Raw genomic sequence first — 144,179 nt, 5'->3', positions numbered from 1 at the left:
CAGGGACTGATTTGGCTAGTCCATATCAAATTATCTGGACCTGGAAAACTGCTTTAGTAAGTTGCTAATATAAAGCTATCATGAAGTCTGTGAGTCTGCTAATACTACATTTGTGGCAACTGTCCTGACTTTTTGCTGGGTGTATTTCTTACAGAAAAGAGGGCTAATTGCAGACACCCGGTCCATGGTTTCCCGGTATCCACCATCGCCTTTTGGATCTTCAGTTTCAATTCTATCTCTCAACCTTCCTGCTATTGGGATGGGATATGATCTGCCTAATCTAAAAGATTAATCTGGGTCATGACGTCTCTGGTGAAATAGGCACCTCTATCATGTTCTATTCCATTATATATAATCAATCTGTACTTTTTGGATAGGATACAAGGGGCTCGTTGTACTACACAAAATTCTGAAGCAAACCAATGTCTGTCAACAAGGTCACACAGGGATATTTTTGTGTAACCATGAGTTACCTGGGCCATTATAGGTTGTAAAATCCTTCATAAGTAGAGACCATTGTCCACAGACCAGATGCCACAGAACCAGGGGTGGATTAAGACTGCCATGGGCTCTGGGCTGTATGACTATTATAGCCCCTACAAGTCTGGAATCACTTCCTACATCCTGGACTAGAATCAGCTTCTTGGGGAATGGAGGATACATCCCATTTGTCCCTTTTGACACTTTGTACCATGGTGTTTATCAGTGACTTTCTATATTCTTTAACATTTACCTTCATAATAATAAGACCTTAACCCCTTAAAGGGGTTGTCCACTTTCAACAAATAATTGATATGTAAGGAAAATACAATATATTATATTATACAATTTTCCAGTGTGCTCTCTGTAACAATTCCTCACGGTTCTCTAGATCTCTGCTTGCTGTCTTTCTATATGAAGCGGCTACGTTTACTTCCAGTGGATAGAAATCTGTCAGTGGTCTTGTGATGGACAGACAGGTGCACAAGCCGTTATCACAGAGAGCAATCAGAACTGTGTGATAATAGCTCCTTGTGCCACTGCGTGTCCATCACATGACCATGGGCAGATATTTGTCCACTGGAAGTAAACATAGAAGCTTTCCATAACTGGACAGCAAGCAGAGATCTAGAAAACTGTGAGGAATTGATACAGAAAGTATATTGGAAAATTGTATAACTTTCATTACACAAAAAAAATATATCAATTATCTGCTTAACAACCCCTTTAAGGAAGCAGCCATTTTTTGTAATCTGTCATGCATTGATTTACATGGTTATAACTTTTGAACACTTTAACTTACCAAAGTAATTTTGATATTGTTTTTGGTCACATGTTGCGCTTTACATTAACGGTAAATTTTGATTGATATTTTTTGTATTTATTAAAAAATTTAAAAAATGGCAGAATTTTCTCCATTTTCAGAATTCTCAATTATCTCCTTTTCAGACAGATATTTTTACTATCCAAATTAGTTACTAAATAACATTTCCCATGTATCTGCTTTATGTTTTTAAAATTTCTGAAATGTCTGGATAATTTATTTTGATGTCAAGCGGCTTACAAATCGAACATCGGTTTTCCTTTTTTTAAGAAGAATGCAGAATTTACTTTTTTGGAAATCGTTTTTGTTTTTAATGACCTTTGAAGTATATTATATGAGAGACCCCTCTATATAGCAATGCATTTTCAAATCTGCACCCCTTAAACTATCAGTAAGGTATAAAAAATATTAGTTTTTTTCCCAATTAATGTTGTCATGTGAGGGCTTGTTTTTTTTGCGTTTGTCGCAAAATGTTCTTTTTTTGGTGCAAATGTCCCTCTAAGGAGCAAGTGGTCTTTATGAATTTGGTAGTGTTTTTTCTCCTATTTCTATGCCAGGGGGTGACTGGATTCATTTTGCGGCAAAACATACATGTAAACTATCATGAATTTAGTTTATTTTTGTGAAAACTAGTCAAAGCAAATAATTTGGTGCAAGCAGCGTCTATTTTAAAGTGATTTTGCACTGTCGTATGTTCATTTGGCGCAATTGGGGGGGGGGTCTAAATAATAAAGAATCAAATCAGAGAGAAGCTTGGTGGATATAGCACCTTGAGACTTTGCCCCGAATGGGTTAAATTTGGACTTTGAGATAAAAAGTTTTTTCAGCTGCATTAGGGCAAAAGCATGTAGGGTAAGGGACAAAATAAGTTTAGTGGTTTACACTCTTAGAATATTGGGGTGGAAAAAACTCTCTGGAATATATAAGGAACATCGATACGGACTTATAAATGGAAAATCCCATAGAGAAATTATTTTCTCTCCTATAGGCTAGATGGGAGGGATGTGCGTAATGATAGCTTTCCATTGGATGGTATATAGAGTTCTCATAGAGGCAAAGTCGTTTTGGGATTTGCCAGTCCCTGAAAGGTGTGTATTTGAAACGGCATCGGGTTGGATCATATTTGAATAAGAATCCCCATAGAGATGTGGTGATCTTGGGATTGGACATTAAGGGGAGTTGTGCCCAATTTCGACATGTTAGAAAAAATAATGGGAAATCACATAGAGAGTAGGCCTGTCTATGATTGGACATCAGAGGGAGGTGTGTCACAATTTAGGAATTTGATAGGTGCCCATAGAGATGAGGCATTCCCTGGATTGGTTAGAAATTTTCCCTTTTCTTTGAATGGATGGCTGATATGGATGGGCCAATTTACAAGATTATGATTGGTCAATATTAAATACTCAGAGATAGATGGAGAATTTAGCAGGACATTAGAATACTATTGTTTGGGGCACTATGATTGGTTAACCCTTTTTAAAAGATAAAAAGTGGTTATTTAAACTTAGTGAAATTTAAAATATGCAAATATATAGTATTATGAACAATTGACGTTATTATATATGAGTATGTTTTTTAAGGGAACCTTGCAATTTGCACATATACAGCCAGTGACAGGTTCCTATAGAGCTCTATTAACTGACTGACCCCCTTCGTTTAGCTAAACATTGTTTCTCTAACATCCATATAAATCATCTTTTATCTTATATTAGCCCTAAAATATACACAAATGTACACATTTCCAAAAGAAATTTCCAACAAAACTTACCATACAATTTGTTATGCAGTTTCTCCCGAGTACAGAGACCACCCACATGTGGCCGTTACTTGTTTTATTGGGGCACAGCGAGGCGCAGAAGGGAAGGAGCACCCTGCAGCTGCCAGGATTTTAGTTCCCTCATTGGCCCCTTTTGTAGGCTATAACATTTTTGATTTTTCGTTATTGGGGTCATGTGACAACATTTTTTTTGCGGGATGAGATGATTTTTCCACTGTTACCATTTTGGGGTTGGTATCCCCTATTGTTGAAAATTTAGGAACTTTTTTTTTAGGACAGGAGTATAAAAGCTTCAATTCTGTACTGGATTTTTTAATTTTTTTTTTTGGTGTTCACCATATAGCCTAATAATCATGTTATCTTTATTCTATGGGTCAGTACGATTACAGGGATACCAAACATGATTTTTTCTTACGTTTTACTAAATTTGGGAAAAATAACATTTTTGTATTGCCGTCTTCCAAGTGGCACAACATTTTTAATTTTTTGGCTACGGAGCTGGTTGATAGCTTGTTTTTTGCGGGCAACCAACAAAAGAGAAAAAGTGAGCATGCGTTACTAAAAAATATATATAAAGTTTATTGATATGCATTAAAAATAGAACATAATTCTGGGTAGTTACAGGGAAAAGGCCAACAGGGTGCTGGGCAGCATCAATATGCAATGGACATTAGGCATAATAGTATATAACATCATAAAGTGCATAGTGCAAAGCCCAAAATACAACCCATTTTAAGTGAAATGGTAAAAGGAGGGTGGTTAAAGCGCTAGGAGACACATCACATATAATACCTGGAGGTTAAAACATAGTAGGCGCATGGAGGGAGAGCTGCCCAGCACCTCCCCGACACGTGTTTTGTCCACACAGGACTTTGTCACCCCGTGTGTTGGTTGTTTGCTTTCTGAGCGTAGCATTCTTCATACTGTTGGTGCCCCTTTTTCACTATAGCAACATTGCCGGTATTTATACTACATATTTGGTTCATAATTTGCTCTAATAGGACTTTCTTGTTTGTTTTTTGCGGGACATGGTGTACTTTTCAATTGTATCATCCTGAAGTACATATATTTTTTTTTTATCACTTTTATTGCATTTTTTGTGGGATTGAATAGGTACAAATCATAATTTTTGGAGAGATTTTAGCAGCAGTGGCTGACATCATAGTCTGTGCGGCCAGCATGCACGTATCTGCCGCTACCGATGGAAAAAGAGAGGACCTGAAGGAGGAGGGACGTAAAGATTTACCTGGAGTGTTCCTTTAACAATGAACAATGTAACTATCATATTTTGTTCACAAAGTGAAATGAGACATTTCATGGTAAATTATCTTTATATACAAATACATGAAATACAATGTTCACATTTAGACATTTACAATTGATCTTTGGGTAATCACAGACAGCACTGATATCACGATAACACTTAATTAAGAGGAAACTTTACAGACTTTTTGACCAGGCTTATGCCTTGCTTCTTAATGGAGAACTGTATACTATACTTATTATTCGCTCCCGAATCATGCACACAACCATAGTGACACGACTACTCGACTTTCCATGGATAGGGGAGGGGTGAGGAGCCGTGTGCTACTCCCGGGTGACCAAACAGTGGTGTGCATGAGGCCTCACATTGTACAATCAATAGACTGCACCAATTTAGACATGGAGAACTTTATTATACTTTCAATGAATGGAGTAAGCAGTATACTACAGCTATAGTCAAACATTGTGGCAACTGCACGGCCTTTACCAGGACCCAGTAGCTGAAAAACAAAGATTCACCTCAGTCTTCTGGCCTTTTCAGGTCTTAGTTTTTGTTCAGAGGAAATACACAGTGAAGCTTTGTGTTAAATGACAGCAAGCAGGGCAAAAGCATATGGAACTGGTACAGAAAGAATATTGGAAAATTGTATAACTTTCACAAATAATATCACAAATTTGCTGACAATGGCCAACCCCTTTAAATCTGGAACACTTAAAGAGGACCTTTCACCACGTCACATATGAAGGGACGGGGGCTTCTACACAGATTAAGAGGAACTTTGAATTTTCCCATGGTTGCTGAGATAGCAGCCCAGGTATCTGACCATTATTATCCTCCCCAGTGTCAGAGAGGAGGAGTTAGAGCAGAGGCAGGGCCATATGTTATGATAGTCTTCTACTTTTCAGAGTTGGGCATTACATGCACCCTCCTCTCTGACAGTAGAGAGGATTATAACTGTCAGATTCTGGGGATGATATCTCCATCATGGGAGCTAGAAAGAAAATGATAAGTGCCCCTTTATCTGACTAGAAGCCTATGGTCACCTCCATATGTGAGGTGGTGAAAGGTCCTCTTTAAAGGACATCTACCACCAAGACCAACATTAACACCTATGGAGCCTGGAACCCATCAGGCTCATTTGCATACAGTCCTTCATCCTGGTGGTAGATGCCCTTTAAACCCTGCAGTTTTCCATTTAAACATTTCTAAAGGTTTTGATAACAATCATCCTTCAGCTATCCTATGGTAGATCTATGTGTCTTTATAGTTACTGGCTGAAATCAAACCCTGTGTGTGACCCAATTTTTATTCAGGGTTACGGCACTTCCTCTGATCCCCCACCCCAAATTGTTCTTACTATTCTACATATTCTGGAGGGACAGAGAGAATAGTAACTACTGCCTGCAGTGTCAGACTACACAAAGGGTTTGTTTTTGTAGTCTGTTACCATAGTGACACAAATTTGCAATCGAATTGTAGACACAAAATATCAAGAGATTTTTAATCAAGACAAAATGACACTTCACATTTTTATTGAAAGTTTTTATAATTACTATTAATTAGGAGTGTTTAAAGTGCATGTAATATTCTTTAATGAGGATCTGTGAGCTCCTTAATATATAGCCTTGTCCAATCCAGTACACACACTGAATTGTCCAGTTTAACCACACAATAACCCCTACAAACTTGATTGACAGTGTCCTGCTCCTCCTGTAAAACCTGGCAAGAGAGGGTGCACCAAGCCTCAAAGCCACACCCTGGGTGCACCAAAATGCTTGTTCGTGTAGAAATACAATTTCTCAGTGTTCAGTAAACAGATTTATCATGCAGGACTCACCACCTACAAGGACATCATTTTATATTCCACCAGGTAGTTGTTTGATTTCCTTATAAGACATATTATGTCAAATTTCTATCAACATTTATGACTGTGTCATGCATATAAGTGTCAACTATCCCTCAGCTCAAATTCACAGGAACAGCAGCAATTAATGGTGTTTAGCCTTAGGCAGCAGTGACACGGAGTGTGAGGGCTGTCACTGATGACATTTATAGCTGACTTTTCTATATCGAGCAAGTGAGTCATAACATTTAGATTATACTCCATACATATGGACTCAAGCAGATGATCAGGTTATACTTGTAACCTCGGTGTAGGTCTTAAAAGAGCTCTACGAGAAAACAGGAGGACAAAAAATACACCCCCTACTTTTTTGGAATCCTAAAGTCCCAAACTTCTGTCAGTACCCGGGTTCCTGAATAGCAATGCACCAAATACTTGAACTTTTATCAAACGTATTTTTTTTTAACCAAAAACTGGCAGAAAATGTATGACGAATAACACCTAAAAGTAGGTGTTAAAAATTAATAATTATCAAACTAAACCCAATCAAACTTAACCTCTGGGGAAAAGGTGGTTGGCTCAGGTACTTTTTGTAGTTCTTGCCCTGGGCACCAAGAGAAACCAGCCCTGCCCTTCATCATTATTCCCTAATCTCTGGGAAAAAGTGATCATGGCTTCTCCAGAAAGAATTCCTCAGGGAAAGATCCTCCATGTGGATAAGGGGTGAGCTGGGCTTTTAGCTACAATGCTTGGTACACATCCTAACAGTTGGCTTTCGTTGACCACCAGAGCTACTGTCCTGATTTTCTTACAGGTAATGATGGAAGCTTCAGGAATTGTTGCGTTGTGGTCTTGTAGAAATAAGGCTGATCTTGTGTTGTAGTGACTGGATAAAAGGAAGACTTTAGCTGTTTCCCTTGAGCACCAACAGTGCAACACAAATATGCCCAATGCTGATGGAATTGGTCAAGAAGTCATCTCATGTAAAAAGTTATTAAACTTGTAAATCAAGGGACAGATGGGACTGTTTGGTGCCCTAATCTAAAGCAGCATGAGAACAACACACTAGTGCTCTTGAAGACCCCCAAACCTAGTTATAGTAGTCCTTATATTTGGAGATGTGGCAGTATACTATATAATATACACAATATATATAACCTCAAACAGTCACACTTTAAACTGCACTATGGTAAAGACCAAAGAGCTGTTGACGGACACCAGAAACAAAATTGTAGCCCTGCACCAGGCTGGGAGGACTGAATCTGCAATAGGCAGCATCTTGGTGTGAAGAAATCCACAGTGGGAGCAATAACTAGAAAATGGAAAACATACAAGACCACTGATAATCTCCCTCGATCAGGGGCTCCACACAAGATCTCACCCCATGGGGTCAAAATGATCACAAGAACAGTAGGCAAAAAATCCCATAACCACAAGGGGTAACCTAGTGATTGACCTGCAGAAATCTGGAATTAATGTAACAAAGGCTCCTGTCAGTAACACACTGCGCTACCGGGGACTCAGATCCTGCAGTGCCAGACATGTCCACCTGCTTAAAGGGGTATTCCAGGAATCGGCATAATTCATATACAAATGGGTCCTTAAAATATAAGCTAATATGTAATTAGTTGTTGTTTAAAATTTTGCTCCCCTTAGCAGAAAAATGCTGGTGACATACACTGTAATGAAGAATTAAAATGCTACTGGCCCTTTAATCAGTCCGTTAATTTCCTCCGCGCGGTCCGTTGCAGAGCATACACAGGACAGAAGATGGCCGCTGGTCACATGTCCACATCACATGTCCTGCACCTGCCGGGGAGGTCATGTGATCAGCACTAAGTTTGGCTGTAGTCGGTTGGTTGCAGTGCATCCAGTGTTTTGGTGATGGCAGTTATACATCATTACTATGGTAACAGAGCAAGAAAACCTGTTACATCATCACTGGGAGCAGAGCATAAGAAGTAGGAGGAGTTACTGAGAAGTAAAGGATCTTGGGACTTGTAGTTTTAAGTGGCAGCCATCTTGGTGATAACTTTAGAGAGCCCATAAAATTTTGTGAATCATAAAATCAAACTATTTAAGCTCCATTTTGTGACTAATGACATTGAGTTTTGTGTCATTCATTTATTTATAGCATTATGGTTTTTTGTATCAGACGTTCATATTCCCGGAATACCCCTTTAAGCCAGTACATTTCTGGGCCCATTTGAAGTTTGTTAGATGAAACCAAAGTAAAATTGTTTGGTAGAGACACAACTTGTTGTGTTTGGAGGAGAGTGAATGCAGAGTTGCATCCAAAAAGCACCATACCTACTGTGAAGCATGGTTGGGGAGGGGCAACATCATGACGGGGCTATGTTCCTCTGCAAACGGACCAGGATCTGTGTAGATGTAATAATGAATGGGGCCATTTATCATGAAATGTTGAGTGCAAAACTCCTTCCATCAACAGGGGCATTGAAGATGAAACGTGGCTGGGTGTTTCAGCATGACAATGATCTCGAGCACACTGCCAGGGGAATGAAGGAGCGGCTTCTTAATAAGCATGTCAAGGTCCTTGAGTGGCCTAGCCAGTCTCCAGATCACAACCTCATAGAAAAACATGAAGATAAAAGTCTGTGTTGTCCAGCGACAGTACCAAAACATCACTGCTCTAGAGGAGATCTGCATCGAGGAATGGGCCAACATACCAGCAACAGTGTGTGCTAACCTTGAGAAGACTTACAGAAAACATTTTACCTCTGGCATTGCCAACAAAGGTTATATAACAAAGTATTGAGATGAACCTTTGTTATTGACCAAATACTTCTTTTCCACCATAATGTGCAAATAAATTCTTTGTTTTCACATTTTTCTCTCATATTTGGGGTCTACTTATGATGTCACTTACAGGCCTCTCTCATCTTTTTAAGTAAAAGAACTTGCACAATTGGCGGCTGACTTAATAAATAAATTTTTCCCTACTGTATGTATTGAAAGTCAATGGATGGTAGAAAACTCTCTATGAAATACCTAAATATCCATAGTCACTGACAACAGATCTAAGGGAGAAGACGACATGGAAAACCCCAGTCTTAGAAATCGGAGAGTTCCTTGGCCATGTACAAACAACATGGTCATTTTTTAAATTTCAGTTCTACAAGTTCTAATGTAATTTTTGTATAAAACATTGAGTTATATAACATAATCCCAAAATACATAATATCTTAACCAGAACATCTGACAGTACCTGAGTCATCATTGTTAGTTACCTTTCACATCCCGTTTCCTCAGCTTAGTATTTTTCCTCTAAGTTATTTTTAGCTTTGTGATTTTCATAAGCAGCTTTCCGTAATTATAGTCTTCCACACCATAATAATTAGATGTAATATGGAGGCATGGGGACAACTTTACTTCACTCTGGTCACTTGCTTAACCCTTTAGTACAACTGATTCTCAGCTGCTTCGAGTCTCTATGTTGTGTTGGTCACCACCAATGTCCTTCATTTTCTCCTATATCCTATAGGTCCGGCTCAGTGACCAGACAATAATAATCTGCTCTAGCTGAGTAGTTCCGTGAACCTAAATCTGAGATGTCCACATCTGCTGCAGGTTCCCTGTCTGGGACACGAGTCACTGGGGCTATTCGAGGTGGTGGAGCTTTGTAAAAACTTCTCCGAACACCTGGAAAGTAGTATAAGGATCCATTAGTATAGACCTACATAACCTGTAACCTATTATACAAGGACATACTAGTACCTAGGTCTCCATCGGGGTCAAGATCTGCTGCCTCACTGCTTACAGTCAGCATTGGATCCTTGTCATCCTGACAATGAATCTGAGGATCACCGTGGCCTTCAGATAGTGAAATCTTGCGAGGGAGGGCAAGTCGAAGCTCCTTCCAAAACTCAGAGGCTGGAGACTGTACAGATACATAATGAAAAAATTCAGTTATTTACATGAAAGAATATGAACACAAAATCCTTAAAGGGAGTTTATTGGGCCCAAAATGACTCCTAATCCGGGGCGTAACTTGAAGGTGTGCAGAGGGTACTGTCACAACCGTGGGTGAAGGTGTCATTTTTCCACATGAGAAGACTAGTACTATAAACCATACATTATAGTCGGGGGTCTGGTACAGAATTTGCCCATCAGCTTCAAGTTACGCCACTGCTCCTAACAATAAACCAATTAAAAGGACTGATGAAGTCCAGCTCCCATTATGATCTTGTTGGTCAAAGGAGATTTATCATTACCAATATGGATCTTATGTTACATCTATATGTGTCCTTATTACCTCCACAGCCCCACTGAATGCAATGAGATCTCTGGGTCTAAGCCTAAAAATGGACAATGCTTTACACCACTAAACGAACAGCACCCTTAAGTAGAGTATGAAATATCCTTTCTAGAATTTCCTATTTTATATTAAATGTTTACCTATAAGAAATCACCTCCAAAAGCATATACAAATGAGTTGAAAAGAGTTACTTTTTACCTGAGATAAGTGTGCAGACTTCGGTTGGGCTTTGGTTTGGATGCATTTCAAAAAACAAAATGTGACTTGTTGGTGCTGCAGACTCCTCAGCTCTCAGCCCCCATCTTTGTGCTCCTGTACAGCTCCTCCCTCCTGCTCCTTCACAGAGCTTACAGCCTGGTGAGTTGAAATCAGTGTGCGAGGGAGGAGCTGTACAGGAGCACAAAGGTGGGAGCTGAGAGCTGAGCAGTCTGCAGCACAGACAAGTCACATGTTGTTTTTTGAAATGCATCCAAACCAAAGCCCAACCCCTGGGACTACACAGAGGATTCTGTCAGGGTGCAAGGTAAGTTACAACACACAAGTATATTGAAATGCAAATCCTTAGAAAAGGCAGAAAGGCGTATTTGCAAAGCGGGTCTAATGGGCTGCTGTAACCTGTCTTTAGAGAAAATGAGGTCCCGGGTGATAGGTTCCCTTTAAGATAAAAAATCCTATTCCTTGCTATGTCTATAATGACACATAGAAAGATAAAATTCTATTTTTAATATAATACCAGAAGCAAGATCCTATGATTGGAGTATCTGAAGTGATGATCTCTAGTTCACCTCTTAGAATGACATGTCAGGCAAAAAGTGATTCTTCTCTGCTCATTCGCATAGAACTTCGGAGGAGTTTTTTATTGGTAAATTGCAACTTTTAACGTAAAGAGGGGAATGCTAGAAATGGTGTTTCATACCCTAACTAAGGATGCTGGTAGTTTAGAGAGGGTACAATTTGGTGACAATATTCCTTTAAGGTTTAGACCCTGAGTTCTCATTAGATGCAGTGACACTGTGAAGTGTAATATATGGTCCATAGAGGACATGGTGACAATCCTATATTTTCTTTTGACCATCAATATCATCATGGGAGCTGAACTTCATCAGTAAATATATGAACATACCACAGAATCCGTCTTCCACATGAGAATTTTCAATGTCCCTTTCTGACTGTTGAGTAGTTGGGTAACTTCATCGGGCAGGTCCTTGTATTGATTCTCAAACAGGATGAAAATGGGTGTCCTAGAGAGCTCCAGAAGACGGAAGAAGCCATCCCTACAAACAAGAGATATTACGTGAGAGTTTCCTCATGAACAAGAGTCTATAGGTCCTGTAGTGGTATACCATAGCGCAAGACTCCATGCTTAGGACCCATGTCTATAAATGTCTAGATGGCCCGAGATACTGTGCATGCGTGAGCACGGCTAAATAGCCGAAGAGTGCAGCAAGGTCGCACCTTAGCCCCTGGCACTTGGCCAGGCTACTCCACGCCCCAGTAGCTAAAATTAATCTGCATATAGGATAGACAAAGTTTTTATTTAGGTATGGTAAAAAGTTTAGCTAAAGGCATTTTAGGGCTTACTAGATAGAAAGGTATCTTCCATTAGGGTTCCTGCTGGTAGGTTTCCTTTAAAGAGAACCTGTCAGGGAACCTCAGGGAGGGTATAAAATGTCCTTTCTAGAATTCACTCTTTTATGTCAAATCTCATATGTCTACCTATAAAAAATATTCCCCAAAATCCTTTAAATATGAATCTTATTTTAACATTAGATGAGTCCAGTTTAGTGGAGGGGGATCTTCAGATGTCCCTATCTTCTGTTCTATAGCACCTAGAAACCAGATTAAAGATAAGGATCTCATCTTTCAGACAACATCAGGCTTACTGGCTTGTTAACCACAGATACTGGCAGCTAAAGACATAGCTGGAAATGCAAACTGCAGATAACGATCCAGTTTACATCTATTTTTAACTGCTTGTAGGTCTAGTTCTGTAGCGCACAGAACCACAATCCTGTGTGATCCAAAAGACAAGATTCTTATCTTTCATATCATACCAGCTTGTTTCTAGGTACTAAAGAACCAAAGATAAGGGCTTCTGAAATGACCCTACGCTTGTAACCACTAAATTTGACTCATCTCATGTGAAAATGGGATGAGGAGAGTCATAACTGTTTTACCGTATTTTTTGGACTATAAGGCGCACTAAAAATTGTTTGATTTTCTCAGAAATCAAAAGTGCGCCTTATAGTCCAGTGCGCCTTATTTATGAACCGTACTTAAAGACAATAGCTGCCTTGAACTGTGCACAGGTCTGCCACCTGCTGGTGATTCATCCTTATAATAAGGTGCGCCTTATAATCCGGTTCGCCTTATATATGAACCTAAATGTTTTAGCAGGCATTGATTGATGTTGCGTCTTATAATCCGATGCGCCTTATAGTCCGAAAAATACGGTACTCTGGGGGAGATTTTTTATAGGTAAACGAGTGAGATTTCACATAAAAGAGGGGATTTTAGAAATTATATTTCATATAATACCTGAGGGAACTAGTAGTTTAGTGGGGTAAAACATGGTGGCAATTCAAAATTAGATTTTTTTTTTTTTTTTTACAAAAACAGCACCAAGTTTTGTGCAATACTGAAATACAGCCTACATATCATGCAATATCATTTTGCTTTTTATAGAAGAAAGCAGCCATAACAACCCCTTTAAATCCTTCACCATGTACAATGATGGCTCCAGTTTCCAGTAGATCCACTCACCTGAAGTTGTTTTGGCACCATTCCTGCTCTAGAAATGCCATGGAAAGCACCACGATCAGGCGCCGGCTGCGGCTGACATTCATGAGCAGCTCAGCGGTCGGCTCTGTATTTTAATAGAAAAAGTTTTATGTGTTTGTTTATTCAGTACTTAGTATCTAAGGAAGTTTTATCAGACTGGCAGATTGCTAGATTGAGAAAGGTTTGTGCACCGAAACACATGTTGGGGTGGATGCTGGGTACAATAGATCCTTTGTATGTATACAATATACCTATATTCTTAAATCCACATCTTCTTTGTTGTTTAGTACCGTATTTTTCGGACTATAAGGCGCGCAAAGAATCCTTTGATTTTCTCAGAAATCAAAGGTGTGCCTTATAGTGCAGTGCACCTTATATATGAACCGTACTTACAGACAGCAGCTGCCTTGAACTGTGCACAGGTCTGCCACCTGCTGGTCATTCATCCTTATAATCAGGTGCGCCTTATACACCGGTGCGCCTTATATATGAACCTAGACGTTTTAGCAGGCATTTATTGATGGTGCGCCTTATAATCCGGTGAGCCTTATAGTCCGAAAAATACTATTAACTTATTTTCAGCTAAATGTCAATGGGAAAGTTTTCTGTACTACTGTACACTGTGCAGCAACATAATAGAGGAAACACATGGCACTACGTACCATGAGGGGGCATCTGTCGGAGAGGTTTGTTAGGGAATTCTCTAATAGTAAACTGTGGGGAGAATTTATTAACGTACCTGTGGTGGCTTTCGGTGGGCATTTGCGCATGAGTTGTATGGTGCAGAAACATATCTTGTTTGATTCCTGAACTGGGTGGCTTTGCTTTAAAAAAATTGTAAAATTATGATAACAAGGCTCTGTGGCTCCTGTGGCTGCCCCGGCACTCTCCTGACCCTAATTATGTACTGCTCCTGCCTTATCCTGCCCAGCATAAGCCGAGAATATGTCATCATTGTGTTGTCCCTTACAGGCAGAAGTAATCAATCACTGCACCATCCCCCAGCTGCTGTGTATGAGTCATCCAGCTCAGGTTGATTAGTCCTGGACAGTTCAGGCAGCTCCTGTGTATGTGGAAGTAATGTGTTTGTGTGTGGCAATCAAGGTCCTGAAGTTCATCATAATTTTTTGAGCAAAACCACTCATTTCAGGGATTAAACAAGATATGTTTTTGCATCGGTATAGCTACAGTGAAGGTTTGTTTGGTTCACAATGCATAAAAACAAATGGTAGATTTCCTTCAAACTCCTTTTCTCGGCTAAATCAATATAACCCATCTATTACCTGTGCTGGGCAGGAGGCTGCGCTCATCCAGGTGCAGTTTGTAGCCATATTTGTTCTCCAATTGTGGCTTTAAGATGAAATTGGTGAACTTTGAGTCGATGTTTGAAGAGCAGAAGGAGACATATGCATCAAACAGACGCCCATCTGTGGAGAGAAAACAGACGGGCAGAATATTACCATTGTGCCGATTGTTGGGCCTAAGGGGGCAAAGTTTGACAAAGTGTCTTTTTGATTTTCTGTCCCTGCACTGGATATAACACAGTATAACAAAGGATATTCACTCAGTGGGCTGCTGTCTTGTCACTAGCAAGGAGATATTCAGCTGAAATTTCAGAGTGAAAGGTAGATAATAATAGAAAAGAAAGAGAGAGTATGATGAGAGTCATAGTAGTGAGGTAGGAAGCACTTTGCTCTAGTAAGATATTTCAGAAAGTTTCTTGTGATTACTTGTATTATTGATTTATGCAAAGTATTGAAAGGTTAGTGACTATTTAAGATGCATTGAGTTCAGCCGAGCAGTGATCTGTCACGGAAATATATGCTGTAACATGAAATGATATGAGTGTGCAGAGCTGGCGTTTTGCATATTGGGCCCAATATATTATTTCTCCCACTTTTTTGGAGTGTTTTGCTGATCTTTGCAACTTCAGGGCCAATGCATTTTATTTGCACCTTTGTCACTGTAATGCACTTCGTGTGCCTAATGCAATATCTTTACCGTTCTGTTGCTGTGCTTCACAACTTTTTTACATTTGATAATACTTTATCACTTGCAACTTTAGTAAAAGACCCACAAAAATTGCAAACATGTACCACCTAAAAATGGCTTAAAAACACTTTTCTTATGCAACTTTTCATTGGACTTTTTTTTTATATTTTGCAACTTTTGAGCAGAAAGGGAGCACTCTTCAAACAGGTTATATCTGATCCATAGCACCTAGAACCACAGTTCTTGTGTCATTAAAAAAAAAGAGATTTTAACACTGGGTGTCACAGAACCAGAGATACCCACTGTTACAAGTTACAGTCAGAATGGCATTTTCATATACAGATGACACTCCCAACTGTAACTTTAACTTTCTGGGTCACCTAGGAAAACAATACTGGTGCAATATAAAAGGGGACATTCTCCTTTACCAGAACTATGTTTCCAGGTTCCACGGCTCAGAAGATATAGCCCTTTGAAGTATGCCCCCTTTCTGCTAAAAAATAGCATGTTACAGCATGTTATAACTGAAATGTGTTAGCTGAAGGCAGCACGGAGAAGAAGGAGGAAGAGGGAGCTGCAGGGAGACAGAGCATACAGTTTGCAGAAGTACCTGCAGACTCTGCATCAGCAGCTGAACCTGTGGTAGGTTGACAGATTGATGCTGTACCATACATAATATTTATTCATCAGCTCATAGGATCTTCTGATGTGAGTCTAACGTGAGTATTAGCTCTAAAAAGAGCTATACTCACGTCCCTTACATCCACCTACCACCCGTTCTACCTTTATAGGTAGAATCGTGGTGGTAGGTTCCCTTTAAGAATATTTAAGAAAGGTTGATTTGTTACCCTAAACTACAGGTCAATAAGGATCCCAAATCAACATTACAGGTGTTGTTTACTATAATGGGCCAATTATTTCTGGAGGTAACAAAGATACCAGTTACCATCACACTCCTTGCTCACTTACCATTCATTTCAGGTTCTCCATACTTGTCTCTGTACCAAAGATTGAAATTTAGACGACACTTGAGGTAAAGAATGACACCAATTACCAAAAGTGCAAGAACACATAGAGCAAAAACCACTGCTGCTATGTGACCAGCTTTATCTGCAGACACAAACAGAACCAAGTGATTGTGGGGAACATACAAAGTCAATACAATTCCTACAGCATATTATCTATTATCACATGCGGTAATATTTCACTTCATACCTGATAGGTTTATTGTATTCTGAGATACAGGTGATCAATGGAAAATTACACAATATAAATTGCTGTTATAAAAATGTCCTGTACTTAAAGGGAACCTACCACCACGATTCTACCTATGAAGGTAGATCGGGTGGTAGGTGGATGTAAGGGACGTGAGGAGAGCTCTTTTTAGAGCTAATCCTCACGTCCCCGCTAACTTTTAATAAACTTTATTCCCCTAACATGTAAATTTAGTTATGCGGCTACTGGGGCGTGGAGTAGCCGGGCACGAGGCTACACAGCGCGGCTACTCCACGCCCCAGTAGCCACGTTACTCCTCCTACCCTGTGTGTTCAGCTCGCGGCATCCGACAAGCCGGAGTTCTGCGCATGCGCAGTAGCTCCGGCCTCGGAGCTGTGGCTGCTCAGCTGCGTTCTGCGCATGCGCAGAACGCCAGCATGTCGGGCGAGGGCGCGCAGCTACGAGGAGCTGCGCGCCGAACACACAGGGTAGGAGGAGTAACGTGGCTACTGGGGCGTGGAGTAGCCACGCTGTGTAGCCTCGTGCCCGGCTACTCCACGCCCCAGTAGCCGCATAACTAAATTTACATGTTAGGGGAATAAAGTTTATTAAAAGTTAGCGGGGACGTGAGGATTAGCTCTAAAAAGAGCTCTCCTCACGTCCCTTACATCCACCTACCACCCGATCTACCTTTATAGGTAGAATCGTGGTGGTAGGTGCCCTTTAAGAGCAATGCTGTGACCTATAAATAAAGATCCTATTTACTGATCATATTATGTAACAGAAAGGGAGTAGCCCTCTACCCCGCAACTCCAAATAAAAACTTAAAGTAAACCAGGAATGTAATTTTTGAGATGAAGAAAGGTTGCAATAGCCTATACCAGTGGTGGCGAACCTATGGCACGGGTGCCAGAGGTGGCACTCGGATCCCTCTCTGTGGGCACCCAGGCCATTACCCAGCCTTTCAGGACTCAAGACTTTGGTTAAAGGGAGCCCAGGACAAGCCACATTAAGCGGCATTTTAAAGTGACTTGAAGTTGAAGAGGAGCAAGGAGGTGTGGACAGAACCGGATTATCATTGGAGCGCGTTTTCCGGGTCTTTGATTCATGCTGTTAAGTGGACCTTAAAGGGAAGATACAATGATAATCCAAATATCTCCTTCTTTCTACTGTATTGTTGTACTCAGGACGCCAATACGTTTGAAACCTGTAACAGAGCAGGGAGCAATAAGCCATTTTAAATTGGCATTTTGGCACTTTGGGAAAAATATGTGGCTTTTGGTTGTAGTTTGGGCACTCAGTCTCTATCTCAAGGTTCGCCATCACTGGCCTATACAGTGCCTGTGTCAGCATTTTGAATACTGCCTCTAGCTAATAAAACTTGACTTCACTTTACCTGGCTCCCTGCCAGCAGTATGTGGTGAGTCCCAAGGGAGGGGTGGCTGCAGCAGCCTGTGTGTCAGTCTCCTCATGCATTCTTGCTCTCCTCCACACTCATCCAGCTCCCTCCACCCCTTTTCAGCTTCCTGTCCTGTGTACTGAGTAGGTGGGGGAGGGAGAGGGATGGAACGGAAACAAGTAAGGATGCAAATGGGCATCATAAAAGTTATGGCTGCCATGTGGATAATGATTTTAAAATTACATGATAGGTTTCCTTTAACTATTCTCTTTCAGTTTCTTGTGTGCATTGACTTTGTGGAGCCTTTCCCTTTAAATATCTTCTTCTTATATCAGTTACCCATGACCTCCTTCCTTCTAAAATCAACTTTAAAGATCAAACAGCGGCTAGTTCACGGCCCCCATAGATTTCTATTGTGCACGGTGTATGGTCCTATTCCTGCCCCCATTTACAACATGGCCGGTCATTACCTATGGACATCAGCATGAGAAGCGCTGCCAAAGTCTACCCAGATGAAACATTTGTATGCATGAAATAAAATGCAGCTACTGAATTAGCAGCCGTCCATCATTTTATCATTTCTGTTCTCCTTCGTCTACTACTCCATTATTGTTATTCCGCAATGTGCTGTAATAGTTGTCATGTAACACCCCATTAATACTGCACTGAACATTCATAGGGATCTGCTCCCTCTCATGTCCTACATAGCATCAGTACCTGTTTTGTGGAGCATAAATGAGGCAGAGACATTATTCTGCAGTTGACAAGTAAAGTTCCCGTAATCTCCTTCTGTGGTAAGATTAACATCTAGGACACTGGAGATGAACTTCACTGAACTAAGGAGACCAGTCCTATACAAAGTAATGGGGATAAAAATACACATATTATCCACCAATCTACATACATTATACAAATTGGGTTGCAAAAAATATTCATACCCCTTGACATTTTCCACAAAATGTTCCAGCCCTAAATTTAAATGTATTTTATTAATATTTTATGGGATAGAGCAACACAAAGTACGTTTGGAGTTTAAAGAAAATGATATATTCTTTTGCAATTTTTTGTAAATTAAAAACTGAAACGTGTGGCATGCCTATGTATAAAGCCCTTCAAATTCTGATTCCCCTAAATAAAATAAAATAAAATAAAAGTCTAATGAGTAAATTTGTATGTAATATATTCACTGTAAAACTACAGCTGCTTGATGAAGGCCTCAGATGAGAACATTAGTGAGGAAACAGCACCAATAAAACCAAGAAAAATCAGATTGATAAAGTTGTGGCCAAGTGTATTGCAGAGGTAGAACATCTCACAGAGCAGTGTTCAATCCATCACCAGTTAAATGGAAGAAGTTTGTCACAACTGCTAATCTACCAAGACATGGCTGTCCACTGATAGTCCAGACATGGAGATCAGAAATGAAAGAAGCAGGCAAGATCCGCGGAGTTACTGGAGTACCTGGAGAGATCTACAGTTCAGGTTCGAGAACCACAGGGAAACTATTACTCCACAAATTTGGTCTTTATGGAAGAGCGGCAAGAAGGCACACCATAAGCCATAAGAAGTCCCATTTGAAGCTTGAAAAAGGTTATACAGGGGACACAACAAGCATATGGAAGAGGGTGCTCTGGTCAGGCGAGACCACAAAAGAACATTTTGTCCTAAATGCCAAACGCTAATTGTTGAGGAAAGACACATATGACCCTAAACACACTATCCAGGGGTGTAACTACAGTGGTAACAGCCATAGCAGCCGCTATGGGGCCCACAGTGTCCAGGGGCCCAGTCGTCCAACCTGACACTAAAAAATGAAGAATGTGCACCATACGTCTGTATATGGCACTATATGTGGGTATATATGTTATGTGTATATGTTCTATATGCTGTGCGTATGTGTGTATAAGTGTATATAAATTTGTGTGTATATATATATATACTTACATACAGGATATATATGTGTACTATGCATATTTAAAAGGGGGAAGGGGGCCCCACTCAGAAGTCTGCTATAGGGCCCTGTCTCTCCTACTTACGCCCCTGGCACCATCCCTACTGTAGAGCATGGTGGAGGTGCTTCGGCAGGTGAGTTGAATAGCTGAAAAAATACTTTAGTCTGCGTCTGGAGAAGAAAAGGTTTCAGAAGCGTCAGGTCTTTTTTATTATGAGAATTGGAAAAGCCTGCCTCAGGCGCTGGTCACAGCAGGGACAGCAGAGAGCTTCAAGAAGGGTCTAAATGCCTTTTTACACCTAAATAACATTGATGGTTATGTTATATAGACTTGTTTCCCCTAAATCCCTCATCCAATCCCTTCGCTTCCTTGGTTGAACTTGATAGACAAGTGTTTTTTTCAACCGTATAAACTATGATGATACTGAGTCATACTATAGGTCAGTGGTGGCGAACCTATGGCACTGGTGCCAGAGGTGGCACTCGGAGCCCTGTCTGTGGGCACCCAGGCCATCACCAAAGAGGACACAAGGGATGTTCATGGATTCCCAGACAGCCCAGGACTTGCTGCGCTCAGTGCTGTCTTAAAGCGACAGTGCTGCCTGAGACTACAGGAGGAATGAGAAGGTGTGGGCAGATCTGGATTATCATTGTAGCTCCAGCTCCAGGCCCGAAAATTCTTCCTATTCAGGGGAACCCGAATTTGTCACCATTTCTTTCTACTGTATTGGTGTACTTAGGATACTGATACGATTGAAAGCTATAAAGAGAAGGGAGCAAGAAGTTACTGCTTAAATTGTACTTAAAATGTTGACACTTCGGGATAAATAAGTGGATTTTGGTTGTAGTCTGGGCACTCCGTGTCTAAAAGGTTCGCCATCACTGCTATAGGTTCATCCTGTAGCAGCACAACAACCCTAAACATGCAAATCTACAAATTAGTATTCTACAAATTAGTAGGTTTTAAACCTATTATCATGGATAATACGATCAGCCACACACACCCAAGATAAAATAATCAGCTACAAATTATGCCTTCATATAAATCTCACTGATAACGTTACAACATTGCTGAATGTGCCCTACAATTACCGTGGGAAAAGAGCTACTGTTTAGTAAGGGTAGCAACATTTGGCAATTTTTTAGAAAGAAAGGAACACATGGGAATATGATTGCAGGATCAGACTACAAAGGTTTGGCTTGTAGTCTGTTACCATAGAAAAATATAAATCTCAATTGTAGAGACACATTTTTTTTTAACCTTATAATATACAGTATATGCCTATAAATCTGCCCTTCTATCATGTTAGAAAAATGAATTTCCTGCATTCTTCTAATAATACATGGAGTTTTCTAGGATGTTTTCTTGACTATGGCATTTGGTGAGACGCTGTATTCATTTATATGACGACAAGAGCTTCCCTCATCTATGCCACATAAAAGGTAGATTACGGTATTAAAGGACATCTACCACCAGGCTGAAGGATCGTATGCAAATGAGCCTGAGGGGCTCCAGCCTCCACTAACGCCTATGCAGCCTGGATCGTTGATCTGATCCCTGTAGACAAGGGAACCAATCACCAGATTTTTCCCTACTAAACTACTTATCCCCTCAGGTATAGTAAAAATATAGGTATTTTATCTCCTCAGGTATAGTAGAAATATAATTTCTAAATTTCCTCTTTTATGGGAAATTTCTACAAAAAAATAAAAATATTATGCAAATATAACTCTTCTCAAGCCATTTTCACCTGAAATTAGTCATGTTTAGTGGTTGCAGGGATAGTGTCACATCAGAAGTTCACGTCTTTGGTTCTATAGTACCTAGAGGGTTTTGTGTCATTTTAAAGATAAACATATCATACTTCAGATCCCATCAAGTTTATAGTTCTGTGAGATACAGAACTAGACAAACATGTCTTCTATGTCTTTAGCTGTATCTCCGGTTATGTAGCTCAAAGCCTGATTTAATATGAAAGCTACCGGTATCATTAATATGAAACAAAAATGTGACACTTCCCCTGCTGCCACTAAATTTGACTCATCTCATGTGAAAATGAGGTGAGAAGAGTCATTTTTGCACGACTTTGGGGGAGAATTTTTTTTTTATAAGAAAACGGGTGAGATTTCAAATAAATGGGAATTCTAGAAAGGGCATTTCATACCTTACCGGAGGGGGCGTGTAGTTTAATAGAGTAAAACCTAGTGACAGGTTTTCTCTATCTACTGGGTACTTCTTCTAATGCGTCAGGTTTCTAAGGTGGCACATCAAAAGAACTAAGCAGGAGCCGAGGATAGTCATTGTAAGGGGTTGAAGAATAACTAAACTTCTGACAAAATTTTATGAATCAGTAGTGTAGATGATAAAACTTTACTTTGTAACCCTTATTAACCCATTAGTGTATAATGAAGGCTATAGGCACCACAACAACCAGAACCAGGTGCCCTCTAAAGGGGGAGCATCAGTGGTGTAACTAGAAGCTGTTCAAAGTCTGTGCCAGGCCCCCGACTATAATGTATGGTTTATAGTAATAGTCTTCTCACATGGGAAAGTGACACCTTAAGGGCCCCCTAAACCTCTTGGGCCCAGGTGCGACCGCAACCTCTGCACCCCCCCAAGTTACACCCCTGGGGAGCATGTTACTATAGTAGGATATGGTTACAGCACCTGTTCACTATTGACCAGTCTGATGTCCTGTATATCACAGGTTAAAGGGAAATGTTTTGTCCCATTGCTGTTGTAGTTAACAATCTCTGATTAACCAGTTTTCATTGTATAATAAATTTTAAGGGAGTTCCTGACCTGTTAGTGAACCTTTATTAGCGGAATAATTGCCGGTACTTACACCCTGTTGTAAAAACATTGAGATCTTATCCTCTGATCGCTCTCTTACCACACACTGTCTTGTCTCGCGTACAGGTTCTCCACTGCCGTCTCATCCTTCATCCATGTAATGTTGCGATTACATGTCCCGGGTACTAGTAACGTACAATTGAGGGACACGGTGCTCCCCAAGTGCGGCCATAGCTCTTGCGTCACGGTCGGGGGTGAAATGAAAGAGAGTGGGTACTTGCATTCTGTGCCTGATAGAAAAGAGTTAATAAAATTAAAACTAATTTTATAAAATATGTTTATGCTGATTTGGGTCTGGCATGTTAAGAAACAGTTCTGGAGTCACAATAGGAGGAGGTTGTATTGTTCTATGGAGTAGCTGCTTTCTTAAAGGGTTAAAGTAGAGCGTGATTTGTAGACCTGACTAGAGCTTCTGTCCTTTCATTGCTCCTTCCTGTCGTCCACTTGTGTTTCACATATAAATATTGATGGGATCACTCCGGCAGTTTCGGCATTCAGCCTAATATGGGGGGTTGTCACATACACCACAATGGCTCCTATTGAACAGCTAAATTCCTGCAGTGTCTCTCCAGCAGGACAGACAAGACACAGGACAATGACTTCCATGTTCACAATCTCCTGCAGATTCCTCCACAGGTCACCTCTAGACCCCAAGTTAGTGGTGGTCGAAAAACATTTGGGCCGTGAAATGAAGGGCGCCCATTTATACTGAATGGATAAGTGCCCAATTTTAGTCTGGTATATTTTTCCACTCTTCAATAGGGATATTTGTGAATGAAGCCATATGTACCCTAGTGACAAGTGACTCCAATTGTCACTGGGGCAAAAAAAAAAAAAAAAATGTCTAGAACTACAATTATAAAGTATACAGTTTCGACTTACATACAAATTCAACTTAAGAACAAACCTATGGACCCTATCTTGTACGTAACCCGGGGACTGCCTGTATAATTCAATAAATCAGCTTTAAATGGGGTGTTCCTTTAACACTATTGAGTCCATTGAGCCCAGGTGCCCGATACAATCCTCTGGTGAACCACCTCACTCCAAAAACCACACATCATATTTGGCCAAAGCTAAAGCAAACATACATTTGTTTGCTTGTTTTTATAATTGTATTTGTGCCAAGGACTCTCTTTTAATATATTTTACCAAAGTTCCTCTACAATGAAAAAAAAACCATGTTCAAACAATTGCTGTGACCAGTCCCCTTCCTACCAAGAACAGCGCCATCCATTGTATAGTGGCAATGCATGGTATTGCAGCTGACCCATATTCACTTCAATGGGACTGAGCTGCAACCAGGCTAGGAGACTGATAAATAAATCAATAATAAGAGAACTACTATAAGGCTGGGGTCACACTGGTGAATTCACATCACAAAAACAGGCTCATACCAAACTCTATTTCTATTTACTATTACTATTTTCTCAGAAATCAAAGGTGCTCCTTATAGTCCAGTGCGCCTTATATAGGAACTGTACTTGCAGATAACAGCAGCCTTGAACTGTGCACAGGTCTGCCACCTGCTGGTCATTCATCCTTATAATCCAGTGCACCTTATATATGAACCCAGACGTTTTAGCAGGCATTTATTGATGGTGCACCTTATAATCCGGTGCACCTTATAGTTTGAAAAATATGGTAGTAAGTGGAATAAAAGTATTTGCGGAACTTGGAATCCCCCTTTAAGTTGTCTTTGGTGTCCCCAGATGACGTGTTGAGAGTTGAAGGGTTTTTAGCCCTATATGATCATCATGTTTGGCCTTGCGCTCACATGACATAGGATGACAGTATATGTAATAATTAAACAGATGGCTCAACCACGGTATGGACAGGTCAGAGATGACTTGTGTACTGGGAGACAATGTCCAATGACCCATGACATGGTAAAGAATCATCCCATCCGTGACTGTAAGTTTAACAAGGCAATATAGGGAATAAATTATAAAATGAAACTCTGGAAAAACACTTAGTCACTAGTTCAACTGATAAAAGACATGAGCACCTCCTCCACCCACCGGCCAAAAGACAGGTATTTAATGTATCCCCGGAAACAATGAACTGTACTATACTGCAGTGTAAAGAGAAATTACATAAGCAAAATTCTGTGAATGACTTTCATATAAAAAAACCCTTACACAGGACAGGTCAAAGCTAAACTATTCATTTGTTTAATACATTCCCAGGAGGAATAACAGAGGAATGACACAATGGTTAGCTAAAAGGTGATTCAGAATTGTGATATTATGGGGAATACAAGTAAACAGTGGACTAGATCTCTTTCAAGGGAATCTGCCATGTCAAAGGTCCCGTCTGTTCTGCCAGTATGTTATAAAACATAAAGATCTAAGAAGATTATGCAAGTAGTTTCCTATCTGCAGGCAGATTGCTACAGAGCAAGAGAAGATAAGTAGGTTTTATATTGTGTCCTATCTGCAGGCAGAATGTCATAGAGCAGGAGGAGCTGAGCAGATTGTAAATAGTATCATATCTGCAGGCAGCAGGTTATAGAGCAGGAGGTGCTGAACAGATTGTACACAGTGTCCTATCTGCAGGTAGCATGTTATAAAGCAAGAGGAGCTAAGCAGGTTTTATATTGTGTCCTATCTGCAGGCAGTAAATTATAGAGCAAGGAGAGCTGAGCAGATTGTAGATAGTATCATATCTACAGGCAAGATGTTATAGAGCAGGAGGAGCTAAGCAGATTGTATATAGTGTCCTAACTGCAGGCAGTATGTTGACAAGACTGTATCGAAGAGCAGATTGTATGTATAGTGTACAATCTACAGCAGGAGGAGCTCAGTAGATTACACTGCACATAGTGTCCCATCTGTAGGTAGTATGTTATAGAGCAAGAAGAGTTGAGCAGATTGTACATAGTTTCTTAGCTAATGGCAGCATGTTATTGAGCATGAGTATCTGGGCAAATTGTTTCCCAATATATAAGCAGCATTTTATAGAGCATGGGCAGCTAGACAGAATCTGTAGATAGCATGTTATAGAGCAGGAGGAACAGAGCAGATTGAACACGGATTATGCGTGCTGCTGAAATATAAATCTACTGCATATCCAGATGTTACCATTCCTAAAAGTTCAGAAATTCCATACAAAATCCATTTTGTGCTTTGCTTCTGGATTTGTATGAACGTAAGGGTCGCCTTAGGGGAGTGCACAATGTGGAACATCCTCCCAGAACAGCTTTTAATCTCTCAATATCATCTATGGAGAATGTTTTGGCCCTTGAAAAACACACAACATAATTCCAGGTGCCAATTCTCTCTTGCTCAGGAGACAACACCCTAACCTATCACTGTAGATCTAAGATGAAAGTTTTGTACTGTGCTTGCACCTATAACAACTATAAAAGACATTTTGCATTCCAAAGTTAGCAGTTGTCAGCCCTTAGGGACTAAGTAATGGTCCTCACTATTCTAGTCACAGCTGCCTAAAGGGCTATAGCCCCTACGTAGCTCGAAATCCTGCAACTATAGACCCCCGAGACACATTTATGTATTGGCACCACCTGCTCTGACAATTGTTAGTAAAGCAAGGTTAGCAAGGCACATGTTGTAATAGCGGAAATTATGCATAAGTTCTTAAAAAGGGTTAAAATTAGCAAAGCTATCAAGATTGGCATAAAGACTTTATCAATGTAAGGGTTAAAGAACAGTGTAATATGTAGCTGCATTAAAATACACAACCTGTTATATGGAAAATGTTGTGTAATCTGCAGTTAGCATGTTATAGAGCAGGGAGAGATGAGGAGAGTGTACATAGTGTCCTGTCTGCATGCAGCACTTTATAGAGCAGGAGGAGCTGAGCAGATTGTACATTGGGCCCTATCTGCAGTCAGCATGTTATAGAGCAGGAGGAACTCAGCAGATTGTACAACTTGTCTTATATGCAGGCAGCATGTTATAGAGCAGAGGGAGCTGAGCAGATTGTACAACTTGTCTTATATGCAGGCAGAATGTAATAGAGCAGAAGGAGCTCAGCAGATTGTACAAGTTGTCTTATATGCAGGCAGCATGTTGTAGATGAAGAGGAGTTGAACAGATAATGCAGAGTTTCCTATCTGCCATCAGCATGTTAAAGGGAACCTGTCAGCAGAAATTGACCTAATAAATCACTACCAGAGTGTTATAAAGCGGATTTCTTTCATGGCCCAATCTGGTAGCATCATCCAGAAAATTTACTTTAAAGTTGTGGTGGTATAAAGTCACAGAGGCAGAGAGTTCAGCACTGAAGTCAAGCTCTCCCTGCCTCAGAACTCCCCTCTGTTGTGATTAACCTCATTCACTAAACATCATGAGATATGGTTAATGATGTCCCTGCATGCAAAATCATCAATTACAGCAAAGCAAATTACAGCAACCATTCTTAGTCAGAACTGGACTTCAGCGCTAAACTCTCCACCTCATTTACAATTTGACATCTAATTTCGAAGTTGATGCTCCAGTGTCTATTCTGCAGGGAGCATATTATAGAGCAGAAGAGGTGCAGCAAATTATACATAGGGGCAGATTTACTTACCCGGTCCATTCGCAATCCAGCGGTGCGTTCTCTGCACTGGATTCGGGTCCGGCCGGGATTCATTAAGGTAGTTCCTCCGCCGTCCATCAGGTGGCACTGCTGCGCTGAAAAGCATCGGAACGCACTGGAGTTCACCGAGACTGGCTGAGTGAAGGTAAGTGCAAGCTCCGCGACAGATTTTTTCTTTTAAATGCGGTGGTTTTTCCCAATCCGTCGGGTTTTCGTTCAGCCACGCCCCCCCCCAATTTCCGTCGCGTGCATGCCAGCGCCGATGCGCCACAATCCGATTGCGTGCGCCAAAATCTTGGGGCAATTCAGAGGAAATCGGTGCAAATCGGAAATATTCGGGTAACCCGTCGGGAAAACGCGAATCGGGCCGTTAGTAGATGACCCCCATAGTGTCCTATGTGCAGCAGCAGGTTATAGAGCAAGAGAAACTGAGCAGATTGTACATAGTGTCCTATCTGCAGCAGCAGGTTATAGAGCAGGGGGAGCTGAGCAGATTGTTCATAGTGTCTATTCTGCAGGCAACATGTTATAGAGCAGGAGGAGCTGAGCAGATTGTACATAGTGTCTATTCTGCAGGCAACATGTTATAGAGCAAAAGAGGTGCAGCAAATTATACATAGTGTCCTATCGGCAGCAGCAGGTTATAGAGCAGGAGGAACTGGGCAGATTGTACATAGTGTCTTATCTGCAGGCAGCAGGTTATAGAGCAGGAGGAACTGGGCAGATTGCTTGTAGTGTACTATCTGCAGGCAGCAGGTTATAGAGCAGGAGGAGCTGAGTAGATCATTCATAGTGTCCAATCTACAGGTAGCATTTTAAATAGCAATGAGAGCTGGGTTGAATGATCTATAATTTTTTCTATGTATACAGTAAATGTTATACTAAATCTTTTCCCAAAACCACTGCCAGTATATTGCACTGTATTTTCATGGGGACTGGTTTCCTTACAGCAGTTTTTACTTTAAAATTGTTGTTGGGCTGAATGTAGTGATAGTGGCACAAACGCCCTTAAAACTGCGCAAACCTTGTGAATCCCATCATATTTGTCTAAAGACAGGGACATCTTATTATAAGATTGGGTTAAAAGTTGTTACAGGAACCTCATATTGGTTACAAAATTCCCCAATTGACAACAGTAGAAAAAAAATCCATTTCCCCTGATAAAGAAATATTGGTAAAATAACATTGTGGCGATAATCTTGGTAGGTAATAGTGTAATACAGCCCTGGTCCTTACCATTCATTATCACCGAATGTCACTTGATTATTGACAAGAAGCAGATTTTTCCAAGCTGTGAAAAGACACAAAATATGTATAATATATATTTATAAAGATAGCAACAACAAGTGTTAACTTTACCATGACCCCAAAACACAATCAAATAATAATACAAATATCATGATCTCAAGGTCACATAATGGATCCAAGCGCAGGCACCAGGAACTCACTTTCACTGGCATTGCCAAGAAGATATTTCGCAAGAGGTGCACAGGATTAACCATAGACAGGATCTGTTATTGTAAGCTACAAGTTATAGTAGAGAAAGCCAAAGGAGAAGTGTACTGACCTGGGCAACGGATAAAGCGGCTAATGATTACCTCCGGACATGTCAAGCCAGAGCTGCAGGAATGCAACAGCATCCACCAGGAAGGTAACGGAGCCACAAACACCCAACTTTCCAGGATTGTCACATAAACAGTCCTTGTTTCCTCTGCAAACACTGCGAGACATACACCTATCACCTAGAGACAGTGAGCTCTTCTGTACTATGCTCCTAGCCTGGAACCTCAACACCTGTGAAGGTGGAGCGAGAGGAGGAGCAGAACCAGGAAGTCTCCGACTACCTGGATGAAGCTCAGACGCTGCATTGCTCAATGATTACAAGGTAAAAGACGGGGAAGAGATGAATTATTATCTGGCCCCAGAACACTACGACTCTCTTCAGCAAAAAATTCTGGCAACAAGTGTGGTTGAGGTCCTGTCACACGGCGATGGCAGTAGAAGTGGTCTGCCGGGGTAGTCGTCTCTGTGTATAATCCCAATGAAATACATGGGGTCATGTGCCAGCTACCTGTCGTCCAAAATGTGTTTATATGTAGTCTTACACAGAAAAAGCTAAAAAAAACTATGCAACAGCACTTTCTTTTCTGTACCCACCCATAGGTGCTCTCCTAAAGCAGTGATGATGAATCTTTTGGAGACCGAGTGCCCAAACGACTGCTCAGTCACTGCTTTCAATCGTATAGGCATCCTGAGGACACAAAAACAGTAGAAAGAAAGTGGAGAAATTTGGAATATCATTGTAACTTCTATTCATCAACTGGAAGAATCGTGGGACCCAAATGAAAAGATCTAATGATAATTTAGTTCTGTCCATACCGTCTCACTCATCTAGTAGTCTTAGGGTACATTCACACGTGGTATGCCCGCCGTGCGGGCATACCGCCGTGTGCTGGAGAGGAGGAGGAGGTGACCCCTCCTCCCTCCATAGAGAACAGTGGCTCACGGCCGCACACACGCCAAAAGATAGAGCATGCTCTATCTTTTTGCGGTGTGCAGGCCGGATCGGTGCCACACATGTGTGGCACCGTATCTGCGCCGCGCCGCTATTGCCGTCTATGGGGACGTACATGTGAATGTGCCCTTAGGCAGGGAAGGATCTGTGTTTGAAAATAGAACAGAGCACGGCATGTCCAGGGTTTCCTCAGACTACAGTAGGAGGCCTTGAGCCTCTGTGCTAGGGTGACAGCCTGTTCTGGGTGCCCACAGATAGGGCTCTGAGTGCCGCCCTTCATCTATTCCATAGGTTCATCACCACAGTCCTAAAGGTATTGGCCTGTAGGATAGCACACAACTTACTTCTAGATAGCACATGGGTACATTACCTTATTAAGATTATTTTCCCACTTCTATGAGTAGAAAATTCCAAAAACATTCATTTCAGGTTCTCTCTGGCTACATAGTTTTACTATTTTGAAGAATTTATGTGAACTCCATATTGATGGGCTACCTCCATTTGAGTGCCAAAACACTCACTAATATGCAGCATGTCTCCCACCACAGGAACATAAGAACACATCATACCCATGCTTCAGAATTTTCATAGGAGCCACACTCCTATGAGACTTTGCCCATTAAAAAAAAAAATTGAATGGTGGACCTTTCATTTTTATTTTCCACTATGTTCTTCTTAACTCCTTAGCGCTCCACGTATCGACCGCGAGAAGTCATCCTGTCTCACGACAGGGTGACGAGTGTATAGGGTGGGTGAGGACACCCACTGGCTGACATCGCAGGACCAATCAAATTGATCGCTGAAACTGGCCAGTCAGTTGCACAATCACTATTACACCCAGCCATCATCTGTTTTTCCTTGCGTTATTCCCAACACCATTCGTTCTTCCTTGCGTTATGCCCCCCATTGTCTCTCCCCCCCCCAACCGAGCTTGTAAGTGCATTGTGATAGTAGGAGTAATGCACGTGGTGTGTGGAGAAGATAGTAGTGCAAGCCGTATGCGGAGGATGTAGTAGTGCGCGTCATAGGCGGAGGATGTTGTAGTGCACGTCGTATGCGGAGGATAGTGCATGCGGTGTGTGGAGGATGTGCTAAGTGAGTGGCGAGGCAGAGAGGAGATACGAAAACTGCGTAGGAATGCACAGTGAGCTGCACCAAGCCACCAAGCTGCATGCTGCGCAAGCCAAGGATAGAAGATTTGCTTGATGGGTAAGCCAACAGACGTCATGAGGTGGAGTCTTGAATACTGACGAGTTGTGGACGAGGGCTGGGAACATGCTAATTAGGATGCATACATATATATTCCTTTTGAAATACGGCCTCCCACGGGAGGGTGGAAACGCTGCAACACAGAAAATCTGCCAAAGGGGTTTTCTTGTAAATGGGAAAACATTTATTACGACTCCCATGAGGACACTGGGGGTTCCAGCTTCCATTCTTACTAAATGGCACAATCTGGCAAACATACAGGACAAATTAGGTGCAAGTCAACTATGACACTCTTGGCTTCACTCCATCCCTGGCACGATGGACGGGTACGTACTGATGGCACAAAATTGATTGCTCTTTAGTGTCATCGAATGGAGAGGAGATTTGACATTGTGGCAGCAGGGTAATTGAGCCTCATGCTTTTTCCCTGGTTAGTAGCTGTGCTCAATAGCTACAGCCCCCACAACATGAGTATCCTCCGCAGGGGCAGAGTCTCCTACATGCTTGTGTACACGGTTTGTGACCTAGAACGCATTTTTTTATTGTTCTCCCTTTGTTTTATTGCTCCTCTTTTCTTTGTATACTAAAGATTGTAATAAAAACCTCATTGTGTGAGTTTTTCTCTAAATTCATTGATTCGGTAAAGATGAGGAGCCATGTATTTATCCATTTTAGGACAGGAGGCTTTTGAGTACTTTTCCTAATGTAAATATTAGTTAGCCGCTCCCAGTAGATTCCTCCGCTACAGATTTGGCAACAATCCCTAATATGAGACAATTGTAGCTTAGGTTTCGACCCTGTCTCATAGTAAATCCTCAACAAACCTGGAGCTTCATGAATGAGAAACAACTATATGTACCCTACCACATACCCCCTGGACTCAAACCTACCGTACTCAGGTTGTGTTTAGGTTAAAGAGTGACTAGTTTTCTCTTCTTCCCATCGGTGGTGGAAGCGTTGATGATGCTGAATGGAAATACATTTTGGAAGGATTTTTATTGTCTATTTTCTTTTGATTAAATAAAAATAATGTACAGAAAGAAGACAATAACAGAGGGTAGGTCTACATCTGCTTGTCTCTTCTCCGGAGACACGACGTGTATTTGCTGACCAGTGATTCATTAAGAAACTTCTCAGATTTCCTGAAAATGCCTTCAGGTGCCCACATTCCTCAAAACATTTCATTTTTTTAAGTTTCTGTTCTAATTGCTGGAAGACACGATCTATGGAGGGTCATTTCAAAAGAAAGCAACAGAACATTATCATAAGTAAGTAATGGTCGCTTTTTGTAATGTGGAAAGACAGCGTAATCTCAACCACAATGAGGAAACATAGTTATTTATCAATGGTTTAGACGACCATGCTGTAATAATCATAGAAAACTCAAGAATGTCCTCAAAATGACTTGTTGCCAGAAAGAGTCCCAGCTAATATTGGAGAGGAGTTGGATTCACTGAGAAACTGGTAGAGAAAAATGATACTTACAAGCTTCGCTATGGTAGTTGACTATATCTCCCCGAAGGTGAAAGCAAGAGAACGAGAGGACAGGAATGACCATAAACTTTAGAGAACTGGTGGCCAAATTCTGTGACTCCCTTCTTACAAATCCATAAGAGCGAGGGAGGAAAGCCATCATCAGACTCCTCTGGTGCAGCTTATCATGCCTGAGAAAAAGTTGAGTTGAGATTCTTTTTTCGCCCCATATCAGCCATGAGGTGGAGTTGGGAGACACGGTCCACCTGTTCCATGACAGATTTATTGTGGGCAAATCTACCAAAGAGGTATTTTTTGCAATAACTAATGCAATAACTCTGTGGGGCGGCCAAAGACAAGTAGAGTACAAGTCTTGGGTTTCTTCAGTAGTCCAATAAAACAAAACGCAGTAGTACTACATATGAGCAACTCCAATTCATTTAAAAACGGGCCCGTTATTATAAAACCCATTTAACTGCTTTATCATCTGGTCCAAATCCTATTAGGACATGAAAAGGAAATCATGTTCAACCAGAATTCCTGCCCCCTGCAAGGACTATGCTTTTAGTCTGCAGGGAGCCAGGTAGTGATCATGCAGAGCTAAAGCTCCTTGAATACAGCCATGTGCTCACTCGGACAGTAACCCGGGTGTAGCACACCGCTGGGTGGAGAAGGGAGGGGGAGTGAGCACTCCTCACCCCTCCTCATAGGGGGCCGCATATGAAGCCAAAGAAAGGACATCATGAATATGTTGCAGTGCGGTGGGAAAAACAGACATTCATGTGTATGACCGTATTTCCCATTAAAGTCAATGGGGCCACGTGCTAGCTGTATAAAAACATTACAGTATGGCCAAAAAATATGTTTGTGTACAAGGGGCCTTACTTTAGATACTAACAGTGCATTATACAAGCCATCAAATTATTATGTGGGACTATTTATAGAATTGTATTGTTTTAAAAAAAATAGGCGGGCGACAAATGATTTCAATGAAATATACAACTTTTCCGGCAAAGACAAGCCCCAACACGGCCCTGTAGGCAGGAAATGTGGCGACATGAAAACTTTCCTTTTTTTGTCTTCTCATAAATATATTCGAAATGGGCGTCTCCAGGTTGGTTACTTATAGCTGGCGAACACTGTAAATCAAAAACTGTGTCAGCCTACCATTTTCTCCCGATTTCCCATAAATTAAGGGTTATAGAAAGGTCATCAATACAATATATGAACCCCTAACTGGTGCCATTAAGAAAAAAAATCAACAAAAAACAAGCCCCCATCTGGCTATGATGACTTACCATATATACTCGAGTATAAGCCTAGTTTTTCAGCACAAAAAATTTGTTGAAAATCCAAACTCAGCTTATCCTTGAGTAAAAAGAATATAGGTTTTACCAGGTTTTTGTGGTAAAATTAGGGGCCTCGGATTATGCTTGGGTCGGCTTATACTCGAGTATACACGGTATGTTATGGATTTTTAAAGGTGAGGGTGAGAAGAATAATACATTGTGCTTGGACATCTTGACTCCAAAACAGGCTGGTTGCTGAGGGGTTAAAGACTATTTCAAGTTAAAAGGAAATCGCATTCTCATGGAAAGATGGAAGCATCCGGATCATTTATTTAAAAATGCTCCTTTTTCTAGATTCATTTATTGAGAACAATGAACTATTCTTCTATATCATAGTATCATACTATGTAAGGCTGGAAAAAGATGCAAGTCCATCAACCTTTAAGAATTAAATAAATGTTTTATCCCCATAACCCGTGATATTTTTTCTCTCCAGAAAGGCATCCAGGCCTTTGTTGAACATGTACATAGAGTCCGCCATAACAACCTCCTGCGGCAGAGAGTTCCATAGTCTCACTGCTCTTACAGTAAAGAACCTTTGTCTATGTTGATGGTAGAATCGCCTCACCTCTAGGTATAGAGGATGCCCCCTTGTCCTGGTCACATAAAAAGATCTTTGGAGAGATCCTTGTACTGTCCGTTCAGGTATTTGTACATTTTAATGAGGTCTCCCCTCAGTCGTCTTTTTTCTAAACTGAATAATCCCAAATTTTGTAATCTGTCATTGTATTCTAATCCCCCCATTCCCCTAATAATCCTGGTTGCTCTCCTCTGCACCGGTTCTAGCTCTACTATATCCTTTTTATGCACTGGTGCCCAAAACTGTACACAATATTCCATGTGTGGTCTGACCAGGGATTTGTATAGGGGCAAAACTATTTCTTTATCATCAGAATCTATTCCTCTCTTGATACATCCCATAATTTTATTTGCTTTAGCAGTAGCCACCTGGCTCTGGTCACTAAAATTAAGTTTACCATCCACCAATACCCCCAAGTCCTTTTCAGCTCCAGTTTTACTAAGTAATTGACCGTTTAGAACATAATTATACTTTTTGTTTCCATGGCCCAAGTGCATAACTTTATATTTATCTACATTAAACCTCATCAACCATTTCTCTGCCCACTCCTCAAGCTTTCACAAATCCCTCTGTAATGCTAAACTATCGACCTCAGTATTTATTACTTTACACAGCTTAGTATCATCTGCAAATATTGAAACTTGACTGTGTAAACCCACTACAAGGTCATTAATAAAAATATTAAAAAGAAGTGGCCCCAATACTGACCCCTGTAGCACTCCACTGGTAACATCAACCCAATCTGAGAATGTGCCATTAATGACCACCCTCTGTTTTCTATCACTAAGCCAATTACTTACCCAAATACACAGATTTTCTCCAATTCCCAGCAGTCTCATTTTATATACCAACCTTTTATGTGGCACGGTGTCAAATGCCTTTGAAAAGTCCAGATATACAACATCCACAGCATCCCCCAGATCCAGTCTTGAACTTACCTCCTCGTAGAAACCAATCAGATTAGTCTGACAGGACCGATCTCTCATAAACCCATGCTGACGCTGGGTTATAGGGTTGTGCACAGTGAGATACTCCAGGATAGCATCTCTAACACACCACAGAAGTTAGACTCACGGGTCTGTAGTTTCCAGGATTGTGTTTTTGTATATTGGTACCACATTTGCTATGCGCCAGTCCTGTGGAACATAACCAGTCCTCATTGAATCTTCAAATATTAAAAATAACGGTCTGTCTATCACCGTACATAGTTCATGCAGAACCCGGGGGTGTAGCCCATCTGGCCCCGGTGATTTATCTATCTTAGTGGTTGTGAGGCGGCGCCGTACCTCTTCCTGGGTTAAACTGTTGACATTCCAAAAAGAATTAACATTATTCCTCATTGTGTCTTCCACCAGGGGATTTTCCTGGGTAAAGACAGTTGAGAAGGCGACATTCAGTAGATTGGCCCTTTCCTTATCTCCTTCCACCATGACCCCCATGTTATTTCTAAGGGGACCCACACTCTCCGTTTTTAGTTTCTTATCATTTATATACTTGAAAAATAATTTGGGATTATTTTTGCTCTCCCTGGCAATATTTCTCTCAGTCTCTATTTTTGCGGCCTTTATCTGCTTTTTACAGGATTTATTTTTCTCTCTATAATCCTGTAATACCTCATCACTACCTTCACGTTCTAGCACCTTAAACGCCTTATCTTTCTCGCTTATTGCTTTCCTTACAAGACTAGTTAGCCACATAGGATTTTTCTTGTTCCTTTTTTCCCCATAAGGTATGTGTTTCTCATATATATACAAGATTTTGCCAAAGTTGCCCTTTAATCGTAGTAAACAATACATCAAAATACAGACAGGAAGAGCACCAATGCATAGTGTAACTCTTCACATATACAGCGCACCCTCTATTACATACATCAATCACATTTCTACAGAAAGGGCCAGTTATCAGGCATATTATATCAAGGAAACCTGCCAGAAGCCCTAAAGTTACTAACCCTGTCTGGGGAACATTATTAAAGGAAATCTACCATCAAAATCAAACAGAAATAAACCCAGTGACACTAAACTCTGTGTAATCTGAGTGCGCTATATAAACAAAGGAATTATTACTTATAGATCCAGGCACTGTGACTGTGATAATCTTCTTCTTTGTTATCCATGCCTGCCTCCTTCAAAAACCTACTCTTAAAATTATGCTAAAGAACTTGAAGGTCGTTAGGGGTTATCAGAGCCCCTCCATGCTGTACCTTCACATGTTGTGACACTATGCAGGAACACTACCCCCCATTGTGTGCCGAAACTTCTTCTGCAGTAGTGAGATTAGGGAGGGAGGTGAGATAGTATAACAGCATTTGAAGCTGCAGCACAGAGGAGTTCAAGTAGCATCCCCCCCAAGAAGATAACCACAGTCACTGTGCCTGGATCTATAAGTAAAGTGTCCCTGGTTTATCTTGCTTGATTTTGCCGGTAGATTTACTTTTGCCATGTAGACTTCATTTATAAATGATGACTGATAAGGATGCCACCTCTGGGATCCATCCATATCTTAGGAATGGGGATGCCCTATCCTCTTCCCACAGGTGGGCCAAAGGGATTGAATGCCATGCACGAGCGGCCACTCACCTCTCAACTCTTCCAGAGCACTGAGTCTATATTGGCTATTTTGGTCACTCCCAAAAAGTGAAATGTAAAATAGCTGTGCATGTGTAGCACCCTATCCATTCTGCCCAGCTGCGCGGAGGGGGTCAGTGCGCCTCCTTTTCAGAGATAAAACTTGGGGCCCTCATCTATCATCTATTTATGACAAACCCAGGATTATAAAGGGGAGCTCTAACAGATCCTGTTGAAGAGGAGTGTGCGTTACTCATGTTACGATGACCTTATAGAAAACCTACCATCCTCAGTCTACCCAATAAGGCAAATCCGGTGGCAGGTTCCTCTAATCTAGTGTAGCCTTATGCTTTATTTAGCTAAAAGTGTGGTGGCCCAGAACTACTGGTACATATACATCAAATAAAAGGTTTATTACGTTCTGGGCCACTACAATTTTAGCTTAATAAAGCTTAGGGCTCCACTAGAACCTGCCACCAGATCTACCTTATTACATAGATCCGTGATGGTAGGTTTCCTTTAAAAAGGTTCTTCAAATTCTTGGGTAACATCACCAGATATTTTCAACCCTATGCTCGCATTCTTCTTTCATGGATGTAAACAGAACGTCACTAGCAAGGTCATAAAGTAGTCACTGCAATAAAACATATGAAAAACAGTGCATCCATATAATACACCACAAAATCTAAAAGTCTCCCTGTTATATGAGGAGAGCTTAAAAAAACAAGCTGCTGGTTGTCACACATATATATGTTATAGCCTTAGGAGGTTTTAAGTGCTGGAGATGGTTGTTTAAGTAGTGATCACGGGGGGAAACATAGCAAAGGTCCATATTTACCCTACAGTAAAGTTGGCTGAACCTGGCAATATCAGCAGGACCAAGGTATTGGGGCCTTCAGAATCTTCCAGAAACAGACTATAGAGGGGGAAAGAAGGATCAGGTATACCAAATACGAAACACACCTAAAGCCTAACAAGCATTAGGGGTCCAAGCAACTTAAAAGGGGTTTCTAAGCTCAGCAGTTTGACAACCTATGGTCATGGCAGTAAAGATCCAACAGCAGGTACTATGAGCCATTTATATGTCTTGTATGTTCACACGCAGAGCGTCCTCGTAGTAGCGGCTATGCACACGATTATAATTTAGTAATCTTTGCAGAAATCTGTAGCCCAGTGTGTACATGAGGAGTAACACAATCAGGTCATTATGTGCCTTGTAATCCTCACATCTCCGCAGTCTGCTCTCCTCTCTGTGCTAATGGGCATGGACCTCGCTTATGTCTGTCTTGCTAGGAACATGGAGTTCAGTAGAGAAAAACAGATTAGGAAGGAAGGGGAAAGGATGATAACAGGTAGCCCTTAGCTTTGATAAATCACAAGGTTGTATTAGGTTTTTCTATTTACTTGGAAGAGTTAATGACCATTTAACACCCAGGACAGCCACATCTATGTAGACTTGCTACAAAGGAGAGAAGACATCAGGCTAGAAGTCTACACTACTACTAAGGGGATGTGCAGTACTCACTTGATTTCTGTGGCTCCTGATAAGTATGGGTGCTGGGTTTAAGAACTCTAAGTTTGATATTGATGAGCCATCATGAGAACACTGCATCAGTTCAGTGAACCTTCATCTCTTGAATGGATAAAAGAAAACCTGTCTCCTCTAAGATGCCCTATAAACTACAAACATTCCTCATTTTTTATTGAACATGTGTCCAATTGCTGCTTGCACAAGTTTTCTACGTTCCACCATTGCCGTAAAAATGCATTTTATTCCGCCTCTTTTCTAGCAGACAGGAAGCAGAGAACCTCGTGTCTGAAGTGAAGCCTCATCATCCTCCTCATGGCCTCATACCATTGCTCCTCAGCTCCAGCATCCTTCTCTACTCTGCATATTCCTGCACATTTGGTGGTGCCCCTGTGTGTGCCCAGGTGTTATCCATCTTCACAGTTACACCAGGCATGCGCCGCTTCAGCATGCACCACAGGAATTCGCAGAGTAGAGGGGGATGTCGGAGCCGATGGGTGGAGGTATGAAGTACAGTGACGGAGCTTGACTGCATACACAAGTTCCTCCACCTTTCTGACTTTATGTCGCTTAGATGAAGGGAGGAAAAAAGTTGATTTTACAGCAATGATGGAGCACAGAAGACTCATTAATTAAAGAATAAGGTAATATTTGCAGTTTTGGGGCAAGTTCCCTTTAAGCTTTGATGAGTAGAGGGTTTAGGATGGAACTAGAACATGCACAAGTTACTAACTACTTAATTACATTATTTGATGCCAACATGAACTTTAGATTATTGACTTTCTCCCTTAGAACCTCCAGTCCGATCTTGATCACCTTCAGCCTCTTTAGGAATCGTCTGCTTCCTCTTCATAAACTCTTTTAGGCCGGATATTTTTTCGGACCCGTTTTTTTACTTCATGGAATCCCAAGGTCTCGGCTTCTGCCTGTTCCCCTGGTACCTCAGTTGTGTCTTCTTCTCTCAGCTCCTCAGACATGTCCAGAGATCCTGGCTGCGTTCCCTTTTTATCACCGCTCTGCTGGACCTTTTTGGTCGGCTTTGAGAACAAAATTCTGCCCTCACCAGAGCTGGAGGAATCCTGGTTGTAGGAGCGCGAGCCAGTTTCTTTGGGGGCCTCTTTTGCTTCCTTTTGATGTTTTAGGTCATTTAGAAAGTTGAGGGCCGTATTGCGGTTTGTGCGCTCGCTGGTGTCTGGGACGTTCTCTAAGCTGTATTTGGTCCAGCGCTCGGGGTGGGCTAAATAATCGGGTACACGTGGTTTCGTAGTGGTAGGACCCTTGTTAGTTGGTTTGATGGGTGCTTCTTGCTCAGCTGAGACACCATCAGATATTTCCTCTTTGATGTCATCTAACATATTTGTGGCCTCGCGTTTCCTACTTTGTTGGACAAGAGGTGAACACTTCTGTACATCTAATAGACCCCCAAAGATGTCATGACTGCGCTGAGAGAAGCTCATATTGGTTCCCTTCAGAGTGAATGGAACAACTGAAGGTTTTTGCTCTCCTTGCGCCTTAGTGTCTTCTTCATCATCCTCTTCTTCTCCAGGACTCAGAGACGTCACCTCAGCTTCATCTGACAAGGCAGGGTCCGAATCGCTAAGAGACAGCGTGTCAGGATCCTTGCGGGATTCATAGGCAAAAGCGCTGAAAGGCTTTGGAGGGCTGTCTTTACCTTCTGACTCCGACATGATTCAAGAGCTGGGGGGTAAGGGTGGTCCGGCAGCAGAAAACAGATTCTTCCACACAGATATAGATTCAGATGCCTGCAAGCAAAGATATAATTTAATCGTAACATCTTAAGTATAAGCATATTTTTCGGACTATAAGGCGCACTGGAGTATAAGGCGCACCATCAATAAATGTCTGCTAAAACGTCTAGGTTCATATATAAGGCGCATCGGACTATAAGGCGCACCTAATTATAAGGATGAATGACCAGCAGGTGGCAGACCTGTGCACATGTCATGGCAGCTGCTGTCTGTAAGTAGTGTTTATATATAAGGCGCACTGGACTATAAGGTGCACCTTTGATTTTTGATAGACCAGTAGGATGGGCAGCAATCCACCCTTGTATGGCGAGGACCTCAACATCTAGCCCTCCCCCTTTTTGCGTTTAGTAACATACACAAAATGTACCTGTTTCTGGTACCTGTTTCATGTACAAAATGTACCTGTTTCTGGGCTTGAAGCAGCTCTCCTTTTTCCGGATCTGTATATTCCACCAGTTGTCTTAGAGAGCGGACTCTACAATAAAAGTTAGAAAACATAATTTATGGACCTTCACATGTGGCAGGCAGATGTACAAGTGTCTCCAGTACTAGGGATTGTCCTATGAGGAGAACTTCCTTAATGTATTATCCTAATGACTTACTAATGTTTAGAAGAAAGGTCATGACTATCGTAGTATTGGAAAACCGGTATTAGGCCGTATTCTAATGCACCTAATTCTAGCCTATTTCTGCATGACCAATCAAGTCAAATCTCCATTGATCATTTTGGGAACCTGAGTCGGATACAAATGCAATTAACTTTCTTTGTTAGAATCTCTGGTTCTATAGCACACAGAACTACAATACTGGTGCAATGTTAAAGCTGAGATTCGAAAGTGCAAAAGATAGTGATCTTTTTAAGGATACTACCAAGATAACATACTGTTCAGCTCATTTATATATGGCATTGGGGGTGATGATGGTATTGATTAAAAGGGGGGACATTCAAGAAAGAATATTTTATACCCTCCCTGACATAGTTTGGGTAAAAGCCAGTAACAGGATATCTTTAAGCTCGTCATACAGATCAGGCAGCATGCAGCCATGTGCTCAGTGTTGGATGTGAATGTCACAGGTCCAGCACAACTTAGTTGGTGGTAAAAAGTATTCAGTCTTTATTATCCAAAGAGTAAAAATCGAAATCATGAACTTCCAGCTAAACGCCACAGACCGAAGCGTTTTAACACTTACGTGTCTTTATCAAGGTCTGGACTACATTGTGCTGGACCTTTGACTTTCACTCTTTGGTTCTATCCACGTTCCTTATGACTCTGGCGCCCTCCGCACTGCCCCGAAAGAGCACACCACTTTTTTTGGTGCACTCTAACATGGGTCATGTGACACACTTCTGTCGGACTTTGCATGTTAAATCTGGCGCACGGGCCGAATGAGCGTTCTGCCCCTTCAATGCAGAAATGAGGGTTGCGTGAAGGATAGTGCAGCCGTGCCACAAAATGGTAACATGCGACACAATAGACGCACGGACACTTCTTAAATAACCGTGCAAGGAGTTTGCACTAGAAAGAATGTCACAGTCGGCCAGAAAACTGCCGCACATCCATTAGTAAATGTGGCCCATTGTGTGTAATATTAAATGTGAGTTAGCCCGCAGATAGTCCTTTTGCAATGAGGGGAGTCAAAATGCAAAAACAAAAAAGGGCTGAGTCCTATGAGGGTAAGAATTGCATCCCCCCGCCTCTGCGCGCACCAGCGGCTCCTCCACAATGCAATTGACGCGTGTTTCGATGCACAGTTCAAGCAAAACGTGTAACCGCAACCTCCGGGGGGATTTTGAGGGGTCTCATTCAAACTGTACATTATAAAGGGTGCCAGGTATTTTATATTAGGCCCAGTTACTGCATATTATGCCGCACCAGACTATATAAAGAGCTCCATGACCAGTAGGATCTGTTCACCCTATCCCTACACCAGCCATTACTGTTTATAAGCTGCACACAGTGCCCTCCATACACTGACCACTATGTGCTGCTATGACTCCTCCCCGCCCCCACGGCATTCTGGGAGTTGTAGTCTCCGGTAGGTCTCCTCTGTGACCTGCACATTATACTACGTGCTCTACGCTCCTGCAGGCTCCAGCACTACAATTCCCCGCACGCCCTGCCAGTGCCCCGCGCGGTGCATGCTGGGCCGTGTAGTTCCCTTCTGAAATGATAAAGAGATTGCATTACGGTGTCCACGCGTACTTAGGGGGAAGATGAAACCTTACAGACTGTCCGTGCTGCTCTGGATCGCTCTCAGCTCAGCGATAATTGCTTCTCTCTGCTCAGCCTCCATGCCGCGGGGTCAGAGGTCACTAGTTCCCGGGTTTCGGGCTGGCTACAGGAAAACTACATTTCCCAGCAGGCAGTACGGTAACCGCCATTGTACGTCACCTCCGCTCTGCTTTATAGCGAGCGTCACCTGCTGGAACATACGTGTTAAAGGCGGCAGTTGCTTCATGTTCGGTTTTACACAATATATTTTGTTTTTTTACTGTGGTAAAAATGGAGTCAAAACCATTGTAGGGGCTCATGGTTTTAATATAAAATATTAAAGGCCGTATTTTAGGCCTGTTTTTCCCACATGTATCAGTATGTATAAAGATTGTCCCTTTTGTTGCGGATTTTTCATCGAGATGGTGAATGGAGGGGGTCTGGCTTCACTCAGAGATTTGGGGTGCGGTTACCAAATCCCCAGTGCTCTCTCTCTCTTTGTGAGCGATCAACTACAACTGGACCCAAGCTATGAGACCAGTGTATTGTTATATTTGGACTAGTAGCTACAAGCCCTTGCCTCCGATGCTGTACTTCCATTATTGCGTTTCCGGTTTTTGCTCCTCCCAAAATCCAGAACTATTTTTCCATTTACAGAGCTGTAGCAGGGGTTTGTGGGACAAATTTAATATTTATTTAAGCGGCGGCTCTGTAAAATTTAATTGCCGCTGGCCGGCTGCCAATTCTGTTAAATAGATAGACCCTTCCTGTTCGCCTGCCGGATTTTTGTGATGCTATGCCTAAGAGAAAGCTTTATTCCATGCCCTTTGTGATTATCCTGATTTCCCGTTGTGACCTCAATTCCGTTCCTGACCCCGATCCCGTGCTGCCTGTCCTGATCTAACGCTACATTCCTGACTCTGATCCCGTGCTGCCTGTCCTGACCTACCGCTACGTTCCGACTGTGAGCCTGTGCTGCCTGTCTCGACCTCCTGCCTGTCCCCGACCATGAGTTTGCCTTATAATTCTGTACTATGCCTTGGCCGCTGCCTCGGACATAGCTGCACCTGTGGAATGACCTGGAGGCACCACGTCGCAACAAGTCCAACCAGCTTTGCGGCGGGCTCCGGTGAAAACCGGGTACTACTTGGACTACGGTCCCAGGTGTTGGCTTATGTCATCATCCGTGGTGGTCTAGGGGCTCCACTACCCCTGGTGCCTGACACTGTGTTTGGTCAGAGAGGAGGAGCTAACCTTCACTCATACTACCCAATCAGTGGCAGGCATTTTCAGAGGAGCTGCTATCAACAGTAGTGAGCTGTGATTTTTTTATATGTTCATCTAAATGCTATGTGCAACACCCCTGCCGATGCAAGGCAGAGGGGTTGTTGCGAATACGCCCCACCATGTAGCTTGCAGCCTGTATAGGGTCTGATCAACCCCACAGCAGGTCACTAAATAACACAGGGGAACACTGCAGCGGTAGAGTCTACATGGTAAGGCAGGAGTTAATTCTTTATGTGATGTAATCTGTGTTGACCAATCACATGTGTTAAATATTGTATCTGTGAGCTGGGATGCGATTGGAGGAGGAACCACCACCTGACCAGTGGGAGTAATAAAACCCCTGGTCAGGAAAGTTCTAGAGTTGAGAAGCCTTAGGCTAGAGCTGACACAGCTCTAGAGTGGGTGGATTAGAGACTCAGAAGAGTCAGAGTAGAGCCAGAGCTCAGCTCCCTGCCTGAACAGCTCTGAGGAGCTAGTTAGTGAGAGAAAGGGGTATCATCCTTCCTTCAAGGGTGATAGCTGAAGCATCCTTCCAGGACACAGCTACCTCCCAGCCTGCCCTTGCATCCAGGCTGAAGATCCCTTCCTGTGGTTCCATCTCCAACTGCAGCCCAGCATTCTACCTTTTGTCAAGGCACGTTACCTACTGTTCCTGCCGGTTCCAATAAAGAACTGTAAGTTACTTTTGTTCAACGTCTGGTCCCTGCTATCACGGCTGTCACCATCCCCAAAGGGTTGCCCCAGGGAGAACTATTCTAGCAGCCTCTCCCTCATCATTTCTTGCCAACGCCACCCTGCTGGAGACCTGCCAGGCTGTAGGACAGCCCTCCGGTCCCCATACCAAGCACCGTGACACTAGCGTGCCTAGGCCGCAACCGCCAACCACTCAGGTATTCTAGGCCCCAAGAAAAGGCTAGGCCCCGGTGGGGGATGTTGCATATGTTTATACACATTCCGCTAGTAGTCTGTTGACATTGCATTTACATAATCACAATGCTGCGAAAATGCATTCACAAAGGGGCAGATTTACTTACCCGGTCCAGTCGTGTTCCCGCGGTGCGTTGTCCGACGAGGAGTCGGGTCCGGTGCGATTCACTAAGCCTGTACGCCCGATTTCCTGCATCTGTTGCTTCTGTGCCGAGGTCCGCCGGAGTTCACCTTTTTCTTCCTGGTGTATGTGAGTGCGTGTCTTGCGACACAATAATTTTTTTCAATTCTGCGCTTTGTCCGAAACCATCGGGTTGTCAGACAGCCAAGGCCTCCCCATTTCTGTCGCATGCAAGCCGGCGCCGATGCGCCACAATCACATTGCGCGCGCCACAAACCCAGGCAATTCGGCGCACATCAGAAATATTCACGAAACCCGACTGAATCGTGGTCCCGCAGACCCTTAGTAAATGAGCCCCATTGTGTGTACATTCCACTTACATTGCAAACAAGCTGGGAAAGCAAATACGATGATAGCATAAACGCAATGGAAATTCAATTGTGATAACATGATGTAAACCTGATGTGAAACGCAATGTTACCACAAAAGTGATGCGAAACTATTTACATTACATTTACGCAAACATTACTTTTTCATGGTGTTTGCTCTAACATTGCATTTGCCTCACACTGCATTTGCGTTGACATGGCACTTACGTAGTGTTTCCATTTACGTGCCGTTTGCATCATGTTTACATTCAATATGTATAGAAATCAGCAGTATTTTTCAATAGTGTATCTGTGGCAGAGACTGGATTCCTTGTGTGATCCAGAATTACGTATTCAGAAGAAACAACTGACCACCGTAGATATTATAAAAAGATTTTTTATCTTGTAAAATAATTCATTACAAAATGATCCATATGAGAAAAGATGCAATCAATACAAAGAAATTCTTTCCATAAATTCATTCGGAGGATATACCTCTTTACAGTGTCCATTGTCTTTAGATATGGAGGCTCGCAGCATCCCCTGCCGGATCTTCATGTCTTTCCACTGAAGAGAAAGCCCTCCGTGTTTCCTGTGCGTTTCCAGACGCCTCCGTGTTCCTGTGGCCTCCCCAGAGTCTCCTCCGGCCTTCCCAGAGGCCTCCCCAGAGTCTCCTCCAGCCTTCCCAGAGGCCTCCCCAGAGTCTCCTCCGGCCTTCCCAGAGGCCGCTCCGCTTCCCAGTGCTTCTCCAGCGGCGCCCCAGCCTCTGCAGCTTTCCAGTGCTGCCCCAGCAGCGCCCCAGACTCCGCAGCATCCCAGTGCTGCTCCAGCGGCTCCTCAAGAGTCGCCCCAGCCTTCGCAGCTTCCCAGTGCTGCTCCAGAGTCGCCCCAGCCTGCAGTTTTCCAAGGGCCACTCCAGCCTCTGGCCAAAAGGCGTTCTAGAGGTCCTCAAGATGTCCTCGGCTTGTTCTATGCCAGGTCCAAGCACCACATGGTTAGTCCTGTCTTCACTGTTCCTGCTCTTCTCCTCAGGTGTCTCATCACCCTAAAGGAGGGGGGGTAGTGTCACGTACCGAGGATCGTGGGTGCACCCTTGCCTGCATGTGTGGTCCCCTCTCCCCCGGGTCGGTACTTACCTCTCCCGGCTCCTGATGGCTCCACTGCGGTCCCATCCAGGCTGTGGGTCTGCTTCCTGGCTAGGCCTCGCGCTTCCGCTGCTAGGGCGACCTCGCGCCAGCTCTTTCAATATTTAAAGGGCCAGCGTCCTCCTAATTGGGCTGGCATTTCCGGACTGCTATATAGCCCGGCGGCTCCCAACATCCCCTGCCAGATCTTCAAGTCTTTCCAGTGAAGAGAAAGCCCTCCATGTTTCCTGTGCGTTTCCAGACACCTCCGTGTTTCCTATGCGCTTCCAGACGCCTCTGTGTTCCTGTGGCGGTCCTGTGTTCCTTTTGGTGGTCCTGTATCCCAGTGGCCATCCTAAGGTCCTGCCATTCCGAGGTCCTGCCTACCCTTTGTCCCTACCTTGGCTGCCACTGCAGGCCTAGTTGCACCCCTTGCGGCGGGCTCTGGCAAAGCCCAGGGGAACACTTAGACTCCGCTCCCGGGTTGCGGCTAGTAGCATCATCCCCTGCAGTGGTCCAGGGAGTCCACTGACTTTAGCCTCAAGAGACTCTTCCCACACCTCCGTGCGTGACAGCAGGACGTACATGTAAGCCATAATGCATGTAAGCCACTAAATCCGGATACTGCTATTCAATCTGAGGTGAAGGCAAGACCTGTTATTGTGTTTTTCTTAGGCTTACAATTCGGTGATCTGTTCTTATTGACCTGAAGAGGAGATCAATCTCATAGGGAAATGCACAACATGTTCTTTAGACAAAATCCACTAATATTCCCTGAAAAAGGACACATACTGCAAATATTTTTTTCCCCTTTTTAATAAAAATATTTTATTTAAAAAAATATTTACAAATTAGTAGTATCTAAAAACTTTGGTTGTCCGCTGTATCACACCAGGTTTAGCATCTGCAGATAAGGACTTGGCACCTTCGTTATGCGGACACATTCAGTTATCATACTTCTGTTGAGCGCTCTATCACACTGAAAGAATAAAAAGAGTTGTTAACCTCTGTATATATCAGGGCCCTGGTGAGTAATGTCACTATGAATAAGCTAAACAGTTTTTGGGAGGTAATTTTTTTTTGTTAGTTTTGTGTAAGTGAGGGAAGTTCTATCTTGGAAAATTACCTGTGGTCCTCTAGTAGGTCTCTGTAGGGAGAGCTGTCATGGGATAACTCACCAGTCACCACTTCCATTTTTCTGTAGGATATGAGTAGGGGAGAATTAGTTCAGTTGGGAAGGGCTCTATACTGCCATCTTTGTTTTGGTTCTGTGTGAGGATGCAAGGCACAGGCTTCCAGTTTGAGAATTTCACTGAAATGCATCACATCACCAGTAATAGAAGAATAAATGAACAGGTCCCAAAAGGAGGCCAAAGTGCTTTGTAGGGTTCCCTTACACAGAACTTACACTGAGAATCCCAAAGCACTAAAATGTGCAGAACTGAAATTCTCCCCAACTGCCTTAAAGGGGTATTCCCATCTGGGCATTCACATTTGATTTAATTCATTTGTCATATATAAACATTTCTTCAATTGGATGTTATTAAAAATAATGTTCCTGTATTAAGATAATTTCTCATAGGAGCAATGTTGTCCCTTAGAAACAAGATGGCTTCCTCGGGTACGACCACCTCACATTATGGAAGTGGTGGCCAGACGTGCACTATTGAGCCCTGCCTGAGCACCCGGCTTCAGCTACATTAACACATGATGGCTGTGGGTTATGCAGTAACTCCTTGGATATTTAATATTCAGAAACTTTTTGTTTCCTTGTGCAATCCCTCCTGCAGAGGTGGCCGTATCCAAAGACTTGTTTTGTTTCTAAGGGACCATAAGACTACATTTATAAGAAATTATCTTCACAGTGGGGGGATTTATTAAAACTGGCACATAAGGCATAATAAATCTTTCCTATTTTATCAGAGATTACAGATTAGGTTCGAAATCATTGCTCTTAGAATGTGAACCTCAAATGTTCCTTGTTTAGAGTTGCAATTGCTCTACTTATTGTGGAGGCAACAGATGACAAGGAGGGTAAACTTGGGCTTCCACCACTACAGCACAAAAAGCCCCCTTTCTTTATGGAGCCTAAGGCCTCATGCACACAACTGTCTGCTCACCCGGGCCATAACCTGGGCGAGCACCCCGTGGGGTGGAGGAGGGATGAGCGCTCCTCACCTCTCCCCTCTCCATAGAAAGACACTGTGTGCTCACCACACCGTGACCGTGTGCCATAGAACGTATCACAGTCATGTGCAAAGGGACTGAGACTGTTTTTGGCATGGCTGTCACCATTGGGGTATGTTTATTCAACAGATTTTGGCAAATATTTTTTTGACCGCTTTTGACACCGGAGTTTGACAGATACTTTCCAGCAGAAAATCTGTAGCAAAATATTCTGTATGAACATATCCCAATATGAAAGATCATGTTAGTACTCTTCTACTTCTCTTAAGCATGGAAAAGAAGAGGGCCAGATTGGATGGGAGTAAACATGAACAACATTCAGGTCCAGCTGGTAATTGACTATGGATTGAGAATCTTTGGATATGTATCCGCCTTAAAGGGAACCTGTCATCAGGGAACTCTATTTCACTAAAGCCAGGTTGCAGAAGCCTATCACACTTGCCGTGCAAAACTGCCTCTATGGCCTTTTCTAAGCATGAGTATTACAATACAATTGTGTGTTATAACTTACCTTGCACCCTGACAAAATCCTGGGGTAGTCACAGGGGTTGGGCTTTGGTTTGGATGCATTTCAAAAAACAACATGGGACTTGCCCAGACTTCCCCCATCTTTGGGCTTCTCCCTTCACCACGGCTCACCAGGCTGTGACCTCTGTGGAGGAGCACAAGGGGGGGGCTAAGATCTGAGGAGCGAGTAATACAAACAAGCCTCACTTTTTTTTTAAATGAATCCAAAGCCCATCCCCTGCGACTCCCCCAGGATTTTGTCACTGCAGGTGTGATGGGCTTCTGTAACCTGTCTTTAGTGAAAATTAGGTCCCTGGTGACAGGTTCTCTTTAAACATAATGAAATATGTCTATATAACACATTATTACACAATACTGAGACATTCAATGGAATTACTCAAGTAGTTCTTGAAGATATGCTTTTTTATTTTCTAGGGTTGTATTCTGCACAGCTTGAGGGACATCTGGTACAAACCAGGCAGCAATAAACTTGATGCAGACAGCCACGTGCTGAAATAATAAAGTAAAACAAAAAAACATAAGATTGGAAAATAAGTAACAAAATAAAAACATCTAAAAACAAAATCTCAAATTGACTTCCCAAAGGTTAAACATTTAGGACCTATACCGTTACATGAAAACATATCAATATCTGATCAGTGGAGGCCAAAACTGGCCCCGGCATTGATCAGCTGCTCATGCCTGAAGCACTACCCAGGGCATTGAACCAGCTGCATTCAGCCCCAAACACTTTGTTGTGCCAAACCAAACTGGAGACATGATCATTTGATCAGTGCTGAGATCCGCTGTCAGTCCCCAGTTATCTCATGTTGATGGCTTTTAGGGGGACAGACACATCCCCTTTAAGATAAAATATAAATTTACAGTTAATGAGGGTCATTTACTAAGGGCCCGATTCGCGTTTTCCCGACGTGTTACCCGAATATTTCCGATTTGCGCCGATTTTACCTGAATTGCCCCGGGATTTTTGAGCACGCGATCGGATTGTGGCGCATCCGCGCCGGCATGCACGCGACGGAAATCGGGGGGCGTGGCCGTAAAAAAAACCTGACGGATTCGGACAAACCGCCGCATTTAAAAAAAAAAAGTGTCGCTCGACACGCGCTTACCTTCACCCACGATAGGACAGTGAACTTCAGTGCATTCCGACGGTCTTCAGCGCAGCAGTGACACCTGGTGGACGTTGGAGGAACTGCCTTAGTGAATCCCGTCCGAACCCGAATCCACCGCAAAGAACGTGCCGCTGGATCGCGAATGGACCAGGTACGTAAATTTGCCCCAATGTGTGTGAAGTCATGTTAAAAAATGTGGTCAAATCTCTGTGTACTAAATCTTCTCAATATTGGGCAAAACATAAATCCAGCTCCATACAAATTATACAGCTTTTTATTGTTTACCTCAAATACTATGACAAATCCAAGCCGAGCAGCAAAAATATGCCAGAACTGCACAGAAAAACTGTAGTCATCATTACGGTAATCTCGATATCTGAAGGTAAAGAGCAAAACAAGTATATGAAACCACAATACTATACCAGGAAAGTACAGTACAAATATAAAAGGTACTGCTCCGATATAAATATTCCCTTAGATGAGCTTTTCAATATTTGCTTCTATGGAGCATTGAAAGACCAAGCATTGACAAAGATCTGCTGCAATAGAAACACGCGTCGGGGTGCACGCCAGGTATTATCATGTCCTTCCTTTTGTCACATTAGCTCTCATTCAGTTTGTATCACTTACATTTGCTCATCACTTGCGGTGGTTCAACCTTTTTGACATCTGCTTCTATGATAGTATATCCGTTAGCTACATAAGGGTGTTCTACCATCACTGTTTTACCTTTACCTCTGTTGAGTACTGCTTACTATATCCATGGGTCTCTAATACTCTTTATTATGGGGCAGATTTACTTACCCGGTCCATTCGCGATCCAGCGGCGCGTTCTCTGCGCTGGATTCGAGTCCGGCCGGGATTTATTAAGGTAGTTCCTCCGCCGTCCACCAGATGGCGCTGCTGTGCTGAAAAGCATCGGAACGCGCTGAAGTTCACCGAGCTGGGCTGAGTGAAGGTAAGCGCAAGCTCCGCGACAGATTTTTTGTTTTTTAAATGCGCCAGTTTTTCCGAATCCGTCGGGTTTTCATTCGGCCACGCCCCCGATTTCCGTCGCGTGCATGCCGGCGCCGATGCGCCACAATCCGATCGCGTGTGACAAAATCCCGGGGCAATTCAGGGGAAATCGGCGCAAATCGGAAATATTTGGGTAACACATCGGGAAAACGCGAATCGGGCCCTTAGGGGGTCATTTACTATGTGTTTAGATTATGTGTCTTAGGATGTATTACCTGGCATGCTTTCTTGTATTTCTTCTGAGATCCTTCTCAGTCTTTTTTATACATTTTTATTGTTGTCCACTAATAAAGATTTACATTTTTGTGTAATTGTATTGAAGCCTTGTTCTTTCCTCTTGTTTTCTCCTTTTTGGTATTTTTTTTATGGAACATTCAAGCAAATCTCCTAAAATCCTGGAGTCTTACCAGATGAAGAGCCCTTCCGACACGTATTTGATACAATCTCAATAATCATTTTTAGTAAAACTTTTTTAGTGCATTAACAGCAAGACTTGTTTTCGACCGGAATTCATGTATTTTAAAGGGGTGGTCAACTTTTTGCCTAGTTAAAAGGTATATTCTGATCTTTTATGGTGAAAGGGTAACATGTGCAACTCTGATCCCCTATAGCTTCCAATTGCCTAGGACTCCAGGAGAAAGGGAAAAAAAAAACAACCCTAGCCAAGTTTGGTGGGGTCAACTGACTATCTATAAGGGCATCCTGATCTTCAATAGAAGATGGGTCTAGTATGTTTAATTTGTAAAGTTTTGCTCTTTGAGAAGATCATCTACTGTCAGATGTCGATAATGGCTTGACAAGGAGTCGTGAATGTTTGGGGCCTGTTATTGAAAGGACATAGGCGGGTACCTGCATTCTGTGGTGTTTGGGTACAGGGACTCTTCCACTACTGTCCGCTTGTCAAAGTCTTGTGTATGAAAAGTTGATAGGCTTTGGTTGATGTATCCGGTAAGACAGCTAAAATGAAAAAGGGAGACCATTTATGAAGAATTAAGAGGTTAATCTGCATCAAAACAGAATAGTCCATGCTCTTAAAATACCTACAAGGAATGGGTAATAAATAAATTAGATAGATCATCTTTTTACTAGGACTTACTCTATGTCCTCTTTCCCCTGGGCACATGGTCCATATGCATATCGATATATAAGCCTGGGGATGAATTCAGATGTAATTGCAATGACCAGACCATTTGTGATGACCGCTAGAACTCCCACTGCTTCGAGAACTTGCAACCAGATACCTGAAAAAGAAGCAGACATTATCACAATACAATAGACAATAAACCAAAGGGTAGATCTATGTTCACTAAACATTTGCAATATATATTGTACCCATATATCAGCTAATTTAAACCATAGGAGATCACGTATGTCTGTCAATAGGACTACTAAAATATCCGCTTCTGAGAACCTTCACAAAAATGTACATATGTTGATGGCAGTGTATTGTATAATAAATCAAACAATAGTATGTTTAACATTGTCTCAAGGAGCCAACACATTTGCCAATTGTTCATGTTCATGTCCCACAAAGGGGATATGGCGGCACAAGAAATGGACCTATTTGTAACCAGAAACACAGGGATAATCCACACACTCAGAGGCATAACTACAGGGGCTTTGGGGCCCACAGTGTCATGGGCCCCGTCATCCGACCTGACACACTAAAGAGTGGAGCATGTGCACCATTATATAGATTGTGCAGCATAATAAGTACAGCATACTATGTATATAACATATATGTGATGTGTATATGCTGTATCTTCTATATCTGATATAAGCTATTGGTACACAATCCTTTAAACAATCTCACCTATGTCATTTGCTTTTCTCGGCACCATTCGGCGCTGTAACCGGGTCATTTTGATGGCATCAAGACGAAGTTCCAGCACATTGTTGATTAAGGCAAGAAGAGGAGCCAAAGGGAAGGCAGCCACAAATATTGTGGTGAAGCTGTATTGGATGACTGTAGAGATAGACACAAGAGATTTATTATATGTCACTAGGTGTAATAGAAGGGGTGACATTATATAATGTGATAATGAATGCACAATACTCACCCATTTCCAGAAACTCATCAAACAAACTGAAGATATGGACATCCACCAGTCGGTAATTTTGTCTCCATGTTTCTGTTGTATGCCTCTCTGAGCCCTTCTCACTGTGTACCCTGCTCCGCCTATCCTTTAGTGTTCTATACTTATACTTAAGGAATCTATGGAGAGAAGGTCATTGTTAAATTCTAGGCAAAATAATTAAGATTCTTTTTATTGCTTAAAACATAAAAGTTGTCTAATAAGACAATGGACTTTTTGGCAGATTCCATTGTAGGCATGAAAGATAGGTATATTGCAGGAGGCCCAGATGAACCAACCATTAATTTATTTTTAATCAAAGATTCAACATTGTGACATTCACACTCACGGGGACAGAAATTCCATGCAGTTACTGAGCGTCTGTTTAAGGATCATGATGATACACATCTGTATAAACAGGTCCGTGATGCATCCACTTGGGTGACACTGTAATGAGAGAGAGAAGATTACAAACCACATAAATTTTCCTGTTCATAAAATGAATGGAGTTTTCCAGGATCAAGAGAGGCATCAATATTAGGGTTCATTCACAAGGCCGCCTGTGGGGAAGTACATGCGGCCGCATATACGTCCCCATAGACGTCAATGGCGACATGGCTGCGGTACGGTGCCTCACATGTAATGTAATATAAACAGCCCTCTTCTATAAATATAAACTGCTCCCTACAATATATAGGGCCCCCTTTAATAAATATATGTAGTCAGCCTATAATATATACAGTTCCCCTAATAATAAATACATACAGCCCCCTATAATAAAAATATATACAGCTCCCCTCTAATATATATACGGTCCCTTTATTAAATATATACAGCCCCCGATATTAAATATATACAGCTCCCCCAATAATAAATATACACAGCCCCCTATAATAAATATATATAGCCCCCTATTAATATATACAGGCTCCCCTATAATTCAAATATACAGCCTCCTGCAGTAACGATAAACTGCATTCTGCCCACGATAAAATAATAAAATTGTACTCACTTTCCTCCGTTCCCTGGATGCGTACCGATCTCTCCTTCCCTCACGGTGTCAGCATAGTGGCACAGTGTCTGATGTCACTTTGTCGCTAGCGGCAGGATGCCGACCTCCTGTGTGCGCTGCGATTGCCTATGGCAGAGCAGGGAATTTATTGTTCCCTCGCTCTGCCATAGATTAAAGTGTACTGCACATTCCAGTTCTTTTTTAGAGAAAGGTCGGAGAGCCAGACCCGACTGTGCTGTGGGCGATTCAGGCGGCCATGTGACTGCCCAAATTGCTAACAATTGGTGGGGGCCCCTTTAAGGGTAAAGTGGTGGGGGCCCTGGGTCCACGCCTCCCTTAATCCGACCCTGGTAGCCTTTGTGGTCTACTTGTAGCCCTTCTTCTCCTCTGAGTTCTTCACATAAAAATAGATGCAAATCTGCAATACCCTACACTTATAGATACTGTGCAGGTAGGCAGACACTGAAGAGGCTGTGACCCCTTTAAACTGCTTATAAAGTCAACTCTGACCTGATATTAGTGGTCTGTCCTAAGGGCAGATCAAACATCTGTAATCCAAAAAGAAAAAACCCTCCTAAAACCAAGTACACTTACTTCTTCCAGCCTCCACTCTCCAGCGATTCGTATATAGTTTCCTGGGTATCCGTTTATTCTAATAATAAGAGAAAGAGTTAGTTTAATGTTTCTTATTTTCTCCAAAACATATGCAAATGCAGCTGTTACACAGTGTTAAATGAGCTGCCCATTTTGGACAATCACTTCAGTTTTTAAGGTCCATTAAATTTATACAACCACGAGTATCCTGCCACTGAGACCCCCAGGGATCAAGTGTAATCTGTTGGAGTCTAGGAGGTGTCCAACAAGCATGGAAAAAAAAAATAAGGTTTTAGGGCAGTTCCATGTGGGATTTACTTGCATTGGGTCAACCACCATACTGGGAGAGTGAATAAGACTTTAAGGGGGTTTGACCATTGTCCCTAATGATCTGTGTAACATTTATGTGAGCTGTTAGTAGCAGCAGGACTGTGAAAAATCGATATACAATTGAGTATTGTAGTTTCAAGTGCAAAAGAACCATCTTACTCTCATGTTATACATGGTGATCTTATCTACCTGCTGTAAAACTTCTAATAGAAGGCACTTACATTCCAATAATATTCTTCATCATACTTAAGAACACCCGACTTACAGACAACTCCTAGTTACAAACGGACCTCTGGATGTCGGTAATTCACTGTACTTTAGCCTTAGGGTGCAATAATCAGCTGTAGGAGTTATAAAAGGTGTCTGCAGTTAAGCTTTAATGTTAATCCTGGCTCTTATGACAACCCAATTGTCACAGAGACCAAAAACAATTCTGGCTTGGGTTACAATTATAAACTACACAGTTACGACTTACATACAAATTCAACTTAAGAACTGCCTGTACATCAAAGTAATAATAGTTACCTTCCCAGAAAGAACGCCACATAGAAGAGGGACGAAAAGTGGGTGACAAATTGAAACGTAAACACTTTACTTGTGAAGCTGTTCTCCCGCTCAGTAAAATTCCGAGGTTTCTCTGGGTGGAGACAAGAAAGGAATGTTGGTACCAAAGTCATTAGTTCTGAGATTTACTCAATGTCCAAGAAACATGTTTTGGTCTACCAACAAACTATCCTGAATTTCTAAAATTGCTTAAAGGTGATTACTGGAGATTCCGATCCAGCAATCAAGAAGACATTTAGCCATTTTCAACTGTTTCAAGATGTCGCTTTAACAGGTTCACGACCGCCCGCCGTGTATTCACGGCAGCGGTCGGGTCCCGGTGCATGGAGAGGACCAGCACCGAACGCGGGTGTTTTCTTGCTGCGTTTAACCCTGTAACGGAAAATCGCGCCCAAAGTAAAAAATGCCATTTTAAAAAAAATTAAAAAGTGATCAAAAGTTTGTAAAGTCCTAAAAATAATATCATTGAAAACAATATTAGTAATATTAAGTCTCAAAAAATGACACCACCCACAGCTCCATACACCGAAGTATGAAAAAGTCATTAGCACAAGAAGACGGCAAAATTTTTAAAAAATATTTGTACAGGAGGTTTTAATTTTTGTAAATGTTTGAAAACATTATAAAACCTATACAAATTTGGTATCTGCGTAATCGTATTGACCCAAAGAATAAAGTGGACCTGTCATTTGGGGCGTGAAGTGAAAGCCGTACAATCCAAGCCCACAAGAAAACGGCGCAAATGTGTTTTTTCACCATTTTCACTGCATTTGAAATTTTTTTCCCGCTTCCCAGTACACGGGAATATTCAATGAATATTATGAAGTGCAATTTGTTATGCAGAAAACAAGCCGTCACACAGCTCTTTACGTGTGAAAATAAAAAAGTTATAGATTTTTGAAGGTGGGGAGTGAAAAATGGAAATGAAAAATCAGGAAAGGGCCCGGTCCTGAACCGGTTAACAATTCCAGAGCTGCCTTCCTAGTTAGGTTCTCCAGTGTCATAAGTTCTCTACCTGTCATATGAATTTGAGCTTGGTTTCCATACACTGACGCTATGAAGTGTAGTTTCTTCCTTAGCTCTGAAACACTTAGACTAGATACACACTGCCGTTGCGCGTCGTACCGTAGCATGGCGGGCGCACGGGGAGAAGAGGAGGAGGTGAGCGCCACTCACCCCCTGCCCCTCACTATAGGGATGTATGGCACGGCGCCATAATACGTAAAAAGAGAAGACATGTCCTATCCTTTTCCGGGGTACGGAGCGGTACAGTGCCGCACGTGTGCTATACCGTACTGCACCCGAAGGGTGCCGTGCGCCCATTGCCATCTATGGGGGACGTATATACGTCGGCCATATACATGTCCCCCATGCGGCAGTGTGAATGTAGCCTTAGGCTGCATTCACACTGCCGTATGGGGGACATGTATATGGCCGATGACAATGGGCGCACGGCGCCCTACAGGAGCAGTACGGTATAGCACAGGTGCGGCACTGTACCGTTCCGTATCCCGTGAAAAGATAGGACATGTCGTGCGCCATGTTCCTCTATGGAGAGGTGCGGGGGTGAGCAGCGCTACGCTTCTGCCTTTGATGCACAAAATTCAAGCAACTCACCCAGATTACATAAATAAGTGGCGATTACACGATTCACCTGCAAAGACAAAGGGAAAACCGTAAAGTAGAGTCACGTCCAGGACCAACAAATCATTAAAAATGTGGGATGATGGGGTGATTGTCACTATGGCGCACACTGGTAGTCAAAAGTGATTCGGAGAGTACTTCACAACAAAAGTGTTTATTGGTGTCTCGGTAACACAACACATTTCGGAATCAGCGGCAATTCCTTTTTCAAGTGAGGAGAGACTAGAAGCTCAGGTCTTAAGGTCTTAAGAAGCTCTGGGAAGACACTTACTGTAAGACCTGAGCTTCTAGTCTCTCCTCACTTGAAAAAGGAATCGCCGCTGATTCTGAAACGTGTTGTGTTACCAAGACACCAATTTGTTGTGAAGTACTCTCCGAATCACTTTTGACTAGCAGTGTGCGCCATAGTGACAATCACCCCATCATCCCATGCATCTGATCCAGACCGGTGTGGCTACTGCGCTCTGATGATCCCGTCAACAGACAGCACCTGATTGGTACTCAGCTCAAGCCTTCCACTAGTGTTGTGCCTGGAACAACTATCTGGTGAGCCTCTTTCCTCCCCCATCTGAATTTGTCCATTGCTGTACAAACTACTACTCTATGAGCGCTTTTTGGTCTTTCCCTGTTCGCCTCTCCTATACATCATTAAAAATGTGTAATGTTTCAACCACAAACACATTTTACAAATCAGTATGTGGAGGATAAGATGGACATTGCATAGATGACAATGACATCACTTGCAGGCAAATGAGACAAAACAAAGAATTTAAGGGCTACAAGAGTAGCGCTGGACATTTTACAGTACAACAACCTGCAACTGCCTAAAATTTCCTAAAGGGGTTTCACCACGAACACAAGTTATGTTAGGATAGGGCCTAACTTGCTGATCGGTGGGGGTCTCAGTGATGAGACTCCCACTGATCACAAAAACGAGGAGTCTGATGGAGCAGACGGACGTGCATGACTGTTCTGCTCCATTAATCTCAATGGAGCTGATGTCGCCCTTAAATTGCTGAGCGCTGCACCCGGCGATGTATGTTGGCTCCATAGAGATTAATGGAGCAGAACGGTCATGCGCGGCCGTCTGCTCCATTAGTCTAATGGGGTGGTGAGGGGTCCGATGGAAGTACCTGAGACCCCATTGGACCCCTCGTTTTCGTGATCTGTGGGGGTCTCATCACTGAGACCCCCACCGATCAGCAAGTTAGGCCCTATTCTGTGGATAGATCCTAACTTGTGTTTGTGGGAAAACCCCTTTAAGGTTTGTGCAGACAGTTTACCCCAGGCTTTCTCAAATAATAGCTTTAAAGGAGGTACTTTGTAAATGTTACTTACTCCTAGCAGCACTATATATAAATTATTTATTTTCAGGGGACACAGTACAGTTTATCAATGAGCTCTGGTTAGATTAGTAGGTTCAGGTATTATTTTCTATTATATTTCTAGAGCAGACTGGGTGGCAGTATTGTATTCTAGGGCATAGTGTGTGGCAGTACTATGTTGGTGGCACAGAGGGTGGCCCTATAAAAGGTAAGATAGAGAGAATATCCAATGCAATAAAAAGATACCTCTGCAAGCACAAATCATGACTGGACGAAATCGTTATTGTGGTCTAGGCCAAATAGACAGGAAAAAGTGAGGAAAACTACAATAAAAGTAAATGTCACATGTGAATCGCTGGATTTAAATAATATTATATATTCTATCCCTCATTGATAGGTAGTCAGATAAACCTATTGCCATACAGACAGGGCCGTAATTACAGGGGAAGCAGCCATAGCAGCATTCCCCGTCAGATCCTAGTGCTTCATGCCTATGAGGAAGCTTTCCACAGTGTTTCCTTCCAAAGTGTTGACCTCCCATTGTGACCCCGGACCTGTTCCTGATTCTGCTCCTTTGCTGCCAGCCCCGATTTCTTGCTCCGTCCCCGACCACGCACCACACCTACCTTGATGGTCTGCCTGTTCCTGACCATCAGACTGACCAGTGATCTTGTACCTCGACTTTGGAAGCACCGTGGACAAGTCTCGCCTGTGGAATGACCTGGTTGTACTACACTGTAGCAAGACCATCCTGCTTTGCGGCAGGCTCTGGTTAAGACCGGAAGCCACTTAGAGTCCGGTCCCAGGTTTCTGCTTACATCATTGTCTGCGGTGGTCCAGGCGGTTCACTACTCCAAATCCTGACACCCACCACATGCCTCCCAGTAGATAGGTAGTCCCAGCACATACCCCCAGTAGATAGCTAGCCACAGCACATACTCCCAGTAAATAGGAAGCCACAGCACATGCCCTCAAGTAAATAGGTAGCCACAGCACATGCCACCCCCAGTATATAGGTAGCCACAGCATATGCTTCCCATGAGATAGGTAGTAACAGCACATGCCTCCCTGTAGATAGGTAACCCCAGCACATACCCCCAGTATATAGGTAGCCACAACACATGCCCCCAAGTAGATAGGTAGCCACAGCACATGCCCCCAAGTAGATAGGTAGCCACAGCACATGCCCCCAAGTAGATAGGTAGCCACAGCACATGCCCACAGTATATACTCCCAGTAGATAAGTAGCCACCGCGAGCTCCTCATCACTCCCACGCTCTTCTCTTTGACCCAGGCTAAGACAATGGCGGCGATGGCACCTGGGTTGTACAAAGGACGTAGACAGCGGTAACATTGCTGCCTGTGTCCAGTGATCAGTCTAACAGACACACACAGCAGCCATCACTAGTTATTAAAGAACTGTCTGAGAGCCAGATGCAGCCAACAAAGGAGCCACATCTGGCTCCCGAGCCATAGGTTCCCTACCCCTGCACTAGAGAATGGAGGATGTGCGACCATTATATACATATTATTCTGTGTATACGCTGTGTGTGTGAGTGTATAAAGTGTATATGGGTGAAGTTTATGATTATGTATGTAGCTATATAAATGTGTGTATGAGTGTAATATGTATATTTTTAAGCTGGAATAGGACCCCATTCATAAATATGCTGTGGGGCCCTGCCTCTCCTAGTTACACCCCTGCATACAGGCAATTTACTATTAGAGTAGGAACACTTTATTGTTCCATATGCCGGTTTGTATTCTGTAATGTAATATTATATTTGCATATGTCCCCTATGATTTTTTAGTTATGGGGGAGATTTATCATCAAGTTTCAGAGGTAAAGCTGTTCTAGTTGCCCATTGAAACCAATCAGAGCTCAGCTTTAATTTTATAAACAGCTGTGGGAAAGCTGAGCTCTGATTGGTTGCCATGGGCTCTTGTTCTGCTCTAAGAGACTTATGATACATCTCCCCCTATTTTTCTATACCACTAGTAGCATATTATTTATTAAACCTGCTAAACCCTTACTATGGAACATCTATCTGAAAAAATTAACAGAGGTGATGCAGGACATTGTTAAATTGGCATTTTCTATTCAATAAGGTACCTTGGTCATGATGACAATGGTGAGGTAATGAAGTACAGCTCCAGACATGACAGCCGCTGTGTTGGCATGTTCACTTAGGAAAGGCCAGGATGAACGCATAAAGAACACGGTCGCCAAAACTCGGTATACCACTAGAGCTTGTGCTATGCCAATCAGAATGGCGATCTGGTGGAGGAAGAGGAGAAAGAAAACAGGGGTTAAGAGGCAAGGGCACCAGACAATGTAACCTGCATTATATACATTAGATATAACAATGGGACTTCCATACCGTAGCAGCCACTCCTAGAAGAACTGCAGTAGAGCGCAGATAAGAATGCTCATGCTTCTTGATGTCGCACTCATCTTCAATGATGATCTCTAAAGCGAGCTCCTCCTGTGCAAAACAAGAAATGTACATAAGTACAGCAGAAAATACAAAAGGTAAACTCTAGAAAAAATCCCTGGAAAAAAAAAGCTATAAAAAATTTTTTTTGTTAATCCTGGTTCTTATGACAACCCAACATTTTTTAAATCCAATTGTCACAGAGACCAAACAATGATAAAGAATACAGTTCCGACTTACATACAAATTCAACTTAAGAACAAACCTACAGAACCTATCTTTTATGTAACCTGGGGACTGCCTGAATCCAGTGTTTTTACATAGATTTCATTACAATGAGCCACTGGCAAGTAACAAATCTAATGAAACCATACAGTCTTGAGTCTGACGAAGACCCGAAGCTGTCATGGAAACAGATCAAATCAGGGGGATTGGCAACAAAGATGGCGACAACCGTGCTCCATCAAGGAGTTTACACCCACGATCGATGCTAGCAATATGCTGCAAACCTTTTGTATGAAGAGGGCTCAGCCTACACCATTCATAGCTCGCTGATGGATATATCCGTCAGGGAGCATAAGTGGTTAAAAAATGTAACTGGGCTTGTGAAGATGGAGCATATAACTAAGGATGAGCGGACCCATTAAAATTTGAGTTCAGCCAAACCCTATTTTAAATCCCTGTTTCACTGGAGTAATCAGTTTGAGGATGAAATTGAACCTTTAATGTAAACAATTAAAAAGACCCCAATGTGTCAACAAAAGGTTGCGACTTTGCAAGTGGCCTTCAGAAAGACTGGTTCAGGAACTGATCGTTGCCATTCGAGGAGAGCTGGTATTACTCCATGTGGTGATAAAGGTATCAAAGGATACAAACATCAAAACGATGAGTAGAAGTAGGTCCTGAAATTCGTCTACTTGTCCCAAAGCTAGGTTAGGGTCAGCTAGGTTAGGGTCCTAAACAAGCACCTCACAGAAATCAGATTCCTATTAGTGCTTGGGTTCCTACACAAATTGATTACAGAGGTCAGTAAAAGGCAAGTGTCCTCCACAGCTGAGGTCACATCTAAATACCCCTGTCTTGCATACTCCTCCCTGAAAACGCCATCTGGCTATCTACTGCTGCTGTAGGAAAGGCAACTTAATGACGCCTCAGCAAAAAGGCGCATTTAAATACCGGTAATTCCTAAATAATTTCTACTGCTATCATAAAGTCTGGTATGTTGGAATGTGGGTCATCATGATGGAGTAAACGAATGTAAGACCAAGGTCCTATGTGGCCTACAAGAAAAAATACTGTCATACATACATTTTGAGGTAAAAAATGAGGCATATCTTGAAATGTCCGCCGGACATTTATTTTTTGTCAGTAAGACACATTCATCTCCTATTCCAGATGTGCTAAGTGTTGCAAATGACATTTATAATTTCAAACTGTCTAAAATTTGCAACATTTTTGACAAAAAGAACTCCAGACAAAACCGTACTTAAGGAAAACTTCGAAAATGGAAAGAAGTGACTTGCAACATTTGTGCGACATTTTTGAGACATTTGTAAGAAATGTCTCAAAAAGAGATCTGAAAAAAATCCCCTATTTAACACAAGGAAAGAGTGAGATTGATAAATAACGCAAGAAGGAGACCAAAAAAACGACACCCAAAAACTAGCCAAAACTCACAGAGATAAGATAAATGACCTCATTAACCCTTCCTCATGTCATTACAGGCAGGGGGGTCAATTGGGGGGATTCTGGAAACCCTTCTTTAGTGTCACTATAGAAGATTGTCATTCTTTGGGGATCCCTTTGATGGCATATTTCTGCCTCCCTTGGCACCAGACTTATATTGTCACATAATGTACCGAGTTCGGTCTTTATCCCTTTATTTTATTAAGGCTCAGTTCACACTGCCGTTCAGATTTCCTTTTCTAGCTTCCCCGTAAAATGGTAAGTAACTGAAGTCGAACGGATCCATTATAAATCCCCCACCGGGCCTAGCCAATCGTCGGTGACTTTAGAACAACTGGGGCCCAGAATACTGGAGTGGCTGGCTTATGCAGCCTTGGGCACACTATGGTCACGGTGCTTGGTACCGGAGGAAGTGTGCAAGAAATATGGAGGGAGAGACTGATGAAAGAGGTTTCTCCCTGGGGCAACCCCTGAGGGATATATGGGAATTACTGGATGATGGAGGATGGGGAGTCCGTGATGGAGAAGCAGCCTGATACAGGCACTACATGTGTAAATCAGTTTCTTATTGGAAGGGTTGCACACAGCCTGGTAATAGCTTCAGACTGGGCTGGTAGATGAATATGAGTCCGGACAGCAGACCCTGCTCTGAGGCTTAGTCTCCTGACTTGCCCAAGGTGTCAGGCAGCAGGCCTGAGACACCTCTGCTTCCTGGTAGTGTCTCTGGGTGGCAGCTCTGCAAGAGTTACACACTGGACTTGCTTCTCAAATACTGACCCTGCACGACTGCCCATCTGCTCCCACCCACCAGGTTTTTTTATACTTCCCTGATCATTGCTTAACCCCTTAACGCTCTGCGCCGTAGCTCTACGGCGCAGAGGTATAAGGGATGTATGAAGAGGGCTCACGGGCTGAGTCCTCTTCATACAAAGGTGGGGGTTTTTGCATAATGCATAAAACCCCCACCGCTAATAACCGCGGTTGGTGCTAGCACCGATCGCGGCTATTAACCCCCCCGTTGCCGCCGGCAAAGTCGCCGGCGGCATTTAAAAGACGGCGGCGTGCGGGCGATGCCATCTTTTTTTCGATCGCCACGCCCCCGAACGTCATCGGGGGGCGGCGATCGGTTGCCATGGTAGCCTCGTGTCTTCTTTTGACACGAGGCTATCTGGCAGCTGCAGATTCGTTACAATGAGCCAGTGGCTCATTGTAATGAATGTGCTGCAAAAATGCCATATATTGCAATACAGAAGTATTGCAGTATATGGTAGGAACGATCTGACTATCTAGGGTTAATGTACCCTAGATGGTCTAAAAGATAGTGAAAAAAAAAAAGAAAAAAAAAAGTTAAAAAAAAAAAAAAATTTAATAAAATATTAAAAGTTCAAATCACCCCCCTTTCCCTAGAACGGATATAAAACATAATAAACAGTAAAAATCACAAACATATTAGGTATCGCCGCGTCCCAAAATGCCCGATCTATCAAAATATAAAAACGGTTACAGGCGGCGGTGACCTCCGAGGCGGGAAATGGCGCCCAAATGTCCGAAATGCGACTTTTACACCTTTTTACATAATCAAAATGTCGCACAGACCTCAAAATGGTAGCAATGAAAACGTCGCCTCATTTCGCAAAAAATGACACCTCACACATCTCCGTGTCTTCGCGCCAAAGTATGAAAAAGTTATTAGCGTCAGAAGATGGCAAAATTTTTTTTTTCTTTTTTATACACATTCGTTTAATTTTTGAAAATGTATTAAAACACAATAAAACCTATATAAATTTGGTATCACCGCGATCGCACCGAACCAAAGAATAAAGTAGGCGTGTTATTTGGAGCGAAGAGTGAAAGTCGTAAAAACTGAGCCCACAAGAACGTGAGCGTTTTTTTTTTAATTTTTCCACATTTGGAATTTTTTTTCTGCTTCGCAGTACACGGCATGTTAAAATAAATAACATTACGGGAAAGTAAAATTTGTTACGCACAAAATAAGCCCTCACACAGGTCTGTACACGGAAAAATGAAAAAGTTATGGATTTTTGAAGTTGGAGAGCGAGAAATGAGCCGAAAAACCCTCCGTCCTTAAGGGGTTAATAACATTTCACATGTTAACTCTTGCTTTACCAGGCAGTGGTTTCCACCTGCAATAAACTAAGTTCTCCACTTTTGGAGATCTCCTAAAGAGATGGCAAGTCTTCCCAGGCAGCTCCTAACATGGAGAGGGCGCTATTTGCAACAACTACCTATCCTATGAATCGGTAGGGTTGTTGCAGATATATAAATAGAAAAATAGATTATGGATAGATAATAGATAAATGTGTGGTAAAGAGAGAAAGATAAGTAGGCAGATAGAATAAGAAATCAATAGCTAGATGGATAGGAAGAAAGAAAAGCGAGATCGATAGGTAGGTAAAAATGAGATATCTATAAATTACATCTATGAGGGATATAAAGACAGAAGGATAGATACATTTGAAGGAATGGATAGATAGATATACAGATATAGAAGCTATAAATCAATGTCTTGAAAATAAAAGTAAAGTATTTGTACTGTAAACGGACACAATCATCCATTATGTCAGCACTAGAGATGAGCGAACATGCTCGTCCGAGCTTGATGCTCGGTCGAGCATTAGCGTACTCGAAACTGCTCGTTGCTCGGACGAATACTTCGCCCGCTCGAGAAAATGGCAGCTCCCACCGTTTTGCTTTTTGGCGGCCAGAAACAGAGCCAATCACAAGCCAGGAGACTCTGCACTCCACCCAGCATGACGTGGTACCCTTACACGTCGATAGCAGTGGTTGGCTGGCCAGATCAGGTGACCCTGGGATAGACTAGCCGCTGCCCGCGCTGCTCGGATCATTCTGTGTCTGGATGCCGCTAGGGAGAGAGCTGCTGCTGGTCAGGGAAAGCGTTAGGCTGTTCTATTAAAATAGTGTTAGGCAGGAGTGATTCTCCAAGAACCCAACAGCCCTTCTTAGGGCTACAATAACGTTCTACTTTTTTTTTTTTATTTGCAGCTAGTACCATATTGTGAGGAATTTGCAGGGGGACTTGCTACCGTTGTGTTTAGCTCTTAGTGACACACATATCCACCTCAAACACCAAAGTGGGAAAATTTATTAGGGGTTTGATTTCAATTAGGCACAGTCTGCCATTTACTTTTTATTTTACGTTTATTTTTTTAATAACTCAGTGTCATCTCATCTGGCATAGTAGTGTGCTTTCATACTTGGCTAGAAAATAGCCATAGGAGAATCCAAACAGCTTACTTACGCCTACAGTAGCGTTATATATATTTGATTTCTGGTTGATCTGCTGGTGGCTGTACTTGCTGCAGTGCATCTACTAGCAAATTGTGAGCAATTTGTAGTGAGACTTGCGACCGCTGTGTTTTGCGCTTAGTGACGCACATATCCATTGCAAAGACCGAAGTGGGAAAATTTAGTAGGGGTTGGATTTCAATTAGGCACAGTCTGCCATTTTTCCTTTTTTATTTTACGTTTATTTTGTTTCATAACTCTGCGTCATCTCATCTGGCATAGTAGTGTGCTTTCATACTTGGCTAGAAAATAGCCATAGGAGAATCTAAACGGCTTACTTACGCCTACAGTAGCGTTATATATATTTGATTTCTGGTTGATCTGCTGGTGGCTGTACTTGCTGCAGTGCATCTACTAGCCAATTGTGAGCAATTTGTAGTGAGACTTGCGACCGGTGTGTTTTGCGCTTAGTGACGCACATATCCATTGCAAAGACCGAAGTGGGAAAATTTAGTAGGGGTTGGATTTCAATTAGGCACAGTCTGCCATTTTTCCTTTTTTATTTTACGTTTATTTTGTTTCATAACTCTGCGTCATCTCATCTGGCATAGTAGTGTGCTTTCTTACTTGGCTAGAAAATAGCCATAGCAATAGGATAGCATCGTTTGGTTTTAAAAACTCAAAAACACAAAAAAAAAAAAAAAAACACAAAAAAAAGTTTAAAAAAAATTAAAGTTATAACTCTCATTTTAAAAATGTTTAACCCGAGGGCTAGGGGTAGAGGACGAGGGCGGGGACGTGGGCGTCCAACTACTGCAGGGGTCAGAGGCCGTGGTCCTGGCCGGGGTGAGACACTACCTGTTTATGAGGGAGCAGGGGAACGCCGCAGAGCTACACTCCCTAGGTTCATGTCTGAAGTTACTGGGACTCGTGGTAGAGCACTGTTGAGGCCAGAACAGTGCGAACAGGTGATGTCGTGGATTGCCGACAATGCTTCGAGCAATTTGTCCACCAGTCAGTCTTCCACGCAGTCCACCCATGTCACCGAAATCGCCACTCCTCCAGCTCCTGCACCTCAGCCTCCTCCCCCCCAGTCTGCCCCCTCCCAGGAAAATTTGGCATTTGAACCGGCATACTCTGAGGAACTGTTTTCTGGACCCTTCCCACAGTCACAAACCACTTGTCCGGTTGCTGCTGAGCAATTTTCCGATGCCCAGGTTTTCCACCAGTCACAGTATGTGGGTGATGATGACCTTCTTGACGTAGTGGAAGTGTGTAAAGAGGTGTCCGACGATGAGGAGACACGGTTGTCAGACAGTGGGGAAGTTGTTGTCAGGGCAGGAAGTCCGAGGGGGGAGCAGACTGAGGGATCGGAGGATGATGAGGTGACAGACCCAAGCTGGGTTGATAGGCCGGGTGAACACAGTGCTTCTGAGACGGAGGAGAGTCCTCGACCAGAACAGGTTGGAAGAGGCAGTGGTGGGGCCAGACGGAGAGGCAGGGCCAGAGCTGGTGCATCAGCGCCAAATGTGTCAACTAGTGAAGCTCCCGTGGCGAGGGCTCTTGCGGCGAGGGCTAGATTTTCAGAAGTCTGGAAGTTCTTTAAGGAAACACCGGATGACCGACGGACTGTGGTGTGCAACATTTGCCAAACCAGGATCAGCAGGGGTTCCACCACTACTAGCTTAACTACCACCAGTATGCGCAGGCATATGAATGCTAAACACCCCACTCAGTGGCAACAAGCCCGTTCACCTCCGGCCGTGCACACCACTGCTCCTTCCCCTGTGTCAGCTGATAGTCAGCCCCCTGCCCAGGACCCTGCCACAAAAACCCCATCGTCGCCTCCACGATCCTCCACAGCATCCACCAGCGTTCAGCTCTCCATACCCCAGACGCTGGAGCGGAAACGCAAATATAGTGCAACCCACCCGCACGCCCAAGCCCTTAATGTCCACATCTCCAGATTGCTTAGCCTGGAGATGCTGCCCTATAGGCTAGTAGAGACCGAGGCCTTTCGCAACCTCATGGCGGCGGCCGCCCCTCGGTATTCGGTCCCCAGCCGCCACTACTTTTCCCGGTGTGCCGTCCCAGCCCTGCACCAGCACGTGTCAGACAACATCACCCGTGCCCTGACCAACGCCGTTTCTGACAAGGTCCACCTGACCACGGACACGTGGACGAGTGCTGCCGGGCAGGGCCACTATATATCGCTGACGGCACATTGGGTTAACTTGGTGGAGGCTGGGACCGAGTCTGACCCTGGGGCTGGTCATATACTGCCGACGCCGAGGATTGCGGGGCCTACCTCGGTCCAGGTGTTTCAGGCCTACTATGCCTCCTCCTCCTCCCACCCCTCCTCCACCTCCTCCTCCGAACTACCATCCGTGGGCACGGCGCCATCAGTCGGTAGCTCTAGGCACAGCAGCAGTGCCGTCGCTAAGCGACAGCAGGCGGTGCTCAAACTGCTGAGCCTAGGCGATAAAAGGCACACCGCCCAAGAGCTATTACAGGGCATCACGGCGCAGACTGATCTGTGGCTGGCACCGCTGAACCTGAAGCCAGGCATGGTTGTGTGTGACAACGGCCGTAACCTGGTGGCGGCTCTGCAACTCGGCAGACTGACACATGTGCCATGCCTGGCCCATGTGTTAAATCTGATAGTTCAGCGTTTCCTCAAGACATACCCCAATCTGTCAGATTTGCTCACGAAGGTGCGCCGCATCTGTGCGCATTTCAGGAAGTCCAGCACAGATGCTGCCACTCTCAGGGCAGCGCAGCGCCGCCTCCAACTGCCCGCTCACCGACTGTTGTGCGACGTGCCCACGAGGTGGAATTCAACACTGACCATGTTATCCAGAGTTTACCAGCAGCGCCGAGCCATTGTAGACTGCCAGATGTCAACTTCCACCAGAACTGGTAGTCAGGTCAGTCAGCTTCCTCAAGTCTACAATGAGGAGTGGACGTGGATGTCTGATATCTGTCAGGTGCTGAGTAACTTTGAGGAGTCAACACAGATGGTCAGTGGCGATGCCGCCATCATCAGCCTCACCATCCCGCTGCTTGGCCTGTTGAAAAACTCTCTGATCAGCATGAAGTCGGAAGCTTTGCGCTCGTCACAAGAGACGGGGGAAGAAGATTCCCTTGTTGATAGCCAAAGCACCCTTAGGTCTGTTTCTCAGCGCATATCGGAGGAGGTGGAGGTGGAGGAGGATGAGGAGGAAGAGTAGGAGAATGTTGGCGAGACACAAGAGGGGACCATTGTTGAGTCCTTTACTGTTCAGCGTGTATGGGCAGAAGAAGAGGAGTTGGAGGAGTTGGAGGAGGAGGAAATGGACAGTCAGGCCAGTGAGGGGAGTGAATTCTTACGCGTTGGTACTCTGGCGCATATGGCAGATTTCATGCTAGGCTGCCTATCCCGTTACCCTCGCGTTCAAAGAATTTATTCCAGCACTGATTACTGGGTGTTCACTCTCCTGGACCCACGGTACAAGCAAAATCTTTCCACTCTCATCCCTGCAGAGGAAAGGAGTGTGAGAATGCATTAATACCAGCAGGCCCTGGTGCACAAGCTGAAACAGTATTTCCCTTCTGACAGCGCTAGCGGCAGAGTGCGTAGTTCTGCGGGACAAGTAGCGAGGGAGAGTAGGCGAGCAGGCAGCTTGTCCAGCACTGGCAAGGGTACGCTTTACAAGGCTTTTGCCAGCTTTATGTCACCCCAGCAAGACACTGTCACCTGTCCCCAGTCTCGGCAGAGTAGGGCTGATCTTTACAGAAAGATGGTGAGGGAGTACGTAGCTGACCATACCATCGTCCTAAATGATCACACAGCTCCCTACAACTACTGGGTTTCAAAGCTGGACATGTGGCACGAACTGGCGCTGTACGCCTTGGAGGTTCTTGCCTGCCCTGCCGCTAGCGTCTTGTCCGAGCGGGTTTTCAGTGCAGCTGGTGGCATCATCACCGATAAGCGTACACGCCTGTCGACTGACAGCGCTGACAGGCTGACGCTTATTAAGATGAATAAAGCCTGGATTTCTCATAATTTCCAATCTCCACCAGGTGAAGGAAGCTCAACCTGAATAATTGATCCACTCCTCCTCCTCCTCATTTTCCTCCTTCTCCTCCTCTTTGTACAGTAAAGCAGAGGAAACTGGCTATTTTTTGACAGGGCCCACTGGCTCTTGCTATAGTACTTTATGCATTTAATTTTTCTGGAGGGCCACCGACCCGGTCCTCTGTTTTAAACAATTTTTGGGAGTGCCACATACAGGCACTCAATCTATTCAATTTTTCTGGAGGGCCACCGACCCGTTCCTCTGTTTTAAACAATTTTTGGGAGTGCCACATACAGGCACTCAATCTATTCTATTTTTCTGGAGGGCCACCTACCTGCTCCTCTGGTTTGAAAACTTTTTGGGACTGCCACATACAGGCACTCAATCGATTCCATTTTTCTGGAGGGCCACCTACCTGCTCCTCTGGTTTGAAAACTTTTTGGGACTGCCACATACAGGCACTCAATCTATTCTATTTTTCTGGAGGGCCACCTACCTGCTCCTCTGGTTTGAAAACTTTTTGGGACTGCCACATACAGGCACTCAATCTATTCAATTTTTCTGGAGGGCCACCTACCTGCTCCTCTGGTTTGAAAACTTTTTGGGACTGCCACATACAGGCACTCAATCTATTCAATTTTTCTGGAGGGCCACCTACCTGGTCCTCTGGTTTGAAAACTTTTTGGGACTGCCACATACAGGCACTCAATCTATTCTATTTTTCTGGAGGGCCACCTACCTGCTCCTCTGGTTTGAAAACTTTTTGGGACTGCCACATACAGGCACTCAATCTATTCAATTTTTCTGGAGGGCCACCTACCTGCTCCTCTGGTTTGAAAATTTTTTGGGACTGCCACATACAGGCACTATCCAAATTAAATTGTCTCCATAGCAGCCTCCACACGTTGTCTCCATTGCTACCTCCAAAAGTCGTCCATATAGCTGCCTCCATACATCGTCCCTTTATCAAACGAGGTGTGTCAGGCAGAAATTTGGGTTGTTTTCATGGATTCCACATCAAAGTTGTTAACTTTGTCGCCACCCAGCTGTGTTATCCACAAAATATACTAATAAACTTTTATCATTTACCAATATTATTTCAGCGCTTCTTGCGCATCTGTTTACATTCCCCTCACCCGCCATATCCCAAACTTATAAGAACGCTACTACACTTGATCTTATACAAAAGGTTCTTAGAAGTGCTGTTTGGGGAGTAGCCTAGAGACAGGGGCTTGGATTGGCGAAAGCTCGCCTGGCTGCGGAGCGCCAGCTCCATCCCAAGATCCAACTAACATAGTTTTAACTGCAGCACCTTTAATCTACTACTAGTTCACTGCCTCCATAATAATAATAATAATCTTTATTTATATAGCGCCATCATATTCCGTAGCGCTTTACAAATCATAGGAAACAAATACAAATGTAATGTAACAGAGCACAACATTTGTATGGAACAACAGGAGTGAGGTCCCTGCTCGCCAGAGCTTACGGTTTATGAAGATGATGGGGTAACACGAGGTAAAAGAATATTTAATGGTCAAGCCATTCTTCTTAGGGAATAGAACAAAATATAATAAATGGAATTGCTGTCGCTTGAACCACTCAGCCGTCATCTTATATACCAGGTCCAGGGTGAATGGGACTGTAGAGAAGTCTGGTGCCTGTTGGTTGCTGGATAACAGATGGGAGGACGACACAGGACGGGTTAGTAGAAGAGTTAAAACTTCATGCAGTTAATGAGTGTTATAGGCTTGCCTAAAGAAATGGGTTTTAAGAGCACGTTTGAAACTTTGGAGGTTAGGTATTAGTCTGATAGTCCAGGGCAGAGCATTCCATAGAATTGGTGCAGCTCTAGAGAAGTCTTGGAGACGCGAGTGGGAGGTCCGCACTAGGGTAGAGGTTAATCTAAGATCACTGGCGGATCTAAGAGCACGGGTTGGGCGATAGACTGAGATAAGAGAGGAGAGGTAGGGGGGTGCAGCATTATACAGAGCTTTATGGATGAGGGTTATTATTTTAAACTATTCGAATGGAGACTGGCAGCCAGTGCAGCGACTGGCATGAACTGTAAGCATACATGGTCCCCTTATCAAACGAGCTGTGTCAGGCAGAATTTTGGGTTGTTTTCATGGCTTCCACAACAAACTTGTTAACTTTGTCGCCATCCTGCTGTGTAATCCACAAAAAATACTGGCAAACTTTTATCATTTACCGATATTATTTCAGCGCTTCTTGCGCATCTGTTTACATTCCCCTCACCCGCCATATCCTAAACTTATAAGAACGCTACTACACTTGATCTTATACAAAAGGTTCTTAGAAGTGCTGTTTGGGGAGTAGCCTAGAGACATGGGCTTGGATTGGCGAAAGCTCGCCTGGCAGCGGAGCGCCAGCTCCATGCCAAGATCCAACTAACATAGCACCTTTAATCTACTACTAGTTCACTGCCTCCATACATGGTCCCCTTATCAAACGAGCTGTGTCAGGCAGAATTTTGGGTTGTTTTCATGGCTTCCATGTTAACTTTGTCGCCACCCTGCTGTGTAATCCACAAACTTTTATCATGTACCGATATTATTTGAGCGCTTCTTGCTCACCTCCTTTGGATCCTCTCTGCCACCCATTGGTTTGAAGCCTGAGTCCATTTAGGGTATGTCGCCATGACACTCTCTAGCCTGCTGCCGCTGCCTCTGCATGCCGTCCCCTATAGTGTCAGGGTCAATTATTGGATGTTTTAGATGCTATCTAGCTTCATTCTGTCACTCTGTCATGGCCATGCTGTTGCCCATAATTTTGGCATAATGGTGCGATTAAGCAGCCTCAGAGGCATCCATGCATGCTGCCCCTGCTGTTTCCTGTCCATTTCCGTGGTGTTTCCATCCTTTTCTGAGGTTCCCAGGTGTTTGGCCAAGCTTCCCTGTGCAGAGCCTTGGTCCCCTTGAAAAATGCTCGAGTCTCCCATTGACTTCAATGGGGCTCGTTATTCGAGACGAGCGCTCGAGCATCGGGAAAAGTTCGTCTCGAATAACGAGTACCCGAGCATTTTAGTGCTCGCTCATCTCTAGTCAGCACCCTTTTGTTTGTAAGCACTGTCCTTTTTAATATTAACCCCTTATCCAGGGCCGGATTAAGGTTGGTGGGGGCCCCTGGGCGCAAAATCTGGTGGAGGCCCTCATTGAGTGTAGCATGCATACACGTCCTCCTGCTCACTTTCCACTATCCCAGCTGTAACACAGCTACATACAGCCGCCTCGCACCCAGTAACACAGCTACATACAGCCACCTCATCCCCAGTAACACAGCTACATACAGCCGCCTCGCACCCAGTAACACAGCTACATACAGCCACCTCATCCCCAGTAACACAGCTACATACAGCCGCCTCACCCACAGTAACACAGCTACATACAGCCGCCTGGCCCCCAGTAACACAGCTACATACAGCCGCCTGGCCCCCAGTAACACAGCTACATACAGCCGCCTCGCACCCAGTAACACAGCTACATACAGCCACCTCATCCCCAGTAACACAGCTACATACAGCCGCCTCGCACCCAGTAACACAGCTACATACAGCCACCTCATCCCCAGTAACACAGCTACATACAGCCGCCTCGCCCCCTGTAACACAGCTACATACAGCCGCTTCATCCCCAGTAACACAGCTACATACAGCCACCTCGCCCCCAGTAACACAGCTAAATACAGCCGCCTCGCCCCCAGTAACACAGCTACATACAGCCGCCTCATCCCCAGTAACACAGCCACATACAGCCACCTCGCCCCCAGTAACACAGCTACATACAGCCGCCTCACCCCCAGTAACACAGCTACATACAGCCGCCTCATCCCCAGTAACACAGCTACATACAACCGCCTCGCCCCCAGTAACACAGCTACATACAGCCGCCTCATCCCCAGTAACACAGCTACATACAGCCGCCTCGCCCCCAGTAACACAGCTACATACAGCCGCTTCATCCCCAGTAACACAGCTACATACAGCCGCCTCGCCCCCAGTAACACAGCTACATAGAGCCGCCTCGTCCCCAGTAACACAGCTACATACAGCCGCCTCGCCCCCAGTAACACAGCTACATACAGCCGCCTCATCCCCAGTAACACAGCTACATACAGCCGCCTCGCCCCCAGTAACACAGCTACATACAGCCGCCTCGCCCCAGTAACACAGCTACATACAGCCACCTCATCCCCAGTAACACCGCTACATACAGCCGCCTCGCACCCAGTAACACAGCTACATACAGCCGCCTCGCCCCCAGTAACACAGCTACATACAGCCGCCTCGCCCCCAGTAACACAGCTACATACAGCCGCCTCGCCCCCAGTAACACAGCTACATACAGCCGCCTCGCCCCCAGTAACACAGCTACATACAGCCGCCTCGCCCCCAGTAACACAGCTACATACAGCCGCCTCGCCCCCAGTAACACAGCTACATACAGCCGCCTCGCCCCCAGTAACACAGCTACATACAGCCGCCTCGCCCCCAGTAACACAGCTACATACAGCCGCCTCGCCCCCAGTAACACAGCTACATACAGCCGCCTCGCCCCCAGTAACACATCTTTATATCTACCTTCACCCCTACCAGATATGCAGTCCCATGTAACATACACCTCAGCCCGCACAGCCACACACACACACATTCACTGTATAGAGCATATACATACATACCATATACACAGCATATACAAAAACACACATCATATATATACATATATTTTAAAGTGTATATGCTGATATAAATTTATGCGTGTATAAATACAGCATATACATATATACACAGTAGATTCATATATACACATATCCACAGCATATACATATATACACAGTAGATTCATATATACACATATCCACAGCATATACATATATACACAGTAGATTCATATATACACATATCCACAGCATATATATATATATATATATATATATATATATATATATATATACACACAACAGATGCATATATACACATATATACACAGCATATACACAGTAGATGCATATATACACATTTATACACAGTATATACATATTTAGGGCTCATTTACACAGCCGTCTGGGGGGACGTACATACGGCCGCAAATTTGCGGCCGCATATATGTCCCCATAGAGGGCAATGGCGGGCCGGCAGCGGTAGGGTGCTGATCCGCGCTGTACACCGCAAAAAGATAGAGCATGCTTTATCTTCTTACGAGTGTGCGGCCGTGCGCCGCTGTTTTCTATGGAGGGAGAAGGGATCACCTCCTCCTCCTATCCAGCACACGGCGGTATACCCGCATGGCGGGCATACCGCGTGTGAATGTACCCATACACAGTATATACACAGTAGATTCACATATACACAGTATATACACAGTAGATGCACATATACACAGTATATACACAGTAGATGCACATATACAGAGTATATACACAGTAGATGCACATATACAGAGTATATACACAGTAGATGCACATATACAGAGTATATACACAGTAGATGCACATATACAGAGTATATACACAGTAGATTCACATATACACAGTATATACACAGTAGATTCACATATACACAGTATATACACAGTAGATGCACATATACAGAGTATATACACAGTAGATTCACATATATACAGTATATACACAATAGATGCACATATACAGAGTATATACACAGTAGATGCACATATACAGAGTATATACACAGTAGATGCACATATACAGAGTATATACACAGTAGATGCACATATACACAGTATATACACAGTAGATGCACATATACAGAGTATATACACAGTAGATGCACATATACAGAGTATATACACAGTAGATGCACATATACAGAGTATATACACAGTAGATTCACATATATACAGTATATACACAATAGATGCACATATACAGAGTATATACACAGTAGATGCACATATACAGAGTATATACACAGTAGATGCACATATACAGAGTATATACACAGTAGATGCACATATACAGAGTATATACACAGTAGATGCACATATACAGAGTATATACACAGTAGATGCACATATACAGAGTATATACACAGTAGATGCACATATACAGAGTATATACACAGTAGATGCACATATACACAGTATATACACAGTAGATGCACATATACAGAGTATATACACAGTAGATTCACATATATACAGTATATACACAATAGATGCACATATACAGAGTATATACACAGTAGATGCACATATACAGAGTATATACACAGTAGATGCACATATACAGAGTATATACGCAGTAGATGCACATATACAGAGTATATACGCAGTAGATGCACATATACAGAGTATATACGCAGTAGATGCACATATACAGAGTATATACGCAGTAGATGCACATGTACAGAGTATATACGCAGTAGATGCACATATACAGAGTATATACACAGTAGATGCACATATACAGAGTATATACACAGTAGATGCACATATACAGAGTACATACACTGTACATACACATATACACTGTATATACACTGTACATACACATATACACACACATATACACTGTATATACACATATATACACCTACATTTTTACACACAAATACATTTTTACACACAAATACATTTTTACACACAAATAAATTTTTACACACAAATACATATTTATATACTTACATTTGCAGGTGACTGTTCGTAGCGTCAGACGGGTGTTCCAGGGGGGGGGGGGATTGGGCGCGGGCCGGACTGTTGCTTGTACGGGCGCGGGGGGGGGGGGGGCTGCCGCGGGCCGGACTGTTGCTTGTACGGGCGCGCGGGGGGGGGGGGGGGGGGGGGGGGGCGCGTTCCGGACTTTTGCTTGTACCGGCGCGGGGGGGGGGGGGGGGGCTAGGGGTGCGCGGGCCGGACTGTTGCTTGTACGGCCGCGGAGGGGGGGGGGGTTGGTTCGCATGTTCGGAGGGGGCGGGGGGACCGTGTTCGGGTGGGTGGAGTGGCTGAGGGTGAGTGCTTTTTCGGGCGGGGGCGGCGGGAGTTGCGTATTCGGCCGGGGGAGGGGAGCGGTGTTCAGCCAGGTGCTTTTTCCGGCGGGGGGAGTTGCGGAGGGCGGGGATGGCGCGAGTACTAGCGGGCTGCTTGGATGCCCGTGCGTGTGGGTGGGTGTGGAGGCGGTCAACTTTTAGAAACTATGGAACTTTTTTGGAAAATACATTCATTTAGGCCAAACTGACAGTTTCAGAATAAATTAAATGATGAAACGCACTGCAACGTTTGATGCCCAATTCCTCCCGAGTGTACTGATACCACATATGTGGTGGTAAACTTCTGTACAGGCGCACGGCCAAGTATAGAATGAATGGAGGCGCCATTCACTGCAGATTTGTATTGTCACATTGTACGACCTATACATTTTTATTTTTTTTTGGTAATGCAAACATATGAGGGCTTATTTTTTACAGAATGAGATACAATGTATAGATAATTCATTTAGGGGGGTCTATAGCTTATTCATGAGATTTTATTAACTATTTCAAGGGGGACACAAACAAAATCATAAATTTTTATTTTGGATTGTTAGCATTTTTTTCCCCCCGCTCACCGTAATGTAAAAATAATATTTTATCTTTATTCTCTGGTTCACTACGATTGCGGTGATACCTCATTTATATAGTTTTTCTTATCTTTGCTCAATTTTCCTGAGCAAAACCAATATTGGAGAAAATCGCATTGTTTTTACTATTGACAATTTTTATTGCCATAACTTCTGTATTTTTATGTTGTCAGATCTGGTTGAGGGCTTATTTTTTGCGAAAAGAGTTGTTCTTTTCAGTCGTATAATATTAGGGAACGTAGCTTTTTTTTATCACTTTTTAGAGCATTTTTTGTGATGGTGTTTGATGAAAAATTGTATATTACGGGAAGTTTTTCGTAGTTTTTTTTTTCATCGTTCACCGAGCGGGTTCAATATTGATTTAGATTTGTTGTACAGATTAATACGGACGCGGTGATACCAAATATGTATGTTTTTGTGTTTTATTTACTGTATTTGCATTTTATGTGTTACTGGGGAGATTATGGGACTTTTATTTTATTTATTTATTTAATTATATTATAAAAAGATTGAATTTTTTTTTTTTTTTTACTTTTTTACATTTTCTACTTCTTGGCTTGAATAAGCGATCATCCGATCGCTTATTCAAGCCTTTACACTGCAATACACTTGTATTGCAGTGTATAGTGTAAGTAACTGAGCATGCTGGCGAGAAGAGGAGCCGACAGCCTCGGGTCACTCGCCGGGACCCGGGGCAGCGGCAGGAGGGATCGGATCCCCCGGTAAGCACACCGGGGGGGTCCGATCCACGGGGGACAGACTTGCACGCCGCGGTCATGCTTGACCGCGGCGTGTAAGGGGTTAAACACCCGGGATCGGAGTTTTTCCGATCCCGGGTGTTAGTGCCGGGTCTGGGCTGTGATATCACAGCCCGACACCGGCACTATACTGACCCGATGTCCCGAAAACGCCTTTCTACGGCGCCGCGTCAGAAGAAGTACCCTTAATGACCGACGTAGAATCCCGATAGGGCGGTCATTAAGGGGTTAAACTTCACTTTAATAATACTTCCATGACCTCAGAAAAAACGTTACTCAAATTAATTGCTTAACTAGTGAGTTAGTGTTATATTTTATATGGGTATTGTCTAATTCCAGGTGTCTCCTCAGCCATCTATGACAAGTGGTCGCAGCTAAAAAGGCTTAGGTTTCGTGGATAGAGAGCTGTTAGAGGACGGTCTAGTGTGACCCGGCAGGCTCCCTTCCTGAACCTAAGCCTGTGATCCTGACACTCCAATATACAAAAACATGCTAGTAGGACATGCTAAAGGGAATTGCCAAAACAAAGAAAATGAAATACAACTAGTACCTCATCCTCATCCCAGTTGTACATGTTCCAGGCTGAGACATATCTTGCTCTTTGCCTCTTCCAGAGCTCCAAGAATACAGTAGCTGAAAAACATACACAGGTATAAAACATCTTCAAGAGGATATGTATCATACAAATCATATACAGGCGGTCCCCTACTTAAGACTGCTAGTTACAAACACACCTCTGGATGTTGCTAATTACTGTTCTTTAGCCTCAGGCTAAATACAATAAACCTTTACAACAGTTATCAAAGTTGTCTACAATTAAGATTTATTGTTAATCCTGGTTCTTATGATAATCCAAGATTTTTAAAAGCCAATTGTAACAGAGACCGAAAAATTTTTTGGCTGGGGTTACATTTATAAACTATACAGTTCCAACTTGCATACAAATTCAACTTAAGAACAAACCTACAGAACCTATCTTGTACATAACCCAGGGACTGCCTGTATTATATCAGGTCATATCCATGAATTTCCTCTCCCTATGTCTCTCTATATGGCTCTATCATTTCTTATGTTTTGTAGGAAGGATAATTTGCACTTTTCAAGGTGCTTATTAACCAAAATGTATTAACCATGTTGGTGGTAAAAAAAAAAAATACTTCTGACACATGTTTATTTGGGTTTTAAATTTTAAGATTCTGGGTACAGCTGGGTCTCAAACTGGGTTGTTACAGTTACAGAGATCCCAAATAAGCATGCATGGGCTTGTATTTTTTTTGAGACAAGCTGTTTAATTTACTGTTTATTGACAGTAATGACAGGTTATATGGGAGTTTTGATATTTTCTTCTGTATTTCTTTATTCGGGCACCAATTATAAATAAATCTTTTACCGCATTTGGGATAGATCAGAGGCGGACTGAAAATTTAAGGTCGCCCTGGAAAAAAACTGTAAAAGCGGCCCCATTCGGTGGGTGGGGTCAAAACAAGTAGGCTTGACCATGTAATGTGGTTGGAGGTACTAAACTCCACACAAACTGTTGATAGATGATCTAAATCACCATGTACAGCGCAGAGAAAGAGACTCATACTGCCTCCCTTATACAGGAATAACGCTTCTTTTTTAAGAACTCAACTTAATACTGCCTTATATATACACAAAATAAACTACTACAATACCTTCTCCGATAAAGAAGAATGTAACTACTATAATACTGCCCCCTATGTACAAGAATATAACTAATATAATACTGCCCTCTATGTACAAGAATATAACTACTATAATACTGCCTCCTATGTACAAGAATATAACTACTATAATACTGTCCCCTATGTACAAGAATATAACTACTATAATACCGCCCCCTATGTACACGAATATAACTACTATAATACTGTCCCCTATGTACAAGAATATAACTACTATAATACCGCCCCCTATGTACACGAATATAACTACTATAATACTTCCCCTATGTACAAGGATATAACTACTATAATGGTGCCCCAAAACTACTATAATACTGCCCCATAAGTACAAGAATGTAAATACTATAATACTGCCCCCTATGTACAAGAATATAACTACTATAATACGGCTCCCTATGTACAATAATATAACTACTATAATACTGCCCCCTATGTACAAGAATATAACTACTATAATACTACCCCCTATGTACAGGAATATAACTACTATAATACTGCCCCTATGTACAAGAATATAACTACTATAATACTGCCCCCTATGTACAGGAATATAACTACTATAATACTGCCCCTATGTACAAGAATATAACTACTATAATACTTCCCCCTACGTACAAAGTCTGTAAATAGTATGTGCACAGCTGGCACGAACAGAACTGTCACTGCCAGCTGGACTGCTTCAAGTAGCGAAGCTGCGGGGTAGCGTCGTAAAGGGGAGTACATGGTATATTATTTTTAGACTGGCATCACCAATCCCAGACTGGCCCCGCGCCAGCCCCAGATGCAAGGTGAAATTACGATTTTGATGGTGTGTCCCTAATAACATGTCTACTTTATTCTTTGGGTTGGTGTGATCACAGGGATACCAAATTTGTATAGGTTTTATAATGTTTTTGTCACAGGTGACCCCGCGATCCATGTCTCGGATCGCGGGTGCACCCGTGCTCCGCTGCCTGCTACTGCCTCTGCCCGGTCCCCCCCCAGGTCAGTACTTACCTGTCCCGGCTCCTGATGGCTCCATCGCGGTGCCGTCCAGGCTGCAGATCTGTCTCCAGTGTAGTCTACTCTCTAAGAATTTTAAGGGCCAGCGTATTGGCGCTGGCATTGCCGGGTCTGCTATATAGCCTGGTGACTCCCAGCATCCTCTGCCGAATCTTCATGTCCTGTTACTGAAGAGAAAGCCCTCAGTGTTCCCGAGCGTTTCCAAACGCCTCTGTGTATTCTGTGATTCCTGTGTTCCGTGGTGTTCCCGTGTTCCGTGGTGTTCCCGTGTTCCGTGGTGTTCCCGTGTTCCTGTGGCGGTCCTGGTGTCCTGTGGCGGTCCTGGTGTCCTGTGGCGGTCCTGGTGTCCTGTGGCGGTCCGGTAATCCAGCAGCCTTCTGAGGTTGTGACAGTTTTCATACATTTACAAAAATGAAAACCTGTACAAAATTTATTTTTATTTTGCCATCTTCTGGCGCTTTTTTTTCCATACTTCAGTGTACGGAGCTGTGGTTGGTGTAATTTTTTGCGACTTTTGATGACGTTTTCAATGCTTCTATTTTTCGGACTGTACGTCCTTTTGATCACTTTTTATTGAATTTTATATATTTTTCAAAATGGCAATTTTCGGATGCAGCAATACCTAACGTGTGTCACGGTTACACCCGCGATCCTCGGTATGGATTGAGGGTGTACCCATGCCTGCTGCCGCGGTCCCTGCTCCCCCAACTCTCACTTACCTCTCCTGGCTCTGACCTGCACTCTTGCTCCCAGCGTGTAGGCCGCATGCTGTTTCCATGCAGTCGCTTGCTCCTGCCACTAGAGGGGGCGTGCGCAGACTTCTCCCAGCCTTAAAGGGCCAGCGTCCTCCTTATTGGCTCTGGCATTCCTGGCTCGGCTATATAGCCTGGCGACTCCCAGCATCCCCTGCCGGATCTTCATGTCCTGTTACTGAAGAGAAAGCCCTCTGTGTTCCCGAGCGTTTCCAGACGCCTCTGTGGATTCTGTGATTCCCGTGTTCCGTGGTGTTTCCGTGTTCCTGGTTTCCTGTGTTCCCTTGTTACGTGGTATCCTATTGTGATCCTGTTATCCTGTGGCGGTCCTGCATTCCTGTGGCGGTCCTGCATTCCTGTGGCGGTCCTGCAATCCTGTGGCGGTCCTGCAATCCTGTAGCGGTCCTGCAATCCTGTGGCGGTCCAGTATCCTAGTGTCCTTCAGAGGTCCTGCCAGCCGTCCTTCAGAGGTCCTGCCAGCCGTCCTTCAGAGGTCCTGCCAGCCGTCCTTCAGAGGTCCTGCCAGCCGTCCTTTAGAGGTCCTGCCTTCCCGTGGTCCTGCCTGCCTTCCCGTGGTCCTGCCTGCCTGCCTTCCCGTGGTCCTGCCTGCCTGCCTTCCCGTGGTCCTGCCTGCCTTCCCGTGGTCCTCGTGTCCCTACCTTGGCTGCCACCGCGGGCCTAGTCGCACCCGCGGAGTGACCTGGTTACTCCCGCCGCAGCAAGACCATCCCGCTTTGCGGCGGGCTCTGGCGAAGACCAGGAGTTCACTTAGACTCCGCTCCCGGGTGTGGCTAAGGTTGTTATCTACCACGGTGGTCCAGGGAGTCCACTTAAGGGACTAATCCCCATAGACTGTGACAACGTGTTTATGATTTTTACTGTTTATTTATATTTATATCAGTTACAGGGAAAAAGGGGTGATTTGAATTTTTAGGCCTTTTTTTATTTTTACTATTTTTCAGACCCTCTAGGGTACTTTGATACTACCATAAGTATATTCTGTCGTATGGCAATATATGGGGATTTTCCACCTCATTCATTACACCTCATTTTCCACCTCATTCTTCGGGAGATCCGAGGCAATCGATGGCATGGCAACCGATCACAGATCTCCGATGATGTCACAAGGAGCGACGATCTTCACCATGCTTCGCCATCTTTTTGAAGCAGGACGGGTTAACAACCTCGATTGGTGCGAACACAAATGGCGGGTGTTACCAGTAAGTGTTTGCTGCAATATACAGCAAAGACTTTTCTCTAGATCTCTGCTTTTAGTCTATAGAAAGCTTCATTGTTTACTTCCAGCGCATAGCAACCTGTCTATGGTCAGGAGTGATTTACCAGAAGTTGCTGAAAAGGGATAAACAAGTTGGAACAACCCCTTTAAGAAATATGTAGAGATGGAATTTTTAACCTTGTTAAGATTGTCTGGCAGCTTGAGCCCGGCCCATTCCAATGTGTTATATGTAACACGACATTTCCAATTGGAAAAAATCCCCCATTATCTATTACAGTGGTTACAGTTTACCTACCCCACACCGCCATAAAGATGGCAAAGAACACTGTGGCTTCGTTGTCAAATAAATGTGTGATCTGCACATGAAAGAAAAAAAAATATTATTAAATTTTTGAGTGTAGAGGATTTTTATGAAACTTTTGTTGACATGGTGGAATGTCAGGACTTGGGAGCTCTGACTGGAGGTTTATTCGAAGAGCTGATTTACAATATATATATGTATATGAATCCATGGATAAGGAATGGAGAGCACAGCTGACGGGGTGTAATGGGTTACAGTGCTGATCAACAAACTTCTGATTCTCAGCATCTGAGCACACATTGATCAAAAAAATCTGACATTGATTATATATACAAATAAAGGGCATTTCTTAATTTTGGCGCAGGGTGGAGCTAGAACCGTGCTATATCTTTCACTAGGATGTAAGTTGAGGCTCAAGGGATTAATGAATTGGCACACGGACTAAAATGTTTAGAACTCCCTAGACTTGCTTTTAGCTGCTCTTTGCACCACAAATTGCGCCAAAAACAAGTCAGAAAAATAGAAGCGCAAAAAAACTGTTTGGTTCACAAGCAGCGGCAAAATTTTGTGCCCCATATTGAACTAGTCCAGATTGTCGGTAAACAATATTGTGGCGCCGATACTTCATAAATTAAGGCGCAAGAGGCACAGAAAGAAAGTTTAAAAAAAGGAAAAAAAAACTCTTCCAGTTCTCCCTTTGAAAGGCCATAATAAATGACCCCCATCATATTTATTCAATGCAGAAGGGAATACTACTTTGGAGTCTTGGGGTCATGGGAACCCTCTTATCATATGGATATGTCCTAAGTGCAAATAACGGAACTGCTCAACAATACCAAACCCTATGCAGCACACACCAAGCCTCTCTACGTCTGCTGATCCATCTGTACCTACCTTTGCATATGTACATGTGTCGGACAATGGCCAGTATGGACACTTCTGATCACAGAGAGGGCACATCAGTGTTGTATTTGCTGCACAAATCTCTTGGCTTAGGGAAATAGCATAACAGAGCAAGTCAAAATTAATATAACATAAAAACAACATCTAAAAAAAATTTTGAGAAAGAATGTGTGTGCAATTTAACAATAAACCCATTGAAGAAAATCTTTTGCAAGGAGCAAGGAGAACCAAGAGATCATACATATTAAATCCTATGATCTGGATATAAAATGTATCTTTTAAAACACATTTTGATTATCTGGTTCAAAAATAAAAGATTCTAAATTAAAAAAGGTTGTCCTACAAATGATATGTATCCTTTATTTGGATGATAAGGAATACATTTGTTATCTTCGACTCTCCAACTGCTCTTACCCACATATTGCAGTTTTCCTCACTAATGTGCAGAGAGCGTCAGATTATTGAAGACTGTGGCATGATCTTAAATAATCTGGCGCACCGTGTACACGCCAATCACTCTTAAACTGAGTGCACCATTTTTTTGGTGCACTCTGTTTAATAGGCATGCGCCACAATTATGTTGGATTTTTCATATAAATGTGGTGCCGGGTGCGAATTGTCACCGTGTCACCGAAATGCCCCTGTACGTGCAGAGTTTTGAGTTGCGGTGACACAAAACTGGCGCAAACACTTCATAAATATATGCATTTATGTGCAAACTATGCCTGAAAACTGGCGCAGCTAGCTTTATAAATATGTGTCATTATCCTTATATTAGTATACAAGTACACAGGGGCGTAACTACAGTGGTAGCAGCCATAGCAGCTGCTATGGGGCACACAGTGTTAGGGGGCCTTGGCAACTGGAGTATGAGGGTTCTATTAGGTGTATATCTTGTATGTGTGTGTATATGCGGTTTGTATATGGTATTGTATGTTTGTGTGTATATAGTAGTAAATGTATGTGTGTATATGCTGTATGTATGAAAGTATATATGTTGTGTGTATAGTGTATGTATGTTTATGCTGTATGTGTGTATATATAAGTATATTAAAGGGGTGTTCCCACTTCAGCAAATTAATGTTATCTTTTGCATTATAAAAAAGTTATACTATTTTCTAAATATACTTTCTGTATCAATTCCTCATATATTTCTAGATTTCTTCTATTGCTTCTATAGAAAGCCTCTATGTTTACTTCTAGGTGAATGGTCACACAGGTGCACGGCTCTTTATATCATAGAGAATAAGTAGATCTGTGTGTTATAACGAGCCGTGCACCTGTGTGATCATGGTCAGATTTCTGTCCACTGAAAGTAAACATTTCTATAGAAGCTTTGTATAGAATGACAGGAAGCAGAGATCTAGAAAACCAAAAGGAATTGATACAGAAAGTGTACTGGAAAATTGTATAACTTTATATAATACAAACAATAACATTAATTTGCCAAAATAGGAACACCCCTTTAATGTCTTACAGTTATAGTGTATAATATGTATATTTTTTTAAGGAGCCCAGCTATGGGGCCCAGCCACTCCGGGTTATGCCCCTGCAAGTACATAAAAGAAATATCTTGTAATAAAACATAGATCTTTATATTCTTACCTGATTTTGCTGCAATTGAAATGCACAAACCCATAAAAGAATGCGACTAGTCCTGCTAAAGCAGCTGGACACAGCATAAGGGTGTACCACCCAAGCCATGTGAAATACATAGCCACCTTCTCTCCAAAATATGCCCTACAAAAGAACAGGTAATAGAGTTACCAACCATGGTACAAGAACCCAACATGAAATATAGCACCACCAAGCACAGTTGTATATGTTACGTCTTCTGATATAGAGAGATTATGCTAACACTTATTACTGTATATACTCCAGTATAAGCAGATCTGAGTATAAGCTGAGGCCCCTAATTTTAACACAAAGAAGCTGGGAAAACCTATTTACTCCAGTATAAGCCTAGGTTGGAAAATTCATTGGTCACAGCCTCCAGGTAGTATATAGCCAGCCCGCCCATGCCCCCAGTATACAGCCAGCCCCTGCCCCCCAGTATATAGCCAGCCCCCTGGCCCCCAGTATATAGCCTTCCTGCCTATTTCCCACAGTATACAGCCAGACCATATCCCCCAGTATATAGCCATCCAGCCCATGCCCCTCATTATACAGCCAGCCCCTGACCCCCAGTATACAGCCAGCCCCTGACCCCCAATATACAGCCAGCCCCAGACCCTCAGTATACAGCCAGCCCCCTGCCCCCAGTATATAGCCTGCCAGCCCATGCCCCCCATTATACAGCAAGCCCCTCCCCCCCAGTATACAGCCAGCCCCTAACCCCCAGTATACAGCCAACCCCTGACCCCCAGTATACAGCCAGCCCCTGACCCCCAATATACAGCCAGCCCCAGCCCCTCAGTATACAGCTAGCCCCCTGCCCCCAGTATATAGCCACCCAGTCCATGCCCCCCATTATACAGCCAGCCCCTCCCCCCCAGTATACAGCCAGCCCCTATCCCCCAGTATACAGCCAACCCCTGACCCCCAGTATACAGCCAGCCCCCTGCCCCCAGTATACAGCCAGCCCCCTGGCCCCCAGTATATAGCCTTCCTGCCTATATCCCACAGTATACAGCCAGACCATACCCCCCAGTATATAGCCATCCAGCCCATGCCCCTCATTATACAGCCAGCCCCTGACCCCCAGTATACAGCCAGCCCATGACCCCCAATATACAGCCAGCCCCGGCCCCTCAGTATACAGCCAGCCCCCTGCCCCCCAGTATATAGCCTGCCAGCCCATATCCCTCAGTATATAGCCACCCAGCCCATGCCCCCCATTATACAGCCAGCCCCTCCCCCAAGTATACAGCCAGCCCCTAACCCCCAGTATACAGCCAACCCCTGACCCCCAGTATACAGCCAACCCCTGACCCCCAGTATACAGCTAGCCCCTGAACCCAAGTATTCATCCAGTTCCTGACCTCCAGTATTTAGCCTGCCAGCCTCTGCCCTCAGTATATAGCCCCTGCCCCCTTTAAACAGCCTGCCAGCCCCTGCCCCCCAAGTATATAGCCAGCCCATCCCCCAAGAATATAGTTGGCCAGCCCCTGCCCCTGCCCAGAGTGTGCCACCTTTCCGACACACCCACAGATCCTTTTCTTGCTTCGGGTGCTCCGGCTCTGTCTTCGGGTTCCTCCGACTCAACTTCGGGTCCCCGCGCACACCGGCACATATGATGACGTTGGCCGCTTGCCATGTCATTATTTGTGTGCCGCTGGGATCGGAGGGGACCTGAAGAGGAGTCGGGGGACCCGGAGAAACCCAAAGAGGACCCGGAGGAGCCGAAGCACCCAAAGCAAGAAGAGAACCTGTGGGGGCGTGCAGAAAAATTCAGCTTATATTCAAATATGTATGGTACTTTTCATACAAGACCTCATATGTACAGCTATATATGACCTTGTAGAAGCAGTAAAGAGAATGCATTTTTATTTTAGAAATTATGAACAAAATGATGGGATTTACTACGACTGGCGTTTTAAACACCAGCCTTTATTGCCACTTCCATCGTCCCACAGTACAGCATGTTGGATTTACGGAGAGGCTTGGTCCTCTTAGTAAGGACTCATGCAGACCAAAGTGGTTAGCCCATAGTACCAGTATTAACTATTACAGTTCTGTCATTGCTGTTTGGCCACCATATGCCCGCTTCCATGGGCTGAGCCCTCAATCTGAAAGAAAAGTTTGCTACTTTCCTCTGATTTCTGCTAGGTATGATTGGTTTAGACCATGTCAAACCTGGTCTAAAATGCAGAAGAAGTCTTTGACTTTTTGTGGCTTTAGAGACTTTAGTAAATTCAGCATTCACACCCCCGCTTCCATACGTTCGGCTTCACACTCCATCACACCCAAAGTGGCTTTTGGGACTCAAGCAACTCACAATCAGCTGATTTTATCAAGCCTTTTATGTCTGAAAACTGGAGTACAAGGCCTAATAAATCCCCCCATTATTTGTAATCTGTGTTTACTTTACACCATTATGGGGTTGGCCATGCTTTAGAGATTACAGCAATCATTTGGACCGTAGGAATCATGAGCCAAGATTTTAATCATCTTCTATAAAGAATTTTCTATGTCTGTTCTGTGCCCTTTGGTGAGGCCAGTTTACTTATTGGGAATAGAGGATCCCATGTAGTGTATGCAAAGGTTTTTCCTTCCATTACAATCATGTCTGTGAGTTCTGAACAGCAAGAGTCACTCTGAGTTCAATTTATGACAAAACTGGATTCATACAGTAGTTTATATTTTGAATCCCTTCAATAACAAAGTATTCTTCATTTATATAGTATAGTAGTATCGTATTCCCCAACGCTTTACAAATGATGGGAACACAGAGAAGTAATGTCCTATACCAGTGGTGGCTAACCTATGGCACAGGTGCCAGAGGTGGCACTCAGAGCCCTTTCTGTGGGCACTCAGGCCATCACCAGAGATGACTCCAGGTATCTTCCTGCAGTCCCAGACAGCCCAGGACTTGCTGTGCACAGAGCTATTTTAAGTGACAGCTCTACCTGGGACTACTGGAGGAGTGGGAAGGTGTGGACAGATCTGGATTATCATTGTAGCTCCTGCTCTGGCCCCAGGCAATTCTTCCTGCTTAGGGGACCCTGGTGGGAATTTACAATGATCATCCAAATTTCTTCTATTTTCTGCTTTATTGGTGTCCTCAGGGTGCTGCTATGAATGAAAGCTGTAATAGAGCAAGTAGCTAAATCACAAATTAAATTTCTGTGTTGGCACTTTGCGATAAATAAGTGGGACTTGACTGTAGTTTTGGCACTCGGTCTCTAAAAGGTTTGCCATCACTGTCCTATACCAATGTTTATAAAAGAGTTCAATAAATTCATTTGTGATCAATATTTCCTCTGGGACTTTTTGGTGGAAAAGTGCAGTGAATCTAGTAAACTTATTATTTAATTCATTTAGTTAATTCAATGAATATATTATTAAATCAGTTTGTAGAGTTAGAAGAAAAGTTTGTGACTTTTTAAAGATCTCCAGTGTTGCCTCCAAGTGGTAAAATGTTATTTGTCTCTGATCATTGCATTTTGTCTGAGCAAATGCGAGAAGGTTAAAGGAAATCTACCATCAAAATCCATCATGATAAACCAGGGACAATTACTCATAGATCCAGGCATTGTGACTGGGTAATCTTCTTATGGCTCCTAGGGATGTTATCAGAACCCCTCTGTGCTGTAGCTTCACAGGCTGTTACCTCACCCCCCCCCCACCCTGCTCTCCCAGCACTTCCCCCTCCTGCTTTCTTCTCTAAGTGTGAGAGGGAGCGTTATCGTAAGTCATTCCTCCCCGCTGCCATCAGGCTGTTCAACAAACAAGGCCCAAACAGAAGTAACCTGCGCCCCCCACCTAACCAGTCCCTGCAAGTCCCATCCACAGACTAAACATCAAACTGCCGATCAATGCTTGTCTCTTTTTTGTCTTTTTATCCCCCTTTTCTTTTTGTTCATTTATCCCTAATATTATTGTTGTCATAGTTTGTACTTCACTCTCTGTACCCTCTCTGCTGCTGTAACGCTGTAAATTTCCCCACTGTGGGACTAATAAAGGATTATCTTATCTTATCTTAATCTTACAGCAGTAGTGAATTTTAGCACACTTGGAGGGGGAGTGCTCTTGCACAGTGTAACAACCTGTGAAGCTACAGCACGTAAGGGCTTTGTGACACCCTCAGAACCCTTCTGGCTAATTAGCATAATTTAAAAAGCAATGACCTCACTTATGTAACACAACAAACCCCTTTATCACCTTATTTGCCGCACTGGCTGCTTATAGATGACATATTTCCAACTTTTCCACTTTTCCATCAGCTTTTTGCCAGTTTTGTCCTCTAGCTGTAAAAGGAGAGGAATAAATGGTTCACTTTAAAGGACATTGGTGGTTTTCCAGTTTAAAAAAAACTAATTTACATAAACCCCAAAATGCTAATATATCGATGTCTCATTTAGGGTGTTGTGATTCAAATGGCGGTGATGGGTCCAGTATTAGCGTTCTGAATCACAACACCCTAAATGGGACATCAATGCACGACTGGAAACTGTTTTCTCAATACTGGGGAAGGAAACAGCATCACGAACGCGGCAGCAGTAAAAAGGTCCATTGCAAAATGACATTAGGAGTTGTGCCCTACATGCAAAACTCCCTCAGGTTTGCACCACAATTTTATTGTGCTTCCAAAGGGTAATACACTATAGGAGCGCCCTTTGTCTCCCCTATTTTTTCCGTATTCAAAATCCTGATATAGTGAAAGAACAGAAGTAGTTCTCATAGTTCAAGATGGCCTGGCCTGTGATGTGGCACATATCCAGCTCTGGAGGACCTTACCTGTATTACCTCTTCTCTTGGCTGGATATATCCAGATATGTATGTCACAAGGATAACTAGCTTTTTAAGCCAATAAAGTTTTGTAATATTTATAAATTCAGAATGAAATTACTAGCCCAGTCCTCTTCATTATTAACGTTCTGTAGAGTCAGCTTCACTAAATGTCAAACCTAGTAGAATAAGTGGCTAAGATGGTTATTACTTGAATTATCAGAGTCTCATGTAAACACACCATTAAAATAAAAGTTATAAAGAGGAGTTAAAGAAGAACTACCACCAGGATGAAGGAATGTAAACCAAGCACAATGGCATACTGGTGTTTGCCCCCTCTAGCAGGATCTGCTCTTCATTTAGCTTTTTATGCCCTGGTTTTTACAAAAAAGGCTTTTGAAGGCATGGAAATGAGCCTGAGGGGTTCCAGGTTCCATAGGTGTTAATGAAACCTGGAGCCCCTCAGGCTCGTTTGCATAATTTTTAAAGTTTGCATATTTTTTAAAGCTTTAAAACAAGGACATAAGAATCTAAAAAAAGGCAGATCCAGGCAGAGGGGGCACACACCAGTATGTCTGTGTGCTTGGTTTACAATCCCTGATCCTGGTAGTAGATGTCCTTTAAAGGAAATATACCATGGGAAAGCTACTTTTTGAAGTAGTTCTCCATTTATATTGTCTATAGCTGCAGCCGTTTTTGGCTTAAACTTGGATGCAGCTGCTGCCAAAATAAAATTTAATACCGTAATATGCTAATTTGAGGCTACTGGATGCGTGGAGTAGCCTGAGACAGCTCCGGTGGCGTGTCCATGCCCCCAGTAGCTGCGTCATTCCCGCCTCGCCTCCCCCCACCTATCCTCTCTTCTTTTAAAACTAATTGCACATCCTGATTCTGGCACTCCACCAGCCAAAAACCCTGAGCTACTGCTCAAGCGCAGAGCTCAGGGTAGAGAGGCCCGTCTCCCACACAGGAGAAGAAGGTACTGCAATTAGTTTGAAAAGAAGGGCGGAGAGGCAAGGGGAAGGTGGTGGGTATGAAGCGGCCGGGTGGGGGAGGGGGGTGATGAACCTTTGAAGACCCTTCAAGGCTTGTATGCCAGTATGGTTTGTATGCCACACAAAATTGCGATCATTTCTCCCCTTGCACCATCTCTGTGCGCCGAAGATGGGTGAGTAGGAGGGGTAAAGTGGCTACCGGGCGTGGAGTAGCCGCCTCGTGTAACCTCAGATGCAGCTACTCCACGCCCCAGTAGCCGCATAAGTAAATTTGAATATAGGGATAATAAAAGTTATCAAAAAAGTGTGGGGACGTGAGGATTAGCCCTTAAAACGGCTATCCTCACGTCCCATTGATCCACCTACCACCCAATCTACCTTTATAGGTAGATTTGTGGTGGTAGGTTTCCTTTAACTGTAAATGACCAAAAGCACATGATTATTATCGTAATGGCTACTGTAGACTTCTATCTTTGACCAAAAGCCCACACTTATAGTTTTATATATTTGTGTAATTGAATAATACATAAAATGCAAATACAATAACTTTAATAAGAAAATACTCACAGAGTGCAATGGGAAAGTGGTTTCAAAAACTCCAGATTGTAATAGATCAGCCAAGGTCTCTGCAATTGAAAAGACTTTCCGATCAGAGGATACAGGTAAGAAAGAACATTCACATTAGAAAACAAAATACCATAAATTTAGGAAATAGTTTAAAATTGTCATTGTTTCCCATTGAAACCAATCACTGTTTTTCTTTCATATTGTTCTCTTGAATCTTGAAAGCTGACTGTGTGGTATGTGATTGAGATCACAAAGTACTACCACGATGGCCTTCATACCAGATTTTGGGCCGGGATGTGTACTGGCCAGTCAAGTTCTCCCACACCAAACTGACCCAATCATGCATTGCCACAGAAAAGGTCCTCAGCCAAACTGTTCCCATCAAGTTGGAAGCATGGAATTGTCCAAAATGGAGTGCTGAAGCTTTAAGATTTTCCTTCATTTGAACTACGGGATCTAGGCCGATCATGAACATACAACCCCTCTCTCTCACTAAACATTTGGTTAGGATTGACCCTTTACATTTTCAAAATAGGTGGATATCTTGGGAGTGAAGTACAAGGAAGCATGTATGTATATATGCTGTATATCTGTGTGTATTTGTTGTCTATACTGGATGCGTGTCTATATATGTTGTATATTTTTGCTTATGTTCTTTATACTGGATGCGTGTCTATATATGCTCTATGTCTGCGTATGTGTTGTATATACTGGATGCAAGTGTATATCTGTGCGTATGTGCTTTGTGTATATATTGGATATGTATGTATATATGCTGTATATACTAGATGCGTGTGTATGTTGTATATATTGGATGTGTGTGTGTATGCTGTATATATGGGATTCGTGCATATATATGCTGTACATACTGGATGCATGTGTGTATATATGCTGTACATACAGGATGCATGTGTGTATATTCTGTATATCTGTGTGTATGTTGTAAATTTGATGTATATATACTGTAGGTGTGTATAAATCTGTAGACACGTGTATGAGTGTAAAAATGATTGTGATTGTGTAAAAACATGCATGTGTTTTTAAGGAAATGGTCTGCTATGGAGCCCATTACGCTCCTGATCAGAAAATTGAATTACATCAGCGACGGCATCCTTGTTGCGGATGTAATTGAAATATGATTGTCTCTTACTGTGTCTGAGCTCAACTGGCAGGGTCATGCCGCTACATGAGTTCACTGTTAAGGGGCCCACTGAGGCTCTATCGCTCAGGTGCCCACTGAAACCTGGAGCCGGCCCTGACTGTACTGGTGTCAGGCTTAGTGGTTGTGGATCCTCTGGACCACTGCGGACGATGACTACCTGGGACCGGAGTCTAAGTGCCACCCGGTTTTCACCAGAGCCCGCCGCAAAGCGGGTGAGACTTGTTGCGGTGTGGTACCACCAGGTCGTTCCACAGGCGTGACTTGTCCGCAGTGGCACCCAAGGTTGAGGTACAGAAAAGGCAGGCAATCTCGTTGTCGGGGACACGCAGGAGGTCAGGACAGGCAACACATGATCGGAGTAAGAATCGTAACGACAGGTCAGGGCAGTCGGCAAAGGAGCGAAGTCAGAAATGGAACCAGGGACACAACGGAAACAGCGCAAGGCATCAAAACAGCTTTCTCCAAGGCTCAAGGCACAAAGATCCAGCAGGGTGTTATAAGAGAGGCAGGCTTAAATAGCCTTATGGGAAAATGGCCAGCGGCAATTAATGGTGCATTGGCCCTTTAAATTTTCTGAGGCTGGTGAGCGCCCCAGGACACGGAGACGCATGCGCACCGAGCGAGGCCGGGACAGATATGTGGCCTTGCGCCTGCAGGGAGCGAGGGACATTCAGCTAAATGGGATTCCACTTACCTCCTGATCCAATGCGGATTTTTTGCAGTATGAAATCAGTAATGCGAATCCTATAAATAATATTAAAAAAAATCTTTAATGTTAATACTTTAATCTTAATACTTCAGAGGGTTTCCGGTTTTATTTAAAACTAGCATACAAAGCTTCATTCTTAACGTTTTAGGAGATTCCACATTTTGCACTCACATCGGGCCAGAATCGCTGACTTCTCCTTTATTATGCATGTGGCCACCAAGTCACTTAGGGGCCATTCATTCAGATATGGGCAGCAAGACGAGGGGTGACGCAGTGGTTACGTGCACAATGAATTTGACATCAGCACTTGCTTTCCACTAAGATCACAAAGCACAAAGGATCAGGACTCACCCCAGGAGTTGCTTGGGGAGGAAGGGGGCTAAGTATGGCTAATATTTTCTATTTTGTAATAAACCTTTTCCCCTAAGAATCAGAAAACCTCTTTAGAAAGATGCTGTCCAAAGTCTTTTCCTGGATGGAAAAGACCTAGTATAGTAAATTTTGTGGTTACCTGCTTGCTTCAGAAACATTTTCAAGCTCCAGATCTTTGAGGCCTTTTTCTGGATTATTGAGAAGTCTGATGTATTTCTTGAAAATAATAAGGGGTGCTTTTACCCCATAAAAAGTCATTTTCCCATCTTTAGATTTCTATAGAAAGATAAAAGACATAAATAATAATAATTCCTTTAATTACATTGCGTTTACAGATTACGCAGCGCTCCGCAGAGCTAAATCAGTCTGTCAAGATTTCAAAATCTTATTCCGAAGATATATCCGTCAGCAAGTTGTTGTATGAAGGATGTATGAAGAGGGCTCACGGGCTGAACTGCCATCTTGGTTGAGATCGCTGCTCCCCATGACGTCGTTGTGGAGCGGTGATCGGTTGTCATGACAGCCACGGGTCTTTGCCGGTGGCACAATGTAATGAATCCTTTGTAAAAACGCCATATGCTGCAATTCAGTAGTATTCCAGTATATGGTAGGAACGATCAGACCATCTAGGCTTAAAGGACACCTGTCATCAGGTTTCTGTCACCTCTACCTGTTGGAGCAGCTCACATGGATCCCATCCCATCCTTTATCTAGTTATTTCATACATTAATCATTGTAAAATAATCTATTCTTTATTATGTAAATGAGGCTGGTCACATGGTCAGAGGCAGTGATGTCACCCCTGTTCCCCCTCCCCTCTCCTCCCCCTGCTCATGTCTGTGTGTAATGTATAGTAAAGCATTGCTAGTGTGTGTGCTGCATCTGCTGACATGCTGCATCCTCAAATACACATGTGAGAGACACAGACATCAGCTACACAAGTGCCTGACATGTTCTGCTATAATAGGAGCCTGGAGCTGTTGTATCTCTCCTATACACACACAGGCTGTAGGGGGCGTGGCCACCAGCACCAGGAAGCACATCATTATACAGCCTCACACCATTATACAGGCTGTCAGTCAAGCACTGGGGGTGTGGATGTACCTCCCACTCATGAATAAGCTGGACAGCTTGAATATGCTAATGACTCATTGGACATTTCACAGGTCATTTGCATACAGCTTTAGGACCTCATTGCTTAGGTTTACAGGCATGTAGAGGGACAATGAAGGGATAGAGGCAATGCTCTCTAATGGCAGTTTATGAAAATATATTTAGTTTAGGGGGGTTATTTTGCCTGACGGGTTCTCTTTAACATACCCTATAAGATCTAAAAAAAAAATAGTACAAAAAAGGAAATTTTTTAAAATAAATTAGAAATTCAAATCTCCCCCCTTTCCCTTGAACGGATATAAAACATAATAAACAGTAAAAATCACAAACATGTATTGTCGCATCCCCCAAGATGCCCAATCTATCAAAATATAAAAAACGGTTATTGCCGGCATTTAACCCTGTAACGGAAAATAGCGCCCAAATGTCTGAAACACAACTTTTACATAACACAAACATTTTTTTATAAAAATGGATCAAAAATTTGCATAGTCCACAAAATGGTAGCAATGAAAACGTCATCTTGCAAAAAATGACACCTCACGCAGCTCCTTAACCGAAGTATGAAAAAGTTATCAGGGTCAGAAGATTGAGAAACATTTTTTGTTTTCGTACACATAGTAAAATCTATATGAATTTGGTATCACCATGATCATACCAGACCAAAAAATAAAGAAGATGTATACTTTGGAGAGGACAGTAAAAGTCGTTAAAACTGAGCCCACAAGAAAGCGCAGTGTATGCGTTTTTTTGCTAATTTCACTACAATTGGAATTTTTTTCCAGCTTCCCAGTACACAGCATTGGATAATAAATAACGTCATTGTGAAGTAAAATTTTTTACTTATTACTCAGAAAATAAACCCTCACACAGAGCTGTACACGAAAAAAAGAAAAAGGCACACCTTTTTGAAGGTGGGGAGCAAAAACTGAACAGAAAAACAATGCAATGCAAAGTTGAAAGGTAAAGTTTATTATAATCCCTGAATAATCACTTTAAAAGGGACTACCACATCCACCAAGCATTATAATCTGCTGGAAGTAAATTGTAGAGAAATTCATAGTGATTACCAGTAGATCTTTATTATTTATGTCCATTATACTATTTCCAAGATATTCCCAGCGTAAACTATATGCTAATGATGTAGTTTGCACACCTGGATTATATCATCAGCAACCAGAAGATTAGATCACTTCCACCTTCTCCCAGTGTCACTCCATGGTTCTCACAAGACAAATCTCCTATTTATCTGAGGTAGAGGGTAGTTGCCCAGGCAGGAAAAGCCATACCCCGAGTGCTCAGGACACAACTACGGTGCACCAACTACATCATTAGCATATGGATTAAAATTAATTTCTGAGAAATGCCATAATGCACAGAAATAACAAATGTTTTAATCACAGTGCATTTCTGTAACACATGGGGGCAGATTTATTTACTTACCCGGTCCATTCACGATCCAGCGGCGGCCAGGATTCACTAAGGCAGTTCCTCCGATGTCCACCAGGTGTCGCTGCTGCGCTGAAGACCATCGGAACGCACTGGAGTTCACAGTCCTATCGTGGGTGAAGGTAAGCGCGTATCGAGCGACACTTTTTTTTTTAAAATGCGCTGGTTTTTCCGAATCCGTCGGGTTTTTTCACGGCCACGCCCCCCTGATTTCCGTTCAGTGCATGCCGGCACTGATGCGCCACAATCCGATAACTTGCGCCAAAATCCCAGGGCAATACAGGGAAAATCGGCGCAAAACGGAAAAATTTGGTTAACCCGTCGCAAAAACGCGAATCGGGTCCTTAGTAAATGACCCTCATAATGTCAATAGACTAATTATTTTTGTAGGTGGTAAACTCCCATTAAGTGTTGGTCCCAAACATACTCTTTTTTTTTTTTAATAATAAAAAAAGCACATTGGTGTTTAAACCTATTTACTAAGGGTCCGCGGATCACATTTCTGTCAGACTGTTCATGGTTTTCGGGATTTGCGCCGCTGGGGGGGAAGGGTGCAGGATGTCGGACGGTCTGACCGATTCGGACTGAGCAAGGGATTTATGATTCAAATTGTGTCGCGACCGATGCACTTACATACATCGGGAAGAAGATGGTGAACTCCGTCGGACCTGAGCGGGGAAGCGACACATGCAGGATATCCGGCGCACGATCTTAGTGAATCGCAGCTGAGTGCATTGTCGTTAGACAATGCACTTTCGGGAACTCCGAGGGACCATGTAAGTAAATGTGCCCCATTGTGTTGCCTTTGTTCTGAAAAGACATTGCTTCCGCAGTTGTGCAGCTCCATGTTGACATATCAGGATGATAAGAATTTGCTAACCTTTATCTTGAAGCCCTTCTTATCCAGTGCAGACATGTACTTCTGCCTCTTGTCCTCCGCCTTGCGCTCGGCCTCGCTGCTCAGAGAGTTTCTGCTTTTGGACACCAGCACAATGTCCCATTGCACCTCCTAGCAAGAATCAGAACCTGATTAACCTCTCCATCTACCTCCTACTACATACATACCGGATCGGAAGTGTGCCCTGGCCATGAATACACAGGGAATACAATTTTTTATAGTACAGCTCAAATCAAGAAAAACCTTCTAGGAAGGAGTTAACGACTGTCAGCTGACACAGCAAACATTGGTATGTGCTTTGTAGATATAGATCAAGCCTGTCACACTAGTAGTTGACAAATTATTTCCGTGCCCCAAAGGATGGCTTGGATTGCCTGTGTGTCTTCTGTATGTGGAGGATTCCTTCACTTTTGACAGCAAGATATTATAAGTAAGAATGCAATATCTAGACTTATTGACTATGGAAGCCATGTTCCAGCAGACATCATCCATTATACGTAAACCCATTACTTGAATTTATTCTATGACTCTTTCATAATATTGTACATTGTGAGCCTTAGCGCAGATGTGAACATAAATTTAAAGTGGTATTCCCATTACAGCAAATTAATGTTATTATTGTTTGTATTATAAAAAAAATATACAATATTCCAATTTACTTTCTGTATCAATTTCTCATGGTTTTCTAGATCTCTGCTTGTTGTCATTCTATAAAAAAGCTTCTACATTCACTACCAGTTGTCAGAAATCTGACCATGGTCACACAGGTGCACGGCTCGTTATATCACACAGCTCTGATTACTCTCTATGATATAACAAGTTGTGCACCTGTGTGACCATGGTCAGAATTATGTCCACTGGTAGCAAACATAGAAACTGTCCATAGCATGACAGCAAGCAGAGATCTAGAAAACTGTAAGGAATCGATACAGAAAGTATATTGGAAAATTGTATAACTTTTGATAACACAAACAATAACATGAATTTGTTATAAACAATGGGAACATCCTTTAAAAAAAAAATCTACCATCAAAATCCATTATGATAAACCAGGGACATGAGCCTGAGTAGCTCATTAGTGTGTTTTTCAGAGCCCTTTACAGTGTGTTACTTTTTCTCCCCCTGCTACCTCAGCATTTTACCCCTCCCTTTGCCCAATGTAATCTCACTACCAAACAGGAAATTCCAAGTCTGCAGCATGGAGGGCTCTGGTAACAACCATAGGAGTCACTCAAGATCAATAGCATAATGTTAAAGTTGATTATAGATGGAAGGTTTAAAAGAAGATTACCCCAATCACAGTGCTGGATCAACAAGTAAGTGTCCCTGGTTTAGCACGATGGACTTTGATGGCAGATTTCCTTTATAAAAACGTATTCCAATCGTTATCTGAGTCCCATTCACGCAAAAAATGCTGAGCTGCAATTTTAAGCACAGCCACTATGTCATGAATGGCAGTGTGTGTGGCAGGAAGACAAGGTACCATAGCACATACCCTTTAAGGCATAATACAAAGTAAATTTTTAATTAGAAAATCAAGAAACTTCTAAAAAAGTGGAGTCAAAATGAAAATTCACATTACAGTTTCTGCAGTTATCAGCGGATCCGAAATCAAGTTATCCCGCCAAGGCGTGGTCGCAGGTTCCTGGAATAAAAGGTTTAGTTTAGTTTGGGCATACATTTAACATCATGGTGTATCTGTGAAAAGCGTTTAAATATGGTGAAATACTTTGAAGGGTTCTAGTAATTTAGTTTAATAGGTATTCCAAAATTATTTTATTGAAAAAAATTATTTATTGTTAATTATTTTAATGAAACTATATTATTGAACTTATACTAAGGGCTTTTTCACACTGGCATTGTTTTTCACATAATAATAATCTAATAATAATGTAATAATAATTATCTCTATTTATATAGTGCCAATATATTACATATGCTTTACAAATAGTATAAATATGTGACAGCCAGCATGGGTTTACTAAGAATAGAAGTTGTCAAACTAACCTGATCTGCTTCTATAAGGAGGTGAGCAGGTGCCGGGATGGAGGAGCTGCCGTGGATATTGTGTTCTTGGACTTTGCAGAGGCATTTGAAACTGTCCCACATAGACGCCTGATGGGTAAAATAAGGTCTATTGGTTTGGCAGAAATCATTTGCAATTGGATTGAGAACTTGGTGAAGGATTGTATCCAGAGAGTTGGGGTCAATGATTCCTACTGAGAATGGTCACCAGTTATGAGTGGTGTAACCCAGGGTTCTCTGCTTGGCCCACTACTATTTAATATATTTATTAATGATATAGAGGTAGGAATTAATAGCACTGTGTCTATTTTTGCAGATAACACTAAGCTGTATAGTGTAACACAGTCTATGGAGGATGTTCACAGGCTGCAGGGTGACTTAGACAAACTAAATGTTTGGTCATCCACTTGGCAAATGAGGTTTAATGTGGATAAATGTAAGGTTATGCATCTGGGGGCCAATAATCCAAAGGCAAAATATGTCCTTGGGGGAGTAAATCTGGGAGAGTCCCTTGTTGAAAAGGTCCTGGGGGTACTAGTAGATCATAAATTGAATAACAGCATACAATGTCAATCAGCTGCCTCTAAAGCCAGTAGGATCTTGCCATGTATCAAAAGTGGTCTGGACTCTTGTGATAAAGATGTAATATTACCACTGTACAAGGCATTGGTTTGGCCTCACCTGGAATATGCTGTCCAGTTCTGGGCACCGGTCCATAAAAAGGATGCCCTGGAGCTGGAGAGGGTTCAACGTAGAGCCACAAAAATGATAAGGGGTATGGAGGGTCTTAGTTATGAGGAAAGATTAAAACAACTAGATTTATTTAGTCTGGAAAAGAGACGACTACGAGGGGACATGATTAATTTCTATAAATATATTAATGGTCCATACAAAAAATATGGTGGCAAGTTGTTTCACATTAAATCAAATCAAAAGATGAGGGGGCACTGTCTCTGTCTGGAGAAAACAAGGTTTAATCACCAGAGGCGACATGGCTTTTTTACTATGAGAACTGTCAATCTGTGGAATAGCCTGCCTCAGGCACTGGTCACAGCAGGGACAGCAGAGAGCTTCAAGAAGTCCTAGGGTTTCCCTTAAATCCCTTACTGATCCAATCCCTTCCCTTCCTTGGTTGAACTTGATGGACAAGTGTCTTTTTTCAACCGTATAAACTATGAAACATATCATAGGAGAGCTTTGCATTGCATTTGGAACCATTGCATGGAAACTAACCATACTGGTTTCTTCTGGTTGCCAGACATCACTAAATTCTAGAACAGCCCATAATAATAGGAGTCTTTTTCTTACCATGTCTTTAAAAAATTGATGTATCAGGTTTTCTTTCTTTTTTTTTTCTCCACTTTTGTTAATGATTATTATGATCATTTTACAAAATTTTTTTCAACATCCTCATATCAGTATGGAGCCAAGTTCTTTGCTGTAGACATTTCTAACTTACTTACCTTTATGATTTGGCTCAGGTGAGTAGGTGATATTTAACATACTGCTTGAATTACATTTAACTTGTTTGAGAAAGCCTAGTAGTCAGAATGGATTGGCCCAAATGTGTATTGCCAGTTTTTTTTGTTTGTTTTGTTTTCTTCCCATCTAATGACATATCCATCCCACGTCTGGGATCTATACCCATTATGAGATTTCACTGAAAAAACATTTTATCTCATAAACCGATATCTCCTTGAATTACCCTAAATTCACTGTAAGAGGAGGCATTTATTTGCAGAAATTAAAACATAGCTTTTATTTCACTTAGATAAAAATTAGTAGGCAGGACTGTAATTGGGGACATATAACATACATGTATTTGCTTTGTTAATTTTAAACTTTAGTAGGTGCTAGGCGTATTTAAATGCTACTGCATCGTACTCAGAGTGCTGCATTATTGTCTGCGGCATCCTATGCAACAAAGCTGTAGCGGTTTTAGAGAGTTCAGAATAAAGTCCACTTATCTACGTGATCGGTTTATACAACGTGGATTCCCACCAGGCATTTTACATGAATCATTTCAACAGGCTTGTACAGTGGATCGAGCTTCCTTACTCACACCGAAAGCAAAAAGATGAAAATGCGGAACAACTGACACTCATCATAGCCACATATCATAGTATATAAGGCTGGGAAAAGACGCAAGTCCATTAAGTCCAATCTTTAAGAATTAAATAAATGTTTTATCCCCATAACCCGTGATATTTTTGCTCTCCAGAAAGGCATCGAGGCCTCTCTTGGACACGTACATAGAGTCCGCCATAACAACCTCCTGCGGCAGAGAGTTCCACAGTCTCACTGCTCTTACAGTAAAGAACCTTTGTCTATGTTGATGGTAGAATCACCTCTCCTATAGGCGCAGAGGATGCCTCCTTGTCCTGGTCACAGGCCGAGGTATAAAAAGATCTTTGGAGAGATCCTTGTACAGGCGGTCCCCTACTTAAGAACACTCGACTTACATACGACCCCTAGTTACAAACGGACCTCTGGATATTGGTAATTTAGTCCTAGGCTACAATGACCAGCTGTAACAGTTATCAAATGTGTCTGTAATGAAGCTTTAGTGTTAATCCTGATTCTTATGACAACCCAACATTTTTAAAATCCAATCGTCACAGAGACCAAAAAAGTTCTGGCTCGGATTACAATGATAAAATATATAGTTCCGACTTACATACAGACTCAACTTAAGAACAAACCTACAGACCCTATCTTGTATGTAACCCGGGGACTGCCTGTACTGTCCGTTCAGGTATTTGTACATATGATGGTAACAACAAAGAGATTAGAGGAATCATCAGTAAGTTTTGGGACATTTTGTTGCACGACAAGGAGATCAAAGGGTACGTTCCGCTGTGGACACTAGTAGGTGCTAGGCGTATTTAAATGCTACTGCATCCTACTCAGAGTGCTGCATTATTGTCTGCAGCATCCTATGCAGCAAAGCTTAAGATAGTGGACTCCACTGTGTTGGTCTGACTAAGACGTCTCCACCCCACAGTGATAGGCAGTGACCCTAGTTCATATAAAGTACTAAAAGATCAGCTGTTTGTGCACCTCTAGGAGAGTAGGTACAGTAATAATCACTCACTGGCCAGCTGTAACTGTGTATATAGCTGCTAACAGATTGTTCAGGGCTAATTATAGTTATTACAGCTTCTGTGATAGCCCTGCAATATTTAGACTTGTCTACCCCTGCTGAACGCCTAGTGAGAACCCATCTTAGCCTTCTCCTAGTTAAACTAGCTGATTCTAAGAATTAGCTGATGTGATCTGGCTAACTCTATACTAGCTCCTGCCACCAGTACACACTTAACCCTACGACCCAACGCATTTTATTGCGGCTAAAATTTATCAGGGGTCTTTTAAAGAAAGGAACATTTCATGCATAGGTCAGTGTGGTGTGCACGCCCGGCATAGCATTAGCCGTGGCGCGCGCCGTAACAGACCTGCTTTTATCCCAAATCTTGTGCTCGTCCCTCCAGACTAGCCTACCTCTGGAGCCAATCAGCGAGCGATACGTCATTCATGATGCTCTGCTCGGGAACAGACCTTCGTGTCCAATCGTAGATGCATGGGAGGGGCCAGCAATTGATCCGATCCTCCTCCAAAATGTAGACCTCGGATGTATTTGAAATAACTTTAGGAACAGCACTGCTTCTAGTGCTCTTATTGCAGTAATTCCAGCAGTTATAGATTAATTTTTGCCTATTATTTGGCTTAGATGATGTATCCGCCATGTCTGCTGTAATATGTGATGTATCCGCCATGTCTGCTGTAATATGTGATGTATCCGCCATGTCTGCTGTAATATGTGATGTATCCGCCATGTCTGCTGTAATATGTGATGTATCCGCCATGTCTGCTGTAATATGTGATGTATCCGCCATGTCTGCTGTAATATGTGATGTATCCGCCATGTCTGCTGTAATATGTGATGTATCCGCCATGTCTGCTGTAATATGTGATGTATCAGCCATGTCTGCTGTAATATGTGATGTATCCGCCATGTCTGCTGTAATATGTGATGTATCAGCCGTGCCTGCTGTAATATGTGATGTATCAGCCATGTCTGCTGTAATATGTGATGTATCCGCCATGTCTGCTGTAATATGTGATGTATCAGCCGTGCCTGCTGTAATATGTGATGTATCAGCCATGTCTGCTGTAATATGTGATGTATCAGCCATGGCTGCTGTAATATGTGATGTATCAGCCATGGCTGCTGTAATATGTGATGTATCAGCCGTGTCTGCTGTAATATGTGATGTATCAGCCATGTCTGCTGTAATATGTGATGTATCAGCCATGTCTGCTGTAATATGTGATGTATCAGCCATGTCTGCTGTAATATGTGATGTATCCGCCATGTCTGCTGTAATATGTGATGTATCAGCCATGTCTGCTGTAATATGTGATGTATCAGCCGTGTCTGCTGTAATATCTGATGTATCAGCCGTGGCTGCTGTAATATGTGATGTATCAGCCATGTCTGCTGTAATATGTGATGTATCAGCCGTGGCTGCTGTAATATGTGATGTATCAGCCGTGGCTGCTGTAATATGTGATGTATCAGCCGTGTCTGCTGTAATATGTGATGTATCAGCCGTGTCTGCTGTAATATGTGATGTATCAGCCGTGTCTGCTGTAATATGTGATGTATCAGCCGTGTCTGCTGTAATATGTGATGTATCAGCCATGTCTGCTGTAATATGTGATGTATCAGCCATGTCTGCTGTAATATGTGATGTATCAGCCATGTCTGCTGTAATATGTGATGTATCAGCCGTGTCTGCTGTAATATGTGATGTATCAGCCATGTCTGCTGTAATATGTGATGTATCAGCCATGTCTGCTGTAATATGTGATGTATCCGCCATGTCTGCTGTAATATGTGATGTATCAGCCATGTCTGCTGTAATATGTGATGTATCAGCCGTGTCTGCTGTAATATGTGATGTATCAGCCGTGTCTGCTGTAATATGTGATGTATCAGCCGTGTCTGCTGTAATATGTGATGTATCAGCCGTGTCTGCTGTAATATGTGATGTATCAGCCATGTCTGCTGTAATATGTGATGTATCAGCCGTGTCTGCTGTAATATGTGATGTATCAGCCGTGTCTGCTGTAATATGTGATGTATCAGCCATGTCTGCTGTAATATGTGATGTATCAGCCATGTCTGCTGTAATATGTGATGTATCAGCCATGTCTGCTGTAATATGTGATGTATCAGCCATGTCTGCTGTAATATGTGATGTATCAGCCGTGTCTGCTGTAATATGTGATGTATCAGCCATGTCTGCTGTAATATGTGATGTATCAGCCATGTCTGCTGTAATATGTGATGTATCAGCCATGTCTGCTGTAATATGTGATGTATCAGCCGTGTCTGCTGTAATATCTGATGTATCAGCCATGTCTGCTGTAATATGTGATGTATCCGCCATGTCTGCTGTAATATGTGATGTATCAGCCGTGTCTGCTGTAATATGTGATGTATCAGCCATGGCTGCTGTAAGAGCACATATGAGCAGCAGAAAGCTCCCATGCAATAGAAAAACATCCATATCAACAGTGTGTGAGGTAATAAAACTTCCATAGAAATCTCTGTGTGAAAGAAACAAATACCCCCACAGCCATGTCTGCACTATGTGAGGTAACTGGGAGCAGGTCTCCCCTGCAGCATGTTCACATAATATTATAAACTATTTCTCCCCAGTAACACAAAGCAGCCATATCCACAGTGTATGAGGTAATAAGCTGACATACAGTCATGTCTGCCATATATAAGATAACTCGGATTATATTCCTGTGTTACTTATGATTTCTGAGGTAAAAATCCTTCTGTACATGATGTAGAAGCTCATTCTACACTAGTACATGATGTGTGAGGTGTATGTGGTGACTACAGTGTGATATAACCTCAGTATTATACTCCCCCAGGCAGCAGACATGTTTCTCCATGGTCTTCTGGTGAGAGAAAGAGGAAGAGAGACACAGGACAGGAAGTGATATCTACTGTTGGGCCCCACCCCTCTCACACTACCACCCTATACACTACATACTCTGCCCTCTCACAGTGCACACTCCCCTACATACTCTGCCCTCTGACATAACCACCCTAGACCCTACATACTTTGCCCACTCACAGTACACCCTACCCTACATACTCTGCCCTCTCACAGTACACGCTCCCCTACATACTCTGCCCTCTCACAGTACACCCTACCCTACATACTCTGCCCTCTCACAGTACACCCTACCCTACATACTCTGCCCTCTCACAGTACACCCTACCCTACATACTCTGCCCTCTCACAGTACACCCTACCCTACATACTCTGCCCTCTCACAGTACACGCTCCCCTACATACTCTGCCCTCTGACATAACCACCCTAGACCCTACATACTTTGCCCACTCACAGTACACCCTGCCCTACATACTCTGCCCTCTCACAGTACACCCTACCCTACATACTCTGCCCTCTCACAGTACACCATACCCTGCATACTCTGCACTCTCACAGTACACCCTACCCTACATACTCTGCCCTCTCACAGTACACCCTACCCTACATACTCTGCCCTCTCACAGTACACCCTACCCTACATACTCTGCCCTCTCACAGTACACCCTACCCTACATACTCTGCCCTCTCACAGTACACGCTCCCCTACATACTCTGCCCTCTCACAGTACACCCTGCCCTACATACTCTGCCCTCTCACAGTACACCCTGCCCTACACTCTGCCCCCTCACAGTACACCCTACCCTACATACTCTGCCCTCTCACAGTACACCCTGCCCTACATACTCTGCCCTCTCACAGTACACCCTGCCCTACATACTCTGCCCTCTCACAGTACACCCTGCCCTACATACTCTGCCCTCTCACAGTACACCCTGCCCTACATACTCTGCCCTCTCACAGTACACCCTACCCTACATACTCTGCCCTCTCACAGTACACCCTACCCTACATACTCTGCCCTCTCACAGTACACCCTACCCTACATACTCTGCCCTCTCACAGTACACCCTACCCCACATATTCTGCCCTCTCACAGTACACCCTACCCTACATACTCTGCCCTCTCACAGAACACCCTACCCTACATACTCTGCCCTCTCACAGTACACCCTACATACATTGCCCTCTAACAGTACACCCTACCCTACATACTCTGCCCTCTCACAGTACACCCTACCCTACATACTCTGCCCTCTCACAGTACACCCTACCCTACATACCCTGCCCTCTCACAGTACACCCTACCCTACATACTCTGCCCTCTCACAGTACACCCTACCCTACATACTCTGCCCTTTCACAGTACACCCTGCTCTACCTACTCTGCCCTCTCACAGTACACCCTACATACATTGCCCTCTCACAGTACACCCTACCCTACATACTCTGCCCTCTCACAGTACACCCTACCCTACATACTCTGCCCTCTCACAGTACACCCTACCCTACATACTCTGCCCTCTCACAGTACACCCTACCCTACATACTCTGCCCTCTCACAGTACACCCTACCCTACATACTCTGCCCTTTCACAGTACACCCTGCTCTACCTACTCTGCCCTCTCACAGTACACCCTACCCTACATACTCTGCCCTCTCACAGTACACCCAACCCTACATACTCTGCCCTCTCACAGTACACCCTACCCTACATACTCTGCCCTCTCACAGTACACCCAACCCTACATATTCTGCCCTCTCACAGTACACCCTGCCCTACATACTCTGCCCACTCACAGTACACCCTGCCCTACATACTCTGCCCTCTCACAGTACACCCTGCCCTACATACTCTGCCCTCTCACAGTACACCCTGCCCTACATACTCTGCCCTCTCACAGTACACCCTGCCCTACATACTCTGCCCTCTCACAGTACACCCTACCCTACATACTCTGCCCTCTCACAGTACACCCTACCCTACATACTCTGCCCTCTCACAGTACACCCTACCCTACATACTCTGCCCTCTCACAGTACACCCTACCCAACATACTCGGCCCTCTCACAGTACACCCTACCCTACATACTCGTCCCTCTCACAGTACACCCTACCCTACATACTCTGCCCTCTCACAGTACACCCTACCCTACATACTCTGCCCTCTCACAGTACACCATACCCTGCATACTCTGCACTCTCACAGTACACCCTACCCTATATACTCTGCCCTCTCAAAGCAGAACCCACCTATATTAAATGAATACAACTACATAAAAAATTCCAGTGTTCTAGCTCCCCCCATGCAATGTCATGTCCCCCTTTGCTTATGGCTCCAGGGGTTTCTATTAATGAAGTCCCCAATTTCAAAACTGTTCATGGTGGATGCACTTGTTACATATTTACAAGGTGTTATACATTTGCACGCTGAGCAGTGTCCACAGCGGAGCGTACCGTTTGGTCTCCTCTCTAACCAAGTTCTTTCAGGTTTGGTTGGGGATAGATAGCTGTGGACCAACAAATCCTTTAGGTTTCTACCCCTTCTATAACTTATTGCTGGTTCAAGAGAGATGATTCTGGCAATCTCCTTGTCGTGCAACAATATGTCCCAAAACTTACTGATGATTCCTCTAATCTCTTTGTTGTTACCATCATATGTGGCTATGATGCGTGTCAGTTGTTCCGCATTTTCATCTTTTTGCTTTCGGTGTGAGTAAGGAAGCTCGATCCACTGTACAAGCCTGTTGAAATGATTCATGTAAAATGCCTGGTGGGAATCCACGTCGTATAAACCGATCACGTAGATAAGTGGACTTTATTCTGAACTCTCTAAAACCGCTACAGCTTTGTTGCATAGGATGCCGCAGACAATAATGCAGCACTCTGAGTACGATGCAGTAGCGTTTAAATACGCCTAGCACCTACTAAAGTTTGAAATTAACAAAGCAAATACATGTATGTTATATGTCCCCAATTACAGTCCTGCCTACTAATTTTTATCTAAGTGAAATAAAAGCTATGTTTTAATTTCTGCAAATAAATACCTCCTCTTACAGTGAATTTACACCCATTATGATAACTGAGGTCTATTGACCTCGGTAACACTCACTTTCTTGAACGAAGCAATGGTTAGACGAAGCCCAAGCCCTCCAGTCAAGTCAACCAGAGCGCTGAAAATACCTTATGAGATTGTAACTTGGTCAGACACTATTTCTAACGGATATTTTATGAGTAATCAAAATTGTCAGGCAGCAATGAGGGGCATAGCTGGGGGTGGGCTGATTATAAGATATGAATTTACTCCATTTTTTTTACCTGTGTAACTCAAAAAGGCAATAAGATATAAAGCTCCTTTTTGCTTAATGTTGTAGATATTTGAGGTTTTTCCCCGATCAGCACAAAACATTCAGTATCTCTGCTCTGTATCCATAACCCTGAAAAGGTTGTCTACTAATGGATGGGAGAATTTTGCCAATGAAGCGTTGCTTCTATGTTTCTATACCATAAAACTGTATAAAACAGTACAATTCTTGAGTGGGATCTAAAGCCACTCATCCTGTAAACCTGATGATTTGTATTGATGAGGGGAAAGAATATTGAAACTCTTGGATATTCCTGGCAAGTATGTTTCAATTTAAAAATTACAATTATGTTAACGAGCCAAATCGGCTACCCCAGGTCCTCTGATCTGGCTTTACAGACTGTTACACTGTCTCACCTTCCCCCCTGCTCCAGAATACAGCAGGAAGTGCTCACTGCACAAGTGCTGAGGGAGCAGGAGGAAGGCCGGACAGTGAAACAGCCCATAAAGCCAGAACACAGAGAGGCTTAGGATAGCCCAGTGAGCTCATTAGCATAATCATAATTTAATGAAAGAGGCCATGGATAACAAATATAAGAAGATTACCACAGTCACAGTGTATGGATCTAGGAGTAGGTGACCCTGGTTTATCATGATTGATTTTGATGGTTGATGGTTCATTTGAAGAAGTCCTGCAATGAAAACACAAAACTTACCCTCCCTCCATCCTTCTGTATTTCTTTCATACATACTGGTCCTACCCTTTGCTCAGCAGCCTCTCCATTTACATTTCCCTTGTCCGCTTTACATTCCCGGTTTGCCATCAATACCATGTGCCATCAATACCATGATGCTTCTTTAGAGACTGAACCAATTCTGCTACATGGGAGGATAATGTGATGCTAGATAACCAAGTATACAGTCAGGGAGGCTGAGCTGCAAGTTCCTTATTAAAAATACACAGGAAGAGGTGTCTGGCGGCTAAGTTTTCCGTTACATCATGCAGGCCACATACACTGCTTGGCCAAGTGTGCATGTTCGTGGTAGTGGGGATCCATTTCTGAAGCATTTACAGAGGAGCTTTCACCACCCCAAACTTATTAAATCTAGCATACCACAATGTAGCGGCTTGCACACTGAGTCAGGGGCAATTTGAATTTGTCTCCTAGCCACCTCCGTTCTGGAGACATGAGTCCCATTGTCTGACTATTCAATCTTCAGTATTGTCAGAGAAGAGGAGCTGCAGCATGGGAGGGTTTGTCAATATGCTTATCTTCTCTTTCACCATCCAATCGGCAGTGGAGGGTGTGGGCCCTCTGAGGAATAACTTGGGGGTCATGGTGGAGGGAGATGAACAAAGGGCCAATCTATTGAATGTGGAAGACATGATGATGAATAATGTAAATCCTCTATAACATGTCATCTGCTAAACCCAAGAAGAGGTACGGCACTATAGGGATAGATAGACCGTTATTTTTAATATTTAAAGATTCATTAAGGACTAGTTCTGTTACACAGGACTGGCGCATAGCAAAAGTAGTGACATTATTTAAAAAAGGGTCAAAAAGTGATCCAGGAAACTACAGACCTGTGAGTCTAACATCAGTTGTCCAGAAAATATTTGAGGGGTTTGTTAGAGATGCTATTCTGGATTATCTCACTGTACATAACCTTATAACCCAGCATCAGGGTTTATGAGGCATTGGTCCGTCAGACTAATGTTATCGACAGGGGCATAACTACAGCCTGCCGTGTCAGGGGGCCACAGCAAATTGACACACTAAAGAATGGAGGAAGTGTACCATTCTATACACATTATATACCTATTTTGCGGTACAATGTGCAGCATAAGAGTAGCTATACTATAGCACATCTTTCACAGTCGGCAGCTCAGATAAGAAATGTTTGAGGAGTGTGGCAGCAGGATGGCAGGACTAGGAATACCTCAACTCTACTTTCTCCATGTAGTCAACGGATACTGGGACAGATGTGTGGCCTCTGACACCCCCTGGGATAAGAAGACTGCCTGAGAGTCATTATATACATATGTATATAAGTATATAAGCTCTATATGTGTGTGAGTATGTGCTGTATATAAACTGTGTGTGGTGTGTATTATGTATCTCTGTATGTATGGCATTGTATGTATACGTATATTTGTATATAGTGTATGTGCATATTTGATCTGTATATAATGTGGGTGTGCATAACATATGGTATGTGTATACAATGTGATATATACACACATATACACTCACCGGCCACTTTATTAGGTACACCTGTCCAACTGCTCGTTAACACTTAATTTCTTATCAGCCAATCGCATGGCGGGAACTCAGTTCATTTAGGCATGTAGACATGGTCAAGACAATCTTCTGCAGTTCAAACCGAGCATCAGTATGGGGAAGAAAGGTGATTTGAGTGCCTTTGAACGTGGCATGGTTGTTGGTGCCAGAAGGGCTAGTCTGAGTATATCAGAAACTGCTGATCTACTGGGATTTTCACACACAACCATCTCTAGGGTTTACAGAGAATGGTCCGAAAAAGAAAAAACATCCAGTGAGCGGCAGTTCTGTGGGCGGAAATGCCTTGTTGATGCCAGAGGTCAGAGGAGAATGGGCAGACTGGTTCGAGCTGATAGAAAGGCAACAGTGACTCAAATCACCACCCGTTACAACCAAGGTAGGCAGAAGAGCATCTCTGAACGCACAGTACGTCGAACTTTGAGGCAGATGGGCTACAGCAGCAGAAGACCACACCGGGTGCCACTCCTTTCAGCTAAGAACAGGAAACTGAGGCTACAATTTGCACAAGCTCATCGAAATTGGACAGTAGAAGATTGGAAAAACGTTGCCTGGCCTAATTAGTCTCGATTTCTGCTGCGACATTCGGATGGTAGGGTCAGAATTTGGCGTCAACAACATGAAAGCATGGATCCATCCTGCCTTGTATCAACGGTTCAGGCTGGTGGTGGTGTCATGGTGTGGGGATTATTTTCTTGGCACTCTTTGGGCCCCTTGGTAACAATTGAGCATCGTTGAAACGCCACAGCCTACCTGAGTATTGTTGCTGACCATGTCCATCCCTTTATGACCACAATGTACCCAACATCTGATGGCTACTTTCAGCAGGATAATGCGCCATGTCATAAAGCTGGAATCATCTCAGACTGGTTTCTTGAACATGACAATGAGGTCACTGTACTCAAATGGCCTCCACAGTCACCAGATCTCAATCCAATAGAGCATCTTTGGGATGTGGTGGAACGGGAGATTCGCATCATGGATGTGCAGCCGACAAATCTGCGGCAACTGTGTGATGCCATCATGTCAATATGGACCAAAATCTCTGAGGAATGCTTCCAGCACCGTGTTGAATCTATGCCACGAAGAATTGAGGCAGTTCTGAAGGCAAAAGGGGGTCCAACCCGTTACTAGCATGGTGTACCTAATAAAGTGGCCGGTGAGTGTATATCATGTGTGCATGGGTGTATAAATGTGTGTATTTGTAAAATTGTATAAATGTGTAGGAGTATAGAACTGTACATGTATGTATGCAAGCATACAAATTTGTGAGTTTACATGTACATTATGAGTGTATCATTTTTTGCAATTGTATACACATGTATGTACAAATATCTAGATTTTTTTTTAAAGTGTATCCTATTCAGAAGTCTGCTATGGGGCTCTGTCTCTACTAATTGCACCTATGCTCGTCGTTTTTTATGACAAGGTAATTTCCAGAATGGCCCTGGGCGAGGCTGTGGATCTTGTATATTTCGACTTTTACATGGTATTTTATACAGTGCTGCATAAAAGGTTGGGTGTATCATGAAACTGCTGGGACTAGGGGAAAATCTGTAGTTGGGTTGGAAATTGGATTTCCGTATTTTTCGGACTATAAGGCGCACTAAAAATCCTTTGATTTCCTCAGAAATCAAAGGTGTGCCTTATAGTCCAGTGCGCCTTATATATGAACCATACTTACAGACAACAGCTGCCTTGTGCACGGGTCTGCCACCTGCTGGTCATTCATCCTTAAAATCAGGTGCTCCTTATATTCCGATGCGCCTTATGTATGATCCTAGACGTTTTAGCAGGCATTTATTGATGGTAAGCCTTATACTCCGGTGCGCCTTATAGTCCGAAAAATACTGTAGTGATAAAAAACAGTGGGTGGTCATTAAAGGAAATCTACCACCAGGATGAAGGATTGTAAACCATTTACACTGACATACTGGTGTGTGCCACCACACTTTTTTTAAGCTTCTTATGCCCATGTTTTTAAGAATAAAAGCCTTCAGAAAATTATGCAAATGAGTCAGAGGGGCTCCAGGCTTCAGGTTCATTTGCATAATTTTAAAATACATTTAAAAAAAAACAAGGGAATAAGAAGCTAAAATAAGATCAGATTCTGCCACATGAGCACACACTAGTATGTCAGTGTACTTGGTTTACAATCCTTCATCCTGCTGGTAGATGTCCTTTAATGGCATTTTCTCTGATTGGGTTGAAGTTACCAGTGGAGTTCCACAGTGGTCAGTATCGGGATGCTTTTTTAATATTTGTTATTAATGGCCTCAGAGAGTTTCAATTTTTGCAGACGATTCTGAGCTCTGTAAAGTAGTTAATAGAGAGGCCGTATAACATTACAGAGGGATTTGTGGAAGCTGGGGGATTTGTCAGAGAAATGACTGAGCTTTAAATGTAGATAAATATAAGGTTATTCACTTGGGCCATGGAAACAAAATGTACAATTATGTTCTAATCAGTTAATTACTTGGTAAAAGTTCAGCAGAAAATAGCTTGGGGGTATTGGTGGGAGGTAAACTTAACTTCAGTGTCCAGTGCCAGACAGTTAATGATAATAATAATAGCTAATGTATAATATCATCAAAGATATCAAAGATCTTTTTATACCTAGGCCTGTGACCGGGACAAGGGGGGCATCCTCTACACCTAGAGGAGAGGCGATTCTATCCTTGCCATAGACAGGGGGCATCATCTACCCCTAAAGGAGAGGTGGTTCTACCATCACCATAGACAGGGGGTATCCTCTACATCTAGAGGAGAGGCGATTCTACCATCACCATAGACAGGGGGCATCTGCTACACCTAGAGGAGAGTTGATTCTATCCTCGCCATAGACAGGGGGCATCCTCTACAACTAGAGAAGAGGCTCTACTACCATCACCATAGACAGGGGGCATTCTCTACACTGAGAGGAGAAGTGGTTCTACCATCACCATAGACAGGGGGCATCCTCTACGCCTAGAGGAGAGGCGGTTCTACCATCACCATAGACAGGGGGCATCCTTTACGCCTAGAGGAAAGGCGATTCTACCATCACCATAGGCAGGGGGAATCCTCTACACCTAGAGGAGAGGCGGTTCTACCATCACTATAGAAAGGGGCATCCTCTACACCTAGAGGAGAGGTGGTTCAACCATCACCATAGGCAGGGGGAATCCTCTACACCTAGAGGAGAGTTGATTCTATCCTCGCCATAGACAGGGGGCATCCTCTACAACTAGAGAAGAGGCTCTACTACCATCACCATAGACAGGGGGCATTCTCTACACTGAGAGGAGAGGCGGTTCTACCATCACCATAGACAGGGGGCATCCTCTACGCCTAGAGGAGAGGCGGTTCTACCATCACCATAGACAGGGGGCATCCTTTACGCCTAGAGGAAAGGCGATTCTACCATCACCATAGGCAGGGGGAATCCTCTACACCTAGAGGAGAGGCGGTTCTACCATCACTATAGAAAGGGGCATCCTCTACACCTAGAGGAGAGGTGGTTCAACCATCACCATAGGCAGGGGGAATCCTCTACACCTAGAGGAGAGGCTGTTCTACCATCACCAAAGACAGGGGGTATCCTCTATACCTAGAGGAGAGGCGGTTCTACCATCACTATAGACAGGGGGTATCCTCTATGCCTAGAGAAGAGGTTTTACCATGGCCAGAGACAGGGGGCATCCTCTAAACACCTAGAGGAGAGGTGGTTCTACCATCACCATAGAAAGGGGCATCCCCTACACCTAGAGGAGAGGCGGTTCTACAATCACCATAGACTGGGGGCATCCTCTACACCTAGAGGAGAGGCGGTTTTACCATCACCATAGACAGGGGGCATCCTCTACGCCTAGAGGAAAGGCGATTCTACCATCACCATAGGCAGGGGGAATCCTCTACACCTAGAGGAGAGGCGGTTCTACCATCACTATAGAAAGGGGCATCCTCTACACCTAGAGGAGAGGTGGTTCAACCATCACCATAGGCAGGGGGAATCCTCTACACCTAGAAGAGAGGCGGTTCTACCATCACCATAGAAAGGGGCATCTTCTACACCTAGAGGAGAGGCGGCTCTACCATCACCATAGACAGGGGGTATCCTCTACACCTAGAGAAGAGGTGGTTCTACCATCACCATAGACAGGGGACATCCTCTACACCAGGGGTCCCCAAACTACGGCCCGCGGGCCACTTGCAGACCGTTTCTATCCGGCCCCCGTCCCATCCAGCGCCGAGCCCCGGGATCCGGATTTGTTATTTGGGGGCCCCCGGGCTGGCGCTCCCTTACGGCAGTCGGGCCATATCCAGTTCGGCAGTCGGGCAGGGGCCTCCGTCCATCCGGACAGGAAGCTCCTGCCCGTCACTGAATAGTGCTCGATGCGGCCGCTCGAGCACTATTATTGCAGGTGGAGCGATGTGGCCGGAAGACAACCCCGGCGCACATCGCTCCTTGAACCTGGATGCGCGGCCGCGTGATTACATCATCACGCGGCCGCGCACCGCTTCCTGTCCGGCAGCAGCCCGAAGAAAGAAGATGCAGGAGCCAGAGGTTTTTATTATTTTTTTAAAACAGCAGTAGAAACATTGTGGCTGCCCTAATATATGAAATTATGGATTATGGGGCCATTATAGAAAATAATAATGGAGGGGCAGCATAGGGAATAATTATGAGGAGCAGGATAGGAAATAATTAATTATGAGGAGCAGGATAGGAAATAATTAATTATGAGGGGGCAGCATAGGGAATAATTAATTATTTCCTATGCTGCCCCTCATAATTAATTATTTTCTATGCTGCCCCTCATAATTAATTATTTCCTATGCTGCCCCTCATAATTAATTATTTTCTATGCTGCCCCTCATAACTAATTATTTCCTATGCTGCCCCTCATAACTAATTATTTCCTATGCTGCCCCTCATAACTAATTATTTCCTATGCTGCCCCTCATAATTAATTATTTCCTCATAAGGGGTAGCATAGGAAATAATAAATTATAAGGGGTAGCATAGGAAATAATAAATTATAAGTGGCAGCATAGGAAATAATAAATTATGAGGGGCAGCATAGGAAATAATAAATTATGAGGGGCAGCATAGGAAATAATAAATTATAAGGGGTAGCATAGGAAATAATAAATTATAAGTGGCAGCATAGGAAATAATAAATTATGAGGGGCAGCATAGGAAATAATAAATTATGAGGGGCAGCATAGGAAATAATAAATTATAAGGGGCAGCATAGGAAATAATTAATTATAAGGGGCCGCATAGGAAATAATTTATTATGAGGGGCAGCATAGGAAATAATTAATTATGAGGGGTAGCATAGGAAATAATTAATGGCGGGGGGGCAGCATAGGAAACTTGAAGTGGCAGGTATAAGAAGGACATACCGAGCACCAGCTCAGGAGCCTATTTTTGTTAGTGTTTTAAACCACTGTATCGCCTACTTAGGAAGTGAAGGAGAGCCGTGCGCATGGTATGTGCTGAGCGCGTACTTCCCTGCGCCGAAGCAGCTTCGGCCATAAAGTTTAAAAAGTGTTTTAAACTGCGATACAGCGGTTTAAAACACTAACAAAAATAAGCTACGGCGCCAGCTCACCCTGAGCTGGTGCTCGGTATGTCCTTCTTATACCACCCACTTCAAGTGGTAGGTTTCCTTTAATAGTGGGGGGCAGCATAGGAAATAATTAATTGACCCAATTAATTAATTAACTGGGCCAATAAATAAAATAGTTCACAAAGGGGTGCAGTATATTAAATAATTAATTGAGGGGGGCCCAATGTATTACGGATGCAGTCGCATGTACCGCTAGCGCTGTAATTTCTTTTTTTTTTTTTTTTAAACTTCAGTCCGGCCCTCCAACGGTCTGAGAGGGACAGTGATCGGCCCCCTATGTAAAAAGTTTGGGGACCCCTGCTCTACACCTAGAGGAGAGGCAGTTCTACCATCACCATAGACAGGGGGAATCCTCTACACCTAGAGGAGAGGCGGTTCTACCATCACTATAGACAGGGGGCATCCTCTACACCTAGAGGAGAGGGGGTTCTACCATCACCATAGACAGGGGGCATCCTCTACACCTAGAGGAGAGGCGGTTCTACCATCACCATAGACAGGGGACATCCTCTACACCTAGAGAAGAGGTGGTTCTACCATCACCATAGACAGGGGGCATCCTCTACACCTAGAGAAGAGGTGGTTCTACCATCACCATAGACAGGGGATATCCTCTACACCTAGAGAAGAGGTGGTTCTACCATCACCATAGACAGGGGGCATCCTCTACACCTAGAGGAGAGGTGGTTCTACCATCACCATAGACAGGGGGCATCCTCTACACCTAGAGGAGAGGCGGTTCTACCATCACTATAGACAGGGGTATCATCTACACCTAGAGAAGAGGTGGTTCTACCATCACCATATAGACAAAGGTTCTTTACAGTAAGAGCAGTGAGACTATGGAACTCTCTGCCGCAGGAGGTTGTTATGGCGGACTCTATGTACATGTTCAAGAGAGGCCTCGATGACTTTCTGGAGAGCAATGGGAAAAAAAACATCTGTGTCCAACCTAAACTGATATTATAGAACCAATAAAAACTATAGCTTTTACCACACAACTTTGCACTATAAAGTCATGTGAGTTCCAATACACATGCAACAGGGCAGCTTTTTTCTCAAAGGGATTGTCGACTCTTGTAGGCATGTGCATGGGCCCAAAGTTCAGTATTTTGAGGCCCAACTAAATATACAGATATGACATAGTTGCAGAACGTTAACTGAAAGAAACCACTTAAATATTCTGGTTTTCCAAGTTGACTTATACTTTATGGACTGCAATTTGACATCTGTAATTTTGCAATGTTGTTCTGTAACTCAGAGTAATTAACTGAAGCTACAACACAAGGGAAATGTTCACAGGATTATCATAGGCAGGAGGCTAGAAATATATAACACTGCTTAGCTTTAAAAAGGCTCTAGACAAGTAATCCTAAACAGATCACAAGGTTAAAATCCTTTTTACTGTTAGGGGTTTTGTTTGAGGAGGGGGAGGGGGGTGTGCTGCCTTTTTACATGCTCAAACTCTGCGTCTGTTACCTAACAGCCCTTGCTTTATAATATAATCATATGATTGATTGGGGCACATGTTTAATGTATTCTGCTTCTTTTTAGTGAAAAGCATGATACACCAGGGACACTTGCCCATACATCCAGGCACTGTGACTATGGTAATCTTCTTACCGTATATACCCAAGTATAAGCCATGTTTTCGGCTGACATCACAGTTGTGCGGCTGACATCACAGTTGCGTCGGCCTGAAGAAAGAAAAGGCGCTGTTGTGGACCCGCCACAAACATGAAGATAGAAGAGGAGTTGCCTCTTCCATGCCTCGTATGATGACTGTATACTACAGGGGGCTGGCAGTCTATATACTACAGGGGGCTGGCAGTCTATATACTACAGGGGGCTTGCAGTCTATATACTACAGGGGGCTGGCAGGCTATATACTTCAGTGGGCTGGCAGGCTATATACTTCAGTGGGCTTGCAGGCTGTATACTACAGGGGGCTGGCAGGCTATATACTTCAGTGGGCTGGCAGGCTATATACTTCAGTGGGCTGGCAGGCTATATACTACATACTAAACTGCATTTCCCACCCACGGCTTATACTCGAGTCAATCGGTTTTTCAAGTTTTTTGTGTTAAAATTAGGGGTCTCAGCTTATACTCAGGTCCGTTTATGCTCAAGTATATACAGTTTTTTTTATTATCCATGGCTTCCTTCCTTCTAAAATGACTTTTAAAATCATGCTAATGACCAAGGAGGACTGTTGGGGGAACTACATCTCCTTCATGCTGCAGATTAACGGGGTTTTGCAATGTGTGCTGAAACTTCCTCTTCTGCAGTGAGATAACACCAAGCAGATGGGGGGGGGGGGGGTGAGACGTGCTCCTGCACAATGTTACTGTTACAGCCTGTGAATCCAGAGCATTCAGGGCCCTTCATTAGCATAATTCTAAATGTTGATCTAAGAAGGAAGGAGGGCACGGATAACAAATATAAGAAGATTACCACAGTCACAGCGTCTGGATCTATGAGTAAGTGTCCCTGGGTTATCATGCTGGATATTGATCTGGCACTGTGCAAGAACAGTGACTATGTGTTGTATTCTATAACCTACTACAGTGGAAAAACTGCACCAGAGGTGGTTTTCCAGGGTAAAAAAACATATCCATAGAATAGAATCTGCAACACATTTATCAAATGGCTAAGAAAAATTCATTAATATCGAAATAAAGTAGTGGGTGTCCAATACGCAGTGCCCCCACTCATCAGCTGTTCAATGGAATAGGAAGCAGACAGCTCCTTTCCCTATGTAGTGGTCATAACCGGTTACTTCAAATCAGTGCCTATTAATTTAAAATCAAGGGTAAGCTGCAGTGACTTGGTTCAGCCACCACATGGAGAATGGAGCTGTCTATTCAGTGTGTCATTCTCTGTTTACCAGAGATCACATTAACCTATCCTAAATCTGGGACATCTTCTTTTTGCATTGTGTACTATTAAGGGGTACTCCCCTCCACTGGATATGCCTAAATATCATGTCCACGACATAGAGCTGATTACAGAAGATGGCATGCGTTACTGTTTTCTTATGCTTCTCTCCCAGGGTACTCCTCCCAGCTATGGCATCCAATATGTAGAGATGATACATCACATTCGTCACATCAATCTGAGATAACAAGCTCTATAGAGCTGTATTGTGGTTCCTACTCAAGAAATCATGTTTTTCTGATTAGTATATCTCTGGTACATAGTACAAATCCGATCAATGTAAAAAGTGTTGATCCGGCCATGTCCCTTTAAGGTTGGCTGACTTCCTGTCTGTAAGGAAGGACACATGTTTAGTCCGCAGCACCACCCATTATTCAAAATCAGACCCCCATTTTTGGATCGCCTGGGATCCCGTTCCTGTAGTGGTCCCAGCAGTTGGACCCTTACCGATCACCTTGTTATCTCATATTCTGGGGATTGGTTATGTTTTAAAACGTTGGGCAAAACACTTCAAATTAACCACTTTAATGCTGAGAACAGTCTAAATCAGTCTCTGCACTTAAAGGACATCTACCACCAGGATGAAGGATTATAAACCTGGCATACAGACATACTGGTGTGTGTATCCACTGACAGCATCTGCTCTTCTTTTAGCTTCATTTCCCTGGTTTTTACAGAAAAAAAACTTTTGCAATTATGCAAATTAGCCTGAGGTGCTTCAGGCTCCATAGGTGTTAATGGAACCTGGAGCCCCCCAGGCACATTTTCATTAAGTTCAAATTCTTTTCTTCTTAAAAACAAAAGCAAAAGAAGCTGAAAGAAGAACAGATTTTGTCAGAGGGGGCACACACCAGTATGTCAGCGTGCTTGGTTTACAATCTTTCATCTTGGTGGTAGATGCCCTTTAACATTCTTCTTAAGGTTGAACTTTATACATTCTTAGATTAAGAATTTACCTTTGGAAAATGAAACTAAGTTTTATGAACTGCGAGATAGAATCGGAAAGATATAAAAAGGGGTTTTTCCGGGCTAAAACGATTGATGACTTATGCTTAGGATAATTCATTAATAGAGGCTTAGTGGGATTGTGACATGGGGCACTGCCTCCAATCAGCTGATTAACACCAGGCTTAGGGATAGGGTATCTCATAATAATAATCTTTATTTATATAGCATTATCATATTCCGTAGCGCTTTACAACTCAAAGGGGACATATACAAATATAATATTACATTACAGAGTACAGTCATATGGAACAATGATAGTGAGGGCCCTGCTCGGAGAAGCTTACAGTCTAAGGGTACATTCACATGGCATTATGCCAGACGGGCATACCACCGTGCGCTGGAGAGGAGGAGGAGGTGACTCCCTCCCCCCTCCATAGAAAATAGGGGCGACCGCAGACACGGGAAAGATAGAGCATGCTCTATCTTTTCCACGTGTACAGTGCGGATTGGTGCCATACATGTGTGGCACCGTACCACCCCCGTGCCGCCATTTCCGTCTATGGGGACGTATATGCGACATATATGCAACTATACATTAGAGAAACCTTAATAGGTAGATCCGTGGTGGTAGGTTTCCTTTAAGGATGATGGCACACGTGGCGTTTTGAAACGCATTTTTGAAAACGCATCTGTTTTTGACAGGTTTGAGCAATTATCTTAATTGAAACTGGTCAAAAACGCATGCTTTTTTTGACGGGCTGCTTAAAAAGCGGCCAAAAAGGCGTTCAAAATGCCACGTGTGCCTTCACCCTAAGTGAATTTTACTTATAATACATAAAACCTATACATCTCCTTTACCTCCATTTTTTTGGTTATGGGAATAGTCTCCTATGTTTATGTGCAATGTATAAAAATACTAATGTCCAGTGTCTCCCTGCCACATGTACAGTAATTATTGACTTGTTACTGGGTGTGTATATTATTGGTCAGCTGGTAACGTGCAGTATATACGTTTCCTAAATGAATAATCCTTATGCGAGAAAGTTTCCCGCATACCTGCTTAGATGGTCACGTAATTGGTAGGCATAATCCACTATTAAAGTAATTAGCAGTTTTGTTGTTGCTGAAAGGGTTAAACGGGCTGTCTGGAGGTTGAGATGAATGGAGCTTAGGGCAGAGATTTCTCACTAAAGCCATTGTGGCCTACGGACATGCACAGATTGGTTTTCTCTTCCTGGCTTCAGTAATTTTTCACTCATGCCTTATAGAACCGTTCCTTTCAATGGGCTTCTTCACACGGCAGTTTCCACTAATCAGTGATCAGTTTAGAACAGGCTCAGTTTTTTTCCCACTGACCCAATGTTGTTAGTGAACAGGGGAGTAACTTGAGGGGGTGCAGAAGTTGTGGTGGCACCAGGGCCCAAGAGGTTTAGGGGCCCTTATGGTGTCAATTTCCTATATGAGAAGACTAGTAGTATACACCATACATTATAGTCGGGGGCCCGGCACAGACTTTGCACTGGGGCCCATCAGCTTCTAGTTACACCGCTGTCGGTGAACTAAAAAAGAAGTGTGAATAAGCCTATTGAGAAAAATGGGAAAAAAACCAATGTGTATCCAACCTTAGTTGCAATACCGGAGATAACCCATGGTCAGGTGTGGGGCTGTTTTTTTAGCCTCTGGACAACCACTTTAACCATTACAATTTACAAATGGGTGGACTGCTACCTAGCTCACTGTCATATATCAATTATTACAGCTATGGGGGATTTTAAAAGTTTTATGGCTTTACTGCCCTTGTTATTAGAAGTTAAAGGGAACCTGTCATCAGGAAAATCATTTTTACATGACAGTTCCAATAGCTTCTGGCATGTTGATTTAAAATACGCCTTTGTCGGTCATCTGATTTGTAATAATTTCTTAAACATTACCTAGTGTGTGGCGAGTACCTGGGGGGAGGGCAGTACAAATGGCAAAAGTCCTCTTCTCCTGCCAGAGGCTATTGGAACCTGTCATGTAAAAATGACTTTCCTGATGACAGGTTCCCTTTTAAAATTGTAGCAGTAGTTTACATTTTATATACAAACTTAGGTGTGTTGAGGCTGTCAAGTATTATTACAAGACTTAATAACTACTGAAATTTAGAAAAGTTGGAATTTTACTTCTGTAGAGAAACAGTTAAAAAAATGATGTAAGATCTCAAGCATTGCCCTAAAGTTATTAGGCATTGCAAAAGAGTTGATATATTTGGTAAGTGGTACATACATAACTGCTAGCAGACCCTGACTTCAAAAAATTCCCCTCTGGATAAATCTACCTAAAAGTTTTGATAGAAACATGTAAAATTACAATTCTTTAATGATGCATCTATGGAATGCCAAGACCAGTGTGCCGTTCATTATATAAAGACCAGTTTTTGATCCTTTTTACAATATTTTGGGGGAGAGATTGAGGGCTTGCATTTTTGGACAATTTGGTGCAACTACCTAACAGTATTCAACTTTTTTGCTTCCCACCTTGGACATTTATAGAAATTATTTTAATAAAATAATATTATACAGGCGGTCCTCTACTTAAGAACACCTGACTTACAAACGACCCCTAGTTACAAACGGACCTCTGGATGTTGGCAATTTACTGTACTTTAGCCTTAGACTACAATATACAGCTATAACAGTTATCACAGGTGTCTGTAATGAAGATTTATTGTTAATCCTGGTTCTAATGACAATCCAATTGTCACAGAGACCAAAAAAGTTCTGGCTGGGGGTTACAATGATAAAGTATACAGTTCCGACTTACATACAAATTCAACTTAAAGGGGTTATGCCACGAAACAATTGACTACAAAAAGCTGTCAAAGAGGTTAAAATATTTCAAAAATCTATTTGTAATGGTTACCTGGAAATAAAGATACCTTTCTATTTGTTATTATGATGCTTGTTCAGCCTCTACTCTGTTCCACACAGAAGCAGATGTGGGAGGGGCCTAGCCAGGCACAGCACTGACAGCGGCAGTTATTGCACAACTCAGCGCTACAGAGCGCTCAGCCTTCAGAGTCTCCTTCCACCTGCTGTGCTCAAATAGTCCCTGCATTTACTGATCCAATAGAAGTCCAATTGAAATGTGTCATACGCCCCATGTTAAAAGTGCACCAAAAAAAGTTGGTGCAGTCTGTCAAAGCAGTGCAGGGGGCACCAGATTCATGAAGAACGTGCGCCAGAAATCCTGAATCTGGCGCCCCCTGCACACTACACAGGACACTGCACATAGTACACATGTACTATGTATTCTCACAGCATCATGGTCGGTCAGGTTGACATGCATGGCGGAAGTCTAGGTGGTTGCAGGGGAGGCAAACCCCACGTGTATCGTCACTCCAAAGTGACACTTACCCCTGAGGAAGTCACTTTGAAGTGAGGATACGCATGGAGTTTGCTGTCCCTGCATTTTTCTAGACCTCCGACATATTTACACTTTACTGTCCGCCTGACCGACCATGATGCTTTGAGAATACATTGTTTTGCTCTTCTTTTATGCATTGATTGTACAAAATTAGGTGCAATAGTTGTTTTTATGACTTTTACTAATAAACTTTTGTATTTTTGCATATTGATTGAATCTCTTTCTGTGTATTTTGTAAGGAATTGCAACCAAATCACTAAATAGATAGATATGTGATAGATAGATAGATAGATAGATAGATAGATAGATAGATATGTGATAGATAGATAGATAGATAGATAGATAGATAGATAGATGGATATGTGATAGATATGTGATAGATAGATAGATATGTGATAGATAGATAGATAGATAGATAGATAGATAGATAGATAGATAGATATGTGATAGATAGATAGATAGATAGATAGATATGTGATAGATAGATAGATAGATGGATATGTGATAGATAGATGGATATGTGATAGATAGATAGATAGATAGATAGATAGATGGATATGTGATAGATATGTGATAGATAGATGGATATGTGATAGATAGATAGATAGATAGATAGATAGATAGGAGATAGATAGATGACAGCTTCTCACATGTTGCTGATGTTTAGCGACTTCCCTGCTAGTCAGGCACAGGGGCCCCTTTGCAGGACAGCAGTGTAACATGGAGGGACAGTGCATGGAGGAGAGTACAGGAGGAGGACTGCATCAGGAGAGATCAGAGCTCAGCCTGTTACTTGTGTTATCTCTGCAGCCTCCTGTGTGACCTGACTAATGGTGGAGGGAGGAAAGGGCTGATACATTGCTATGATCCATGTTGGGAGAGGACTCCTCTGAGCAGACATGTCTGGCTGCAGTTACCTTGTATCTGCTGCTGTAGGCTCCTGTGTAGCTGGTGAGCAGTGGCCATCACAGCACAATCTCTGCCCCTCCTCCTCTCTCACCTCCTATTGGCTGCAGTGTATCAGGTGATCTCTCAGTGTGAGGAGGAGCTGTGAGCCCGTGGAGTGATCTGTAGTGGAGAACAGCTGACTGACTCCCTGTGCGCAGACTCGGCCAGATCAGCTGTTGCTCAGGACGGGACACAGCTACCACTGGGGGGCGCCAGCAACCAGAACAAAAGGAGTTATCTCAGTAAGCCTGCAGATTTTGTAATAAGTGTAAATGGTGAAAGTACTTTTAACAATGCATTGGACCCAATTACAGCAATGTGCAATGGTGACACAACCCCTTTAAGAACAAACCTACAGACCCTATCTTGTATGTAACCCGGGGACTGCCTGTAATAATAAAATATTGTGCATGTCTTAAAGGGAACCTGTCACCAACCTGTCATTTTAAGTCTGCTGCTGCCCCTCCCGAACATATTTTTGGTGACAGGTTCAGCATATACACCAAGCTCCTGATTATATGCTAAATGTACCCATATTCTTATACTGGCAGAACAATCACTTTAAAATACTTTAATATGGCAGTATATGGTAGGATCAATCAGAGAAAGGGTTAAAGTTTCCTAGAGGGTTTAAGTACCCTAGGGGGTCTGAAAAATAGTATAAAAAAAGCCCAAAAATTAACAATCACCCCACTTTTCCTAGACCTGATACAAAAAGAAACAGTAAAATCATAAACATGTTAGGTATCACCGCATCCCAAAATGTCTGATCTATTAACATAAAATGGTTAATCCTAACATTCAACCGTGTAACAGAAAATAGCGTCCAATGTTCGAAACACCACATTTTTTGCCGTTTTGCAACACATAACATTTTTTATAAAAAGTGATCAAAAGGTCAAACAGTCCTCAAAAAGATATATGTGTTTCCAATGAAACATACTCCTGTATCACTTGGGTACACTTCGGTTGCGTTCACACATAGGGGAACATTTTCTTAAAGGCTCACTGGAATTCACAGAAAGTGCATTGTCCGATTATAATGCAGTGTGCCCCGATTCACTACGATTGTGCGCCCGATATCATGAATGTGTTGCTTCCCTGCTCAGGTCCGACAAAGTTCACCATTCAACCAATTTGAAAGTTAAATCCCGCGCTCAATCCTAATCAGTCGGACCGTCCGACAACACGTCCCTAATTTGTGTTGCAAGGAGATCAGCGCAGCTGCGCCAAAAAAGGGTCTCGCAAAGTACACACTTCTTAAAGGAAACCTACCACTTGTAGTGGCAGGTTTCTGATGGAAATACCGGGCACCAGCTCAGGGTGAGCTGGTGCCGGAGCTTATTTTTGTTAGTGTTTTAAACCGCGGTACCGTGGTTTAAAACACTTTTTAAACTTTATAGCCGGCGCAGGGAGGTACGCGCTCGGCGCTTACCTCCCTGCGCCAGCTATAAAGTTTAAAAAGTGTTTTAAACCGCGGTACCGCGGTTTAAAACACTAACAAAAATAAGCTCCGGCACCAGCTCACACTGAGCTGGTGCCCGGTATTTCCATCAGAAACCTGCCACTACAAGTGGTAGGTTTCCTTTAAATACATGTGCAAGCCATTTTAGCCCCAAAAAAGCTGCACCGTCAGACGAAAGTGCAGCGTGCGACCCTTAGTAAATGAGCCCCATGGGGTTTGCGAAAATACTCCTTCTGTGATCACCTATTGAACATCACATTTACTAAATACGATGTACAATTCTATCTTACTTCCATAGGTGATCGCAGCAGAGTCTGTTCGATGCATTTTCAAAACTCCACTTAAACGCTATGTGTGAACACGGCCAAAGTGTACCCAACAGCAAAAAATATAAGTCATATAGGAGTGAAAATTTTACTCTCTTTTTTATATATATATTGTCTTTTGCTTTGGCTCCAAAACTTCCACAAAAGTTGTGCGTCTCCAGCCATAATACTTTTTACCTTTCATTTTGTTCCCCCAAGTGTAAACGACACCTGAAAAACTGCAAAGTGTGAACACGGCTCTTTGTATTGACTTTGTATAGTCCAGCCCAGGTGAGGCGCTGTATTCTCTTACCTGCATCTTGCTGTGTCAGTGTCCAGGTGTTCAGTTCTTCTGGAGCTTCTCCAGGAAATACCTGAGATCTAGAATGTTTGACTCCCACTCAACTATAGAGCGATGGCTTCTTTTACATGTCTGTAGTATCTGAGATCTCTTCACTGCTTCTCACCATCCTGCCCACACTCCTATGTCCACAGGAATGTGAAGTTGTTGGTGCTCCAGTACAGACCAGATACCTCCAAAAAAGTATTGAAGATCAATGATAAACCATGAATGTGCCTAGTTCTGACAGTCCTCCAGGCCAGGCCGGTCAGAGACTTCCGTGATTGTTGATTCTCCTCCCTGTGAGCCCTAGGCTGTAGGTGGAGGAGACATAGGTGTCTACAGTAGGTGAAACACACAAGGAACACTCCCAGAATCTAAGGACAAGGATCTATGCCTCCTCCTCCATGGTTCACTATTAACTCTTGATACGCCGCACGTATATCTACACATATCATTCGTTTTTTAGCTTATCTGAAAGAATCTCTCACCAGAAAGTCCAAAATCTCCAAGCAATACATTTTAGATAGTTTTGACTTTCATGACAATTTTGTATATGTTTGGAATTTTACTTTTATTTTTTATCTTACTTTTATGCATTTTTGCATTTCTGAGTTGTTTTTTTCTCACTGTTTGGGAACTTCTACTTGTATAACCTGTAAGCACATATAAAAATTCTACTACTCGCATGGTATAGGATACACTATTGCCCGGGGTGAGGTTACATATTTTGTGTGCAACATAAATATAGTCAAATTCAATTATATGTGTGAGAAAATGATGAGTCAACAATATCAGTTTCTGTTATCAGTCACTCTGGGGGCATTCACTATCATCAAAGGTTTTAGTATTTGAGATATTTGCTGGCCTGTCGCCTCTGTCTCCGAATGATTTGCAATTAATGTGCAAATAGGGGAGAGATTTGAATGGTAATTACAGGGAGGAATGACACTGCAGGGACCTGAAGGGAGGAACAGGACTTATACTCATTGTACAGTGCCTACAAGTAGTATTCAACCCCCTGCAGATTTAGCAGGTTTGATAAGAAGCAAATAAGTTAGAGCCTTCAAACTTCAAACAAGAGCAGGATTTATTAAGAGATGCATAAATCTTACAAACCAAAAAGTTATGTTGCTCAGTTAAATTTTAATAAATTTTAAACATAAAAGTGTGTGTCAATTATTATTCAACCCCTCAAACCACCAGAATTCTGTTTGGTTCCCCTAAAGTATTAAGAAGTAGTTCAGGCACAAAGAAAATGAGCTTCACATGTTTGGATTAATTATCTGTTTTTCCAGCCTTTTCTGACTATTTAAGACCCTCCCCAAACTTGTGAACAGCACTCATACATGGTCAACATGGGAAAAACAAAGGAGCATTCCAAGGCCATTAGAGACAAATCGTGGAGGGTCACAAGGCTGGCAAGGGGTACAAAACCCAAGGAGTTGGGCCTATCTGTCTCCACTGTTGGGAGCATCATCCGGAAGTGGAAGGCTTATGGAACTACTGTTAGCCTTCCACGGCCTAGACAGCCTTTGAAAGTTTCCTCCCGTGCCAAGGTCAGGCTTGTCCGAAGAGTCAAGGCTAACCCAAGGACAACAAGGAAGGAGCTCCGGGAAGATCTCATGGCAGTGGGGACATTGGTTTCAGTCAATACTATAAGTAACATACTCCACCGCAATGGTCTCCGTTCCAGATGAGCACATAAGGTACCTTTACTTTCAAAGTGTCATGTGAAGGCTCGTTTACAGTTTGCTCATGATCACTTGGAGGACTCTTAGACAGACTGGTTCACGGTTCTCTGGTCGGATGAGACCAAGATCGAGATCTTTGGTGCCAACCACACACGTGACGTTTGGAGACTGGATGGCACTGCATACGACCCCAAGAATACCATCCCTACAGTCAAGCATGGTGGTGGCAGCATCATGCTGTGGGGCTGCTTCTCAGCCAAGGGACCTGGCCATCTGGTCCGCATCCATGGGAAGACGGATAGCACGGCCTACTTGGAGATTTTGGCCAAGAACCTCCGCTCCTCCATCAAGGATCTTAAGATGCGTCTTCCAACAAGACAATGACCCAAAGCACACAGCCAAGAAAACCAAGGCCTGGTTAAAGAGGGAAAAAATCAAGGTGTTGCAGTAGCCTAGTCAGTCTCCTGACCTTAACCGAATTGAAAACTTGTGGAAGGAGCTCAAGATTAAAGTCCACATGAGACACCCAAAGAACCTAGATAACTTGGAGAAGATCTACATGGAGGAGTGGGCCATGATAACTCCAGAGACCTGTGCCAGCCTGATCAGGTCTTATAAAAGACGATTATTATCTGTAATTGCAAACAAGGGTTATTCCACAAAATATTAAACCTAGGGGTTGAATAATAATTGACCCACACTTTTATGTTTAAAATTTATTAAAATATAACTAAGCAACATAACTTTTTGGTTTGTAAGATTTATGCATCTGTTAATAAATCCTGCTCTTGTTTGAAGTTTGAAGGCTCTAACTTATTTGCTTCTTATCAAACCTGATAAATCTGCAGGGGGTTGAATACTACTTGTAGGCACTGTATCCCTAGAAGCTTGCTAGAACCTAGAGTCATGTTCCTCCCTTCAGGCCCTGCATTAAAGGGCACCTACCACCCCGATTCTACCTGTAAAGGTAGAACGGGTGGTAGGTGGATGGATGGGACGTGAGGATAGCCCTTTTTTGGGCTAATCCTCACGTCCCGGGTGTCTTTTAGAAAACTTTATTGCATGTATATGCTAATTTTTTTATGCGGCTACTGGGGCGTGGAGTAGCCGTCCATCCACCTACCACCCCTTCTACCTTTATAGGTAGAATCGGGGTGGTAGGTGCCCTTTAAGTAAAACTAGAGTATTCCTTTAATTCTTCTTGTGTATATTTTTTGAAGAGAACACAGATCTCTTCTCCTAATTTAAGAAATCCTTTGTACATTCTGCAGCAGAATCCAGAGGGATTGTGAATCTGCATCCGTATGATCAGGTCTGGTCTGATTGGGAATGCTGAATGAGTAAAGCCAGAGGCATATGACCATGGTCAGTCTTTTAGATCACGCAAGGCTACGTCATCAATGCTTAAGTCCTTATCACCGACACTTGTTTTCAGCTTAATGACCAGATTTGATTTTTCGAATCTGCATGTGTCACGATAATTGGTTATAACTTCAGAACACTTTAACATGTCCAGGTGATTTTAAGATTATTTTCTCAAGATACATTGGAGGGGGATTTACTAATTCTGGCACAAGCACGACTGTTGGCATCGGATATCAGTCTCCGGAAAGCACAGCCCGATGTTTTAAAGTGGCGCACGGCTGTAAGTAAATAATGGGTAGATGGTAATAATCAGTCGGGCGCAATAAAAATGCCAACATCAATGAGATGTGCGCCAAAAGCTTACATGGACTGTGTCTTCATTTTGCTCTCTGACCACTTTTTCCTGGTCTATTGTGCGCCAAAAATTGCGCCTAAAAATGCCAACAAAATACACATAAATGTGACGGATAATGTGGAAAAGCTAGGCAACGCCCACTTGCGCCAAATAAAAGAAGGAGGAATCGAGATAGTCGGAAACATCAGTTCTTTCTGGCGCAAACAGATTATAAATGATTTGCAACAATTCTGCATCACAAAAAACGAAAGATCCCAATATTTTTTAGGCGCAGATACGATAATACATCTGCCCCATTGTACTTTATGTTAGTTGTAAAATTTAAGTGATACGTTTTGCGTTTCATTCTGAAAAAAAATAGAAATTTGTCAAAATTTCTGAAAAATTCTTCATTTCCAAAGTTTGAAATGTTCTGCCTTCCAGGCAGATAGTTAAGCTACCCCAAGAGCTATATAACTAACATTTATGGAATGTCTTCTTTATGTTGGAATGATATTTTATGTGTCCTCTCATTTTTATAGCATGTTGAGGCACAGAACTTTAGGTGCGATTTTTCTAATTTTCACGAAAATCGACCACACTCACATTTTGAGGGACAACTCAGCTTTCAAGTGATTTCGAAAGGCCTAAATAATAGTAAAACCCCATAAATTACCCCACTAGAAATGTCACCCCTCAACGTACGTAAAACAACTTCTATTAAGTCTATTTACCCTTTAAGTGTTTCACATGGGTCAAAACAAAATGGAAGTGCGATTTAGAAATCTTTGAATTTTTTTTGGAAAATACATTCATATAGGCCAAAACTGACAGTTTGATGCCCAATTTCTCCCAATTACTGATACCCCATATGTGATGGTAAACTGCTGTATGGGCGCACAGCTGGCCATAGGAATAAAGCAGCGCCATTCAGAGTAGATTTGTATTGTTACATTGTACAAGCTATAAAATTTGAATTTTTAAGGTAATGCAGACATTTGAGGGCTTATTATTTGCAGGATGAGATACAATGTATAGATAATTAATTTTGGGGGGTCTTAAGCTTATTCATGAGATTTTAGGTACTATTTCAAGGGGAACGCAAACAAAATTTTTATATTGGATTTTTAGCACTTTTTTTTCCCCGCTCACTATAACATAAAAATAATATTTTATCTTTATTCTCTGGTTCACTATGATTACGGTGATCCCTCATTTATATAGTTTTTCTTATCTTTGCTCAATTTTACTGAGCAAAAAAAATATTGGAGAAAATTGCATTTTTTTTTTACTACCAACAACTTTTCAGTTGTTTAGTTTTACTAAAATAACTTCTGTATTTTTCTGTTGACAGATCTGGTTGAAGGCTTATTTTTTGCGAAAAATGTTGTTCTTTTCAGTCTTATCATAATAGGGCGCGTAACTTTTTTTGATCACTTTTAGAACATCTTTTGTGAGGGTAACTTGATTAAAAATTGTATATTACGGGAAGTTTTTTGTGTTTTTTCGTTAACATTGTTCACTATGCAGGTTAAATATTGTTTTGGATTTATTGTACAGATTGATACGGACGCGGTGGTACCAAATGTGTACTTTTTTTGGTGTTTTATATACTTTATTTGGATTTTATATTAAATTGGGCTGATTAGGGGACTTTTATTTTATTAATTTATCATAAAATGATTTTTACTTTTTTTGAAATTTTTTTAATTTTCCAGACTTGGACTTGAACAAGCGTTAATCCGAATGCAGTGTATAATGAAAGTAATTGAGCATGCTGTGCTGTGCATGCTCAGTTACTTACAGCCAGGTCTTGCCAGGAGGCGGAACCCGGCGCGAAGAGGAGCCGGCAGCCTCTGGGTACACAATGAACCCCGGGGCTGCCGCAGGATGGTTCTGATCCCCCTGTAAGCACACTGGTGTGGTCCGATCCACAGGGGACAAACTTACATGCAACGGTCATGCTTAACCGCGGTGTGTAAGGGGTTAAACACCCACAAAGTGTTAGACCCGATGTCCCACAATCTTCTTCTGACGCGCCGCCGTAGAGAGGTATTGCTTCAGAAAAAGTACCCTTAATGACCGCCGCAAAAAGCCGTCAGGGCAGTCATTAAGAGGTTAAGGCAGTTAATCTGCCCAACATCCGCGGTTATAATTTGGCAAGCCTCTTCCGCCACGTAACAGATTGGGTTCACACCACGAACAAATTTTCCAACGTGGATCTAGAATCAGCACTCGCAGTGCCACATAACTTAGTGTCACTTCTACACACAAGATACAATAAGTGGCCCACAATGGCAAAGGCCTCGATAGTATTGAGAGACACATTGATAGCGTGGAAAGAAGTGCGCAAACTATATTCTCTCCCCTTCCTCCTCTCTAAGTATATGCCCCTTTGGGGACACAAAGAATTTACTCCAGGCACTGAAATTGCCCTATACAGGCCATGGAAAGAAAAGGGAATTAAGAAGGTAGGCGACCTACTTCACGGGACTGAATCGCGATGGTTGACGGAACAGGAGCTGCAGGAAAAGTACACACCAACAGGGTGCGTCACATTCACATACCACCAACTACACCATTTTCTCAGGGAAAGAGTAGCTGACATAACTGAGACTTCCTTTACATCTTTTATGGGCACCCCACAGAGTGCTCGTTCTATCTCCTCATTATACACAAGTATAAAATCACAGCTGCTTAAAGGGACGCAATTGCACGTTGGAAAATGCTAGGCCAGAAAGTTCCCGGAGAGGGAAGTCTATGAGGGTAGCATGAAGGGATGGGCCAAAGTTAGAAAGTGTGTGGCGAGCGAAAAATGGAGGGAAACCTTCTTCAGGATTTTACATCATGCATATTATAGCTTTAACATATCCAGGACACCTTCAAAACCTGATAGGCTAACAGCATGTCCGAAGTGTTTAGAACCAAATAAAGACCTTTGGCATGGCCTATGGCAATGCGATCACTTGCAAAATTACTGGCAATCAATCAAAGACCATATCCATGCTCACTGGAAAGTTAACTTACCCATGGACCCGCTGCTTTTTCTCCTGCATTTACTAAGGGTCCGTCGGACGCATTTTCGTCGAATTTCTGTTTTGCACAGAATTGCCCCGGGATTTTGGCGCATGCCATCTTGCATCCGACAGAAATCGGGGCGGACAAACAGCGGAATTTAAAAAAGTATTTGTGTCGCAAAATCATGCACCAGGAAGAAGCAGGTGAACTCCGGCGGACCTCGGGGCAGAAACAACGGATGCAGGAACTCGGGCGCACAAGCTTAGTGAATCATGGCAGACCCAAATCCTCGTTGGACAACGCACCGCGGGATCGGACAGAACCGGGTAAGAAAATGTGCCCCAAAGTGCAAATTAATTTAATTGTTTTCCCATTTTGTTTATCATAGTTGAGATCATCTATGATGTCAATCACAGGTCTCTCATCTTTTTAAGTGGGAGAACTTGCTCAATCAGCGGCTGATTAAATCCTTTCCCCCCACTGTACATAAACTATATAACACATAAATAATAAACCATCAGTCTGTTCGTCAGCAATGTTATCTTATCTGAACAGGTGACACTCAGCTATAAATTATTTATTGGCCACATTTATGATAGGAAGAAGCAGTAAAACAGAAAGTTACTGGAAAATGTAGTGTCATCCACACCAGAATAACATGTACTTTGCCCCATACAATCTGAAACTATCTCCTCCATGCATTTCTCAGGCATCACAGGGGATATCCCCAGCCTGCAAATGTATGATGCAATGAATTGTGCCTATACAAATGCCAATATAAGGTATAAAGAACAACCTTAATTGTAATAATAATAATTCTTTATTTATATAGCGCACACAGATTATGCAGCGCTACACAGAACTTGCCAAATTGGTCCCTGTCCCCATGGGGCTCACAATCGAATCAACCTACCAATATGTTTTGGAGTGTGGGAGGAAACCGGAGGAAACTCACGCAAACATGGAGAGAACATACAAACTCTTTGCAGATGTTGACCTGGATGGGACCTTTATCCTACTCTGAACATCAGTAATATTAATATCACCATAAAAATATAATACACATGGCCCACATAAATGTGAAGCAAAAGTTGTGCTGTAAGTGTGATATTCCTGGTGTGTCATATATAATATATATTTAAACATAACAAGTGAGCATATAGGGTGACAATATGGTGGCTATTTGTATCGACAAATTTGTAGCTCCAGCCTCTCCATGTTGCTCTCCATAGAGGGTGTGTTGTGACTTTTACATGATAAAGATGTCAGCTGTTGACCTCACTGTAGATACTTTAACCCCTAACTAATACGTGACGTAGTAGTATGTCACGTGTCAGCTGCGGGTAAATGGAGGGGGCTTACGGGCTGAGCCCTCTCCATAGCCGGTAAGTCCCACTATCGCCGCACTCCACACCCCAGTAGCCTATAAAATAGATTTGTACTTACCTCTGCTGTCCCTCCTGGTGTCCCGTGCTACCGTCATTATGGGCAGTACCCCTGTTTGTTTACAGGGGTGCATATGTTGCTCTCGTGCCAGCTTCTGGACTGCCAATATAGCTGGCCACGCTCATCCGACACCATTTCCAGCGCTGTATCAGGTGCTGAGATATGGGGACAGGTGGGTGTGGGGACCTCGGCTAGAAGCTGGTCTGAGCACAGCTTTTGTCCCCCTGTAAACAAACAGAAGACACGACGATGTGGGACACCGGGAGGGACTGCGAAGGTAAGTACAAGTTTATTTTTAAGCAGCTCCCCCCCGGCCACATATCTGTTTTGTATTATTGTTCCCACCAGAGTAAAATAAAAGGGCCAAGTGAAAATTTACAGCACATTAATTTTAATACAAGATCAATCCAAACCAAGCCCAACTCCTGGGACTACACAGAGGATTCTGTCAGGGTTCAGGGTAAGTTATAACACACACTTATATTTTAATGCAAATGCTTAGAGAAAGCAGAAAGGCAGATTTGCAATGGAGGTGTGATGGGTTTCTATAACCTGTCTTTAGTGAAAATGAGGTCCCTGGTGACAGATTCCCCTTACCAGACCATGGGGGGCATTTACTTAACCGGAGGAGTTCCCGCAAGTGCAGTGTCCGACGATAATGCATTGTGCCGCAATTCACTGACATTGTGCTCCCGATATTCTGCATCTGTCACTTCCCCGCTCAGGTATGCCGGAGTTCACCATCTTCTTCCTGGTGCATGTAAGTGCATTGGTTGCGACATGGTTTTAATCTTAAATTCCGCGCTCAGACCGAATCAGTCGGATCGACCCCCCGATTTCTGTCGCATGAAAGCCAGCACAGCTGCGGCAAAATCAGATCGCGTGCGTCACAATCCCCTTCTAAATACCTGTCCCAGTGAAACCCAAATACCATGAACAGTCCCACGGAAATGCGATCCGCGGACCCTTAGTAAATAAGCCCCCATGTTTCTTTTCTGTTTAATAGTACAGCTTGTCCTAGTCTGAGCCATTGCCAATTGAAGTCAAAGGTTAGCAGAAAAAACGGATGGCACTTGGATGTCTGCTACACTCTTGAAGTTCAATAGATATGAAATGAATGCAACACATCTCCTTGGATGCAAATCGGCTGTGAAAATGGATATTTACGTCCATTTTTCAAAGACAAGGATCAGCTTGGCCATGGGCATCGAGTCTTAGTCACTTATTGAATCAGCTAATATTAGCAAGTTTACAGCGCTGGAAGCAGGTCACTACAAACACATGGGAGCTGATCTGCAGTCACGCCATTACACACCGACTTCAAACTACAATTGTTGTGGGGTCCAGATGTTGTACTTCCACCAATCTCAAGTTAAAGGGGTTGTCAGAGAGTTATGAAAATTAACTAAAGGTGTCCGGAGGGGGCTGCTTAAAAAAATAAAGAACTACTTACCTTCTGGTGCCCTCCGGTGTACCGCGGTGCTGTTGCTCCGGTCCAGGCACCATGTAAACAAACATGGCCGCCGAAGCAGGGCTGGACTCCGCTTCCGGACGGACCCAACAACCTTTCGGCCCGCATTCACAATGCTGTGAATAGGGACGGAAAGGCGTGCCCGGCCACGGCCGGCCGGAAGCTGAGTGCAGCGCTGCTCCGGCGGCCATGTTTGTTTACATGGCACTTGGACTGGAGCGTCAGCAGCGTGGAACACCGGGGGGCACTGGAAAGTAAGTAGTTCTTTATTTTTTTTAAGCAGCCCCCTCCGGCCACCTTTTGTCAATTTTTATAGCTCTCGGACAACCCCTTTAATGACCTATTTCTAAGATTTAATTTAACTATTGGACTACCCATTTCAAGTGTTAAATTTCTCCAGTCACATTTCTTTTTCAGTTTGCTCCCCGGGTGTCCACTGTATTGATTGATTCTATTGAACACTAAGATAAGAAAAAAATTGGCAACTGTTTATCCCATTCTCTAACATTCCGATGGTTCTCCTGACATACAGAATAAAGGCTTCCATGACACGGACGTGCCAAAAATTTCTATATATATATATATTTCTTTTACAAATCAGTTGCTCTTGGGATGGAGAACAACCTTGCTATTATCTTGATTACCTATGTGTAATGAGTTGTTTAGATACCAGGTTTCACATGGGAGGGGTGGGCTGCTGCTCCCTGCTCACTCTGGAAAAGGAGGGAGATGTTATGTGGTACTGCTCTCTATCTGCTGCTGTGTGACTACAGAAGTCTCCTACACACCAAAAAACTGTCGGAAAGTGATTAATAAATGCCCCCCATTGTATCTGAGATAGTGTCAGTGGCATAACTAGAAGCTGATGGGCCCCAGTACAAAGTCTGTGCCGGGCCCCCGACTATAATGTATGGTTTATAGTAATAGTCTTATCATATGGGAAAGTGACACAATAAGGGCCCTCGAAACCTCTTGGGCCCAGGTGCGATCGCAACCTCTGCACCTTCTAAAGTTACGTCCCTGGATAGTGTATCTCCACATATTAACCCCTTCCTGACACGGCGGGAGGGTACTACCAACCAAACCAGGGAGGTTCCGATCCTCCGGTAGGGAGGCTTGCAAAAATTAGGAGTAGTAGTAAATATCTTTTTTGGGAAAATTTTCACCTTTTTGGAGTATAATTGAATCAAACACCTGTAGGGGCAAATAAGTTATGACCACAGGGCAGATTTCTAAAAAGGGCCGTGCCAGGAAGGTGCAAAATGGCCAAGGGGTTTTCCAGGCTCCATTATCATTATTGACCTGTCCAAGTCATTTGTTGTTCGTTAGGGAGGATTCAACTGATTAATTCATTACGGTGGTACTAAAGCATCAATACACAATGGGGGCGATTTATCAAACTTTTTTTTTTTTTTCTCCTCTTTTTTTTGTGCCTTTTTAGCATAATTGCATCCAAATTTGGAACTTTTAAACTTATTTGCAAAGTTCGTCCTAACAGAGTTTTACACTGCTCTGCATGCAGGGTACCCTCGCCACTGAATAGAGGGTACCCATAGACGGATGGCGGTAAGTAGGGATGTTAGGCGTGCTTTAAGGGGGTACGGTGCACTTTAAGTTTAGCTAGTAGGGGAGTGGGTTTAGTCGTCAGGTTGCATCTGGCATGTACCTCCCCATCCCTCCCATACCTGTTATAAGTCTTCTGCTTCTGACTTTCCCTGCCCTTTGGATCTTTGATCTTTTTCTTGTTTTTCATTCCAGTCATATGGTTGAAGTCACAGCTGGCGGAAAGTCAAATTTAAATGACCGACTTGCCATTCGGGAGTCCAGACACGCCTAGGGATCCTGGTGATCGGTTTATATGAACATCGTTACAAGCCTTACCTTTATTTACAGGTGATTTACCTACCACTGATACTATTATTACTATGTTGTTGAGGAGTTAAATAAAACAAGATGTGACCATTTTCATCTAACATGATGCCTCTGTGGTTATTCATTTATATGGTCATTTAAGGTTATTTATGGTTTTAATGTTAGGCATTTAAAGTGTCTGAGCTATTTAATTTGTATAACCGGTAGTCATCTGAAAAAGTCACAAATTTTGGGGCGATCGTTAAAATAAACTGCAGTCCAGAGCAGGCATAGACAAAGGGTCGCCTAAAAATCTGGGACTTTTGTGTGACTTTTCAGACAAAAGTCTCAAAAAACCAACAGACTCACCTGCCTCTAAAAACAAAGATAATTTAAGCCCAAAACCTTACAAAAAAACACTTAAAACTAAACACACGTTTCTAGACTAAAGATAAAGGTCCCCCAATGTTCTAAGTCTGAAGCAGGCAGCCTGACCAGTAGTTGGTTATCTGGCCACACCACAGCCGGAGCTCTCATTCACTTCCATGAGAGCTGTGCCTGCAGTTCGGTTGATACACTATGGACGGAGCTGCCAGCTATATTGCACTCAAATTGGTGGGGATGCCAAGTGTCCAACACCTACCAAACAACTACAAATATTACCTTTCCTATGGATAGGTCATTACCAGTAAAGGATCCCAAAAATGCCTTTAAAGCGGTTGTCCGGGTTTAAACAAAAATATATAACCGGCCCGGAGGAGGTAAGTGCTTATACTTACATTCGCCGTCACTGCTCAGTTGTCGTGCCCTGGCTCTGTATAGAAACAGAGGCGCCTCGCTGGTGGGAGACGGAGCAGAGGTAAGCTGGCAAAAAACTTGCCAGCTAATGGCTTCATTGTATCTCTAGACAGCAAATAAAAAGCTAATCAGAATTTAATAGATTACCGTAAATGGCTGATTTTGTCAGATTAAAGGACATCTACCACCAGGATGAAGGATTGTAAACCAATTACACTTACATACTAGTATGGCCCCCTCTGTCAGGATCCGCTCTTCTTTTTAGCTTCTTATGACTGTGTTTTTACAAAAAAAGGCTTTAAGAATCATGCATATGAGCCTGAGGGGCTCCAGGCACCATAGATGTTATGCAAATGAGCCCCACGGTCTCATTTGCATAATTTTTAAACCGTTTTTTCCTAGAAACTAGGGTATAGAAAGCTAAAAGAAGACCAGATCCTGCCAGAGGGGGCAAACACCAGTATGCCATTGTGCTTGGTTTACAATCCTTGATCCTGGTGGTAGATGTCCTTTAAAGTTACATTACAATCACAATCATCTTACTAGACAGACAGGTTTATGGAGGAGTTCAGGTCATTCCACAGGATTCAGGGAATGAAGAATATAGACAGAAGTCTAATATCACTCCACATGAAGGTGAAAGTCTATGTTATACAAGATGTAAACAAAATGAGGACATTCTGCTTTCACTTTCTTAGACCAGCAGCACACCAACGTGTTCAACGCGTGGAAACGGAGCCGTTTGTTGGTCCGATCCCACGGGCTGAGCACATGGGACATGATAGTCCTTGCATAATACAGAAATAGGGGGAGATTTATCCATTTTCTAGCACAGAATCATCAAAATCATCGTAAATTCTTGCAATGCAGTGCAGACTATTATAGCGTCTATGCCACCTCCATGCCAAGTGGGAGGGGGATTGTCTGCCAGGAGTCGGATGGCGGGCACGGAGTGGGAGGGAATGGGGCATTCCTACTTTTCAAAAACCTGCAACTTTTGTTTTCAGGCTTTTATGTAAAACTATGCCAGGTCGCACCAGCCTGACAGATATATCCAGAAGCATAAGCCTCTTGATTTATGCGTCTGGATACGGGGAGCATTGCCTTTATCATATGCCGGGCCAACATAATTCTTATAGTAGTAGCGCTGCAGTTCGGCCAGCAGACAGGGAGTCCTTGCATCATATTTCTATATTATGCAAGGACTCTCATCCTGTGCAATGTGTCCAAGCCATTGAATCAGACCAACATATTCAGTTCCCAGACGTGCAGCCGTCATTAGTCTGGGTAAACAACTGATTTTTTTTCCCCGAGACACAACATAACAAATTCTAAAAAAACAAAAACATTTATATTCAAATATTCTCATTTTACTCATCACACGTCAAAACTTGTCCTAGGGAAGGACTCTTTTCCATCTTATAGGCTGAGAACAAGCTCTTACGTGCGGTGCTATTTTTGTACCACAGCCCTGCTCTACTTGATATGAATGTAACATGTTACGTACACAAACAGTATTTGCAGATATAATACGTTTTTAGTCATCCATTATGTATTGTTACACCTTGAAAAACCAGAAGTCTGGCCACATGCAGACTGGAGCAATGGGGTAGGAAGTGCTGACATAACAATTGCTCAACAGGTTTGGATACGATGAACTGGATGGGCAATCCCTTTATTATGGAGTATCCATACATTGCAGTGTAATGATTGTTCCAGACCACAAATCTTTCATCTTATATCTGTGAATGTCTGTGTGTAGAAAGGCCGAGTCAAATATGACATAATCTATGTATGAGAAATGCATAAAGGCCACAGAAAGATTTATCATCAGTGTTTCAGAGCACATCTGGTCTAGCTGTCCAGGGTAACCAATCAGAGCCCAGCTTTCATTTTCCAACAGCTGTTTATAAAACTAAAGCCGACACCATGGGCAGATAGAACAGTTTTACCTCAGACACTTCTGATAAATCTCCTGTATATTTCTCACTTATCAATGGACAAGCTCTGCTGTTTTAGCCCTTTCAGGACTCAGTCCTTTTTTGTTTTTTACTCCCCTCATTCAAAAACGTCTAAGCTTTTTTATTTTAACATTTACAGAGATGTATGAGGGCTTGTTATCTGCAAGACAAATTGTACATTTTAGGCTACATTCACACGACCGTATGATTTCTCCAGTCCAGTATTTACGGGCCGTATATACGCGACGTTTTTCATCCGTATGCAGCACGTATGTAACCCGTATTTTATACGTCCCCATAGACTTCTAGGGCATACGGAACTGAAATACGGGAGAAAATAGGACATGCTCTATATTTTTATACGGCCAGTATACGGTACGGTACGGAACGGAGTTAACAACGGCAATATAAATGGTCAGACGTATTGTCCATTGAAATGAATGTGGCCGTATGTAATCCGTAAAAAAACGGTACGGATACGGATGTTTTCATACGTCCGTGTGAATGTAGCCTTAAGCCCCTTCCACACTGGCGTTTTTCACGCGCGAGTTCTGCGCGTGCTTTTGACGCGCAGAACTCGCATTGCACTCTGTCCCATTGTATTCAATGGGTCTTTCTCCATTAGCGTTGTTTTTAACGCGCGTGCTTGCGTTCGTTTTCACGCGCGTCAAAATCGCAGCATGCTCTACTTTTGCGGGTCACGCGCGTTTTTCACGCCCCATTCAAGTCTATGGAGATGCATGAAGAACGCATTGCACTCGCAATCATTGCAAGTGCAATGCGAGTGCAATGCGTTTTAAACGTAAGGGTTGCTAGGTGACCAGAATAACATTATTTCCCCTGCTCGCGATCGAGCATTTAAAAAAAAAAACACAATGAAGAACAGTGAAGAATAGAATAAAAACATTGTACACAGTGAACACAGTGAACACAGGATCATTTAAGATAAAAACAAAGTGCAGAACACAGTGCAGAATAGATTACAGATGTTCGGCACATCTGCTTACTTGTCGGGAGATACGCGCGGAACGGTGCGCCCAAAATAGCATGTGAAGAACAATATATATGTGTGAAGAACACATTGCAGATGTATTTAAACATCTGCAATGTGTTCTTCACACACATATATATTGTTCTTCACATGCTATTTTGGCCGCACCGTTCCGCGCGTATCTCCCGACAAGTAAGCAGATGTGCCGAACATCTGTAATCTATTCTGCACTGTGTTTTTATCTTAAATGATCCTGTGTTCACTGTGTTCACTGTGTACAATGATTTTATTCTATTCTTCACTGTTCTTCACATCTGCTAACTTGTCGGGAGATAATATACGCGCGGAACAGTGAAGAATAGATCGCAGATGTTTGCAATTTATCAGAAGACATTATTTTTCAATTAAATAACACATTTTAATCCCAAACCATGGTCCCTTTGAAAAATGCTCGAGTCTCCCATTGAATCGCGCGTGAAAAATGCGCCGAAAACGCAAAAAAACGCTAACAACACGCGCGTGAAAAACGCAAAAACGCTAATTACTCCAAGGAAAAATGGAACAAAAACGCAGGCAAAAACGTCAGTTTTTCACGCATTGCACCCTGACGTGAAACGCAACGCTAGTGTGGAAGGGGCCTTAGTGTTGCCATTGAATATTCCATGCAATGTCCTGGAAAGCTGGGAAAAAAATCCAAGTGCAGTAAAATTTACAAAAAACCCCACATTTGCAGTGTTTTCTTTAGGGCTACGTTTTTACGGCTTTCTGTGTGTGCTCCAAATGAAACCTCCCCTTTGTTCTTTGGGTCTGTATGATTACAGGGATACCACATTTATGTAAATATTTATTAGGTTTTAATATAATTGGTGTTAAAGGTGTACTTTTTTGCCGGACACACTGGTGTTTTAATTTATATCAATTTGGGACCTTTGGTAATTTTTCATTCAAATATTCATGAAATATATAAAAATGATGAAAAGGTGGTGATTTCACAGCCAGAAATAATCTTTTTTTATATTTTGACAGAACAGGTATTTTGGCATGCAGTGATACCTAACATTTTTATGATTGATTTTAGGTGATTTTAACTTTTTAGTTTTTTAAAATATTTTTTACTATTATTTCAGACCCTCTAGAATACTATAAGCCTTCAGGGTCAGATTGCTCATACTGCCCCGCCCCTTTCCATAGAGATACATGGAGTACGGCGCTGTATTACGGGTAAAGATAGGACAGGTCCTATCTTTTTCCCGGGTACGGAGCGGTACGGTGCCGCACGTGTGCTGCACCGTACCGCTCCCGTAGGGCGCCGTGCGCCCATTGCCGTCTATGGGGGACGTATATCGGCCGTATATACGTCCCCATACGGTAGAGTGAATTGGTGGGTTGTTGACCTCCTACAGCCCACTACATGTTTCCTGGTGTACCGGCCTGTGTCCTGGTAGCGCCTCTAGTCTCTGGGCTCTACACTGACAGACACAGCAAACCTTCTGGCCACAGCTCGCATTGATGTGCCATCCTGGATGAGCTGCACTACCTGAAGACAACAAGGGTCACAAGTTGTGGTTTCACCATCACATTACCTTTTTTGGGATAATCTCCTGAAGCCCCATAAAAGTGAATGGAATGCAGTGTATGTAGAGGCTAAACCCCATTCATATGTTTTCTATGTTTTCACATGCTTGAGAGTCTC

The 144,179-nt window shown here is 43.0% G+C and overlaps 3 protein-coding genes across 8 annotated transcripts; all 3 read right to left on the bottom strand.

Moving 5' to 3' along the window:
• Nucleotides 1-4,409: 4,409 nt before the first annotated feature.
• SIGIRR (single Ig and TIR domain containing) lies at nt 4,410-29,034 on the bottom strand. Of its 2 annotated transcripts, XM_072118120.1 has the most exons (10): nt 28,774-28,858; nt 28,443-28,497; nt 22,702-22,891; nt 18,574-18,707; nt 16,212-16,352; nt 14,534-14,677; nt 13,233-13,335; nt 11,593-11,743; nt 9,929-10,091; nt 4,410-9,853 (listed from the first exon to the last, which is right to left on the bottom strand). In XM_072118120.1, the coding sequence occupies exons 2-10, from the start codon at nt 28,447-28,449 to the stop codon at nt 9,690-9,692; spliced, it is 1,197 nt and encodes a 398-aa protein (XP_071974221.1). In that variant the 5' UTR covers nt 28,450-28,497; nt 28,774-28,858; the 3' UTR covers nt 4,410-9,689. The 2 variants fall into 2 exon arrangements, with proteins under 2 accessions (XP_071974221.1, XP_071974222.1); XM_072118121.1 differs by lacking the exon at nt 22,702-22,891 and having other exon boundaries at nt 28,774-29,034.
• Nucleotides 29,035-36,088: 7,054 nt separating this feature from the next.
• Nucleotides 36,089-42,585, bottom strand: TSSC4 (tumor suppressing subtransferable candidate 4). 3 transcript variants are annotated; one of them, XM_072118153.1, is made up of 3 exons: nt 42,401-42,585; nt 40,599-40,671; nt 36,089-40,190 (listed from the first exon to the last, which is right to left on the bottom strand). In XM_072118153.1, exon 3 carries the CDS (start codon nt 40,113-40,115, stop codon nt 39,255-39,257), a length of 861 nt encoding a protein of 286 aa, XP_071974254.1. In that variant the 5' UTR covers nt 40,116-40,190; nt 40,599-40,671; nt 42,401-42,585; the 3' UTR covers nt 36,089-39,254. The 3 variants fall into 3 exon arrangements, with proteins under 3 accessions (XP_071974254.1, XP_071974255.1, XP_071974257.1); XM_072118154.1 differs by having other exon boundaries at nt 42,424-42,585; XM_072118156.1 differs by lacking the exon at nt 42,401-42,585 and adding an exon at nt 42,174-42,317.
• A 4,463-nt stretch (nt 42,586-47,048) lies between these two features.
• Nucleotides 47,049-127,886, bottom strand: ANO9 (anoctamin 9). Of its 3 annotated transcripts, XM_072118116.1 has the most exons (26): nt 127,531-127,886; nt 99,988-100,095; nt 99,563-99,625; nt 97,963-98,091; nt 94,660-94,796; nt 94,134-94,183; nt 92,278-92,336; nt 90,149-90,234; nt 85,931-86,065; nt 84,317-84,413; nt 83,417-83,477; nt 78,975-79,057; nt 61,006-61,110; nt 60,738-60,902; nt 57,273-57,309; nt 55,617-55,728; nt 54,762-54,819; nt 53,505-53,602; nt 53,141-53,295; nt 52,894-53,046; nt 52,177-52,321; nt 51,930-52,037; nt 50,349-50,439; nt 49,328-49,440; nt 47,363-47,434; nt 47,049-47,215 (listed from the first exon to the last, which is right to left on the bottom strand). In XM_072118116.1, exons 1-26 carry the CDS (start codon nt 127,534-127,536, stop codon nt 47,188-47,190), a joined length of 2,454 nt encoding a protein of 817 aa, XP_071974217.1. In that variant the 5' UTR covers nt 127,537-127,886; the 3' UTR covers nt 47,049-47,187. The 3 variants fall into 3 exon arrangements, with proteins under 3 accessions (XP_071974217.1, XP_071974218.1, XP_071974220.1); XM_072118117.1 differs by lacking the exon at nt 47,363-47,434; XM_072118119.1 differs by lacking the exon at nt 99,988-100,095.
• Nucleotides 127,887-144,179: the final 16,293 nt, after the last annotated feature.

Source organism: Engystomops pustulosus, chromosome 7 (genome assembly GCF_040894005.1).
Source record: "Engystomops pustulosus chromosome 7, aEngPut4.maternal, whole genome shotgun sequence".
Lineage (NCBI taxonomy): Eukaryota > Metazoa > Chordata > Amphibia > Anura > Leptodactylidae > Engystomops > Engystomops pustulosus.
This window is presented reverse-complemented; position numbering and strand designations above follow the sequence as displayed.

Coding starts and splice junctions, on each gene's coding strand:
- SIGIRR (XM_072118120.1), bottom strand. Junction 16,353..18,573: donor ATTTATGCTCCACAAAACAG/GTACTGATGCTA, acceptor TTGTGTCTGCAG/ATAAAGCTGGTCACATAGCA. Junction 10,092..11,592: donor TGTGGAAGACGGATTCTGTG/GTATGTTCATAT, acceptor GTATCTGTACAG/TCTCCAGCCTCTGAGTTTTG.
- TSSC4 (XM_072118153.1), bottom strand. CDS start 40,115: ATGTCGGAGTCAGAAGGTAAAGACAGCCCTCCAAAGCCTTTCAGCGCT.
- ANO9 (XM_072118116.1), bottom strand. Junction 90,235..92,277: donor CCACTTTCCCATTGCACTCT/GTGAGTATTTTC, acceptor CTCCTTTTACAG/CTAGAGGACAAAACTGGCAA. Junction 47,216..47,362: donor GACCTACTAGAGGACCACAG/GTAATTTTCCAA, acceptor TTATTCTTTCAG/TGTGATAGAGCGCTCAACAG.